The sequence below is a fragment of the Cebidichthys violaceus genome, unplaced genomic scaffold (assembly GCF_023349555.1).
Source record: "Cebidichthys violaceus isolate CVI_PGR_0920_01 unplaced genomic scaffold, fCebVio1.0.p SCAF_14, whole genome shotgun sequence".
In the NCBI taxonomy this organism is placed as follows: domain Eukaryota; kingdom Metazoa; phylum Chordata; class Actinopteri; order Perciformes; family Stichaeidae; genus Cebidichthys; species Cebidichthys violaceus.
Window position 1 is genome coordinate 13,937,107 of NW_027176307.1, and position 126,301 is coordinate 14,063,407.

Genomic DNA, 126,301 nt, shown 5'->3' on the forward strand with positions numbered 1-126,301 from the left:
CAGCTCGAATGTATATTCCTCCTGGAAATGAATTTCGCTTCTCTACCGTCCAGGTTTTTTTTTTTTTTTTTTTTTCTTTCCAGCAGCAGAGAGGAGAGTGATGACTCATTCTCATAGCTGGCAGGAAACGATTAAAACATAAATACACAGCTTGGGTGCTCTGCGTGACTCGGGGGGACTAAATCGCTTAAACTTGTGAGGTTTAAAAATAAAGAAATAAAGGGAGATAGAGGTTTTTAAGGCAGATCCTGCTCCCGCTGACATCTCCCCGTTCTTCTCCTGTCTCCTGGCTGACCAGGTGGAACTAAGAGTCGCTGGACGAGATAAAGAGGCATTTAAACCTCAATACAGTGACGAGCGGTTAGCGCAAACGAGGACATCAGCATTAGTGAGGTGTTCGCTTTAAGAATATGCCGTTGCATCTTCCTCTGAAATCAAATATATCACAACATAGGTCTTCATTTTGTCCGACATCATTAAAAAGTGTCCCTGCTATGGTGACATGTTATTGAAATAAATGAAAATACATTGTCCTTGTCTCTCAAAGCGCGCTAGCAGATATTCTATTGTTATTACCTATTTCATTTGTTTTTTTTATTTATCTTAACCAAGCAGAACGTTGTTGTATTTTACCATTTGATTTAATTACTTTTACAATGATGACTATGGGGGGCGGGGGGGGGGGGGGGGGGGGGGTCATTGGGTAGCAGGTGGACTTTGTACAGTAAACATGCTGCAACGTTAACCATCAAGACTACTGACAGCGAGGGTCTTTCTCCCCTGGGCGCCCGCGAAGACGCCAACGAGGCAGCGGCGCATGAAACGTCCGTACATGCAGCTGGATTCTCCCATGAGCCTCTTCTATAGTCTCCGCCATGGGGGGGGGGGGGGGGGGTTTGAACACGTCCAGGTCTTTTTTTAGCACAATGTTGCTCTCAGAATGCCCGCGAGGACGCATATTATTGTGTGTGTGTGTGTGTGTGTGTGTGTGTGTGTGTGTAGCGCTCCCTTGGATTTAGCTCCAGCTAATCAGATCAACTTGGCATGAAAGACAAATAGGCCTCAGGCATTAAGGTGCTCAACCTGTTTAACTGTTGCATTGTCACTCTTACAGGTCACCGCTTAGTGAAAAACCTTTGCACACTCTCTTGTTTTTTTTGTGTTTTTTTTTGGGAGCAGCCCCATCGCTCTGCATTCAGGGGTTTTTTGGTGGGGTGGAATGATACGGCTCCACGATGAGCCGTAAAGCTCTCTGCGGCTTCCGCACAGCGGCGATGGCCGCCTCTTTACCCGCGGTGCCGTTAAGTCGGCGGCCAAGTGCCGCAGGATTCACTGAAGTGCCTCTAATCAAACACACTCAGTGGTACAATAGCTCTGTACCGCAGTAAAGGGTTTATTCACCCGAGCTAGAAAGCTAAACACAGATACATATTTCCCCACTTCCCTCTACATGCTTGATAGTCTGTTTCTGGATGACATCTCGCCGGTTGGCCTTCTGGTCCAGTCTCGTTTAATGGGATATCTGAGGAGCGCCTAAAAGGCACACGTTTGGTGATTAGACATCGGAGGTCAAAGGTCCCCGTGACCTCACGTCCGTCTCCTTCTCATTAAAGCGACATCTCAGGAACGCCTGGAGCGAATTGCATCGACGTCGCGGTCGATCGCGTTCATTTCGTGCTGGGAAGCCAAAATCTCAAACCTGGCTGGTATCGGATCACGACCTAAAGCCGTCCCTGTCGTTGCAAAGATAACACGATATAGGCTCCCCGGGCTCACTTGGAGAGCAGGTCTTTACATACTGTGCCCATATCCTGCGCAGCAACACAGAGTTCTTCTTCGTGTCTCAGGAAGTTGCGGTGAAGTCGAGCGTAAAGACGCTTCCCCTGATGGTTGTGTGGCATCTGCCGGTGCCCATGAATCCTGCGCTGTCCTTTCAGCTCACTGCTTTGAAAGGCAACCGAGACATTATAGGGAAGATAAACAAGATGTCGATCACGGTGGACCCAGCAAAGGGTCACATCACCGGCTGCAGAGACGTACAATACATCCACGCTGACTTAATAAGTACACTCTCAAAAACACGGTAGCTTGTCTGGTAATTATACGGTGCATGAAACACTTCGTTTCCTTGGCCTTGGAAATGACTCTTGAATGAATGAGAAAGTTCATTATCTAAACATAACTAGAGCTCAACAGTAATATGAAGGACATGAAGTGGATCTCAACCAGATCGTAAGCAGTAATGACAGCAGTTATGATGACGTGTGAGTGATTTCTTTTACTTGTTATGCGCTTCATACACATTGTGTTGAAATGCTGCGCTGCAACCTCTCAAAGCTATAATGTTGGGGAAGGTAGGGGCGGTCACATGGATTACCTCCTGAATGTGACCCGAACTACATTTTACTCCACAAAGCGGCAGACTCGCAGCTCTGTCAGCAACAATTCGAGACACTAAATTGTAAGTTTGGCTGTATTAAATCCACTGCAGGTGTCGCTGGAGAGGACAGAATAGAGGTCTGACGGACTTAGACTCGGCAGAGTAACCGCACTCCTCTCCAGAAGAGTTCAGTTGTTGGCTGTAAAAGAAAAAAAAACCCAGCAAGAATAAGGGATTTAGTTTTCTTTTTTAAACCATTTAGTGTGAATGGACATTTCCAAAATAAACCATCTTAGTATCGGTTAAGCTCCCAATCGCATCGACGTCCAAGTCTTTCAAACTCCAAACCTCCAGTTTGCAACACGTATCCCTGAGGTCATCACCATCACATGATCCATGTCTCTCAGACCTGAAACGTCACACAACTGTAGTCCGGCAAGAGTATCCGCTCCACGTGAAGAGTAATTTGACCTTTTTACGCGTGAAATCATCTAAGATTTATCCTGTGAAACTGGACCCGGAGGCCGGTAAACCACAAGGGATCCCAAGGATTACGAGGGTTAGGGTTACATAAGACCTATTCTGTTCCTTAGGGTTATAATGGTTTATTGGAAGAGTTGGGCCAGTGAAGAAAACATGAAACCGGTTTGATATTATCCCCGTAGGGTGCGTGCGCACAGCTGCTGTCTTTAAGTGGCTGCTCATGCGACACATCTTTGGGAAGCTGCGATTCTTGCGATTTCGATTGATGCGAACCATTTCAAGATTGCCGTCCCTGCGGATACAATCGGAGCCTTTTGTCAGGCTACCAACAAACGATTCAAAAGCGGAGACAACTCTCTTATGAAGCCTCGTTAGGAATCCACCGATCGATGACAACTGTCTCGTTACATTGGACAATGTCCAGACAGTCCAATCCAGTAAAACGCTTTAAGTCTAAAACGTATTACTATATCAATTACTACTCACAGACTGCCCTCACATTATTTCAAACGTATTCTTTGGTATAACTCCAGTTAACGTTTGGCTCCAGTAGTTGATTGGCACTCAAGAATGGTCGGAGGTTAAAGCCACAAACTGGGATACCAAATTCCACCACATGGCATCGCACTGACTCAGCAGCCGCATTGCCAAAACCCGGAAGAGCATCTTATCACTAACATTGTCACCCGTCTGCTTCTGTACCCAGAGGCCCTCTGACTCTTTTTTTATTATCGACACTTAAAGACGATCTTGCGTTCCATTTCTCCATTTATTCTGTTTCCTGTCTTATTTTGAAGTTACTCTCCTCATGCGTTTGGTTTTCACCCCCTGACTTTGTCAGACCGCACCTGTGTTTCATCAGTTGATTAGTCTCTTGTGGTTCCCCTTTTTTTTCACACCAGGTTGTCTGCTTTAGTTGCTGATTTCAGGTTTGTTTTCCTCAGTGATTAGCATTATCAGCGTTAATGTCTCCTGGTACCTGCCTGTTTTTTGGACATCCAGCTGTAAGTTACTTCCTTCATCATATCCTTGTACTCTGCTGCCTCCTCAACTCTTCATCAGTGTTTGGGTCTAAACCTGCTTGCATGACATTGTCATCAAGTCTTCTTCAATACAGCTTGATGTTCATTTAGTAAGTTATGGTCCATTTAGAGTCAAACAGACCATAAAGCAGGGGATGCTTTAGGGGCGGGGCTACACAGTGATTGGCAGGTCTCTACCACTGCGTTGTCCGGTCGGGGACTTGTCCGGTCGTTTTTGTCTGAGAGCTTTATTCCATTCACAGTGTGTTTTTAGGGTTAGGGTTGCAAAAAAAAACAAAACAAGATGGCGAGGCGGCAAATGAAACCGTCATAAATAACCATTTGACACATTGTTCAGCCTGACCATAACGCTCATCATTTATACGATAGTAAAACTGTCATGGATTCCCTTCTCTACAGGGATTTTCTCTGCTTCTGCTTTGTCCCTGTGATCTAATTTCCCTGCAGCGATGACCAAAAACTATCACCTCATTTAATCTCTAAAGTTAAGAGCACAAACATTACACGCAATGACAATTAACAGCGTTGATGTTGGGGAGATCATTAGACTACGTGTGTGTGTGTGTGTGTGTGTGTGTGTGTGTGTGTGTGTGTGTGTGTGTGTGTGTGTGTGTGTGTGTGTGTGTGTGTGTGGTAGTACTGCTCCGTTCCCTCCTCTCCAATGTAATTACAGCCATTAGGTCTCCGTCAGGGTGTGCCATTGCCGATAGAAGTCGACAGCTTCTGCACACTTGCACAAGTTGTTAATCACTTCCCGTTTTTCTTTCGCAGACCAGTCGAAGACGGAGCCGGGCTGCCGGCGTAGGCGGTTCTTGTAAAGCCTTTTAAAGGGTCGAGTGTGCGGCTGAGATTAGTAGCTGATTCATGGTACGATTCACCGCTATGTGTAGAAAGTGTGTAATTCCATATATTTTTTTAAAAAACTCTGTTAAACACATGTAACTGTCACGCAGCAAGCAGGATTATAGGCTTCTTATCTGCAGTGCGTGGAAGCAGAGCTGCTGCTGCTCGGATACCTTTTTTTGAATAATTATTTTGAATCCGACAGACACAGTGAGTAACAGACCTGCTTCTCTCACTCGTGAGCCGCAGCAGGGAGTCATGTGAAGGCATGAAATACACCGCTCCGTCAAACGTAAAGGGAGAATTCGAAGACGTTAACCTGACCCGCTAGACGGGTTGTCTGTCATACCATAGATACACGCCGGACTTTAAATAGATTTTTAGATAATCATCATTTACATAGTTTGAGAAACGTATTCTGCCGATAGGGTGAGTAGATGTGTGGCTGATTTTTTCTGCTGCTTGTGTCATATCTGATCAGTTTATTTCTCCCCATAATAGTTTTCTCAAATGTGCAACACCATCGGCTCTTAATAGGTATTTGACAATAAATCAGCCGTCAGCTCTTTTTCCTGCTCCAAACTATTGTTCTTATATCTCACTTTAAAAAGAAATCCACCATCGGTCGTCCTCTGCTTCACGGCTGTCCTCTGTCTCATCCGCTCTCTCTCTCTCTCTCTCTCTTTGGCTCCACACACACACACACACACACACACACACACACACACACACTGATTGGACAACCACATAAAAGAGGCCAAATGTCCCCTTAAAGCCACATAAAGTCATTCATTTGCGCCAACAGAGCACCGGCCTCTTAAAGGACACTTGAAGACACAAATGTCCATTCTTCATCTGTACTGCTTACTTGTGAGCAGTGCAACAAGCTGTAGATACAACACTGACATGTTACCACTTATCAAAGTTAACCCTATTTACGCATCGGACACAGATACACAGAGCAGCACTGGTCATATTTCCGGACACTTGATGAATGCTTTTAGATGTACAACAAGTTTGTGCATAACTTCCAGTGTCTCCTGGAATGTAAACTCAACACGCTCTGCTCTTGGAAGCATATTGGGGATGTTATGTAATAGACGCAACATATCAATATTTTTGAACTAATCTGTAGTCTTTTCTAATGCAATTTTTAGAGCTTTGCCCCCCCCCCCCCCCGAGGCTAGGGCTGGCACTGGTAAAACAGCTCCAGTCATGATATCCCCTCCAATACTCTGATCTGAGAACATAAACCAGAGTGTAGAACTCCGTACATGCAGCCCTGAACAGCTGCGCTGCTCCTCCTCTCCTGTTTTTTTTTTTTTTGCCGGTCCGCGGCCGACGGCGGCAAAAGTTCATTTGGACCCGTCGGGGATGATGAGCAACGCATCACGCTCAGATTAAAAAAAACGTAACGTGCTCTCGCCGGCTGGCTGCTTGTCAACTGAACGGCCAAAGCGATAGACGGCGGTGCGGTGGAAGGCTAAGTGGAATCTGCTCCCTCCAATCGGAAGCCCAGAATAAGCTCGAAGCTCCACCCCCAAGTCAGCCAAAGATACGTGTTTGCCCTGCAGCCGGTAAATACATCATGAAGAGCAAACAACCTCAGCCCCTTCAACCAGTTCCTCACCCCGGCTTCTCCTTCATGCAAAATCCGCTCCAGTTAAAGTCGTGAATGGATCCAGTGATCGCAGGCCTTGATCACGTTCAGAGGGAGAATCGGTGACGGGCTCAGTGTCGTCGCTTCGTCGTCAGCTTTAATGGCATCTGCTGCTCGTTGTGCAAATCCTCCATCCGTCGTGTGAACACAGCCACGATACAGTTACAGTGCCATGAAGGAAGGGGTCCTCAGCCTACTTTCAAATTGTTTGTCAATCAAAGCTAAGACAGAAGATGAAATAAGCATATGGGCGTGTTTGCTGGACTGACCCCAGCATGTGCATGAAGAAGGAAGCAGAATTCACATTTTTCGCTTTTTGTTTTGCGCTTTAACTCTTCCGCACGGGTGAACGGAGCGACGCCGGTGCAGGTCGTGCATTCAAACGATCTGAGTCAGCGAGTTCGCTCCCTCGTCATGCAGGATGAGAATATGTCACGAGGCATCTTCATTTGTCACGGCGTAGGATATTAACTTAATGAGAGCATGACTGTTTCATTGCATGAGTTGCTTGTTCAAAACATACTTAATGATTAACAGGCTAGTTATTCAATACGGCGTCCAAACTCGCCATTATATTAAACTATTTTTTTTTTTCCTCTGCTTCTGATGCGCATCATAAAGGACGGATGTTAAATTTCATTGTCTCCATAAAAGCATGCCTGAGCCAGACTGGGGGCTTGTGTGAAGCGCCTTCACGGGTTGACAGGCAGAGTAGCAGCAGTGTCAACCCACCTGAGTGACTGAGGACGGGCCGTCAGCAGGCAGCCGCGTACATCACACTGATGCTTTTTCATTTCCCTGCTGAAGGCCTATATATATATATATATATATGTAGGCCTGATGGGGAAGGAAAGATGCAACACGGGCACAATGGCATTTATAGGTGGCAGGGAAACGTTCCCTGGATCAGCTGTCGCTTGCAGACCTTTTATACTTCAAATGTTGATGTTAGACAGAACTTCTATGCTATGCTATGCTATGCTATCTACTGAAGGTGTTCCTGTGTAGACATTACCGTATTTTTCGGACTATAAGGCGCACCGGATTATAAGGCGCACTGTGAATTAACGTGTCTATGTTCACACATAAACCGCACCGGATTATAAGGCGCATTAAGCAAAACAACACAGTCCGGTAAATCAAACTTTATTCAACTCAGTTGTAACAACAAATACCGGTACAGAAAAATACACTCACTTATCGATTCATTCCTCTTCCACAAATCCATCGAATTCTTCATCTTCAGTGTCTGAGTGAAACAGCTGTGCGATTTCGGCATCAAGAATGCCCGAATCCCTCTCGTCATTTTCCGAGTCAGTCTTGTTGCCGTTATCGGTACTCGGCTGTTCAGTGATGATTCCAGCTTTGGTGAAAGCTCGGACGACGGTTGCGACCGATGGTTACTTGTTGTGCTTATTGATCGATTTTGACTTTTAGTTTAGACATTACATTCCTGTTACGGGGCCGATCAGGTAGTGACACAGCGTACCGTAATGCTCCGAATATCCATTGAGCGGAGCGGCTTCGTTGCTTCCCAAAGTCGTACTTACACATTTTGGCAGATTTTTGAGCGCATTGTACCACATAAAATCGATCAATAAGCACAACAAGTGACCATACATAAGGCGCGCTGGATTATAAGGCGCACTGTCAATTTTTGAGAAAATTTAAGGATTTTAAGTGCGCCTTATAGTCCGAAAAATACGGTAAGTGTACTATGCTGCTTTTGCTTTTTAATTATTGTAACCGTGAATAAAGACCTACCCCCACCTCATTTCTATTAAATCTACGTTGTAGTCTCGATCAATGGATCAATGCACATCTCTCTCCCTCTTTTAAAGAGAATTTCCTACTACTCCTATTAAACGATTCAACTTTATTCCCCAGGGCTCAGGGGACACACCTTTAGCTGCAGCCAGAGAGTCACAACCTGAGCTTAAACAATTAGAAGATTAACTGATTAGTCAATTGGCATGAAATGAATTGGGTTTTGAAAATTGTTTAAAATGGCAAAATAAGTTATTATCATTATAAGGTACATTTTGATTGCACAATGTAAAGGCTATGGAATGATGACCCTATCGGCAACAGGCAATTCAGAGAGTGGTGACATATTAACACAATTTCTTTGCTTTTTTTTTTTTTGGTGAAAATTGATCTTCATGTTCGCTGTGTTCTTTTTTACAGAGATGGCCTTGGATTCTGTTGTAAAGCTGTGTCCCTGCAACCCCATCTCCCCAATTATCAGGTGAGGAAAATGTTGTTACGGCTGACTTTTAAGGTGGCCAAAGTTTTGTTTAAAAAAAACATATATATATATAATTTCAATAGTTACCTGTTTGATAACACAGACCAAATGTGTTTAAAGTTTGAACATTCTAAGTGGAGAGCAGGGCCGCCTTTCAATCAGAGGGTCGGCGGTTCGATCCCCGGTTCCTGCTCCGCTAGTCTCATGTCAATGTGTCCTTGAGCAAGACACTTAACCCCAAAAAATGTCTCCCGTAGACGCAGATACTGAATTGTAAGTCGCTTTGGATAAAAGCGTCTGCTAAACGACTGTAATTTGGGTTGCATGTTTCTGCAGAACTTCAAAGTAAACCTCGCTTTTAATTCTGTTAACGCTTCCAGACTTCCACGCTTGTTCATCTAGGAATTATAAACTACCCCAGAACTCGATAATTCTCCACAGAGTGTCTGGATTTCAGGGCTTACCTTTGATACGTTCTACCAAAACTCTGGACTTAAAGGGGTCTCAGGTGATGTTCTAGTCCGCGTACGGTGATGGGCAGTGTGTGTGTGTGTGTGTGTGTGTGTGTGTGAGGCTGAAAGGTCAGAAGAGCGTGAGCCGGCGGAGTGAGGTCACATCAGCCCAACAGAACTTAATGCAATCGACTGGGCTTGCTTTATTCACTCGTGGACATTTTTCGTGCTTGAGCAAGATGAGGACAATGTAATTTTGTAGATACTTCCAGCTTGAAACACGAGGAAACTGTTGCAGAGCAGAGGAACAGGACATTTAGATGTTTGTGGCAGCGATATTAAATCCGGCCCATCAGGAATCATTGAGCTGCATTGTGTTGTTGTTGCTTCTCCCTGCCAAAGAGTCGCTGTGCAGACTCCCTGACCATCTGACGGGCTTTCACAGAGACAGGTAGAGGATCCGCTGAGATCACAACTCAATGTGTCATTTTAGGATTTGGTGAAGATGTTGTACCTCTTTTTCTCCCGGCCCCTGAGATTCACTTGCACAATAGCTCTGGAGAGAGGTTTTACACCCATATACTGATACACTTTGAAATCTAGACTACATTGTATTTCTAAATGCATGATGTTTCCAAAGTAATTGTGATGTCGGTATTGACCAGAATAGTGCTTTTTATTGGGCCGCCCTATTCAGTGTGTACTTCACTGTGTGCCCGTGTTCCCTTAGACGACTTCCTCGGATTGTCACTGGCGTTGATGGCTTTGTGGCGGCTCTGCTGACGGGCCGCTTTTGGCGAGCTAGCAGCGGGTAAATAGCCTCTCTCTGATAGACGGCCTCATTTGAAACACGCTCCCCGTAGAACCGCCCCCCCCCCCACAGTGAGAGATCAGATACCTGGACGCTGTGTCTTTCGAGCCGAAATCGATAGCAGTCGCGGCCGGGACCCCCCCCCGCGATCCCACAGCGCGGCGTGCTGACCGCGTGCTCCCCGGTCGGGGTGCCGCACAGAGGCCAAACACTCCCACTGTTACATTGTGCTCTTCTGTTTGGTTTTTACTGCCTTGTATTACAAAATGGCCGTAATATATCAAGAAGGGGGAGAGAGAGAGAGAGAGAGAGAGAGAGAGAGAGAGAGAGAGAGAGAGAGAGAGAGAGAGAGAGAGAGAGAGAGAGAGAGAGAGAGAGAGAGAGAGAGAGGGCGGTAATAGGATTATTGATCAATACTAATGATTCAATTACTTTAGCAGGTTCTACACTTTCGGGCTTTCTAGTCCAGTAACGGGGCCAAAAGCACTCAAAAATGAGCGAGACAAATGACGGAATAAAAGCAATTTTACAGTATATTTCATGGTGATGCAGCTGCCCATTCAAACGGTCCAGTTTCTACTGCTTTGGCTCGCTTGGTGAAAAAATGTGACCCGCAGTTATATATGTTAACTGGGTCAATGTAATACAAGGTGAGCAGAGGAGGTGAGTTGCTGGGATCTGTGCCACAAGATGATCCTGCTGCTTGTTGTTCGAGGTCAATATAGGTTAATATACGCCACGAGGCAACAACGGGATACAGGTACTTTGAATGTGTGTGTGTGTGTGTGTGTGTGTGTGTGTGTGTGTGTGTGTGTGTGTGTGTAGTGCGACGACGAGCGGAGCAAGAGGTTCATTGACAGTTGACGGTGGGTGTAAATGGTCTCTTGTGCAGCTGTTTTGGCCAAGAGGGAGATATCGCAGCTTTGCCACTAAGCGGTTGACCTGAATTAGCAGAAGACATGTTGGGTATTTTTGCTCAATCCAATGATTGAATGATTGTAGCGTCAATTTCATCTTCAGTGTAAAGTTAGCGGTTGTGGTCGCTAGGAGCGGTTAGCTCAATGTCTAATCATTTCTTTTGATTTCGATCAAAGAAATGAGTCAAAGGGTTTCTTTCACACCTGTGACCACATGTTTTCTAGCTCTGGTAGAGGCAATTCATGTCAGGGTTCTTTAGCCCACCTACATGGTTCTGAACCAGAGGACCAGAGGACCAGAGGAACCAGGCCAGGTGAAAACTCTTAGAAATAGAGACACTTTGTTCATCTCTTCGCTTTCTGTTGTGTTGCTGGGCAGATATCGTTCTCCCTCTCTGGCTCTCCACCACTGATTAGGACTGGCAGTGCTACAGTGTTCACAGACTGTGAACACTGTAGCACCACAGTAAACCCACTCAAGGGCAGCTAATGCATTTGTTTGCCGTACATATTCCTAAGAGGGCAAGTAATGTGTTTAGCATAAGAACACAATAGGGAACACAGAGTCTTGTTATGGCGCGGAGCGAGCGATGCGAAGACTCTCTCCGATCCTCAGACCGCAGCGGGGTGCCGATGCGTAATCGCTTTTCCTGTGCTCGATACTGTACCCACCGGGCGCCGCCCGTCGCAGCTCTCATATAAAAGAGGATGTGGAAAGTATGAACAGTGTGCAGGTCAGCACCTTTTTAGTTCATTCTTTGATCAAAAGCACCCCTGTGGACCTAAAAACCCCAGCTCCTATTCCCATGATGTCCACAGAGGATTCTGATTACAAAGGCCTTCCTTTCCACACAAGAACTCATTAATAATTTACAGGGTATTTGCATGCACTCACCGTGTCTTGCATTGGTTGTCTAAAGGTCTGTCTTTGAGTGTTTCTCAAAGTCAAAGGCGGATCCTTCAACGGCTGAATTTCAATGACGCCGCGTCGTCAAATCCCGCCAAAGGGCCGTTCCAATGTCAAGGATCCTACAGAGGAGAGAGTCCTTGGCTCAGAGGATTCTCAAGGATTCGTGCGCGTATCCTCGGTGCTCCTCAAAATCCCAACAATCCTGTGCGCGGGACGCGTAACCTGTCCCCTAGTAAGCTATTATTATCCTTGTAATTATTTCCCCGTAGCAGTGTGCCAAAATCTGTCTCCAAACAAATTTGCGGCGGGAAATTGCCAATCTATATTAGATCTACAAGGCTTCGTCTAAAAGTTTGTCCCGTCCTTTTCATTGCACAGCGACAGACAGGCAGGGACAGCAGATTTTCACATCTAACTCTATGTTATGGCTTTATTTCGATTTTATTTTTGAGTGGGTTGGATTGTCTGAAGTTGAAGGGGGGGGGGGGGGGGCGTCTGAATAAAGAGCTTGGGGGAAGTGATGATGGTGTAGGAGCGCCGACTTAAGAGATTCTGTTCCCCCGTGTAGAGTCAAAGATGCAGGCTCTCTGGTGTCTCGCGTGACCCTGAGACGTTGTGGGCGTTTGTGTTGAACACATAATGAACACCCGGTTTAGATTCACCATGTGGCAACGAAGAGCCAGATTATTTCGAGTGAACGCTTTCACCGCATTGGCTCGACAAAATGACGACTGCACTGTTAAAAAAAAAAAAAAAAAGTAGTTTGAGGCCTTGATTGAGAGTGAAAAATTTGGCAATGTTTTTCAAGGGTGTGACTGTGGCTAAGTGGAGAGCAGGGCTGTCAGGTTCGATCCCCCGGCTCCTGCTCCGCTAGTCTCATGTCAATGTGTCCTTGAGCAAGAGACACTTAACCCCAACAAATGTCTCCCGTAGCTGCGTCTACGGTGTGTAGATAGATACTGAGTTGTAAGTCGCTTTGGATAAAAGCGTCTGCTAAATGACTGTAATGTACTGTAATGTCTATGTGAACCAGCTAGTACTTATTTTAAGTTATTTTTTTTTCCCCTCCAAAGCATTGGCTTGCTTTTGATTACGCGTGGATTTATACTAAAATGGCCATGGGATCAGAAACGTGTGTTTTAACTGGTCTTCATTTGTTTATCATAGAGTAAGTATAGAAGCCGAGGTTGAATTTCCAAAATTCCAAACAAAAGCTGTACGCCAAATAAAAATAAAAAAAAACCCCAAATGTCCCTAGTGGGACACGAGGGTTAACGTACAGGATGTTGAGTCCTTCGGTATTCAAAACACAGACATACACAAAAATGTACAATGTTTTCCTGCAAGGCCATCAGAATGTTTTAGCGCTTGGCCTGTATTTCAGTGACAGTGATTAAGATTCAGCAGCTGACAGAGGAAAAAGGTAAAAAAACAGAAAACAGAAGCCATTGCAGAGTCATTGCTGAGAAGAGCTTGTTGTGCTGCTTGAGCAGGTGTATCCCAAGGGATACTTACTCATACATCTTCATAAGCATCAGTGCCCCCCCCCCTCCCCCCCAATCTCTATGTGCTGTTGAGAATCTAACTGAATAAACAAACGCCGTCCAAATTATTCATTGCAGGCCAATCATGAATATATATATATATATATATATATTTATTTTTTTTCTATTGCAGCTGTGGATTTGACTCACAAATCTCCTTGCGTAACGGTTTTGTTTTGCTCGCACTCGCTGCAGCCAAACGGCAATCAGCAACAAGGGATTATTTAACCCAATGTTGCAACCAATGCAACATTCATCAGAAGAAGAAGAAGAAGAAGAAAAAAAAAAAAAAGGAACGCAACAAATGCATGCGCGATGGCCATACTGCAAATGTACAAATTAGCGGTAAATTGATTATATTGTCAGGGCATGGACAAGCTGAAGCGGGAGCTTACGTGAACGGGATGGCATACATGGACTTGATGCCGCGGTCTTTTGATTGGATCATTTAGCCGGCATCTGTGCAACAACCGTCATGAAGCATGTTCAAGTAAATGGGCAACCATGAGTACGGTGGATCGAACAGGAGAACGCAAACGAGGCCCTGATGATGATGACTAGCGCGTGTGTGTGTGTGTGTGTGTGTGTGTGTGTGTGTGTGTGCGCTTGGAGGCCGTATACTTCCACATGTAAGCGGTGTACGTTGAGGGGGTTTCTGGATAAGAAGTGCAAGTATGACATTGGTGTAATGGGAGCTTATCAGTGAAGGAGGAGGGCTGCGCGTGAAAGACCGCCAGCTCTCCTTGAGTTTCACAGATTGTGATATCGGCAGTGGGAGGCAGATACGGTGTGTGTCCAGGGTAATAGTGTTGGCTCTGCCCCAAGGGAAGGGAAAGGATCGCGTATCGCTTTAATGAATTGCAAGGGAGACAAGCCTGTGGGGTCCGCTGCCTCATGCGAGCACGCATAATGGATATATATTGTGTTTCCTTTAGGCCTGTGGGCTAGCTAATTGGCAGAAAGCTAATTCTAGCTCTTCGTCGGAGACGGAGACAACAAAAGCCGCACACTGTTCTCTACAAGTCCGTCCCCGTCTGGTTCCTCCTGGCCTCATTTTGTCTTTAACTATTTTTTCAGATGTCACATGAGTTTATGATATCTATTTGTTTTCCCCTACTGGGGACAGCATGACCCTAAACACAAAAAAATACAATACAATACCCTTATGTAAAAGAAAGAAAAGTTCCAAAGTTTTTAGCCAAGCTGCACGGGGGAAGATAACGAGGGATAGAGCTCATGTGTCACAAAATGCAGTTACATACGTCTTTTTCTCGAAAACAAAATAAGTTTCTGCGCTCTAATAAGTGCAAACAGCTGCCATGGGCTTCATGTAAGACGCACTGATATGAACGGATTGGTTCTGAAATGGAACATAAGAGTGATATACCAGTTCTCTCATGTTAAGAATGCTCTCTTTGGAGTTGTTTGTACCTATTCTTTGAGTTATATATATATATATATATATACAGTTTGTCTCCGCAGGGAATAAGACACTGTGCTGTCCGTCCTCTTTGCAGGTGTCTGTGGTGGAGAGATCATGTGCTTCAGGTTCTGTTTAGAGACCTGGAGGTCGCTGACATCCCCACACATCCGTTTGTCTTGTATGTTTGAATACTATCTTTCGTTTCTTTCAGCCTAGAATGCACACATCTATTGCACCACCGTCCGACCGGAGAGTTGCTCTTCCTTGAGGTCCTTTTATTATCCCTGTTACCGGCCAGAACTGCACCTTTTTTTTTTTTATCTTAGCCAGAAGCTCCCAGAATGACGCACACAAGCCGTATTTGATTTGACGGCCCCTAGTCGCATCATGTCAGTGTTGAATAGAAACATTTTTTTTGTAATCTAAGAATTGGCAAAAGTCTATTTTAGGCATTTGTTAATCTGAAGGAAGTAGTTGTTTTTAACCCCAAACTTTTCATTTTCCCTCAGCCTAAAAAAGTGCTTTCTGTGCCTAAGGCGACCCAAACCTTCACCATCTCGGTTTACTCCACTGACGGCTATAAGAGGTGAAGGAAGGCGGTGCTGTCCGCTGACCGTGCTGGTTGCTCCGTCGCTCCATCCCTCCCAACAATTTGCCCCAGATATGGTTCATGCATTTGGCAAATTGAGAGTGATTTCTTTTTTTGAGGATTTAGGCTCGTAGCCCAGACTGCTTATCACGTGTAGGCGGTGTTACCGATGAAACGCTACTAATGCCTATAGAGATGTGTCACTCGGCTCTGACATCACCTGCATCTGTGCATGAACATCGATGTACGGTACACCCACAACCTCCCCGACGGGATGAAACCATGCTATTTAGAAGTCCTCTGCGTCACCGTTCAGTCAGTTGGCACATACTGAGAATTAGTGGCCCTTTTAGAGGCGCTAAAGAGTGTTTTTATTAATTGGAAATGATTAAAAGTGCATGTTTTGGTTCATGCAATTTTGTCATTCAAGGAGGTCTTTTGTAGGGCTTCTTATGTTGGAGAGAACTGGGAGGAGCCTGATTCACTGATTCATCGTTGTAGGTCGACCGCTAGCAGTCTGTAGAGCAGAGTTTGGCCCTTCTCATCATCATCTCAGTCCCAGCTATCATGCAGACGGACACCACCACCCTCCTCCAACCGGCACCACTACCCTCCTCACGGTCCGCCTTTGCGATGCAACCACCGACCCTTGAGCTGACGGTATCATTACATTCCGACGGTTCCTCTCATAGAGCCTTCATTCTCGTGGCGTCTGCGAAATATGTATTGATTTCTTCAAACCAATATTTCCAGGTCACTCTTCTATTTCCTGCCTCTGTGATGTATCGTCCCAGCATCAGGCAGGCAGGCAGGCAGCGCATTCAGACTAACTGGAAGTGCAGCGCTGCTCATCGTGGTGCGTGTTCCTGAATAAAATGCCTCAAATTACAGAAAACCAGGAAGTATTCACTATAGGTGCACTGGTTGGTTTACGGGTAAATGTAATAACCATCCATAGTGTGCACTGTTTTATGGAAATGTCAATGTGCAAGCGGCTTATTGCCACATACAGTATATGTACGTGTCTTGTTAGCGGCTGACCTCTGATGCTCGTAGTGATTATGATGGTAGGAGGAAGTCAGGTGGTGTCGTATGAAGAGCGACGATGTGTGTGTGTGTGTGTGTGTGTGTGTGTGTGTGTGTGTGTGTGTGTGTGTGTGTGTGTGTGTGTGTGTGTGTGTGGTGTGTAGGGAGGAGGTCGAGGTCAAACAAGCGGGACTTTCACACAGGAGACGGCTGTTCGGGTGTCGTGTGTGACCAAACTTCAGCACCGACTTATTGTAACTTACATACTTAAAATACTTAATTTGCATACATAACCTAACTTATTTTTTTTACCCAAACCATGATCTTTTCCAAACCAAATACTTTTGTTTCAATTCAAACTGCGGCCATCTCACACCGTGCGCTGGTAATCTCCCATGGTCATATATGTTGTTTTGGGAGACACAGGCAGACAAGCTATTAATATATAAGTACACTATTTGTCATCTGTATACAAGCCAAAATCAGTTTTATGAAAACGAGACCAAGCAGCGTAACATTAGCAACAACAACAAAAAGATCCTTTTAGACTTTAACCTTGATTGTTACAGTCGAGTCCGGTCTGATTAATGGAGTAGGGAGGCCCCTCAAGGAAAATGTGAGCAGCTGGGCCCCTACTTCCCCATTCCATTTCATTGCCACATAAGCACAAAACTGAAATATTGTTGATATTATTTCCATACTGAACACTGTTTGACTCAGAGAGCCTCTTTTCGTGTCTCATAATGAAACATTAGATCTTTTAAAGCACGTTTTGATATATATTTGAATTCACTAATGTGTTTTCTTGAAATATTTTGGATTTGAAAAGGCCACTGTTTCTCATCAGGAGACCCTCTTATGCTCACAATCTTTTTCTTCATACGGTATGAACAGCAGGAAGACAAACAAACACGTGTTTTTCTGCTAATCTGTGTCAGTTTCTCCTCCCCTCAGTTTGAACCAATGGGAATCTTAAAACACAAGCGGCGTCTCGGGTTTTGGTTTCCCAAGTGTTTAGGCGTCACGGCGTTTCAAACAGTTTAAAGCCAATTACTGTAAAGCATTTCTTGAGGACACACACAGCTGTGAGTCAGCATGGACCCTCAAATCAAATTTGGAAAGTGCATGCTATGAAGAAACGCCACACTGCACTTTATAGCTACAGTGAGAACAATAAAGGAGGCAGGTAACCAAAGCAGTAACCGTCACGTCCCACACTACGCCTCGCATTCCCATTTCACTGAAGCGCCTCACAGAGAGAGCCTTTCTGTGTGTGTGAGGGAGGTGAGAGTGCGGTCAAAACCTTTGGAAAGGTCAAACACACTCCCTTTCTACACGTTTTAATGAGAAGCAAGGCGGGTCGCTACTCAAATAATATGTTTTTTGTTTGAGTGCATCGGTGACTTTTTAATGCCAGAGCGACGTGAAAACCGCAGTTTAATGGCGGATGATCTCACCGAGCTGGTTCACCTGGAGCTGGCCTGGATGAACATGGTAGCTCAGATGCATCGTCAGCGTTCACTGCCACATGTATATCAATAAGGCCGTTCTAAATATTAGATCGAGCACCCAGTGTAACACGAAAACAATTCAACAGCACCACAGTTTGAATACATTTATTATGTCCACAAACGTTGCAAGCCTTTTGGGAGACCATGTGTTTGGTTGTGTGTGTGTGTGTGTGTCTGTGTGTGTGTGTGTGTGTGTGTGTGTGTGTGTGTGTGTGTGTGTGTGTGTAATCTTGTCATACTACTGGACCCATCAGCCTAATAGGAAGAGAGAGGGAGACTAGTTTGATGACTGAAATACCTACTTATCTTACAAATAAAGATTTTACACAATCAACCTAAAATGATGTTAAAGATTTAATTTAATCAAATTTTTATTTATATTTTGTATTTTTATATTTGCTCTATCCTCTTTTTCTTTAATGGAGCCTCCCAACAAAACTGTTTCACACGATTGCACTTGCATAACTGGAATGTAGGGTATTCAACTCTGATCCAAGTGATATACCTGTTTATTTTACAGCTGTCCTCTTAACATTGTACTCAACGCTTTCCTGTTGTACTCCTCAAAATGTGTGTCGACCCCTCACAAAAGCCCCGACAGCTCAGGATCAAGTGAGAGCGGCAGGCGGTGTGCGTAGCCTCCACGTAACTTCGTGGAGGATCAAGGTGCGCAGCAGAGCTGGCCAAAGTGCTTCTTCCCCCTGCAGCGCTGTCGCTCATTACAGCTCCACACCTGTCCAGAGGCTCGGAGAACCCCCATTAGCACTAGTAGCGAGGACGGGGGGGGGGGGGGGGGGAGTCCGGCAAAGACTATAGTCTCGTCTTTGTTTTAATCATCGGACGGGATCCGTGATTGCTCTCCGAAATGAGGCTTCTCTGCTCCCCCCCCCCCCCCCCCACACTTTATTCCTGTTCCCAAGGTTGGTACGTTCCTGTGGTTTGATCCTCTGTGTCCACAGACAGGTAGATCTATTTAACGACGCAACTGTGGCGTTGCTGTTGCCATCTGGAACGGATAGCAATTGGTGGGTTGCAGATGTCAGTCACCCATGCGAGTATGTGGCAGTGCTGTGTACACACAAAGCCCGGGGGATGGTGTGAGCTCCTGTACCAACCACAGCTGTTTTATGGCTGTATTCGGGGAGGGAGGGAGGAGGGAGGAGGGGGGGGGGGGGGGGGTTACAAAGCAGAGATATCCTCACCACAAAGCTCCGATCCTCCTCCGCGCTGCAGCTCCACCTCAATCATCTCCTGCCTGTGGCTTCACCTTGAATTCGTACACGTGCGTCTAAGCTCACCTCCGTCTTCTCATCCACCTCGCTTTGAAGATGATGAAGAAGGCGGGGCCACGCCGGGGGTAAATTACAGATGTGGGTGTAATGTCGACAGGACATTTGAGCCTGGGGAAATTAAGACCTGCTGATAGTCTGTGCAATGCTTCTAAGAAATGAGCTGCATCGCTCTTTAAATCATCGCCCCTCCACTTGCTGCCGTTGCTGCTGCCGTTATCGATACAGAGCACCTCATGCAGCACGCAATATAGCCGGAGCTGTGCGATGACGTATTAAAAAGAAATGCCAGGCCGCCTTAAGTAGTGGCTAACTTCACGGTTAACCCCTGTTCACCGTAATCAGCAGGTGGCAAGCAAGCCAGGGGAGTTTGTAGCATTTTATTTACCGACAAAAACAGCCTCCACTGCACATACACACCGCTCCGTCCGTATCTTTATCGTCGCCGATAACTTCAACGCTCCAAGTACACCGCGCAGAGCGCGTGTCCCGACGGCGCCCGCGCGGAGATGGTTCATGTGGCAATTAACTGCTTTTTATAGTTTGAACACAACGTTGTCACCGTCATCTGCCTTTTAAATCATGGTGCCCCCCCCCCCCCCCCCCCCCCCCCGGCTCACTACGATACATCACGTCAAGACAGCGTCGTAAAGCAGAGCCTCTGTATTTATGACGGTATACCTGTCCACATCTCTAAATACCCTGGTAAACTGTAACACTGTTTGTACCGCCCAAGCCTAAAAAAAAAAAAAAAAAAAAATACATATTGAGGACAAAGTGTACTAATTTGTCCCCTCGATCCGATTTTTAATTCGCTGCCACATTCTGATTCATTTGCATGCGCAAGAGAGTAAATTGTCGCGTCAATTTAATTAAATTGAATTCATTGATTTGTTTTCTCTCTGCATGAAGTGCTATTAGACTCTCCATGGTCACGTCTGTGTGGGAATAAGAAACACCATGAAACACTATATATATATATATATATATATATATATATATATATATATATATATATATATATATATATATATATATATGGACCAGGAAAGACGTTTTGTCCATAATCAGTTCTCCAGATTTATGAACTTTATTGGTCTGGGGGGGCGTTCCTTAGAATAAGCGCTGCATAATGAGTAGGCGCCGCCTCTTCTCTGATTTTGCTGTGGGCACCGCTAGCGGTCTGATCGATTGAGCTCTCGCATTGGTTGTATGGCTCAAGCCTGTCAATCGTGAGTTCAGAGCAAACTCCACTTATAAATAACTAATAAGACCGTAAAAAAAAAAAAAAAAAAAAAAATCAATTCTGTGGCTTATGTGGCAACTAGTGCAGAGATTTAAAGACCTGGAGGAATGGCGGCTGTGCTTTTGGTGCGTCTGAATTTTTTTAAAGCTCCGGGTGCCTGATGGTCTCGACCTGTCAGAAGTCCAAATGAAGCAATTTGTCACTAGTCCTGTTTTGACATGATATCCCTCAATTAAAACGATTTTAGTTTTTAATGATAGTGTGGAAAAAATAAGATTGTCTTGCTTTGCAAATTGCATTGTTGAAGGAGTGGAGCACTGTGTAGATATTTCTACTTGATGTTTGGTTTTACACTATTTGCGTTTCATTGGTCTTCTATGTGGATCGTGTCCCCAGGGGGCTTTCTGTTACTTATGTTTCACCGGTAATAGAAACCACTATTATAGCAACCAGATGTTCGTCTCTTTTGAATCATTCATTTGCTTGGTTAACGACGCCTCGCACTGCAGGGATTTTGTACTGAACAGCAGATCCACTGTATAGCTTTTTTTTTTTTTTTTTTTGCTCCTGTTATAGCTCAGTGCAAGTCGCAGTCCAGCTCTGTAAAACGAATCCAGCACAGGCATCGAAACCCCCCCCCCCCCGATGATCCAGCGATGACAGAACTGATTCACTCCATCATTGGGTTTTGCCAATGGACTAACACCCGCCCACTAGCAGCAGCTAGCTGGCCCAGGACCGATATCGGTCTGCTGCTGAAAGGGTGTAACCATCTGCCGCCGCATATGGAGCTCTGCAGCTTCTTCTTGATTATGCAGGGCTTCAGAGCAATGTGAAAGGAGCACTGCACTCTGTAATAGATAGCGATTGAGTTAATGCCGTTGAAAATGGTTTCAATCCCTAGTTTCAGATCTTCTTCAATACAGCGTGACGTCCCATTTCGAGTCAAACGGGCCATACAGCGGGGCATGCTTCAGGGGCGGGGCTACCTTGTGATTGACAGGTCGCTACCACAGCGTTGTCGGTGGTTTTAGTCTTAGATATTAAAGATGGCGATGGCCAATGATCAAGATGGCGATGGCAAAAGTCCTGTCACAGGCCTGCAATGCATTTCTCTTTTTGACTAACCTTAACCAAGATCTCTCACGAGCCTCATCCGAGTGCTTTTTTTTTTTTACAGTGTTCATGGCGCTTTGAGAGCAGAAATCTGCCTAATTTATTCATTCAAGATAACGAAGCGGCATCTCGTATTCATCTATTTTTAAACCTTGTCGTCAGTATTCTGCGGTTACAGATCACGGCCTGTAATTTGCCTATTTTTTTTGGTATCGGGAGGAAATATTTCACACTAATTTCAAACCAAAATATCCCAAATACTCAACAACAATACTGTAATGTCTGACAGTTTCTTTGTTGTTAGGTATGAACTTGAGAAAGTAACACTGTGACTGCAAGAGTTGGCAGAGACACACAGACACACACAAAAAGAAAAAAAGGATATACATGAATAAATTACGACTCTTTTCAGGTCAGTGAATAATATTAAGGCATTAAGTGAAGCGCTGAAGTGTCCCACCTACTGTGACACATTTTGCATCAGAGAAGTCTTAATTGCTCCTCGATGGGGGAGTGGAAGTCGCCTCGGCGGCGCACGTTCCCACATGCGTGAGAAACGAAATGGATTCAGGCTTTGTTTCCTGCGCTCTGTTTGTTTGTCTCCGCCGTGTCACTCATTACTCCGTAAAGCCCCTTATGACGGATTTGTTTTGTTAAAACTGCTTCATAAATAAATTTGACTTGACGTGCATTTTTGTTCCAAAGAAGATTGCTTGCGCCGTACTTGTCAAAGGATTGCTGGAATACATTGCAGCTTTATCTTCATTCCCACTTGGCGGAGTAAGACGTGGTGTCACGTTGTTTCGTAGCAAAGGCGATGCGTCGTTAGCGTTGTTCAGGAGCTTATGTAACAGATTAGAAGGCAGGAGAATGTACATTTCATTCTCACTCGAGCGCAAATCTGCCTCCTATGGGAGCCCAGTAATGGCAGAAAAGGAAAAAAAGAAAGGATGAAAGTTAGCGCTGATGATGAAAAATACAAAATACTCATGACTTATAGACTTATAGATACTTAGATTCAAAGTCACATTTTTAAGATAGTCAAAATGACGACACGTGAGGTCAATCAAAAGCATAACGTTTACACAATTTTGACTTAAAAAGTCATTACTACTTAAAAATCATAAGGCACTTAATTATTTCTTTCACCGTAAAAATTCCATATAAAGTAAGAATTATTTACTTTCAGTTAAAATGATTAAATTCTAAAAAAGAGATATATTTTAATGGATCAGTTTTGGCTTTCTTTGCTGCACTGAACTGCTCTCCTTAATAACAATTTGTATACGTTTTTAAAATTCCACCAGTAAATTTCGAAACAATCGGTCATCACGCCGAACATTTGTCCGCCTTAAGCTCAGTGGTGGTGGTGGTGGTGATGTGAAGCAGTGGTGGAACAGACAGTAGTTCAGTGCACTAGCTCTAAGCAGCCTATAGTACATCATCAAAACAACATTTACAATTGCTGATGTTTCACACGGATTTTGGGGGGCGGTTGAAATGATTTTTCGGGGAATGAAATAGAATATCCTTGAGCCAAAACAGAACAACAAGAACGATCAGTGGCAACCGATATCATTGATCCCAATTGGTGTCGGCAGCAAAAAAAAAAAACGTGGATTTTCTGCTGATCTGATCCGTGACTCCAAAGTCCTGATACGTTCCGAACCGTCGAGTTTTGTGATCTGTTGCACCCGTAGTGCTAATGTGAGAGACTGTCTCGTGATGAGGATGTTTGCCATCATGTTAGTGTGGCTTTACTGTGGCTGAACTGGAAGGGCCCCTACAGGGTCGATGTGTCCCTTCAGGGTTGCCGTAGAGGAAGAGCAGCTCCCGCGTCTGAAACAAAAATAAAAGAGAGAAGCCGTGGGCCGAACGAGATGTCTGGTCTCCCGACTCCGCTTATTACTGTCTTATAAGTGTCCCTCACACACCAACCCAGGACGCTCGGTTACGCTGACTCAGCGGCTAAATCAGACGACTAACCGCTAGTCCGTTAGCTTAGCTTAGCGGTGACGTGGAGTCATGTGACGGTGGTGTAGTTCATCTATAACGTGCTCCAAAGATGATAAACGTGATGTTCATTAAGAAAATGTGTAATTACATGAGTTTGTTTGCCACAAAGCTTATTTTCTGTAACAATCCAAAATCCCAGAGGAATAATACCGTTGGCTTTTTGTAGAGGGAACCGGTGCGACGCTAGCTTCTGGGTTTGGCCCACATGTCATTCCTGCAGCACTCTGTACAAGAACAGCATATTAGAGATCTTGTCTGTGCTATTATTATACCGGGACTGCTCAGCTCATGGAACATGGACACTCCGCTTGGTTCAGTTGCAGTGCTTAGAGTGTCTTTCCACTCCACTGGTATTTAGAGCAGTTCGGACTATTAATGTTTTCCATTTTTATCTGGGGGAAATGAGACCCATTCCAACAAAAAAAAATGCGCTTTGTTGCTCTACATCTGTGAATTGGAATGGAAACAAAGCCCCCACGATGCCTCTAAAAATAACTTCTCTGTGTTGTGGTTCCTCGGCCTGCTTTACAGCAATGTAGCTAAATATTACATGTGAACTAGAGGGAAATAGTAGCAGTGAGTAATTTGGACAGACAGTTGGTTACGCCGAGTATATACTAGCAGTATACTGACATTCGGTGGCAGACAATTCCCTCCAGTGAAGGACAACAGAGACCCAGTGCTCGGTTGAGTTACACATTGCAGTCGTCACGCCGACGCTGTACAACAGTGTGGGTTTAAGGACTTAGGCCGTGTGCTCAGAGGTTCTCTGTGAGCTAAGCCCCCCTGACTCAGGAGCCACACTCCCCCCTACCGGTTTAGGATTACATCCCAGGTTGCCGTGGCTTCTTGGTGGACCGTAAAATGTATTAATACGCGCATTGTTAATCAGGGAATGACACTAATCAGTGAGACCAGCTGCTTTGCTGTTTGGCTGGATTGAAAAACGCCGGTTCATGCTGTCGACTCAGCGGGACACGTGTCTGCTTTCACCGCCTCATTCTCCTGCTGCAACCCTTAAATACTAATACTACTAGTACTACTAGTCCTACTACATGTTTCCTTTGTTACTGCTATAACAACATACTGCTATTAATGCTAATATTGCTGCTACTAGTACTACACCTACGCTGCAGTTTCTACCACTTCAGCTACTACTACCATTACTTTTTCAGCTACTAAGCTAACAAATATATAATGTGTATAATGTAGTACTCCTCATACTGTTAACATTATAATAAGTACATGTGCAGTACCATCACTAGCACAAGTGCTTCTTTACCATATATACCAATGTTCCTACAGCTACCAATACTGATACTTACTGATACTTTTACTACTATTATGAAATACCAGTACTAGCCTGCTACTACCACTACCTTTACACTGATACTACTATTCTTACTGCTAATTTGACTACACAACTATAGCTACTGTAATTTAATTATAGATTCAGAAAGTCATTTTTCACTAATGAGAATAAAGATTACACATATATAAAATTTTAAATAGGATTGTGACGAGTGGAAATTTCAGGTTTCAACAATTTGCATTTTTTTGGGGATATGCCCGACATATCAACAAACCATTCCGGATATGTTCATCCATCATCTTCGTCATTTTGACTGGAGAAATCTCCTTTTTCTTTTTGATATTTTGAATTCTGACTGGTTATAAAATGAATTATAGATACCTCAACTATAATTGTTATTTGTTATAAACATAATTTCCATTAGTTACAACCGCATTTCAGATATGCATCTGTCCATTTACATCCTTACTAGTTAGAACTACTCCTACAATACTATTAGTACAAGTATTAGTGCCACTAGTGCTACTACTAAAAGTACTAGTGCCGTTCCATTTACTTCTGCCACTACTACCACAGGTGTTTCTTCACCACATCCACACCAAAAAACTACTACTGCTACTGCTAAATTCACCACCAGTAATACTGCTGTACTGTTCTACTACTACACCATCAACGGCTGCTGCTGCTACAGGAGGTTCTAGCTGTTACAGGGTTGGTATTGAACGACTGTTGAAGGTTTCATTCCTGCATGTATGGTACCGGTGGCTTCCTGTGCGTTCCTGCTGTTCTACAGGAGCGCCGCGCTTCAGTTTGACACAGACAGTCGCGGTGACATCTGCCCGGTTCTACCACAACCTCCCCGGAGCAGCTGGAGGTTAAGTGCAGTGTTGGAGGTGTTGATGGTTGTTCGATGGGAAAGGGAAGAGCGTTACTCGTTCTCACTGTCTCTCTCTCACACACACACACACACACACACACACACACACACACACACACACACAAACACTGGCAACCTTCCAGTTATTAGCCCAGCGCTCTGACCTTTAGGCTGCTGCCACAGCATGTGTCTGTGCAGGAGTGAAGGTTAAAAATAAAACGAAATAAATAAAAAATAAAAAATCCCTTCGATGTCAAAGACGTTTCTCCTCGACCGGCATGCGCGTGCACACGCACTAGGGGAAGTCATTTCCTGTTGTTGTTTTCACTTTGCATTTTCCCCGCCGAATGTTTTATTCATTTCCCGGCATGTTGATTAAGTTAATGAAAGGAGAGACAGGAATTGAACTCATCATGTTTTATGGATCAAAGGCACAATGAGGTCTGCGCCTCTTTTTTTGCTTGTGTGTGTGTTTTATTTTTTCTCCCTCCCAATTAGCCGAGCGGCTGACGCTAGCCCAGCCGGGGGAGGGGGGTGGGGGGGGTGGGGTGGGCGGAGGATGGAGATCGATGGGAGTCACGAGAGAGACGGGGGAGTTTAGTTCTTCGGCGTGTCGGAGCCGTCTCTCTGCGCTGCCATTGTAACGTATTAATTATCTACGCGTTATCTCGTTGTTGTTGTTTGTTTTTTTGTTTTTTTTTGCCGCGGTTCAATCAAAAACATTCTTTCGCTTCTACCCTTTCCCACAGAGGCCTTGGATTACATCAAAGTTGCCGTGTTGTTAGCGCAAGCTTCAAACAAACTAATGAGCGGATTTTGTCGGCTAATTAATGTCAGCTGACACGTTGCAGGCGGGGAAAAAAAAATAAAAAATCGCCCCCATATCCCATTTTTCTTCCAGTCTTAAAATAGCCAGGAGTTAATTATAGAAGGGCAGGATCCCAAATAGGGCTCTGTGTGACTGCAGTTGTAAAGGTTTTATTGCATTTGGCACAATCCCCCCCCCCCCCATCATAGAGAAGGTCAAACGCCGATGGAGGTGTGAACTGTGTTGACTAAAGTACCGCAGGTTCTCCTCTCAACTCAACGGGCGAACTGTCCGCCTGCTTGTGCCTCTGCTCGCTGGGGGAGACATGTCATCATTTTAGCATGAATCCCAGTGCGAACGAGCAAGCTGCAGTGAGTCCGCAGGGTGTAATGGGAGGTCTTACCTTTCCCCTCATGCTGGGATGCACCGCTAAGCTCCTGCAGCTTTCATCGTGTCGTTGAGATGGCTGCGTCAAGAGGTCTTTGATGTCGGACGTGACTATATGTGTTTTTTGTTGTTGTTGTTGTTTGAGGTCACTGTGTCAGATTAGGAAATCACAAACTCATAAATCATTGACTTGGCCAAAAGACACATCGCAGCCCAATTACATCTATTATGTCTGAATCTCGCAATTTATGAGTGTGAGTTACGCATCTGACTTCCACGCAGGAGACCAGAGTTTGCGTCCCGTCACAGACAATTTAGGATTCATAATAACCGTAACAGATATCTATGTATTTACTGCCACACTCAATATCACAGTAGAAGACTGGAACATGATTATCTGGGCTGGATAACAATATTACATTTCAAAAAACGAAAAAATTGCATGGCAACCACAGTACGGTGAAGGCTAGTGAAAGACTTTAATCGTGGTTATTTAAGAGTGCACCATTACCTCGCACGTTGCTACTACCGATCTTTGTACTGAACTAAATCAGCAATGTGATCGGTAGTTTTCCGCCTCGACCGTCAACAAATATTCCAAAACATAAACCTGCTTGTTGTGAAGAAAAAGCTCCCACAACAGCTTTTTTTTTTTTTTTCTCTGTATATTTTCAGTTTCTGCTTGCTCTGCACCTCACTGTAACAAATACTTGAACTCGCACTATCATTCCGTCTCACGGTTATGTTTGCATGTAATTACAGAATACATCACACCGCACCGCCGGGCGCCTTCCTATTTTGAAGCGGTAAGCATTACCAATAGTTGCCGGGGTGTGAGTGCACCGTCAGCTGGAAGCAGCCGGCTGAGACTCTCTGACTGCAGCTCTCAACTGGGTCATGGAGAGGGGGGGGGGCTGGAGGTGAAATGCCATGTTTTAATAAAGAAATAACTATAAAAGCAAAGCATGCAAGTTATTCATGGAACCAAGATATTTTTACTGCGCTGTACTTGTTTGTACACAAGTGCCTGCGCCAGCAAGTTTTTCTCATTCAGCACAGCGGATCATTACATAACACGACCCCCCCCCCCCCCCCCGCCCCAAATGCTGTCACACGGGGTCCCAAAAGCATGATTCCAGGCAGACCTGTGTCACACGTTGGGTAACATTTTGAAGTTGCTTGTGCTAAACCCAGAAAAAGGAGACATTTATGAACACAACTGCCTGATGGAGGTTGGTTGTAATTTCCTTTTCTTCACAAGAAGTTTAGTTTTTGGCAACGACAGAACTTAATTAGGTTGAGGAAAAAAAAGAGCAAAAGCCGAACAAAAGTTACCGTATTTGGAACGCGAAGGAGTGACGTAGAGACGCCGTATATGGCTCTGGTAGAGACCTGTCAATCACAGTAAGCCCCGCCCCCTAAATCATCCTCTGCTTTATGGTCTGTTTGACTCTAAATGGACACTAACTGCTCACGTGACTACGCATTCGGACTGAGAACTAGTTGGAATTTCATCAGCAGCAAACTGCTTCTCTGTCGTTTTTTTTTTTTTTTTTTTGTGGACGTGACAATAAAGATCTCACACATGGCTGGGTGGGTGTGAGAAGGAAAGCAGGAAACAAGAGGAGAGGGAGGAATATATGTAAAATGAATGGGTAGAGAGTGCATTGGGAGTGCATTATGGAGCTGAAACACAGACAGACAGAAAACCAGAGCAGAGAATCCGTGTTGGCGGTCCCACGACAGCGGATGCGGCTGAAGTCGCTTTAGCAGCTCTGCATAATAATAATAATTCAGATCGTCAGCATTAAATAGGTTTCAAATGAAAAGCTGACTAAACGTCTCGGCGACCGATTAATAGTATTGAGTCAGTTTCAATCCGTGGTTCGGATGAACACGGCCTCTGTGCTCAGAACAGTAATTAGAGAGTTGACTGCTCTCTGGAACTGAGAGAATAATGTGATCAGAAATCATAATCCATATTGAGCAGCGGCGGCAGTAGGCATTAAACTAGTGGGAACTAAGCAGCTTGCGGGACCTAATGAGCGGGGCTCACTTCGCTGTGACTGATAGCTTCCTGGCCGCTAATCTCTTGCTGCTTCTGCTCAGAGTTTGGGGTTTTTTTTTTTTTTTTGGCCGGTGGAGCCGCTTTAAGTGGACAGTTTTTGCATCTCAGCTTGTCCCGTCCTCCGATGGAGAGCACCGCCCCTCCTGTCCTCCTGTAAAGACCCTCTTGTCCGCTAACCAGAGCCAATGCGGGAGTGCGGCGCGGCAAGTGTGGAGGAAGAGTCTCCGTCCCGTTAGTAACATAGCTCCAGTCAACGACCAGCTGGACGTCTGCAAACGCTGCGGTGTTTTGATTGACGGGGTTTCGGTATAGATTGCGGTTGCAAGGATGTTGCCTCATGCCAGATTTTGCACTATGTTGTGAGAGTTTCTTTTTTTCACCAGGGTTGGGCTAAAAACCCTCTGTTGGCACAGCGCTTCCATGTTCAAGTACAGGGAGGAACTCTCTCATGGTGCTCCCTGGAAACGTGATTTAGTTTGCTAGGTTGAAATGAGGTTGAGATAAAAGAATAAAAGCAATGGATCTTTATTCTCCACAAGTGATGCGCTGTGAGCATTCTGAACTTGTTAGCCCAGTTTCAGCTACAAAGATCGTTCTTGGCCTCGGAATCAACAGTCGGACCTCCAGGTCCACGGTACTAGCAGATTGGGGTGTCCGCTTGAACATCAACAACAACGTCAGCAGCACTTTTGTCAACAGTGTGAACTCTCGACTCTGGGCTTCGGTCTGGAATCTTAAGCGATGGATGTGAAAATGAATTTTGAATGACTTTTGTTTTATTCTAAAAGTTCTGGCCATCGGTTCTGTTTGCATTACTTTGTTTGTCTGTGAACAACTGTTGCTTAGGAACAATAACCCCATCTGAATAAAAAAAAAAAGTCGATGCCAAAAGCCAAACGATCGATGTTCAGTTTCATCAGACAGACGGACGGAAGTTTGTGGAGCCTCAGTAGATCTCGGTGTCATCCAGACGAGCGATCGCTAAAGTGCTCTCTGTACGTCTTCCCACAGGAGGCCGTGACGATGAGGATGCGTTCGGAGCCCCAGGCGCTGCAGGGGTGTGAAGATGGAGTCCTGACCTCAGGTGGCTCTTCCACCTCATAATCCCCCCCTCCCTCCCCCCCCTCCTGTTCACTGTGAGTATTTCATTTGCCTCTCTGTGACTGTGAAGAGCGCATGAAGTCATAAAAGGAATTCACAAAATGTCAGAGCTGAAGATGAAGAAAGGGCACGCTGTTAGGATTTTTAAACAAGGGGTGGCAGTTATGGATTCATCTTCTGGAACCAAAAGGTTGCGTTATTGAAAAGTATGATTCTCAAGAAACCTTCAGGCGTTACTGCGTCCGTGAAACCGGAGCAAAATATTGATGTGCAAGTTTCTCCATGTAGGGGAAGTTTCTCAGCCGGGAAGGATCCACATTGTCTCCAATGAGTTCGGAGTTCATTTTTGGAGATCCACGCAAGATTAAGGTTTCAGGAGCGGTTATGGTAAAGAAAGAGCCAACGTGAACTGACTCCAACAGTGCTGCTGGTCTTAACTTACCTTAATTCAACCTCTTCTCACTCATAACTCATCATAGAGCAACACGTGGTCGGTGCCTCCTTTATTAGTGCCTGTATGTAACGCAGTGGACTTTCAACTTACTCCAACGTAAACCTCACTTTAGGACGCTCAATGACGACGTAGTACACGGAGTGCGATAGTCGGTTGGAGTGCTTCGGGTGGGAGGGAGCAGCGACTTTCACCCAGTAGACCTCTGTTCGTGTCCCGCGAGACACTAAAAGTAAACGTCGACTTGTCTTGTTGCTCGTTAGTCAAGTTAACGTCTATTTCTTAACTCCTTGACGTCCCGTGAAGACAGAAGTTTATTTTGAAAGGGCCTGTAACGAGCATATAATGCACAAGGCGGAGCGCTGCCTGCATTTCACTTGTTAGGAGTACGAATGTGTTGTCTGTGTCTGCTATTTACGATGAAAGAGTGTGTGTAATGCGGCTGCTTGGGAGCGGATCGTCGGGGATGGGCTTTTATTTCAGATTAATATTTTAACAGGGAGCAGCAAGACCACAGCAAAGCACATTTTGTTCATTGAAAACAGACTTTCCGGGGCTCTTCTCTCGGGAAGTTCGCACGCTGACCCCAAAATGTCAGCGCCGAGTTGTCTCCTCGGGCTGACATGTCGGGTACGAGCGGCACAAAACAAAACAGCAATGTCCCCGCACAGTGACAGCGTGTCGAGGAAAAAGCACCCCGACTTACAAGTCATTGTTGGAAATGTCTAGAAGTGCATCGAAAAAAAACATGTTGCGGTAAATGAAAATTCATTGTAATGCGAGAGTGTTTCTGGCTTCCAGATTGTTTCTATTGTTTGTTTGTTTTTTCCTATATTAAATCTCCATTTGATAGCCACAATGGGAAATTGTAGTAGTCAACATTGTACCGTACTTGAGAACCACGTTAATAATGCCGCGTCTCTCTCAGATGACAAAGCTTCTTTCGAGGATCGCGTCGACTTAAAGTTACTACAAGAAACTTTTATTTTGTGTTGTACCGCTACCCCACCGTTGGGCCTTAGCTCTATTTATGTCGGACCCTGCAGTCAGGCGGCCATATTGGCCTGTTAATAGGAAGCACGTCTTGTTTTAAGAGGTGGCTTCAAGAAGAATGCTTCCATTAGTTTCCCATTAGTTTAAATATTACGCAATGGGAACGAGAGTAAATATCCAGACGGAGTATAAATGTGAGGCTTTGAATGCGGAATGTGTATTAGAGCAGGCGATAATTCAAGTGGGCTGAAAAACAAAAGCTTCTTACCTACTGCTGCATTTTTCATTGTTATGTGGTGCATTCAAGGACCAAGGGTGGGGAGGGAACATGAGACGTGAGGACGGTTTTATTTTTTGAAACGATAAAGAGGGTGATTAATGTTTAAAACAAAATCTGAGAATAAAATCAAGGCGTTATACTTAGTAACTACACCGTCACTTGGATTTATTCTTCATGAGCAGGAAGCCAAAGCTGCATCATTATGGAGAAATGCTGCAATATATAATATACAAACACAATATACGTATAAAAGCAGGTTGGTGAAGGTGTGGCCAGCAGCACAGGTGTAGATTCATATGCAGTTAGTCATAACGGCGTAATGTCTTGAGACAAGCGTTCAAAATGATTCATATAAAAAAATCATGTTCATTTGGACAGCTGTAGAAGACATCGCAGCATGACTGGACAATTATGGCAAAAGATATGATGGCGATTATTTTGATCAATATTGAGATCACGATTCATTCTCAAAATGACTAATTGGTTTTAAGGACTGAATATCTATTATGTATTAAAAGTACAAATTAGGGCGTCATGATATTGGGAAAAAAAACTGACATTGCAACCTTTTTGTTGCGATAAATATTTCATATTTCAATACAACAAAACAGGAATACGTTTCAAAGTTAAACGCATCAATCTGGTGTTGAGAGCAACATTCTAGAGCCTCGATAAACAATCTCGTTTTGTGTGTTACAGTAAACAGTTTAATGACAAACTCATTGATTACATAGATATGAATTGTGATGACAGAGCAAAAAAAGTCTCATTAGCGAGAGGTTTTTTTTTTTTTTGATATGCAGCAGTATAAACGTTGATGCTGCAGTCGTCCATATTCAATTAACAGACATAACCGTGATTGTGATTAATATTTGATTGATCTTGCCCCCGATCTATTGTTTTGTGAGTCCTTGCGTCCGCGAGTCTCCACATCGGAGGTGGCGAGTGCAAAGGTAGCACCCGGCACCATCCCGCTGCAAGTCATCTTTCAATGGAAGCCGGTGATGTGAAGCCCAAAAAAAACCCCTCCACGCGACCCTTCAGCCAACGTCAAGCAACCACATGTTGTTGTTTCACCTGTTCGGCTCCGTCTGAAGAAACGTTAGCTTCATCAACAAGGGTCAGAGCGACAGTGTATCCGACCACACTGTTGTTGCTTTAGGACAGCTATAGAGTCACAACAGCCACAGTTATAGAAGCTGATTGCTGTGAGCTCAGTGAAATTGAGGACGAGGCGCGCTTTTTGTTTTACTGCCCTATCTACGAGGACATACGGGGTGCATTATTTAGTGAAACGACTTCCATTTATGGTGATTTCTTTCTGCTGGATGACTACGAAAGACCTGAGATGTGCTTTCAGAATAAAAGGAAACCTTTTTTTTTTTTTTTTGTAGCAGATTTTATTTGCCAGGCAAATAAGGAGAGAAGGCAGAATATGTAGTTTATTACGTAACGTGTAATATAAAGTTATCAATCAATCGCATGGGAATCACCAGGGAGAAATATTCTGGATTTTTGTTTAAGGAGCACTACAGCTCTTTGATGCCTGGGAATTTAAAATCTGGATGATCATCCGGTTAAAACCCAACAAAATCGTTTAACTAAAAAAAAAAAAAACAATAAGCCCTAATTGAAAAAAAAAAAGATGCACCTTTATCCCCCCCCTTGTATTAGGAGCTGAGCCCTTTGAAAATATGTTCCCTTATTCAACAAGACGTATTACTGAAAAGCCCATTAACGCTTTCCATCAAACTCATTATCTTCCATCGCTTTTAATTGACTTATAAAAAGCCCGTGAATCTTTGATCTTGATAACCTGAAGCTAATGAGCTTTGCAGGTGTACAGCGGTGTAATCATGGAAAGTAGGTTATTAAACATTTTGGTGCAGCGGTGATTTTGTGTCAGGACGGATTAGCTTCATTTGTGGGGTGGGGTGGGGGGGGAGGCCTCCCACGGCACGGAATGTATTAACACGCGTTGGCGGAGCGTCGCCGGCTCCCCGCGTCTGATCACACACTTCATTACCGCGGGGATGTGAGACGCCGTCCCTGCTCTCTGACTCCACGCACTGATTTGTGAGGATTACAGGCCTTCGATGCCCACGAGTGACAAGCTAAACACCGGAGCGGAATGACAATGAAAAGGTGTTTGTGGTGCAATCTTTTTCTAAAAATTTTTTTTTTAAAAAGTCAAATGGTACAGTAAGTCATTGTGGTTTTTTTTTTCTAGTGCCAGTGGCATCAATCCCACATGAGACTGGGTGTCATTTCTGAACTTGAAAAATTGAAGTGACAGCTTTGTTATGCCACAGCCAGCGCCGCACATTCACTCAAGTACTGCACTTCCGTTCAGCTTTCACATACTTGTACTTACACTTGAGTATTTTCTAATATATTGCTCTTTATGCCTCTACTCCGCCACACTTCAGACGGACGTTTTGTCCTTTGCGGCATTTTTCTTTGCAGATTTTACAATTTTTAAAAAAAAAGAAACATTGAACGCTCGCATCATTTATCACCCAGATTCATCTTGTGACCCCCATGTTGGGAGCCACTGGACTGTACTATCTTCTAGTGTATAAAACTATAGCTCCATCTCAACCAGCTACATCGATGCACCATCAGCATTAATAATCAAATGAGATATAGTCGGTGGAGAGGATAATATATGGATAGTTTTTGGCCGTATGAGAATCACCAAGGTTGCAGCCGTGAGGTTGCCGCACACTGTAGCTTTAAGTGCGTCATTATCGTGCTTCGGTATAGTCAACACCGGCCTCAGATCATATCCCACACAGGAACTGATCTCATTTCATGCTCAGTCGCTCTCATGCATGTTGAACACAGGTGTGGCTGGATGACGGCAGGCCTCTGTGCGCGCTGCTTTACGGCACGCCACTGATTATTTATTGAAGACTGCGGCAGGTTTTTTACTTTTTCACTTAAAAGGTTTATCTTTTAAGCAGAGTGCGATTGCGTCACTCTCCCGAACCTATAAAAAAAAAAAAGACTCATATTGCACCTAGAATCTGTTCCCCACACGTTTTAATTTTAACCCTCGCGTGAGATGCGAGGTTTTCGATCTTCGTCTTATGGAACTGACAGAATCTGACGCCGCACAGAGTAAGGACGGGTGTTACATGTCGGATGAATATGCAGATGCGGGGCGCGATGAGGCTGGTCTCTTACAGGTCGACTGGATGATCGCGTCCTATTTGAATGATCGTGGGGATCGGGGCTGCCGTGTCAATGCATCTCATCGGCTTATTCTGCCAGACGGGATTTGCACATATTGATACGAGGACAGAAAAAAAAAAAAACCCCACCCATGTTATTAGCGGCGCTCTCTTCCCGAGCCAGAGGAAATATTTTCAGCAGCAAAATCCCCTCCGAGGGCAACCGTTGGTCAAAAAGCATATAGTCTGTGAACTCACACGGCACAAAGGGTCGGGTTGGAAAAGAAATCAGACGTCACAACTAGAAAAAGGAAATGCACACCTCCGTGTGGGACCGGAAGCTAAAGCTAACATTGTGATTCACTCTGAATAGGAACACAGGCTAAATAGCTCAAAATGTAAAATGTGTAAATTAGCTGTAAAAGGTTGTTACCATCCATCTCCTCCTCAGCAGAGCGTCCAGTGAGACTTGTTACAGTGACACTGGGGTTACAGGAACTGATCTCGAGGGGGGGGGGGGGGTTCTTGCACTGCAGCCCCAGCTGTTACTCTATTAATCATCGCTGGACAGGCTGGAAGCTATTCGAGCTCCACATCTAATTCAACTTTCAATTTATTTCCTCAAGTGTGTGGTGGGGCAGAGTGATGTGTGTGTGTGTGTGTGTGTGTGTGTGTGTGTGTGTGTGTGTGTGTGTGTGTGTGTGTGTGTGTGTGTGTGTGTGTGTGTGTGTGTCCGTTGACGGTTGTCGGTCAGTCACCGCTGTACGTCTCACTAAAGTCTCTCTGGACGTGGTTCTCTTACTGTCCACCAAAGTGCAGATCAGAGAAGAGAGGAGTTGGCGACAGTCGTCACCATAGACTGTAAATATATGTTTGGTTTTTTTTAGTATTGTCCACAACATATGTTAAGACTTGATAGGAGTGCGCACTGGCCCCATTGTGAGCCACTGTAACCTATAGTTGCCAAGGTAACGCACGTCTTTACATTGGACCTACATTGTGATATCATACAATAATGATCGGTATCAGAATTCCAGCCGTAGTCGTTATGAAGTGCGGACGTTTCAAATGAATCTGCTCAATGCATTGCCACGAGTAACAACAATAAAATCGGCGATGTGGTTTTTACTTATTATAGATTATCTAAGTTGAGATTCAAAGGGATAGATTTTGGAGACATTTTTGAAAATATGCTCATCTGCTTTCTTTACAGGGTTGAGATGAGAGGACCGATCTCATGTCTGTGTGTTATGTAACGTCCAGGAGTCCCGGATTAGTTATGAACTATTCCTTTTAAAGGGTTCAGCAGCTTTATAAAACGATACGCACTTGAGCGTGTGAAAACTCTGGCATGGTTGCGTTTAAGTGCGTGTTCCTGCAGGGAGCCCGTTGTGTGTGTGTGTGTGACTCTCGTTGTCGTGTGACGGAGCATGTCTGAGCCAAAGGTGCGCTGTCGTCTTGTGTGTTCTCCAGGTCGTCTGTTTCTGTCGGTGTGGGAGCGAGAGGCGCGGAGGCTGTGATTACCGGGCTGAGCCCGTGAGTGAACCTATGGCAGAGAGACAGCACAGCGCAGGTAAGAACCGCCGGAGACACAAAGAGAAGAACCGACAACCTGTGACCGGCCGTAATGCAACCCGACAACACAAGCCGTGCAAAGGAAGTACCTGAGGAGAGAGAGCCTTCTGTCGTAGATCATAGTCCAACATGACTAGCTATCTCAAGGCTGCCTCGCAGCCCTCAGAGGCTGCGATCCACTACACCCAACCAAGTAAGAATGGTAGATACAGTGAACACAGGTGTTCATATTGAGGATGGAACTTTGTAGAGACCAAGCTGTTATCTGTATTTCAGAGGTTAAATCAGGCCCTTATTTAAACAATATAAGGTGCTCGGTCTAAAGTGCATGGAGCATTTAGGGAGCATCCGACTCAGAGTGTCATCTCGCCGGCAGATTTGGAGAAGCCAGTGGTGTTGTGCGATGAAAATGTTGCTTTTGAAAGACTAAACGCCAACCTATATGGATTGAAGCAGTGTATTTCGTTAGATGAAATTATGACTATCGATTTACCTCCATCTCATTCTGCCGTTTGGACTTGACAACGCCCTGGAGCTATTGGAAATGTTGGAATCAGATGAGTACAGGATGTACAGTCCCATGCAGCCACCGCTGGAATCTAATTCTACAAATACTGATCATATCAGCGTAGCCTAATCAAAGACTAATCAAAGTCTTGCTCTTGTCTCGGTCTCGGTGCACTCTGGTCTTGGTCATGACTTGGTCTGGGTTCTGGTGGTCTTGACTACAACACTGCTTGACGGTGACCCCAGAGGATAGATCGGGAGAGCACCAAAGGGACTGTAGTCGTGGGACGATTGAGTACACACTAATCCCAATCTAATGCCAGCAAAAGCTGAAATTATTGAGATGATTTCTCAAATTTGCCTGAACTTTTTGATCCTATTTAGGATTTCTTGTTTTGTTATCTGATTTTGCGAATCAGACAGCTGCTTGAGCTGGGATTGACCCTCAGTGCACTCCTTTTGATTGGCAGCGCTGAGCACAGGATGCACGTTGGGAATGCATTACCTCTGATTGGCGAGGCCGACTTCACTCTTTTTGGGATTCACATATCCAAAAAGCTGCAGTGAAAAAAGACCGGGAGGAAAAGGGAAAGCAGAAGCTAAAATCGTCCACAGGCTTGCAGAGCGGTAGGAACAAACACCGCAGGCGGCTGCTTTTTGTACTTCATATAAATCAATGTTTGCCACAAGCCTCCTGCCCATGTCAGAGGCTGGAAACGTTCTCAATAGAGCTGCAGGGATGATGTGTCATTGTAGGCCAAACAGCGGACGTTAGATCGCACCGGTTATCTCGACTAAAGGCCAACGGGATTTTTCCACTGGCCTTTGGAAACACAAAGTGTCATTTTGTGAAGATTTTGTTCGGCACAATAATCCTCACAAAATGACCACTTTTTTCATTTGAAGCGTTAAATGAAATCGGCACAAGCTAAGCTAAGGTTAGCCTATAAACAAACTACACCACGGTCACATGACGGTGCAGACCAGTCGGCCTGATGACGTCATTTAGCCACTTGTTAGCAACCGCCTTTGTTAAGTCTGATCAAATGTACAAGACGGGTATACTGACATATTTTATACCGTAGAAGAATCCATGAAAATTACTGAAGCTTGTTTTAACCACAGACCTTAACCACAGATTTCAGGCATTTAACCAAAAACCCATTTTTTTTTAAATTCAAGGGGTAAAAATGCTGACTCATTGCCTTGGTTTCAGGACTCATTCCAGCAGCACTCTGTCATTCAGCAGCTCTCCTCATCAAGCAGATGAGCTTGGCCACTTGCTTAATTTCCTCCCAAATACACCACAAGTGTTTTCTTGTCCTCCTTCCCTACCGACTGCATTTGCTTATCTTAAATCTGAACTAACTGCTGCTGTAATTAAATGGAAGTAAAATAGCTCATAGAAATGAAGACAAATCATAGAGAAACACATTTGCGCAGTGAAGCCGGAGAAGGTTTAGAAGAAGCGGAGGTGATTCTCGTGGGAGCCGGGATCTATCAGTGCTGTGGGAGCTCAGTGGGGTTCATCGCTCTTCAAGCTAATCCAAAGCTGTCCTTAGGAATGACAGATGCTTGACTCTAAAGGCATTGACGGCAGATGCCTCTTTCATCCGGAGAGGGCAGCCATGCATCACCACCCAGCCCTCAAACGGCAAATCAATCTGAAGCAACCAGGTAGGACAGGAGGCTTTCCAGAGCAACGCAGTCGGAGAGAGAGGAATGCTGAACGCACCACACATTCACCAGAGGTGTCTATTTTTTTACAAACCACTGAGCATTAATGGCTCTAAATGTGTGGCGATGTAGTGATACCGAACAAAATGAGGAAAATCTCTTTTTGAGATATTTCAGACCAATATTTAATTTCCAATTTAAATTGTGATTAGTTTTAAAAATCTATCGAGTTCATGTCTATGTTGTGTGTTTGCAAATTATCCGAGGAGACTTATTTCTACATGGAGGGGGAGTAAAGAAATCTGCTTGTGGCGACTAAACCGTGATTGACGTTATGGTTCTGTGACGGAAATGGTTCAGGTTGGAGAAAGATAGATCAAAAGGCACTAGATTGAACAAGTTCATTTCCTTTAACTTTTTACTAATTCATTCAATGCCAACACCCGTTAGCTCGAGAGATTGCTAGCAACTGGCTAACGATTCTGTCAATCAAAGTCACGCTGTGTTGTCTCAATAGCAAGGGCTCTGATGCGTCTAGGGAAGGTTCATTGGGTCAAATCGACCAATCATAGGCCCTGGAAGGCCCCTGGAAGAGAAATGACAAAGTCCCATATAAACAAGCTCAGATAGGATTTAGGCTCTCAACATGATGCCAAACTTTGAATGACCTCGCCTGACCTCTCTGTACTAAAACCTCTCTAACTTTTGAATGCTTCACTTTATCAAAGTAAAATTTTGCAGAGAGACTCTTAACATATTGTGCTATGATCTGGGAGAGGTTTAAAGCTTGCAGCTACATCATTCCTAAAAGAAAATATCCTGAAATTGCTTCTTTTTTCTTTTTTTTAGGCGAAAATTAAAATTTTCAATTTGTGCTGTGTGCCATCCTAATTTACTCTTAACAAGTAAAATATATACTGATAATTACATATCTGAACAAATCTCACAAGTGTTCCCTTTATTATAACACCAACACTATAAAAATACAGCTCTTAGTTGCAAAACTATGCTCATTTTAGTATGGCTATGCAACTTTCGAGCAGAGGCCTAAAAATAGGCCCAGGGCACTCAAGTCACCAAAACGTTGAGAACCCCTGCTCTATATCGACATCACACTACTCCTGCCATTGCTCCTGACAACTTGTCGGTAATATTTAGGCTTTTTTAAATGCTTTCCATGGTGTTTTTGCATGTTGTCTTAACTGAACTTAACCTCAAACCATACAGGATGATGCAACTTCATATCTACTTCAACAGAATTGAAACGAGAACCACTTAATGTGTCTTTACAGGAACTCATATATGGTGCACAGGATAACTCGACAAGCATTATTTTAGAGGTTTAACCTCTTTTTGTCTTACCCCACTGCTCTTTCAGACCTATAAAACTGCTTTCCCTTTGAAGTTTTAAAAAGCCACAGGGGAGGCTTTTTTCTACAGACAGGATTTCATGTCTTTCTTCAGTCGCATTCTTTCTGTCGAGTCCTCTTATCCCTAAAGAGCCGCAGCAGCAATTGCAGCTGAGTGGATCAATCTGAGAATTGCCCATGAAATTCAGAGCGTTCCCGGGCTGAAATCCTTCTGATTATGTTTCACGGATAATGTGAGGATTTTTAACGCACCAACGCCGAGTTTACACAATCTCTGGCACACCTTCCATGTGTTGAGTTGGATCCTCTTATGGACAAACTCCATCAGCTGGAGGCTTCAAAAGCTGTCGTTTTTTTTTTCCTTTTTCAAATTGCCTTTTAGTTCATCTCCAGCTCAAGACTGATGCAAATGAGATGCTGAAAGTCAAGGATCAAGGAGTTTTCCCTTTCACTCACACGGTTGATCTCATTTACATTCAAATGTTCCTATTTTTGTCTCTTTTTTTTTTAAGTTACACTAATCAGTTTGCCAATTTATTGGGCAAATATTAAAATTGCACTAAATATGATGCCACTTATTTGACAGCTGGAACTGGTCAAAACCTTGTAGCTACTCACGAAAGGATTCAGGTGAATAGGGTGCAACATTTTAATGACATATATCGCCATGAAACTTTCCTTACATTAAGGAATTATTTTTTGTATTACAGTTTTCTGAAATGTCACATTTAAAGACGCAAATCTAAGGATTTTTTGGTGAATTTAGGAGAAATCTACAGACAAAAATAGACAAAGTAGTCAAATGAAACATGTAAATGTGCATTTTGGATGTTTTCTTTCCACTCGTCTGATAGAAGAACGTTATGAATGCAAAATAGCCCAAAATCTCAAAATTGATCAGTGCATTAAAAAACATTAAAGCACTGGTTTCACGCGCAGATCTCAGATCGTGGCCGTCGTGTTTCACCAGTCGTTGCCTCTCGCAAATTGCAGATACAGTTGCAATCCTACAGGGCAGTTGCATTCTCATATGTGGGATGCAACTTTTTGTTGATTAATGAAACTTGTCATTAAGGAGGAAATTATCTGCAAATGTTGTGAAACGTTTGTTATCTTGCCTGCTCCTAATAATCAAAGTATTTAATAACAAACACCAAGGGTTTTTTCTTTGACTGCATTTTTTTTTTTTACAAAGGCCTCTCTGATGTCAATAAATATTCAGTGGGCACACTAAATACATGACAGCTTCAGTAGAAAGATATTGACTTTGCTCTCCGCCTTCAAAAACCCATGTTGTGTTCAACACTCTATGACCTGCTCTACATTAAACTGGCTTGTCACCCTTCATACCTGCTCAAGAGCAAGACGAGTGACAAGCAAATCTCGGCAACACGGACTCCCACTGCTTACTCTGATGCAGTGTTTGGTTCACCGATAAGCTGATTCAGTTTGTCAGCTGGCATTACGGCTGTCGGCCTTCATGCTGCCGACTATCAGCCCTCGGAATCAAGAGAGACTGTAGCTGAAGCGATCTCGGCTCTGGCAGATCAAAGTCACCCCTCCCACCACCGAGGGTGGAGGGAAACCCTCGCTCGGGCCCCGGAAAAAAGGCAGAGCGCCACAGGCGGTTGCAGGGGTCAGAGGTCAGGGAGACGGGTCTCTCTCGCTCAACAGGCAACTCGTGTCGTCCTCCGGACAGAGAAGGACGCGCAGGGAAGACAGCAGAGACGTGTGAAGATTACGTTCACGTTTCCGTTATGCACATTTTCAAATATCGCATTCGAAGAAAAACGGCGGAAAGTTCCTCAACTGCGCAAAAAAGCTTTTTCACGCTCACTTGAATTTAGGTTAATTTCCCCAAGACCTGTGTAATATGAGAGTCAGCGGTGAGAACCAAAAAAATGAATAATCAATAATGCATTCATTTGATCGATGCACTGACAGACCTTACTGCTTAACCCTTCACTGAAATCAAACACAGCGCAATGTTTTGCTCCTTTACTGTCAGACGTTCCCCCCTGTATACTCTAGGTGAGTCAGATGAGAACCCTAATGTTTGAATCCATACATGACTTGATCAGCAGGGCCTTAGCTGCAATCAAACACACTCTTTTGTTTCAGCTGAATTCTACCGTCAGGTGTTCCTATTAATTTGTCCACCACTCTGGATCACACAGAGAAAGGATGTGAAGACTCTTGTTACAAAAAAGGAAATCAAAGCTTTTTTTTTTTTTTTTTTTTGTAAATTAATTTGTTTAATAGACAGGAACGCTTGACTGGAATTGAACACAGTACATCATCTGATTTTTTTTTTTTTGCTCCATTCCGCTGTGTTCCGGTTAATTAGCGTGGCCCCTGTAATTCAGGATATTCTCACACCAGACGTGTAGTCTAATTCTCTGCAGATATCAAGCGTTAAAACTCCAATAAATTGGTCAAAATAGCGCAGTATGAGTTGATTCAAAGCCCTTAATGTCTCTCTAATGTGTTTGAAAGAGGGCTTCCCTCACCTCCCCTTCCAAAAATATCGGCTGAACATCCAGCGATAAGACCGCCGACTACGTCTAATAGCCTCGGCTTCCACTGAATCATCCCGTGCTCTCCCACATCCTCCTCCTCCACTCGCTCTAATTTACTCTCGTCAGAAAAAAAAGAAAGACTCCGCTCCGCCCTGATCCTTAGCCTTTAGAGTTGATTTTTATATTTTTACCTCGTCCCCGCTACGTGTATTTTCTTGGTTGGCTGCATCTATTCTCAGACTTGTTCTCAGACCTTATTTTGCTTTTAATGTTGCCGATGTGTGCTTTGAAACTTGTTTCGCCGCCTTATAAATAGCACACATACAGAAATGTGCCGTCTAATGATTGCCAGGTTTTGCAAAAATAATATAATTTCCCTTGGCTTTTTTCATAATTTGTATTCTTCTCTCTCTAACAGCCTCTTACTTTCAGGCGTAAGTGCTTAGAATAATTAAGATGTTTTGTAACCATGTATTACCACTGGCTTATGGAGGAGGGCTGAATCATGTATTTAATTTGATAAGAAAAGGTATATTTAATTTGAACAAAAGGGAATCTCATACTTGTGTTGAACCATCCCCTAAAAAATGCAAAAACCCTCCCACAAGATCTCCAAACAACAACACAGTTACACAACAAAGAGGTGAAATACGGCGCGTTACGTAACTTTAAATAAAGAGCTGCTAGATAAACGGTTATTTACAGCAATCTGCAGAACCTGAGCGGCCTCCAGCTCTGTGGCTGCTGGAGGGCTTCGGCGCCGCAACGTTTTCACCCGAGATGAGATGTCTTACTGTCCGCCACAGTCAAAGTAACAACATGGTGCCAAGTCACGTGGTCTAACATGACCATACAGACGTTCAAGTTCAGTGTTAGAGAGAGAGAGAGAGAGAGAGAGAGAGAGAGAGAGAGAGAGAGAGCGGTATTGACCACTTAGCTCTTTAACCCAGAGCCCAGTTGGTATGTAAATAGCTACTGTCGCTGTAGGTGAATGAGTGACATAAGGCACCTTTTTTTTATTGCCCCTCTCTGGGTGTAATTAAGATTAAAAAATAAACACACATGTGATTATATTGTAGCCTGTACGGCATCAGATATCTTAATGTCATGAACCAATTACACGATGCCGGAATGCATAACCGGGAGCGTTGGACGCACTTTAATGAAATCAGGGACAAACGTTGTTATCAACGTGTCCAATTGACAGTCAAATCACAATGAACTGGCGGCGCACGTTCACCCTTTAGCGGCTGCATGAGACGCACCGGGCTTTCCAGTCACTGCAGTGTAAACCAACCCACGTCGGTGTCGGACGCTGTAGATAGTCCTGGTCTAGTGCTGGCGGATGGAGGTTCGTGTCCCGCGTGAAGTATGTTACGTTCTAACGTCACACAACGCATCGAGGTCCACTGCATTCCTGCTGACGACGCACATCTGTGTGCGAGATGCCTCCGTCTGCTCCTCGGCGAGAGACAACAGAGCTTCCAGTCGGTGTGTGTGTGTGTGTGTGTGTGTGTGTGTGTGTGTGTGTGTGTGTGTAGGAGACAAGAGAAGAGGATGAACCTGTTAGCATCAGATGGAAGCGCTCCGTCAAGGTTAATTGCTGAACACAAACGGCGTTCTTCCTCCACACCGACGTCACCTGTTGCAAACACTTCAATCACCAGGGAGAAAAGAGAGACGGCGTCTATGGCGTTACTTCAAATGCCTCTTCACCAACAGCGCGTTACATCAGACCGTCGATTGTCGGCTCGTTGACTGAGAATACCCACTTGAATTCCTGTTGAATGGGAACGTGAAAACAGTTCACTGGGTGGCGTCTCACACTCGTCTCTATGTCAAACGCTTTCAATCTTTGCCTCAATTTGCACCACACAGGCTGAATCTGCATCAGTTGAATTAATACCTCCTTAAAATCTGCTTTGTGTTTGACCTGAGCCCGTTTTATGTATATTCATTCACACGCTCTACAGCGCAGTGCGAGCACAGTGAGCCTAATGACTCCATTAGTCAGGTGACTGCTGTAGTGTGTCTGTTTATATACGTCCGGACAAGATGCGTCCAGATCTGCAGGCACAACTGAAATGATACGTGATATGGATATTCAGGGGCGTCAGAGGATGATTGTGATTCTGGTGTCTGAGCTTTTTTTTTTGTCTCAGCACATCCTCCAGCTCAAATGTTCCAGATAGCCAACACGGTCCATAGCGAGGTAACTGGGAAACTAATCAAAACTAAATTATTTCCACGAAATCTACCGTGGACTTTCATTGAACCACAATCAGTCAAAGTTTCCACATAATATCAAAAATCTAATAAGCAGCTTATTGCAACCATCTTGCGCAACAGTGGCAATGTGTTGTTGTTGTTGTTTTTTAAGCTGGTTATGAAACATGATGATTATGGGTATATAAAATAATTTTACAGTTTGGTTGAAGTTCGGCCAAATTGAAGTTACCAAAAGTTGCTCCTCATTTTTCGTGCGTTTTCCTACGAAAGTCAATTTCAAAATAAACTTCACAGGAAACAACTTAGTTAGGCAACACACCTACATAGCTAGGTTTAAAAAGCTACCTGCAAAATATAGATATCGCTATTTATATTGTATGGCTAGGTTTAGCTTTATCTTCTACACAAGGGGAACACCACTGTTACTCAAAGTTGGCGTTACACATAAGACGTATGTTGTAGAGTCATTCAAAATTAAAGTAATGTCTTTGGATGCCAATATACTAATTATTGAAACTTCAGAAGAATCCTTTTCGGCCGCTCGTTGAACGTTCCTCTAGCACCACCTAAGGACAAAATATAGCAACATGTTCTGCTAGTGGGGATCGCGTGGTAGTCTTATTTTACGCTGTAGTTTAACTGTACTAATAATTTAGTACAGTCTCGCAAACGCCATGAGGTCGTTGTGTGCTGCCTACCCGTCCGGCGGAGGCAGAAGACGCTACAAGAACAACCGAAGAACAGCGGCACACTCTCGAGTTAAATGCCAGCTGTGCTTTGGTTTCCTCCTGCGCTGACTCTGACCAGATCATCAGTGCTCCTTGTTCTCATTGAGATGTTTTACGCCGCGCGATGTCTTCACCCGTCATCAGGGTCAATTTAAAAGGCTGATCAACGATGTTCACCGAGTCCCTCAGACTTGATTTGAACCACCCACACTAACATATAATGTCTAAACCCAATCAACTTCCAGTCTCCAGTTCAGCTCATCCTGTAAGATGTTAAATGAAAGCTTGTGTTCTAAACAAAAGCTGGACTCCTGCACGAGTGAGGAGATGGTTGATAAGAGATGAGATAGAACTGTATTCACCGTGAGGGACAAGTGGACACATTACTCATCACTTCATCACGTCTGCTCTGATTTCTCTTGTTTTCTTCAATTGATTCCAATCATGCCGACTTTTCCGTTTTCTTTTATTTTATTGTTAAGCTACTGTCAATGAATGGTCATGATCCCTCCCTTTCCTGCTAGGCTTTTATTGTGAAACATTAATGTGAAACACTTGGTAGAAATTTAAAAAAAAACAACTAAAAAAAAAAAACACAAATCTGAAATGATTTCATGTTATGCGTTTATGAAAAAATTGCCATGCATTATATCGCTATAAAATGTTCATGCCTCCGACAGCCATGTACCAAATTGCTCCAGATGGTTGTGCCATCTGTGTGTGAATGTGTGTAAATGTTTAGTGCTCCCGGTGAGCAGGTGGCACTCAGGCGGCAAACTCCGGTTCTGACAAGTGAAGCCGATGCGGAAGTGTGTTAAAGCTGCATTCTCTCTAGTGTCCAGCAGGGGGCGACTCCTCTGGTTGTATAGAAGTCTAGTCTAAAATGACTCTACTTCTCTCTTGATTTATTCCCTCAGTAAACATTGTAAACATGAGTTTAGGGTCTCAATCTCTAGTTTACAGTCTTCTTCAATACAGCATGATGTTCATTTAGTACATTATGCTCCATTTAGAGTCAAACACACCATAAAGCAGGGGATGCTTTAGGGGCGGGCTTACTGTGATTGACAGGTTGCAAAAAGCCATCACGGCTACGTCCGTAATCCAAGATGGCGACGGTCAAATCGATGAACTCAAGGCTTCAAATCGGACCGAACCAACGGATGACGTGACAATGAAGCTGCAACTTTTGGCGCTGAGAAATAGAACCATCGCGGTGCCAAAAACAGCAGCTGGCTCCATAGGCCGCCATGTTAAAATGAAACGTTGCTCCAACATTTGCTGTTCTAACTGAACAGCTTAGGTGAACGTGAATGCACGAAAACATGGTACAATGTGCTGATGTGTAAAGCAGCCCAGTACCCAGTGGACCGGATCACAGAGGCAGTCTGGCATAGCAGCAGATATGTTCTCCCTCTTAGGGGAACCACCATATGGAAACACTGTGTGTGTGTCTGCCTGGCGTGATACCAGCTTTCCGTCTCCACGCTGCCATGAGAACACACAGCGGGCCATGTGGGCATTGTCATGGTGCGGCTAAATCACTAACACTACTCTTGTCATGCCTGTTAGCTTTGAAAAGTTAATAAGTCAGGGCATTTTACAGTCTGCTGACTACAGAGGCACTGAGATGTAAAGTGTATCATCACAGAATGGATGATACATAGTGCCTTGAACTATATTTCACAATTTGCATGCGATTCAGTGGGATGAGAGTGTTAACATGAAAGCTGATACACGTGTGTGTGTGTGTGTGTGTGTGTGTGTGTGTGTGTGTGTGTGTGTGGCATTCCCAGACACAACAGCTATGCTTCTTGTGTGTGTGTGTGTGTGTGTGTGTGTGTGTGTGTGTGTGTGTGTGTGTGTGTGTGTGTGTGTGTGTGTGTGTGTGGTATATTTGAGTTAAATGTTTTTACAGAAGGAATTTGGGATATCTTTTTAGATCGCGCCGTAAATCAGAAAATACTGTCAAAAGTCATAAAATAAATCAATTTCCTCCATGTTTATAGGAGTACAATGTTGCATAGATCAGGCTATGAATGATATATGAACATACCCCTCCTTAAAAACCTTCAGAATATAGAGAGGAGTGTAAAGAGATAAGTGGAGATTTCTGGATCTGAGTCTGAGAAAAAAAACTAATTTGGAGAAAACGGCTTTAAAGAGACGTTTTGTTAGGTTAGCGCTGATTGGGTAATATATCACCATGAAACTGCCCTATTTGATTACATTAAGTACATTAAATATGCAAATGAGGCATTATCTAATGGTAACTGTTGGTTATTCTACGCCATTCTACGATGGAGATATCTCTAGTTGGATTCACTACACAGCTCAATGGTTCATTCTTGCCGGTGAGATTAGTTAGAAATATCTCAATTTGATCTTTGAAAATGTCTAAATGAAACTTGTGACTGGTAACAAATCCACTGCAGAAGAACTATACATGTCCAAATACATCTAGAGCGCAGAACAAGGAGCTTTAAAAAGTAGATAGCATTTTCTTTCATTTTGAGAATTGAAATATTTCATGTTCTTGTCAGATGAAAACCTTACATTTCAGGAACCCGAAATAACGGCTTGTCCACCATACATCTTCAGGTTTATCTGCTGGGTTTTATACACACACACAACCACACACACACACACACACACACACACACACACACACACACACACACACACACACTCCCCTCCTCTAATCATCCGAGTGGATCAGTGAATGTTGTGGTTGCAGTTGTTTTCACCCTTGGCGATAATCCCATATCACATTTCGCTTCCATTTTCTGATGGGAGCGATACATAAATCAGTGTGGCTTTAATCAGCTTCATCATTACTGTCCAAAACAGACACATCATTACTGCAGGTATCCTTGGGATATTCTCCTCTTAGTTCCCCCCCCCCCCCCCCCCAACAACAACAGAGAGCGTTATCAGGAATAACAAACCTGCAGTCTCCCTCCTCAAAGTCTCTTGGGCCCGATCAAACTTTTAGTTCAAGATGTTTGTTTACTTGGCCGGGATTTCAATTTTGGCATTCACTACTTTTCACCACTTGTTTTACCGTCAAACCTAATTAACTACAGTGGAGTATCAGATCCTTGTATGGCTTTTAAGAAATTATAAAAGGCTCTTTACGAATTCATAGAATGAATACGGAAATGTTAAGTTCTCACCATCGCGTTGACCCACTCAATAATACAAAACACAGGCCTTGAAAGTGCTTTGTCTCCCTGTGTACGTGTAAATAACTTATTCGAAGCGTGATGCTGGTGCCTTTATCCGCGCACTTGTGTCTCTGGAAACAGCTGTTATACCTCTGTGAGATGCCTCTTCTGTCACTTAGGTTTAGTTTTTGATGCCGGCAGCGGCGTGGAGCTGCAGGAGTTCTTAGCACTTCACTTTGATCATGCTGACGCTTCCATAAAACCTGTGTTTTAAGCGTGAAAAGTCTTGGTTTCAAGCAAAAATAGTAATTGTAAGCGTGCACAGTGGCAGTGATTATCTAGCAAACATCTTCCATTCACATGATGGGCTTCGAATGTAGTTCTCTATTGGTTGCTTCACTTTTTTTTCCCAGACAGGTAAGGTCCTCCAGGTGAGCTTGAGCTGCACTGAAAACAAAGGGAGATTATCTCACCTGACTGATTACGGTTTTATATCAAACCAGAGCTGAAGCTGCCCATAAAGAAATTAAACCCCTCGAAACGACTCGAGTCGAAGGTTTGTCTGTCATCTGCGGGGAGGCAGAAATGTAATCCCTCCATCTTAATGCAGGCGGCATGTCCATGCAGAGACAGAGGACGAGTGGGAGAGCAGCAGGATAGACGTTTGCCGCGCTGGAGGAGGCATTCAGGCAGAACAAAGGACAGAACCACCCACCCTCCCACGCCATCTTTATCTCTGCCTTGCTCCTCTGTCGCTCTCTCGCACACATACACAGACGCGGCTCATGCATGTTTCATACTGTCATATGCTGCCTCTGTGTAGGCATTAAAGTAAAATGTAGCTGCAATGGTGAAAAAAGGGACATTCCCTTTGGAAATGTCCATTTGGAATTCAGATACAGAAGGTGGGGGGGTGACTAAAGAGGAGGAGGAGGAGGAAAACAAGGACTCATGTAGATACTTTGTGTCAGCAACATTCTCAAGTTCCACTTAAGAAGTAATCGTGTTTGCACATGTTCTTGCAAGTGCAAACACACTCTAGCAAAGTCACGTTGTTCTGTTAAAATGTGACACTTTCTGAAAATGTGCCTTTTGCTAACGGTAACTGTTGTACTGGAGGCCACCGTACTGGATGCCTGCTGTGCTGGATGGAGGGCACGGTGCCGTTGTGGTAGTGCTCTACTCTGGATGTTCTGGCTGCTGAGCTATCTCAATGGTTTCACTTGGATCAAACACGTCCAGCTTCTTTATCAGCTGTGTACATACCAGTTCTTCTAAACCCATTTCGGGAAGTCTCCACAATAGCAACGCTCATGTACCACGCTCAAAGGCAACTGTGGCCTTTGGTCTTGTTTGGGCAATTTTTTTTTTTCCACACATCACCACCAGTCCAGAAAGCCAGGGAATTAGGGAAGTTATCAAACATTAGGAAGTTGTGGGAAACCGAAATTGTTATTTTTCGTCAAAGTAGACAAATACAAAACTTGTCTGTAGATGATAAATATGCAAATTAGCATCCCGGGATGCATGACTGGGGACTGTAAAAGCCCTTTCATTTGTTTCTGTCTCAGCTTTTTATGTTACGTCTGTCATTTCATCACATGAAACAATTCCAGATTCTTGATAGTATTGCTGCAATCTGCCCACCACTGGTTGCCATAACGCTGTAGAACTAAAAAAAAAAATGTAAGCTTCTTCTACGTGTTTGCAAGTCAGAGAGTCACGCTGGGTGAAGGCATCAGCAAAACGCCCGACATGTAAATTAAAGTGTGACTGATGAACAGGAATTTGTCTTGTATGAAAAGCTGCGCAATCACAAACGGAACAGGAGACGTTAATGCCGGCTGCACTCTGTCGAGATGAGGCTGTCTGCATCCGAGGAGATGATGCTGGGAGGGTGAGAATATGGGAGGGAAAGAGGGGGGGGGGGGGGGGGGTAGAGGGTGAGGGAGAACAGAAACAGGAGATAGAAAAAGCATCCGGTTGGCAGTAATACGGTGTTAGACACAAATACTTAAAGAACACAACATTGAACTGTGAGCCAGAGAGTTTCAGTCTATTAATATCAAACCCATTTTAAATTTGGACGGGTGTAAACTACTTAACGTGGGTTTAATCGTAATAGTCTTTCCCTACAGAACGAAGTCGAACCAATAATGATGAATCTGCACATTTCCCACTCCACACTGGGCCTCCTCTTTGCCATCGAACCCTTTGCAATTAAGCTCAGTTGTGAGACTCATTTCAAGAGACTGCTGGGACCTGGAGTAGAACACAAACTGTCCACATATGCAGACAATCTCATGCTTTATATTGCTGACCCGGCTATGAATTAAATCCCTGTTAAACTGAGCTTCTTCCTATAAATTCAGTAGCAAAGACCCTAGGGGGTCCGCGGAGGTACTGCAGGGGGTCCGCAAAATTTTTGGTTGATTAGACAATTTTTTTTTTCAAAACATGAATCTGTCCATTATTTTAATAGTTCAGTATTGTATGCAAGATAGCAGGTATGTTTATGCGTGGCAGTGGTACTAATAGGCCATCACTAATTTTCGTTTCCACATTTATGTTTAAAATAAAAACGTCAATTTGAATATCTTGTATGCATGATTATCATACAAGGTATGTTTATAAATGGCAGATGCAAAGCCAAGCTACTCACTCCTTGCACATGTTTAAAATAAAAACATGAATATATGAACCTGTGTATTATTTGAATAGCTTAGTATTGAATGCACAATAAGAAGGTATGTTTATACATGGCACTAGGCCCAGTTTAACATAAAACACAATTTTATACAATATATAATAATAATAGTAGGGGGTCCCTGCTCCATCTCTCTATCAGTTTGGGGGTCCTTGGCCTGAAAAACGTTGAAGACCCCTGGTGGACGGTATTCATGTCTCCCTTATCATCAGGTCAAATTTTTTTTAATATTTACCTGCAAAACTAATAACATTATCAGAGTCAGCTGTCCTTTGTGATTGGAGCTAATTAGCAAACGTCAGCATGTTAGCGTTGTCATTGGGAGCAAATTGACATTGGCATCGAACTCAAAGCGCTGCTGCCCAAGTACTCATAGAGTTTTCACAGCATGGCTGTATTACTCGTGTTGACACAAACAGTCATTAGTTTCAGTTGCTTCTACAGTGCCATTTTAGGTTTTTTTTCATTTCTGTTGAGTACCATCAGTGAAACCCAAACACGGTCAATTCATTTGAGATCAGAGCTGCCACATGTTTGGGAACACAGTCTCTGATTGGTCCAGAAGTCAGGAACACAGATTCCGATTGGTCGACAGCCTCAACCCAAAACATCTTGACTTGAAGCCTACAATAAAGTAGACTGTGAGTTAGACTGTAGTGCAGTTAATCAGTTTAAAGCCAATTGGTTTGTTCTGACGGGAGACATGCAGCACTAGTAAATACCGTGAATATTAAATATCGGGACGTCGACAATGTTGCCGACCCTCCGCTGTCCTACGGTACCTTTTGTTCTGCTTACCTAAATGTGTGAGGTCCTGTTGTGTTAGTACCACGCAACTGTGTCGTAGTCTGACAGCTTCAATTAACCAGGTCACGTTGTCCTACAGTCCTTACTGAATTAAATCCTTGCTTCCATCCCGCATCTATGCGAGCACACCACAGGCTGAGCAGCAGAGACCCGACTGATCCCAGTGGCAGCTGTCTCCACCAGCACGCTCACAAGCTGAGGATAATTGCTGATAATTGCAGAGGGAGCCATTATTTTTCAGCATTTGGCCCTGTAGCATAGCACCATGAGTCACTGTGTGCCGGGGAGAGAGAGAGGGAGGGGGGGGGGGGAGGGTGTCACTGAGACACCTGGAGAAAACAAACAGGGATTTGGGGCCTGCATGCAGGCCGCCACAGCTTGACGGCATCCGAAATCTGTCGGCGAAACAAATGGATGGATCTGCGCAGGTGGGACGCAGTTAAGCCCAGGAGGCGCCGCAGAAAACGGAGCGCGCTTATTTAGCCGTCGTCTTCACTCCCCATCTGTGCTACTCTGAAATCAGCGTTTTGCGGTGACTAAGTCTGTGTTTGCCGAGTGTTATTCTCTCAGGCCACATAGATGTGTCCCTGAATGTTTGATCCGTCAAATACGGTGCTCGGTCAGCGGCCCCCCCCTTACATCTGACACTGACGCAACAATGCACCTTTTAGGGCTTTCAATTCACGCCAATGTAAGCGCTTCTACGTCAGTATTAGAGAGTCAGAGCTACGTGGTGTAAAGAGAGGTGGGAGAGGAGGTTGGATAGGTCAAACTAACAAAAGACCTTCACACAGGAGACCCCTATTCATGTCCGGTGTAAAACCACAAGACACCTTTTGACTTATTTTACACCAGTTTGATGGAATTTTATTTTGAAAAGAGACTGTATGCATGGCCAGGCAAGGTGTGTGGATCCTGCTGCAGTAGCTGCACCCGTGACAAACAACTCACAGAAAAATCTTTTCACCACCATGTTGGATGAACTGAAATGTGAGGGAAAATACATCATTGACTGAGTGTTGAGTCGCTACAATAGGTCATGGGTTACTATTTAACACAATAATATGACATTAAAACTAGATGAAGTTGTACAAAGTCACAAAATACAACAGAGACACCAGAGAAATAGAAGTAGCTTAACTCTAGTAGGTCAACCTACTGGATTTATTAACAATCTTGAGCAACAAATCCTCATACAACTTATACAACTATCCTATGAAGACGTTACGAATCATCTACTAAATACAGCGCATTCATTTTTGAAGATATATATATCTGTGAACGCTGTATGAGGACAGCCTGTATTAAGATATGAAATGTGGGTCTTGGAGCAAACCTGTCTCCTACAAAATGTAGTTCCCACACAACTGAACTGGATTCTCAATTACGTTTTGAGGGGATGTGCATTTCCTCCCGGCTCATGCCGGCAGTTTTAAACAGTTTTAAAGTTTTAATTGTAGGGAAACGTTATCTTTTAGGGCTGCTAAGGAAGCAAAGCTCCCAGAAAAAGCTAGAAACTGGTCTTTGTGTTAACATATTTAGTTTAATGTTGAATTTTTTTTTAGAATGAACCTGTGCTATTTAACTACATACAAGAATATAGTTATGTTAAGCATACCCACAGTGAGACTGGAGACCCGTATGTTTTAGCTGCATTAAGCCAGAAAGGTTGGCAGAGCTTAGCATCGTTCTGCACTGTGGTTTACACACTGCAGAGCTGAGTCGTTTAAAATGTCATTTAAACCTCCATCAGTTCATTCACATTGCTGTGTTTAATGAAAGGGTCAAAAAGCCACGCTCAGATGGGGAATCAGTCTCAGCGTGTTAGAGACAGGCAGCTTAATAAAAACTGTCACTGATAATAACCTCATCCCCACGTTGTCCACATATCACTGCGTCTTTGGCTTTCACTTTCCTTCTGTTTGTGTGTGTGTGTGTGTGTGTGTGTGTGTGTGTGTGTGTGTGTGTGTGTGTGTGTGTGTGTGTGTGTGTGTGTATACGCCATGTTCATGAGGTGCTTTCATGATTCAGCAAACACTACTGAATTCCGAACAGATTGAATAGCTTCATTTAATGTTCTGCAAGCTGAAATTCCATTTGAACGGGGGGGGGGGGGGGGGGGGAAGAAAACACACATTATAGAGCGAGCGTCCGACACTGATGTTGTTGCCATTTTCTCAGCTGTTTGGACATTATTCTGTAGTCCAGAGTTCAAACACTGTGAACCGGATCCCGGTCCCTACCTCAACTGCCTGACACAACCGGTGACAGATGCCGTTCAGCACAGCCGGCGGCTCGTCGCCTGTACAGGCTGCCCGAGCTAACGGGGGTTTGTCTTTTTTGCTCTCGACCTTCATTTGTGAAAACAGTCATATTTCACGTAGCCGAGCAGTGAAGTCAGCAAAAACACCGGCATGCTAACATCCACATTACAATGTTAACGTGCTGATATTACAAAATATAACGCTCAGTATTTATGTTACCGTATGGGTTGCCAACCATCCAGTGAAAAAAGCAATCATCCCATATTTGGAAACTAAAAGACATTTCGTTCCGTAATTTGGACAATCAATTCGGTGCCAATCCATGAAAGAGAACGATTACAGGTTAGACTATTAAGGAAGGGTGATTTGTACGAGGTAGACGGAAAACCCTCGTCATCCCTCAACCTGTCTGCCTCGTAGTAACTCACGAACAATCCACTGTATCTTAGCAGTGGCAGCGTTGCGATCTACGGGCGTAGTCCACCAGCAAGAAAGAGAAGAGGTTACAGAAATACAGGAGGGAAACAATATATGTTAAACTGTTCATTTAAAGTAAACTGTCGAGAGAAGATTTGTTACACTCGCTCAAAATGCTCGTCTTAATACGTGGGTCTGTAGATGGAGAGCTGCTCCAGTGTAGAGCCGGCAGCAGAGGCAGCAGAGGTAGTCACTATAGACGCCGAGGCTGTTAATCGTACTCTGCTGTGTTACATTTCATGTCTCTTGTGTTGTCTCAATGCCAGCATGCTATAAATGACACACTGGGGCAGCATTACGCCGCCGCTGTTTGGTTCCAGGCGGCAACCTCCGGTTCTGCCGAGTGAAGTGTCTTAAAACCTGCATTCTCTCTAGTGTCCATCAGGGGGCGACTCCTCTGGTTGTATAGAAGTCTAGTCTAAAATGACTCTACTTCTCTCTTGATTTATTCCCTCAGTAAACATTGTAAACATGAGTTTATGGTCTCAATCTCTAGTTTACAGTCTTCTTCAATACAGCATGATGTTCATTTAGTACATTATGCTCCATTTCGAGTCAAACAGACCATAAAGCAGGGGATGCTCTAGGGGCGGGGCTACACAGTGATTGACAGGTCGCTTGCGCTACTAGCGTCACTACGTCACTCCTCTACATTCAAAATATGATAACTTCTGTTCATCAGATGCAAAAAAAAGCCAACATGGCGGCGGCCATTTTCCAAGATGGCGACGCCGAACTAGAGGCTTCATAACGGCAGTCCACAAACCAATGGATGACGTCACAATGATTCGTCCACTTCTTCTATACACAGTGTGTGTTTTGCTCAGTGTTAAGCTGCGTTCACACTACGAGCTACAATGTCGCCGAGTCGCTGTAGAAGTGACCCTCTAGTTAGATAAAAAGTTGAGACCAGCTTTGATTAGTAGCGCGTCTCGCAGCGAAAAATGACAATATTTTCTAAATGATGTTCCAGCCATGAAAAGACTGCTCTAGCGTGACTCTTTTGAATACAAACCAATAAAAATCCACATTCCTGTAGTCTGACAGACTAAATGTCGAGAGTTGTCTTCTGTTGAGGCCAACGAAGGTTCAGATGAAGTCTTGCTTTCAGCGCCGATTTAGCACAAAGGCATTGGAGGAGAATGTGAGTGCGTGGAGACAGTGAACACCGCCAGTGTGTGTTTTTCCTGCCTCACTGTGAGCATCTGCAGCTCGTCACTTTCCGGGGTTCTTGCCTGGGCCCGGAAACATGTCTTCATCATTATGTGCGGAGGTTTGAAATGAACAATATAATGGCATTTTATCCCCATGCGGTCGACGCTTCCACGGCTAACTATACCCACCGGTCACACACACACACACACAGCTTTTCATTACACCAATGACTTATTTGACAGTGGAGAGCAGCACAGAAATTATCTGCAGAGTGTTTATGGAGGAACAAGACAATTTATGCCTCTTTGAATTTTTCTCTTTCGCCTTTGCCAAGGAATGCAAACTGCATTCAGAGAGGCCATAGTTCCCCCTCGGGACAAAGAGCAATTTGTGGGACTTGGTGCACAGAGCAGATAAATCCGCCCTTATTAATATTTCATTGTGCTTTAATTGCTCTCATTACTTCCCGATTACCCTGTGTTCTGTCGATACATTTTTATAAGGTAATTAATTCCTTTCTTTTACAGTTTTACAGTAAGCAGCCGCAATCCGGCCCCCGTGAGTGCCCCCATTGAAGCATCTTAACAAAAAAGCAAAGTCAACAAACGGTAAACGGCGTAAAGTGGGTCAGCTGCTCAGGCACGGTTCGTGGTCCACAAAAGCCAAAAGATCCCTGTGGAGGATCACGTTCATCCCAGAATCATCTCGACAAAAATCCCCTCCCCGTTGGTTTAACTGACAGCGCTGAGAGAGCTGCAGGAAACCAGTTAACAACAGTTCCTGTCACGTCTCGTTGTAGTTCAGCGCTGCAGCATGTGGGGTTGTGGGGAGAGCTGCGGCTGTATTAAGCTCAGGCTGTAATATATATATATATATGAAGTTATATAAACCTTCAACTAGAATGCTGAAAATAACTATGCTCTCTGTTTTCGTGAGTTTGAAAAGGCGTATGCAGATGCAGCAGAACATACTTAAACTGTTGAGCGTTGTCATTTCCGATCTAATGAGGGGTTTAGCCTTAATGTTTCAAAGCCGCACGTCGACGCTTCGATCAAACCCGTTTCTCTGCAGTGTTTCCGCATTCGGCGCTCGGGAATAACGCGGCAGCGGGTGAGGATGAATGGATTTATCTGCAGCAGTAAGACTGCAATCATCATCACCATCATCACCATCATCACCTTCGCAATCGTAACTTGCGTACCCAATCTGCCCACCGGCTGTGATCGCTTGTTTTAAAAAGGTGGTGAATCGTCTGTTTGGTCTCCTGTGGGTCTCCTTATCAGAGGTGGAGAGTTGCCGGTTCAAATCCCCACCTGGGTAAAACTGTACAGAGAAGTGAACCCGTTAATACCCTCATTAATTACATTCTTGTTAAAGGAACAGTTTGTAACATTTAAGGGGATTAATTGGCAACAATGGAATTTAATATTCATAGCTATGTTTTAATCAGTGTATAATCCCCTGAAACTTTTTGTTTTTAGTTGGACACAATTATATTTGGTCGGGAGTATTTTTACTACATGATATTTGCAAGGTAGAGTGGAAAAAAAAATCACCCTATAGGCGCTTTCTATGGTCCTTACTTCAGAGGTTTTTACTCTCGACTTCTGAAGCAGTGTCATCATCTCACCATAGCATTCATTCATTATCAAAAATGTGCCGTTTTTGCCCTTTTGACCCCTCGTTTCAACATCCTGGCCGTTCTGTATGTAAACTGCAAAAATTAACAGTTGGTGATCAAATTGCCAAAACACAATTTACTTGACAGTCTCGGTCCCCTTTCTTGTGACCCCTTTAATACAAGGCAACATTTAGTTCATTTGATTTAATCTCTGGTTTAATAAGGGTTTTTTTGAGAGGTGGTCTTGGAGCGTTTCCAAGCGAACCCTAGTGGGTTCGATTGCAGCGAGAACACAAGCCAACCCGAGGAAGAGGAACGACACCCAAGCTGCCGGTGCAGGCATTTGTTGTGATGGATGCAGGTTCATCTACGGGTTAACATGAGTGTCATAGGACACTTGACATCTGAGCCAAAGAGAACTTAGAGAATATGCTGAATCGAGTTCAGAAAAATAGTGATGTTTGATAGTAATTAGAGGGGGGAAAAAAGTGTATTTGTGTGCACAGTAGAAGTGGAAAAACCTCCTTGGTTCACGCCCCTCAGCAAATTACTTTTTTAAATCGGTCCACTTTAATTTGCGCCCTGTGAAACTGAGCCAGACTACATATAAAACAAACCAAAATCCAATTCCACTCTTATTCGGAGGAGCCAAACAGACTACGGCTTGTGAACTTAGACTATAACCAATATTGTTTCTGTTGTTTGACGACTGGAGAAGGATTAAATAGGGAATGGGCTCAAAAAGATTTCCAATGGTCATGCTAGCTGCTGCATTCTCACCTTCCATCAAATGCCTATTTAACAAATACAGTTTGGCAAGTGGTATATCCTTCACTCCACATGTTTTTCTTGCTTTCAGGGAACATTTTATATGTTGGAGAACATGACCAATGCTGTCATTTTGTTCCGGTTAAGTCTCCCTTGGCGTGATGTGTTGATGATGATGTATTGCAGTCTTGAAATGTGGACCTCAGGGATACATCCCCATGAAACTGGACACAGTGATGATTACTTGATTGTTTTTCCTCTCCCTCCTACCTCGGCCATGCACTGGGAAAGCTGCTAAAGACTACAGTCCCATTTTCAACACGAGGGTCGCTGCAAAGTTTGAACCCTCGCCAACAGTGGCTTCCATATGGGCATCCTAGTCATCAGCCTGCCAAGCGTGCCAGCGCGCGCCCTCCACATTCTGCTTCCTGGCTTGAATGTCTGCAGTCTAAAATGCGTGCGAAGCAGGGTGTTGTCATTTGCGCTCGGCGAATCATCCTGCATTGAAAATAGGAACGTGATCCTCTCCAACTGTGCTCGAGTGTAAGTGAGAACACTGTTCACGCATGCTCGCCTGCCAGGAATTTTCTGGTGTGGGAGGACGTGGGACGTGTCTGACACACACAGATAAGAGTGAAAGTTTGAAATCCAGAAAGGCTCTCTTGAGAAGATGGGGAGAACACGACCGGGCGGTTATATATGTGAAGCGCTCCCGTGTCCTGTGAAAGTGCAGAAGGCATGAGCAGCTGAGTGAGTGAAGGAGAAACAATGGCGCTGACCTAAAACACAGAAATAGTGTGTGTGTGTGTGTGTGGGGGGGGGGGGGGGGGGGGGGGGGGTGTGATCCACGCATGACGTTTGTAAGTATTCGTATTTCTTTATTTAGTGGCAGAGTGGGAGCGATGGTGGAGTAGTAGTAGTAGTAGTAGTAGTGGTGATTTAAAGTGAGACAAACAAAAGGATGAAGGGGATTTGCAGATCCTCCTGTGATTACATCACAGCAGCATACAGTAAACAGTACCGTCCAACAGAGGGTTTAATCTGCTGAATCTCTCCTAGACAGAAAGGCTGGTGCAGTTCACAATAAAACATTGATTGTTTTAAGGCATGGCTATGCCCTTTAAAATTGTGAATTATGTTTTTTTAAATAACATTTAGACCTGTAGTACAATCATTTTGTTCCATTTACTGACATTGTTGCTGTACCACAATACCAGTACCCTTAAATTCATACCAATACTAATATAATGCTTCTGCAAAAAAAATAAAGCCCCTCATTATGATTTCACCTACATGAATGTGTAACACGTGAAGAAGCACAAAGAAGCCTCTTGGAGTCATACTGAAAACCCCAACAGGAAGTCAGCCATTTTGAATTTCAGATCCTTTTTTTTTTTTTTTAGCCTTTCTCTGCTGTCTTTCTTTAGCCACTCAACTTTAACAAACTCCTCCTGGAGAATTCTTCAGCTTGACCACGAATTTGATCGGTACAATCGCAAAAGACTTTTGTCGATCAAAAGTTGTCAAAGTCTGGGTGTTCATGCAGCCTTGTTGCCGCGTCGTGGCGGTGAAAGCGAGCACCTTTTACCATAACAGGACGTTGTCGTGACTTCAGCGAACATTGTCCAAGCTGCCCCCAAAATCTCGAAGGAGGTGTCGTTGCACTCGGCAGAAAATTCCTGTAGGGCCACTGATCAAGCGTCAGTATTTCACAAGTTGGTGTTGAGTCATCATGCAGTCCTGATGAGTAATATAACACGACTCCAAATACATCCGGTAATGCACACATAACTGGAATTGGTTAAATAAATCACTTAAATGAGCAGAGTGGAACGGAGCCAGGGTTTCTCCTCAGATTTGATACGATGAACTTTCGTTAAACTGTGACGACGACGTCTGAAGATGTTTTTGCCTCTTTTTTTTTTCCTATCCTTTTGATTAAAAGCAGGTTTTTGTGACTGCGTGTTCACAGCGGGGGGGAAAGCTCAGTGAGCGGCGGAGAAGGGTATCGAGAGAGCGATGCTGGCAGGCAAGTGGGTTTGACTATAGCCTACTGCTTCGCGTTTGCAAGATAATTTCACAAACACAGCTCCCCGCGCTCTCGCCGGCTGGCTCCTCGTGATTGGCCCCGGAGTCCGGGAGCTGAGATGTATATGCGCTGAGCCGCATGCATAATGTATGTGTGTTATGACTCGCTTATAGCTTGAAAAGCAAGCAAGTCCCTTCGTGGCAGCGGAGCAGTGCAGGGAACATCATAAATAATCAGGAGCAGGTGAGAGGAGAGACTATCAAAGTGAGATGATGTGCAGTGTGGAGGTAAAGTTGTGTGTGTGTGTGTGTGTGTGTTTGTGGCTTCAACGCCGCACAAACTCAGAAAGTCAGGCTTCGACGTGTTCAGTGATACGTATTCGGGCCGTGTCGCCGAGACAAAAGCTTGTTGTGTCCTTGAATGTCCTGAAGCCTTTATTGAAATTTACATTTTACAGTTTTGACATCTAGCTGATGTTCGGATCCAGAGTTACACACATTGAATGAGCAATAGCAAAGTCTAGTGCTTTGCTCAAGGACAGCTTTTCAAAGAACAACCTGGAGTTTTTGGCTGCTCCAGTGATCAAACCAAACTTCTTCTTTTTACCGACACTGCATTCTACTATATATAGCTGGGCGATGCTAGCAGTCGCATTTTATTGTGAAATGTTAATGCGTGCTAAATACTCGACGTTTTTTGGCTGTTTACATGTTTTTGTGACTTTTTGATATTTCCCATCATCCTCCATTGTTAAGCCACTGAAAATGAGGGTAAGCTAGCAGAACTTTATTTAGCACACGTCATTTGTAGGAATGATGCAATGTGCTTCACAGAAGACATAACAATTGTAATGGTTTGAATGCACTGCAGAGGTAGGAGGATAGTCCTTCACCAACACTTAGAACAGCCAAAAGACCAGAGGACCTTAGAGGTCTTTCACAAAACACCTTAAGTTAAGAAAGTCCTTCAAATTCGAGCTAAGATTTCCTTAAAATGTTTACATTGTTTACATGGAAGGTGTTCTCCTTATGTTGGTCTTATACTTAAGGAATCCCTTAAAGTTAGTGAAACCGTGGCAACCTGCCCCTGATGTTTCCTCTCAAGTCAGAGATCTTACTTGTTGCTTCTCCAGAACCACCGTACTTTGCACTCGTTCCTACTTCCACCAGCTGACCTCGGCTCACACGCGACACAATCGGAGATGGAGCAGCCATGCCAGGAAGCAGTCGGCGATGTGTGTCGCCCTTCACTTCGGCTGCCCTGACATTTGAGGAGACTTCTCTCATCAGAGCCTGTTATCTCTTAGTATTGTCCCTGGAGAGCCTTGACCATGGAAGTCAGTGATCTGTGGGAATGTGATCTACAGTGCAGAGAGGGAGGTTAAAAGGCTGCTGCTGCATTACAGGAGCCGGAGAGGCCCTTTCATATTTTCAGATCTGAGCAGACTGCTGCTTTCTGAAATAAAAAAAACATTATTTTATTTTTTTTTTTACTTTTGTCCTGTTTTATCAGTATTTGATACCACAATTGCACAGGTGATACCTTTATCAATACTGCATGACGGTTTGGCGCCGCAGACTGTAACGCTCGGGGAAAGCCACGAAATTCTGTCTGGAATAAAAAGCCAATACATTTGTATGCCTCCGCACAGCTCGGGGCTGGAGGCATTATGTTTTCGGGTTGTCTTTACGTACACACAACCTCAGTATCTCTAAAATCCTGGCTATGGCCCTGCTCAGGCTAATGGGTATTACAGTATTTAGAGCTATCCACCTTTACAAACTGCTGTAGAAACCTGATTTCTCAGACGTTCGATGGAAATATTGAAAACCAGTGGCCAAAACTTATAGTATGGTTATGTTATGCATAATCCTTTAATCTAGGCTGAAGCTAAATCAGGAAGTGGTTCTATGAACTGTGAATGATGTTTGCAACACACAACACTTTACTGTTTTCACTTGAAATAAGTCAGAATAACCAGGAGGTTTGTTTACAACCTGTGTGATAGGCGACGTCTGTTTTTATCTCCACCAGGAGATTATTTATCCTCGCATGCACGCGTGTGTGAGTGTGTGCGTCGCTGTGTCTGTCTTACTTGTCTACGGCTAACGTTTTGTTCTCATTTATGCTGACGGAACCTTTTGTGGCGTCAGTGATTCACACTTTTTGAAAACATGTTTCATTGTCTTTTATGTATGTATGTGTGACTATTGGGGCGTCAAATACCAACGACCTTTTCACGGTTTGTTGAACATGTTTATTGCGACTTTTAGTTTTTGGAGCTTTAGAAAGTAACGCCAAGGGTCCCGACCAAGAAACGCGTCTGATGCACTCGCAGTCTAGACGTGGGGCAATTGTGTCTTAATTCATTCAATCAATACATCACAGCAGCGGTCGTTACAGACACACACGTGGCGGAGATTTGCCAGATACAAAAGTAAAATCAAATAATTAGTTTAACTCAAACCTGAACCCAAGCTTGGAATAATCTACGGTTGCTATGTCAATGTTTCTCTACAGTCTTTGTTCGAAACAATCATTTTGAACTATTCTCCATCGATGCTAACGAGCCCGTGCTTTAAAGTTTCTCTCATACTTGTTGAAGTATCTCTGTGTGATTGTCGGCAGAATATCTAAAAATGTTAAAATCCCATCGCTAAGCATCCCTTTCCCCAATTTTGTATCCGGTAGAAGACTTTCCACCCATACGGGCTACGCAGCCCTGACATTCGACGGCAAAAGCGTCTTTGTTCAAATGCTGGTGTCTGTTCTTTTGGAAGCGGTCCCGCAGTGCCGCTGTCACACCAAAGAGGAATCCGAGAGACCATTCAGAGCGCTAAGCGAGAAGGTTAATTAGCCAGACAATAGAAAAGCAATTTTGCGATGTCACTTCTGCTTCCTGCTGAAATTATTAATCGTTTGAACGGAGCCTCCTTGGAAGCAAGGGGTTGAGACCTGCCTAAGAGAGAGAGGGAGACGGGGGGAGAGGCAGATGGCGAGCCACAACTGAAGTACTAACCGGAGAGCGACGGCGCTGTGGAATGACTGCCAGGGTGTTTTCTTTCTGTTACTTAGCTGAATAAGCTGATCTTCACCCCGAGTGGCTCTTACGAAAAAAAACGCCTCCCTGTCGCTTTTGATAAATACGATCGGCGTAACTACAAAAACACTCGCAGCCATTCGGGAGAACTCAAACTCGGCACTGCAGCTGACAGAGACACATTCCCAAGCATACCGCTCGTGTCTCAGAAAACAGCTGATGTGCATGCATGTGGCGCGCAAGTGTGTCAAGTTGTGATCGACGCACAAGTGTGCGCAAACGCAGACGTCAGCGCCCTTGCGTGACATGTGAAAAAGCTGTTATGAAATCCAATCATTTTGTCTCATTAATCATCTTAATGCAGGGTCGAGTCAATGGCGATACATGTGTCGCAATATGGTGGAGCCTAATATCACCAAGGAATTAGATGCAGTAACCACAACAGGGAGTCACTAAGTGCTTGCGTAGGTGTTTCTCCCGCACAGGAACCTGCTTGATGACTGAACCATGCTGACCGGTAGCTTCATGCTATGTCTGTTTTGCTATGGTTTGAAGAAAACACAAGACAGTAGTTGCTGTAATTCGTCCAACATAGAAAGGCTCAAAACTCATGTGGGTCGCCCCAATTATTATTCTTTACAGCCGAAGCAAGGACGATCAGAATATGCACAACTCCTTGTCGTTTTTCTTAAATGATATTGTATTTTGAATGCTCACTGGATTACTTTTCATATTTCTTGTCGCGAAAATAATCAATATTTTGTATGGTATCCTGACCATTACTTCACATTATTATTATTATACAAGATATAAAATACATAGCAGTGCATAACCTTGTTTTTATATAATAAGAAGGACTATGTGTGTGCGAGAGTGTGTGTGTGTGTGTGTGTGTGTGTGTGTGTGTGTGTGTGTGTGTGTGTGTGTGTGTGTGTGCGTGTGTGTGTGCGTGTGCGTGTTTGTGCATCTCTGTGTCTGGCTAATCTTGCATACTGCTGCACCAAACGGTTTTAATATTTCGGGTTGTCATTCATGGCTGCATGTTTCAGGGACCTTGCGGTCGCAGTGACTTGCACTTTTCTCAGAACACGCCATCGATTGACTGCTGACTGCTGAGCACTCACTTGCCACTAAACTGCCCCCCCCCCAAGCCACACTAGGCAACCCTCACCAAAACATTCTAGATTGATAAATAACACTGCAGGTAAGAGGACAAATATGCATTATTGATTTCAGGGTGAGCTGTCCCTTTAAATCGTATTTTGCCCAGCACTTCTTCTCTAAACCTCGGCCTGCAGCCACCTAATCCGCAGCTCCTCTCCGCGGGTCACAACTGTAACCGTCTCTATTAAGCTCCGCACTCCACATTCATCCGCTAAAGTGCAAACTCAATGCAACATCTTGCAGACTCGGCAGCCCCTCTGAAGACGATAGGCAGATTTTGCTACTTAGAGCTGTTCACAAAAACCCCAACAGTGGCGGAATGCTAATAAGAGCTAGTCTGCCATGTCTCAGAGATTAGATTAAATATCAGGGCCCTGATCCTGCTTCTCCAGCTGCACCGCCGCAGACAAAACGTTTCAACGCGCAGATTTACACCCAAATCCCGTGGATGCGATAAGTCTGATTGTCACATCTGAGCTCAACCCTTCGCAGTGCAAATCCTCATTTGCAGCAGGATATGACAAAAAAAATGTGTGAAAGTAAAGTAAATAAAAGTGTTTTTGTAACCTCTGTAACTTTTTGGCGGGTTAGGACAGAACAAACAGCCGTGCCGGTCTGTGGGAATCTGGCTCTGTTCGCAGAGCAGCATGTTGTTCCTGTCCACGCGATGAGACGGGAGCAACCGACCGTCACGAACGCTCGCTACTTCCGTGCACGATCTCGTGTCACGTCCACACGCCATATGCAGCAACAAGCAATGCATTTTTGGCATTATATATAATCCTCGGCGTTAATTCAAGACTATAAGAAACCTTCTAGACACCAATTACTAACCTGAGAAGGAGTTAGAGGAAAAGAGGAACAGGGAAACATCCCACCGCCAGCTGTGTACTAATGAGGAGCATTCTTGTTCTAGCGATGTAAGGACACAGAGGCTCGTTTTCAAACAACGTCATGAATCATCATTTCTCATTAGCGGATTGCACATGATGTAGAAGAGCAACATGTACTACCTGAGCACACGTTGGCCTTGTCAGCGATGTGAGGGGAGCCATGGAAGCCTGCGGGGGGATTTTTTTTGTTGTTGTCTTCGTTGGGTTTAGGATGAACGTTTGCTATAAATGAACAAACAACTCCGCGGCGCCTTTTCATGTCGGAGCTCGGTACTCGTCGGATTTATCGAGGTGCATAAATACATACCTCCCACCACCCACCCTGTGCCTACTCACGGCTGCTGTATGAGCTGGCTGCGGCTGCTAACGAACATGGACGTGAACACGGCAGGATGTGTGAAATAGGACACTTTTACAGAGTAGCTGAAAATCTATTCTTCGCTGACTTCCTGCGGTTTGGCTTCTCACCTTGCCGCGTTAATGTACAGGCGCACTTATTACAATACAGACTTTGATACCAATAGAAAGTTTCAAAAATGCTCTTCTGTTATGGACCCAGTGAGAGACAGAACCTCTCCTTGCGCAGGGTTTTGATATGTAGTTTTAGTGCTCATATTGATCTGCTGGTAACAGATCAACCAGACAGTGTAGGAGCACTGGGCTCCCAGGCTCCCATTTTGACTTCTTTTTTTTTTTTAAGATGAATTTTGCATTGACTTGCTGCAGCGTGCTTTCAAGGAGACACACTGCGGTTCTGTATATTTCACATTTTCTCCATCTCTTTTGCCATTCAAACTCCGTACCCTGTGGAGCTCGCGCTGGAATAAAATTTCAGCACGCACGACGCAGCCGGTGAAAGCTGCGAATGTTGAGGAAAATTCAATATTGACTTAAAGCTTTCAACAACGGTATGGAAGTAGTATTGAAATTGTCCGAGACCCATATTTCCCAAGTCTATCGTATGTGACCGGATGGGTTCTGCCTGTGTTGAGATAAGTGTTCGCTCCACGTCCACCTCCGGGCCAGACGGGGCATGAACGGCCCGGTGGTTGCCCCCCCCCCCCCCCCCGAGGTCCAGCAGGCGTCTGTCAGGAGCCGTGATGAGTGTTCACACCAAGGTCTCTGCTGATCACCGCTGCTCTGGCTGCGTTCAACATGCGAGGGAGTCACCTGCGCGGCCGCCACGCTCCACTCGTCGGGGGGAGATCTCGTTTTGCTAACTCCCTGACCTCCGCACCGATCCATCCTCCGCAGAGCGCCCTTGACTTTGACCGGATGATTTACTAAACACTCCTCCTCGGTGCGCTGCTCTGCTCTCCGTGATGGAACGCTTCTATTTGTGCTCCCCAGGCCCCCCCGGGAGCACATTCTGAAGGACTTCGCAGGTCATTTGCAATGTGTCGTATTCTAGGCTGAAGTTTTGGGGCAAAATAGCCAATCAATAGCACATGAAGTATGTTAACAGTTGCAGGCGCTTTGGGGTCCTTGGGTATGGCAGTAATCTGTGCCGTTTCTTTCTGCTACTTCACTCCGTTCGTCTCGTATTGATTTAAAGTAATAGCATCGGTTGATGAAATGTTTTGCATTTGTTGTTCCATACGGAGAGTTTGGTGGATTCGTTATTAGGAATAGATTTTGGTGCACAGGAAGCCGTGCATTTCCATTGTAGAACAGAGGATTTAACGTTTCGTCATTGTGCGATATTTTACAGAAAGTTACTCAACGAAAAGTCGTTTCCAACGAAAGTCTAGCAACGCTTGTCAATTTGTTGTAACATGCATTCTTTTCAAAATAAAGCTTGGAAACAAGTTAGTTAGGTTTAGGCAACGGAAGTACTTGGTTAGGTTTAGGTGAAGATTGTGCCATTACTGAAGAACGCAAGTTAAGTAATAAAGAAATCAACGTTGGTTTGACCGGTAATAACTTTAACTCAGGAGCAAGTGACATACTGTTACATTTGGCCAGATAAATAAAAGGTGCAGATTCTGCCAAAGATTAGATGATCATGGATTATGGGGTGATATTAAATTTGAGATTGAGATTATTTTTGACGAACTAACCCTAAGCCTATAGGTCCTTATTACTAGCTTGTTCTGGAGCTTTCAGCAGCATCTCTTGGTTTTCTACAGATGCAGTTTGCTCAGCTGCTAACATGGTAAACAAGACCTTTACTCAGTTCAACACGATTTATTTTGCATCAGTGTGTTGGCCCTATGCTTTTAAAAAACAACAACACTGTACACAGAACGCATCCATCCCTCCCTCCAGCTGTAACACTGAACTTTTTTCAGCTTCACCATCACGACCATTAGCTCCTTTTTTTTCATATCAAACAGGTGACGCTTTGCAGAAAACCTAGTTCTCTGTCGATAGGCATAGAGATAGTTCATGTTGGCGTGTGCTTGGGTGTTTGGACTTTTGAGTGTGGGTGTGTGCAGCCATCTGTGAGAGTATGTGTGCACTGTGCAGATGCAGATGTGTGCATTCATGTGTGGGTGTGAGCCGGCAAGGAGAAAAGGGATAATCTCAGTTTATGTGGGAAAGCATGCTGTTTTCGTATATATATATTTCATGCTGTATATCTGCATCTTTGTCCTGGATAATAATATTGAATAATGGCACTGCATGAAATGATGTGTAAATCTGAGTTATTACACTGTGTGTCAGAGAGATTATTGCATGTTCAAAAAAAAAAAATGCATAAATAAAACTGCAGGTGTGTTGTTGTCTCTAGACGTGGGGATAACGAGGGAAGGATGCTGCATCGAGTGTAGTAGGCTGGAATGGCCCGATCTAATTTGACTACTGAGATATGTTAATTTATGACTGTCCCATAAAAATACCGCTTATCACCAACAGTCTCCCCCGGCAGACTGCTCACACCACGTCTCTGAGCGCCTGCACTCTAATGCGCCGCTCTCGAGTGCAGGCGCCGTATTCCCTGATCACAGGTCTACGTTGTGATTGCAGAATTATCAACACCTGGAGTGATCTATCCACCCAGAGAAAAGGGATCTGGGTTCACATGACGTCCCAGATAGAGGCTGCTCTCGGGGATAACTGAAAGGCTACAATATGGAACAAACTGTACGAGACAAACACAAAATAGATATTGTTTTGAATGAATTTTTGCTATCTAGATGCTTTATATATCCTGTGGTAACACGGTTATTGTCACTTTAGTTCTGCCCATGAATATGTGAGTTCTTAAAGGGAAATTGCTATTTATACTTGGGATTCTCATATTTAAAATCTCATATTTTGGCCACCCATCCAATTAGCATTAGCAAGATTGTACTCAATAGGGAGTGACTTCAGGCAGAGCACTCGCATTAAGCCAAGTTCACAAAACACAACCTTTCAAAGTCGTTAGATCGCTGCTCTATTCACACTATACACAACTTGCTGCCTTGTTATCGTTGTGAAGTCGGTGTGGTTTACACACTGCATGACTGACCGGCGACAGGAGGCAACACACGCCAAGATCTTTCACCAGGAGGAAGCCCAGATGTCTGGTCTCCAAATTATGTTTGGTCATGGAAACAAATGCAGGAAGTGACATGGGAAAATATCACATGTGTGTCCAAAAGCATGCTTGCTGATGTGTTTGCCAAATAGTTTTTGTTGACCACAAGTAGTAGGGGTAAGGATAGCCCATTGGCCAGGGCATAGGACCTGAACAAAACGGGTTACCTTTACCTCGGCATGCGTGGACGCTTGGGCTAATCTTAGGGTTTGAATGCTATGCAGGGGTCAGTCTTGCTAAAAAATGTAGTGGGATTCGGAACTATGCAGTTAAAAACCTGTGAACACAGTTGCCAACTACAACTCCAACAGGCATGATTATGGCTATGCGCTAGTAGTGGGATTCATAATAACGAGTCTTTATTATTTATTAATTTCCCTCTAGGTGCAAAAGCAACTCGGTCCGTGTTGCGAATGCAACACACGTACAGTAAAGGCCTTTTTGTCGTGGAGAGCTCCTCAGTGGTGGAAAAGACCTCCGCATTGATATCAGGACAGCAGACACTCAGACATCTTGGAATACGGAGACATAAGTAAAACTTGCATGAGTAAAATGTTTAGTGTCATGTCTAACGCTCAGGTTCTACTCGGCTGAACTCGTAAGAGAAGATCAAAGTTGAATGATTCCTGTTGGCATCGGATAACGATTTCAAACGAGGCAGACAGACTTTTGAGGTGATCCCATTCAACTCGTGAAAATTATTTAAAATGATGTAATATTTCTGGTAGGGTGTAGTTGTGCCTGTGGCTCCATCTCAGATCTTTCAACCATTTTGATGCCTGTTTCTATGATCTTTCAGAGGGGCCCTGTTGAATTGATAAGAAGATAATAACATTTATGAATGTAACTTTGAACTCATCTGTCTTTATTTTTCTGTTTCTCGCCCAGGTTCCCATGTATGACTCTACCATGGACCACATCATCTACTACCTGCTGGTCCTGGGAGCCACAGTGATGACCACCTATGCATGCCCTAAGTACTGCGTATGCCAGAATCTGTCCGAATCCCTCGGGACATTGTGTCCCTCCAAAGGCCTTCTTTTCGTGCCTCCGGACATTGACCGCAGCACGGTGGAGCTCCGGCTAGGAGGCAACTACATCCTCCGCATTACGCAGCAGGACTTTGTCAATATGACGGACCTGGTGGACCTGACCCTCTCCAGGAACACCATTAGCTACATTCAGCCCTTCTCTTTCGGCGACTTGGAAACACTGCGCTCACTTCATCTGGACAACAACCGCTTGATCGAGCTAGGCCCTGATGACCTGCGAGGCTTGGTCAACCTGCAGCACCTCATCATTAACAACAACCAACTCGGACGCATCCATGACAAGACCTTTGAGGACATGGCACCTTCCTTGGAGGATGTGGATCTCTCCTACAACAACCTGATGTCGCTGCCCTGGAACTCTGTCCGCCAGATGATTAATCTGCACCAGCTTAGTCTGGACCACAACCTGTTGGACTTTATTCCAGAGGGCACCTTCACTGACCTGGAAAGGCTGGCGAGATTGGACCTGACCTCGAATCGCTTGCAGAAGCTACCCCCAGACCCCATCTTTGCCCGCGCCCAGGACTCAATGATGCTGACTACACCCTATGCACCCCAACTGTCCCTAAGTCTAGGCGGAAACCCGTTGCACTGCAATTGTGAGATGCTGTGGCTGAGGAGGCTTGAGCGAGACGACGATCTGGAAACTTGTGCCTCCCCTCCTGCCCTGAAGGGTCGTTACTTTTGGAACGTGAAGGAGGAGGAGTTTTTGTGTCAGCCACCTCTCATTACTCAGCACACCCACAGAATGCTGGTCCTGGAGGGCCAGACGGCCAGCCTCAGGTGCGAAGCAACTGGAGACCCTTCCCCTACCATCCACTGGATCTCCCCTGAGGATCGGCTGCTTGGCAACTCCTCCCGGACCGCAGTGTTCAGCAATGGAACCCTAAGCATCACCATCACCACCTCCAAGGACTATGGCACCTTCACCTGCATTGCCGCTAACGTGGCTGGGGAGTCCACCGCCTCCGTGGAGGTGTCCATCGTTCAGCTCCCCCACCTCAGCAATGGCACCGGGCAGCCAGCACCACCGAAGTCACGTCTCTCTGATATCACAGGGACCACCAGGATCAGCAAAGGCGTTCCCAAGAGTCAACCGGAGAGGACCGTGTCCGTCTCCGAAGTGACAGCTGTTTCGGCACTGGTCAAGTGGACAGTGAGCAAATCATCCCCCAAGGTGAAGATGTACCAGCTCCAGTACAACTGCTCTGATGATGAGGTTCTAATTTACAGGTAAACACTTGCATATTCTTTTAAAGCATCTTGAAGTGGAGCACAGCTTTTGCCAAGTGCCCCAGTAAGCCATGACAGTGTTCCAGTGAGCCAGCATGCACAAGACCAGGACCCTGAAACTGAATCAGCTCAATGGAATTATTCAATAATTCATTTTAGTATGTATACCAGTGACACTGTCCACATGACACTGCCTGCCCAGCACCAAACCACAGGCAAAGTTAGGAACTAGCTGGTGGATATAGTGGAACATCAAGTCTCTTTTTTTTTAGGAGTTGTTGTAGAACAAATGAGTTTTAAACAGAGAGTGATTATTGGACAATGCATAATGTGGCCAGAAACCCAGCTCCTAGTGAAAGTGATAGATTTTGTGTCTGCTGGATGCATGAATATGTAATAGTTTTCTAATAATTCATACATTTTTCACAGCAGAAATCATTTGCTTTGGAAACAGCGATCTGTCTGTTTTTAAAATCCCAATTTCAAAAATGACAGTTGGCATTACTTTAGCACTTATGCTGAGTTCCAGACAACTTGCAAACTCGAAAAGAAAAGAACAATGGAAAGCCACTCAAAGTCGGAGTTACTCCTCGAAAAACTTCGGGGCAAATCCACTCACCCAGACTTCACATAGAGGCAGCACACAACAATGGAAGTGCACATTGTGAACGGTATCTAAAGGGCAATGTAAGCATATTTGCTGGATTTAATTAAAGCGATTCACACCATCAAATAGTAAAATCTGTTCTGCATATAAATGCATGTCATCCTGTGTTGCCATGTTATTAGGTTGCTGGTTACAGTAAACAATCTCTAAAAGTGATCTGCTATGCAAAAAAGAAAATGCGGAGGCTGCACTGCTGAAAGTTAAATTGTCTCTACACTTGCCAAAGAAACATCCGATTCTCGCGGTCAGCCGTGGTTTTTGCTTATGTTTAATATTGTGCACCTGGAAAGCTCGGAGGTCAGAAGTTGGAGATTTCAACTAAAATGCTGACCTCCGAGTTCTTTGGAACGCAGCATCCGTACATCATCATTACTGGAAAATGCACACATATTGTTTATATATATAGTATATATGTGGATGTAGGTATTGTCCATTGTCCATAGAATTGTTTAACAGCAGTAAAAACAACTCTTTTCTCTACTACCTCACCTTTTCATCATGTGACGTCTCCTTCTCTAAGCACAGTGCTGCACTATACTGGGCTCGATTATGCTCAGCAGTCCAGAACCAGAAGGGCAATTTCTAAGCTCAGGAGGCAAGGGTTTCTGTCAATCCAGGAGCAGTTGATGGGGATGAAACTGTATTAGATGAGGCTTGTATTCCACCACCACAGCCTCTAAAACGAATGTGAAACCAGCCAGGAAAAAAATCCAATTACTTAATGCTATATAAATCTCTTTTCAAAACTGTGGAAAGCAAAGATATTTAGAGCTGTAGCCTCGAGGTTGTAGCCACCCTCTTTGTTGCAATATTCTCCTTCATTATGAAGCATATTTTCTTTCTTGTTTCAGCCAGATGATAATGCAGGAGGAGTGTTTTTCAGACCTTTATGTAATCATATAATACAACTCTGTACAACAACATAATTAATTCTATTCAGCCTTCATATTTTTTTCAGTTCTTGCTTTAAAACATTTTCATTTGAAAAATCAACATTTTGAATTTAAATATGTCATAATTTAGAACGAATATGTAATATAAAAGACACATGTTGTGTAAATATTGAAATAGCATACACTGTACATATGTACTAAGCTACACAGGACTTATAAAAATGACAGCTGTTGTAAGTCAAATCCTAAGGACTTCATTTCATTTATTTATTTATTTATAAGGGCAACGCATATTAATCAGCATTTCAGTAAATGTGCCAGCGAGGGCCAGCTGGTCCATTTTCAACAGCAGTCCTTTGGCTGGATGTATTGAAACCCAAGGAGATGATGGACGACAAGACGCCGTAAAAACAGCAACCAAATAAGTGTTCTCAAGACCGTGCAGCGGCCATGCAGAGCAACAGGAAAACGGCAATCCATCAGTGTAGTAACACAGCAACAACAACATGCAGACAGGCAGAACGGCAATAATCGACAATCGTAATGTTGATCTTGATGCGAAATTTACAGTCACAAGTTAGTAAAATGGTAAAATCATGTAAGTAGAGAGCTGTAAGACACTAGAGGATCATAGCACACTGTCAAATAAAGCACTAGTAGATACAGTGTGCATGCCCATGCAAATCTGACCATCTGGCAACAATTAAAGGACAAGTTAGCAGAAAGTTAATATCTATGAACAGACTCTGCATTCATGCTTTAGGCAACGGGACAAGGTTTCGGTATCGTCGCTCAACTCCAACTCCGGTCTCGCATGTTGCTCGAGTTGCTAAATCAGACCGTAAAAGTAAGTCTTGGTCCGGATATCCACTTCCTGCAGAGGCTTATCCCCTGTCAGACCTGGAGCCGATGGGTTCATCATTTTTATGTCCAGTAACAGATAAGCATGAAAAAAAAAAAAAAATGCATTAAATTGATATGAGGTTTTCGCCTCTTGCCTGCGCCACAGATGTTGCTGTTGAAGCATTTCAATAATTTTTGTCATTCCAAAGAAGAGATAAAGAAGAGATCTTCTTTAATACTTCACCTCTCAGACATAGAGGAGAAGCAACCTGCTCTGCCTCTATCGACCGGCCTCCTCTGATATATATATATATATATATATATATATATATATATATATATATATATATATATATATATATATATAACTCCAACGACATTTAAACAGTAAGACAATAGTGCAATGGCACAGAGTGCAAAGGGTGCAGGAATAAATATGGAATGATAAATGTTGCTTCGTATATATGTGTGTTCAGTGGATATAGTGTATGCAGTGGTGTGCATATTTCATATTTTTATATGCAGTGGCTCTGTGGTGGTTTGTATTCTAAGTTCAGTTGTAGATGAATGAGATCAGTAGAAAAGGGAAATAAGTTTTGTGTGTGGGTGATGCGGCTCATTGGGAGCCTCCATCTGAACCTTGCGTAGCCCCGCTGATGGTGTCTGCTCAGGATATCTTGAGTTTGGATATGAGACATATAAGAGCTAAAACAACAAGTCCTTAATGCCAACCCAGGCTGATCAATTAAGATGTTAGCAAAAGCTCTACCAAATCTAGAGGGATTAGAGCTTTCATGCTGCCATGAGAATGTGATTTTCTACCGTAATAAGGGCAGCCTCTGTCACAGACTGTATTCATAAAAAGCTGAATTGAATTCAGAAAACTTGAGTCAACTCTTAGTAAAAGTTTAAATAAGAATGGAAGTTTGCAAAAAGGTCTGTCGCTGCTGGGATTCAAGGGATCTACTAAATCATTTCAGCTGGATGCCACTGTGTGCAAGAGGCAAAGAGTTGTTTCCTCTTCAAACACTGGCGCTGGGGGAGAATGTCGTCACCGCTCCAGATTCCGTGATTGGCACATTGTTCCTTGAACTAAAGGTTTTTACCGTGATCTTTTATGAATGATGGGTGAACGTGAAGGCCTGAGGGCACAGACGTTGCGCATTAAAAAAAAATGTGCAATTGCATTTTTGTGTGATTCCTTTGTAAAGTGTACTATTGTGAGATAGCTCCAAGGTTTTTGACTGTGGCATAATCAGAGGAGGGTAGAGTTGTCAAAAATGCACAATAAAAGTACTGTGACATTTATAATATTCAAGTAAAGCCCAGGACTTTGACCCAGGAGACCGCTGTTCTTTTCCTCTGTAAAACCACACATTGACTTATTGTAAAGGGACGTAATGTTACATAAGTGGAAATTGACACATAAAACTGACATTAGAGATGTACATAGAACTTTACAGTCTGAAATGTCGGGCCATTGACCAAGCTGGAGTTATTAGTAATTGTATGTAATTGCAATCCAGTCAGGCGCCAACCTCCGGGTCTGAAAAGTGAAGCCAATGCAGAAGTGCCTTAAACTTGCATTCTCTCTAATGGCCTTCAGGGGGCGACTCCTCCGGTTCTAAAAATAAGTTTAACTGTGTAGAAGTCTAGTCTAAAATGACTCTACTTCTGACTTGATGTATTACCTCAGTAAACATTGTAAACATGACGTTACGGTCACTGATTTCAAGTCTTCTTTCTTCTTTAATTATGGTCTCATTTAGAATCAAATAGACCATAATGTCGAGCATGCTTTAGGGCGGGGCTTCCTTGTGATTGACAGGCCGCTACCACGGCATTGTCCGGTCTGGGAGCTGTCCGTATTTTTGTCTTCGAACTTTTAACGCGTTCCCAGTGTTTGTGACTGTTAATTGTAACATTAAATTGCCTATAAACGTCTTATTTAGCGTTCAGTTGTACTTTTGCACCCGCCCACTTGTCTCACTGCTGGTTGCAAAAAAGCCAAGTTGACGACGGGCAAAAAGCAAAATGGCGACGGCCAAAATGCCAAACTTGAGGCATCAGCACGGCAGTCCACAAACCAATGGGTCACGTGACGGTGACTACGTCCACTTATTACACACAGTCTTCATCAAGCTACATGAACGGCCTGCCCAATACTCTCCTAAATACCTCTCATTTGGATCATGTTATGGCTTCATCCATTATTATTATTGTTCTGAAGGGGTGTGTCTACCTCAGCAGAAAGCCACATTAGCTCACCCGCCATCTGTTACACCATTTCAAAAGTGTTAAAGTATACATTTTCCTCCCGAAATGGAGACCATTAGAGAGTGTGTTGAATTTCAAACTACTTTTAGAACTACAATTTACTCAAAAAAGGTTACTTAATTAAATGCAAAGTGTCCCATTACTTTCCACCTCTGATGTAAAAAAAAAATGCACCGCATAATTCCTGCTCATGAATAGGTGATTACAATACCGAACCACATAATGGTTTCAGTGTCACATGTCATGGGATTTAGTGTTAGTCTGTTACAGGGAGGTATGTCAGGACTGAAAGCACTCACCTTAGGTCACCATTACTGGCTATTAGCTGAGCTGAAGAGGCTGTTGAATTCATGGCTTCTACACTGAAAAGCATACTGTAGAGTATTGATCACAGCTCTGGCAACAACAGGACCACACCGGCTTATTTTTAAATGCCAAGCTTCCTCCAGGAGCCGTTCAAGAGAAAGATCACGTTGGCGTGTGTTCTCCAGCAAGCAGCGATAAATATACAGGAATGTCCGCTATCTTCAATGTAAAGTGACCACATGGTCATTACAATTACATTCCAAGAATCCTCTATAGATGAACTCTTGTGTCTTTTACTATAGACTATAGGACTTAAAGTAAACGCCTAACCTTTGAAAGTCCATGACAACTGAGCAACTCCATCTGCTGATGAAGACTGTGACACGGTTGAAAGCTCCAGAACAAGGAATGAAATTGTTTTGTTTCTCATGAGTATAGTTTATTTACTGCATTACAACCAACCTTTGTAATCTTTGCACATTACAACTTGATCAGAGTACAAGTGCATTGCTGGGATCATTTAAAGAAGACCAGCAATTCAGGAATAAAACAAAGATAGAAAGATTATCAAAGAGTCACAAAGTAAATGTTTCACCAGGGTTGGACGGCGTGATCTGGCCCGTGTTGCGCTTAGAGGGTCGTTCGAAGCAAGCATATGTATGGCATAAAATGTGCCATTTAATATTTATGTATAAAGTGAGTATGTTACTTGCAGAGAACGTGCATGAGTGCCTGGGATAGCTTTTCTAAAGTCACGATAGCCGGTCTCTACTTGGTCTTTTTTCAAGCAATCTTAATCGAATGAGACCGCAGCAGCACGAGGTGAAACATGAAGGGTCAGAGAAGCATAAGAGGATCAAGAATAAACTCTCAGTACATAAACAAATCACAACATTCTCAGCCGCGTCTTAGCATAATTTGCTGCGCAGTAAAATAAAGGACTCCTTGGTTATTTTAGACCGTAAAATAAACCATCTGAGAACAGAGGAGGAAGTAACTGAGTACATTGCACTTTGAGATACCTCTACTTTACTTGGGTATGTCCATGCTACAGGTACTTTAAAGTGAAACGTTGTACTCTTTAGTCCACAGATAAGTTCAAAATATCATTATGAAGGGGGCAATTCTGCATAATGAGTATTACATTTAATACTTAAGTGTATTTTTCTTAGTACAATTTGACTGGTAATCATCTATACTCTGTGCTAAGATATTTATACTTTTCCATGAGTAAAAGATACTTCTTCTACCACTGGATTTAACAGTTCAGAGTTAATCATTGAGAAATCTTTTTTTTTTTTTTTTAAAGGGACAGTGTGTAGGATTTGTGGCTGCAGCTAGCAGTTGAATCTAAACCCGTGTGCCTTGCTCAAAGGCCGTCCTCACCATAATTACATTACTGTAGGAGCTACGGAAGACCCCACTCTTCGCAAGACTTTCTCGCTTGAGTTGAAAAATGTTAACTTGTGCAGAAAATGACAAATGACGCGAATTCCATGTATTCACGCCACTCATTTACCAACCGGGGAGGTTGGTAAATGCAGCTTCTGCTATTCAATTCATCGAGATGTTTCGAATTTCAAGCTGCTTCATTTTTCATTCATGAAGTTGCGCTACAGGCGGCGAATGTTGGCTGTTGGGTACTCATGTCTGTGCCATGATCGTCTTCATTGCCAGATGAACTCACTGCGGCGCCGGCTTCGTGTTTACACGAGCTATGCCTTGTTATCGGAGCGGAGACTTTAACACAAACCACAGGCCTAAGGTGGCGGCGTTTTCAGCAACAACTTCCTCTTCCTAATGCATTCATCCATTACAGTTAGATGGAGGGGATGTTTTATTGCAACCAGGAGATATTCAAGGGTATAGACACAGACGCCGAACAATGCCACGGCCCATTTAATCCTCCACAATACGGCTGCAGAGTCTGAGAGTGAGGAGCGGCCAGCGAGAGGCCATTAGGGATTTTGCTTATATAAGCATAATCAAATTTCCCAGCAGCACCCCGGATGTTTAGGCTGAATCGATGGGGCAGGAGACCGTTTGGCTTGACCGTGTGCGTATTTGTCCAGAGGAAAAGAAAAGCCTTAAGAAATCACTACAGATGATGAATAATCATTCAGCCGTTCTTTGCAGCTGTAAAAAAAAAAAAAACAAAAGAAAGAATGCAGATCACGAATTAGTGGTTGAGGACAGCAAAGATGCAGCCCGGAGTAACGATTTATTTGTTTTGTCAGCTCTTTCTTTGAGCTGAGAAAATATGTAGAATATTAAAACTGTAACTGACAAATCTCTCGCTAAGCTCAAAGAAGCGTAAGCCCGTCTCCTCCCGTGTCTCCTCTCTCTCCCCTGCTTTCACTCTGATTAATGCTACGGCCTCACGCCATCATCGGGAACTAAGCAGGCCACTCGACAAATTGCCTTTCGCAGCCCGAAGGGGCGAGAAATGTTTTTTTATCTCCCCCGTGATAAGCATTGGCATAGGTTTCTGTGGACTCTGGCTATATTCCTATGAATTAAAATGAATTAGCCCAGTCTATGCAGACAACCTGAAATCAATTAGACCCAGACAGAGGAGCGAGCGGCGCACAGCGAAAGCATCGCTAGGCTAAAGAATTTCACTCCCAAACCGCAGCAGCCAATTATAATAGTGTAATGAACTGTAGCACAAGTTGGACAAGTGGAACTTTTTTTTATTGGAAAGCAGCTCCTTTTTTGTTTGAGCTGTGGTGACTAATTGGGATAAGGCAAAAAACACTGAGGATGAACTCATCTGTGATCCTTGTCGCATGTCAGATAAATGTCCTTTAAGTGAAAAATGTGAGATAGCCGTTCGTTGTTGCTTTTCTCTGCGGATTGAGCCCACGGTATCAATAAAGCACAAAGATCTGCGGCGACCACGCCAAACGTATTTTGCCGCTTAGTTTTCGTTAAGTGATACAACTCTGAACGGCAGGTGTAATGTTCAGAAATTAGTTCTCCTGAGAAATCACGTCGGGGTCACCAAATTGTAATTTGTAGAAATTTCTCAAACAGAGGGGAAGAAGGCCACTGAGGAGAAGAAGCAGCAGCCCCCCCCCCTCCAGGAGTCAGCAGGTCCAGGTCAAAATCAAAAGTATTTAATATTGTTAACAGAAGCCAAAATAATCACAAACCAAATTACACTATCGATAGTAAAATATTTCAATATTTGCATTGGTTTTTACTCATTGTGTAAAAACCAATGCAGGGACCAAACCTGCTGCTCACATGACGGATGAGAAGTAAACAACAAAATACGATCAACGTAGTTGCCGCAGGTCTTTGAGCTTTATAGATACATTAAAGCGTATGCATATGTTCTAGTAGAGTATGAATGTGAAAATCGGCACCTTTTAAAATGACCCATATCAGTGTTTTTACTAACCTGATCAATAGAAGTCTCCAGCTTTGTTTTGCCCCAGGGCTGAAAAAAGTGGATTAATATGACCCTGCCTAGTTTTAATAAACCATTATCCCTATTAGAAGCAGATATGAAACAGACACCATGACATAAACAGTTTATAATCAAGGTAGATTTTCAGATGTTAAAGCTGGACAGAGCCGGCAGAATTCTGAGAACGATCCGGCCGAAAGTTGAGACGGTCAGGTTCATCATGACTGATGTGAATCCCTGCAAGGGAAACTGAGCATGGGCACGAACCAGTGCTATCATTTAACAGCAGGCGTGAGGTGTAGCTGCAGCGGTACAACCACCGGTCATCTGGCCCCTGAGCAGCTCGCCTCGGGCAGTTGGGAGGCTCGCTGGATTTCGCGCACACAAAATGTGCTTCACTCTCTGTCTGCTTATTTATTTATCACTGCTCCGAAGCTCCAATATCAAATGGACCCTCTGTTCACTGCTGCAAGACAGATGGCTATGAGAGATAAAGCCAATTACTGTTGGCTGTCTGTTAAAGCAGCCACCGCCGAGACTAAGCAGTGGAGAGAAACTCCAGGGAATGCAAATGGAAATCCTGACTCTCCTTTAATGAAAAATTGGACAGTGAATAGAGCTTGCATTCCCTCCTGTAGCAGTTAGTTAAGTCTCCATGTGCTGAAATTACATGTGTACCCTGTTCAGATGCTGATGGTTCAATCATTTATAGCATTTACTTTATGCCTCCTCGTTGTTTTCAGAGCCTGCTTCTGTGTCTTTAAGAGCGATATTAGAGGAAGAAGACCTCTTTATCTTAATAGAGTAATTAACCTGCAGGTTTTGTTTTTCCTTGTCTTTGTGAAGGATGATCCCGGCCTCCAGCAAAGCTTTCTTGGTGACGAATCTGGTGTCGGGGACCCGCTACGATCTGTGCGTGCTGGCCGCCTGGGACGACACCGCCACCACGCTCACGGCCACCAACGTCGTGGGCTGCACCAATTTCTTCACCCTTGAGGACTACCCTCAGTGCCAGTCGCTGCCCAGCCAGCTGCTGGGAGGCACCATGATCCTGGTGGTGGGGGGCATCATCGTAGCCACCCTGCTGGTCTTCATCGTCATCCTCATGCTGCGCTACAAAGCTGCCGATACGGAACCCCCGGCGGGCAAACTGACCAGTGTCAGTGACACTCACTCTCAGACCAACGGGGGGCGAGTCGGGCCGAACGGACTTCTTATGCCCCCGTCTCAGCCTGAGCCGAAGGTCAAGGTGAAAGTGGCCATGCAGGACGAGGTGGTGGAGTTCAAGTGTGGCTCCCTCCAAAGCAGCCTCACCTCTTCTTCCTCATCCTCGGGCTCCATGGTGGGGGGCCCGTACAGCCCCAACAGCACACTTGCCAACATTTGGAGGTCGGCTCCCTCCAAGCCTCGGTGCAACCTGGACCACCTGCTCGGGGCCTTGACCTCGCTGGAGCTGCGTGGGGTACAGGGCCGCGACCCGGGGGCCGCCAGTAGCGCGGCGGCAGCAGCGAAACCCCGCACGGACAGGGACCCGCTGCTGGGCCGGACGCTGGACTCCAGCCTCAGCCGGCTCCTCATGCTACCTCTGGACTCCAAGCCAAAAAGGAGCCAGTCCTTCGACATGGGAGACATAACAGGCACCGGGGCCGCTCAGCTGTGCAACAAATCCCGCAGGTTCAGCAGCATCTGGACTAAGAGGAGCCTGTCTGTAAATGGCATGCTGCTGCAGTGCGATGAGGAGGGGGACACGGGAGGGAGCAAGGGGACAATAGACAGCGCCGACTGGGTGATGGAGAGTACTGTCTAGGGAAGATGGAGGACCCTCCACATTGTCAAACACTGCCCAAATGGACCGCCAACGGCCATGCCAAGACAGACCTGCTGGTCTAAGAGCCTTTGTCCTGCATGAAGCACACTCATTTTCATCCCCTCCACTCCACTGCTCAGACTCAAGTGGGACAGGACGAGGGGTCTTCACAGTCATAGCCAAAAACAAACTTTTGGAATAAGACCTTTGGATTGTTTTGGCTCACACTTTGTACAGAGATGGACTGAAATGGATGGTCAGCCTCAAAGAGCTGAAGGGAAATGACAGAGCTGTGCTGTCTGTTATGTGGCCATGCACATGGACTGCTATTATACTGTATACATTTAAAGTATGTAATGAAATTAAAGTTTTATATTTTTGATTTTGCTGGTCAAACACAAATGATCCCTTACTGGTGTCTGCCTTGACACAGGAGCAAGGCGTGACCAGTGGTTACACTACAACATCTGTAAATTCATCCTCACATCAGTTACCTACTGATGCAGTTTATCCTCCTCTGACATGAATGGTGAAGTATATATATATACGTAGATGTGATGCTTTGATTCATGAAGATTTAAGAAAAAAGATTTATCGACAAAGCTGTATGTGGATATATTTACTTTCTATACAGAGTATATATTTGAGGGGTCACTCAATAATGCTAATCATATCAAATTTTATGTGACTGCATAGATTATAAAACCCCATTATCTCCTAAACTATGGCTGTACTGTATGTGAAGACTCAGTTAATTGTTGAAAAAAAAATGCCAAAATATTGAAGCGGAGAGTGGTGCAATGGGCAGGATGTACCAAGACTATTTAGTTTGTGTATATTTGTTAGGTCCAATAGTGAAATGAATGGGTTTTTATGGGTTTTATTGTTATTAATTTAAAAGATGCACTCACTGTTTTGTCACAGAATATCACCCAAACACCAGAAAAACCCCCAGTTCACTGAAAGTAACAACGCATTCAGGGCAATGTTGAACAAAATCAGGATGTGTATTTTTGGAAGCTAATTCTGCTTCATAACAACTTGTTTGTAGTTTTAAACATCGATTCTATCCGTAATAACAACACTGTAGTCACTAAAGTCATTGTTGAGATCTGGAAACACACGGCCACATAAGCACAACGAAGCCCAGCGAGCCCAATAAATAAGAGCAGACAGACCATCAAACCAATAGTTTATCCAAAAGTTCCCAACCCCTATAGGACTAGTAGTGGACCACAGAATCAGGAAGCAAGGAAACAATAATGATAAAGCTAAAAGAAATACCTGAATAATAATCATATAACTTTACAGCCTATCATGGGTTATTTAAATGATCTTGACCGTGGGTCAGTTGTTACTGTAGTTTTCCTCATCACTTCCCGCCACGCCACCGCCAACAATACACCGATCTGTTCCAGAATAAGTAATCTACATGTAAGGTACATTATCACAGTACATACTTACTGAAAGGTACAATGAAGGACTCCATTGAAACTCCAAATCAGGGCGTCCTCGTGGAATATTGTAAAGAAGCAAACCATAGACTGTATATAAAGATGGACGACACAACAGCTTCCAAAACATATTAATCCCCCCCCCCGGTGGCTGGTTGTAGTATAGCTCATAAATCCCGCCCCCTCCATGTTAGTGGATGGGAGATGGGCCAACCTAAATGATGTATGTTCAAGTGTTTCTGATAAGTTTGTTTTAATTAGTTATTTGATGCTGTAAAAAAGGGGGTGTGACATCATGATTGATTAAAAGCTGCTGAGTGCGGAGCCGGACGCCTGGGAATTTTACGTAGAATGGGAACGTGGAGAGGAGACGTGCTTCAAACACGTAGATCTGTATAGACAAACTAACTGTATATATCTTTATATACAATCTACGGTTCATACGGTTCATACAGTCACTGACCGTGTCGCTAGCTAGCTTAGCAACATCTTCACAGGCAGTAAGGTTAGCCGGCGACGTCCTGGATTGTCAGCAGACACTTGATGACGTTTCTGAAACATGAATCACGAGGCTGTGTTATAGAACCTGCGTCCTTTTGATCACACGTGAATTTATAAAGATATTAGGATTAGTAGTTGTGTCTTTCCAGCCAAACAGCTACTGTGGTGCTAACATTGCAGCTAAGGGGGGCTAACGCTAGCAAGCTGCGGCCGCGCTCGGCTCTCGATTGGCGCGTGTGGGCGGGACCTCCATACTGTAGCTCCAAGCTCCAAGATGGCAGCTTCCGTATCCGGGAAACTTTGGCTTCACTTTTGTACAGCGGGAGGAAGTGGAGACGCGTTGTCCATCTATATCTACAGTCTATGGTGCAAATCACAGAACCACGGTGTGAACAAGCACAGCCTACCCCTTTCTATCGCAATGTCTCCAAGTTGTTATAGGTCATTGTTCAGCGTCTTTAAAATATACAGGTCCAATCACTACGTCTCTCATTTTGTCTACCAAGGTTGTGAGTTATAGACATAAAAAAATACAAAAATTGTACATACAAATGTTTGACATCTCATTGTGGACCTCATGCACTGGTCAAAAGTTCATAGAATTTGTTCCATCTGGAGGAGATATGGGTTTTTATAAGGGTTTAAATATGTATTAATGAACCTATTTAATGAAAGTTCATTGTCCAGAAAGTTTCTATTAAACAACATGAAGTTGTTTGCTTTATTTGTCTGGTGTTGCATGTTTCTGCCGAACTGACCCAAGAGACAGTTGAGTCCAGTGTAAACATCCATATTGTCATTTCTCACGTGTTGTCTGAATGACTTTTTTTGTGATATTTCTGATATGACTGCGTGTGTACAGTGTCTCTATATATTGGATTTTTTTTTTGTACCATACTCCAGTTGGAATATGTGTTGCAGTTGAAGAGGGGAGCAGCAGCAGCTCCACTGTGCTGTTACAGTGTTGTTGCACATGTCTTACCTGGAGCTGTAAAAGATGTTTGTGTGGTCAAATTTGTTGTTTTTGCTACTAAGATAAAAACAAAAAAAAATCTCCTGAGACGGCCTTGTGATGTCAGAGCTTTTCCTCTATGACTGCTGCAGTTAGCTTATGTGGGGACTGAAAAACTACAATAAAAAATAAATAAAGCTTATAAATGAAAACAAAAGTCATCATTAACGTGAGACCGACAGGGTGGAAGTGCAAAAAAATTTAAAAAAAATAAGGTGATGAAAGTGCAAATTGCAAATTAAATTAATAACCATGGTAAATTGTATCCATTCATTTTGTTAATTCATTGATGATTGGATAAAAATATGTTCCGTTATCATCTACCGACATGAGAAGAGTGCTCAGTCTGTCATTTGCTAAGCGTCAATGTTTGCTTGAACTAAACTTAAGTGAAACAATGTGATTAAATCTTGACAAGACCAACAAACAAAATATGGTCAAATTCATTTGTACTTTGCTTAAAGCACCTATTGGCCACTTATGAACTTTGCCCCAAGCAACGGAGTTCAAGTATCTCAGGGAGGGTCAAATGGAGCACGAGCTGCACAGGCGGTTGGTTCGGTGCGGCGTGAGAAGTGATGCGGGCCCGTCGTACCGGACCGCTGTGTGTGAAGAGGGAGCTGAGCCGGGAGGTAAAGCTTTCCATTTCCCTCTTCTAACTGGTACGAGGCCCCCGGAGTAGGACCTGAGATTACATATATCTCGGGGTTCCCCAGGAAGAGCTGGAAGAGCTGGAAGCTCCTAAACCTGCTGCCCCCGGAACCTTTGCCCAGGATGAGCAAACGATGATGGATGGATGGATATACAGTGCTGTAAGGAGGTTTTAATGCACTTTGAGTATGTTTAGAATGCCTCGTAGACATTGGTGTCATAAAGAGTGTTACCAAACAGTCAATAAAACATGTTTTCAAAAAACTATGAATCACAAATATCAGGTTGACGGCATAATAAGCCGTGGACAGACGGACAAAGAGGTATTAGTAAGTGCTACTGGTGCTTTTATAGCGCTTGTCGAGTCTCCCGGCCCCTCAAAGCACGTTTACGCTACATGTCAATCACCCATTCATACACTGATGACAGGGGTCTACCCTGCAAGGGGCCACCTGCCCATCAGGACTAACTAATCATTCACACCCATGTCACACGCGTGATTTTCGGGTTAAGTGTCTTGCCCAAGGACGCGTCGACATGGACTGGAAGAGCCGGGGATTGAACTGCCGATCCTCTGATCGAGGGACGACACGCTCTATCTTCTGAGAGCCACAGTCGCCCCGGGGTGCACTCTCACACACGCACGCGCCAGAATATATAATCTCCTGGAGGAGATCATAATAAAAAAAACTAAACTGGAATGTCTTTGAAATGAAAGCTTTACGTATGCCAAGCCACAGCCTCTGTTACCCAGCATGCATAGATGTATTCATGTCCTATAGTGGACCCCTAAATTGGCACCCAGCAGGGAAGCAGATTCCTTAGTCTATCAGCTGATAGCAAGCGTTGCCCATCCAGACCAGGATCAAGAGGCAGGCAAGATGACGGAACACTGATGCAGATAATGATATTTTAGATTTGGAGATTTGGTCTTCATCCATCTAACCGCTTTTGAATTGATTGAGTCGCTGTTAACCTTCCAATCGCTTGATTAGATGGCAAGCTTTAAATTCCCCAACACCTCAGAGCTGCTCAGCACAACCAGAGCTGTGTGTTATAAAAAAAAAACAAAAAAAAACACAAACTGCATGCTCTGGCCCCCTGAGGCTATTAGTGTATTTTCATCCCGCCTTCCTTCCACTCCGTCGGTCAAGTTTCCACCCCGGCACCTGTCAGTCATCTCGACGAGCCGTCACCTTGCCTGAGCGAGCGGCTGAAGCACTCAGCATTCGTGAAGCCACCAGTGGCACAGAGGAGGGAAAAACACAATCTGCAATTTAAAAAAAAATTAAAATAAAAAATTCCTGCTGAGGATTGTGATTATTTTAGTTTGTCCCCATCAGCACTGCAAAAAGCCAAATAATATCCAATTTCACTCTCATTGTTTTAGTCCTTTCAGGATGCACTGTCTCTTCAAATGTGTGTTAACTCCCCCCTCGGGACAGCTACAGGTGTAAACCTCCAATAAAAAAAAACACTAAAGAAGGCGGATTTCTTGGGAGAGAAGTCATTTATGTCAACATTACGAGTGTGAAAGAAATCTTTAGTGCTAGTTAACTGGTAATTGAAAGAGGCGTTTATTTGAAGCTCGATCGAAGAGAATAGAGATGTGCGGTGCAAGTGAACCATTGTGTATATATATATATATATATATATATATATATATATATATATATATATATATATATATATATATACACATATGTGGGAAGATTCTACTGGCCCTTAAACAAGAAACTGTGCTTTTCCTCAGTTAACCTAAGTGAACTGAGCTGAATGGAGACATGCAGTTCATCCTAAGTGGAGACAGTCCGTCTGAGATAAACTGCAGCGTATCTCCTGCGACTTCGGTCCCCTGGGAGACGGAGACAGTCCGGCCTTATCAGCCGCAGCGACCAGTCATCCCAGCTCCCGGAGAACTGAGTTATTGCTCCGAACGAGACAGACCCGCCGCTTCTCGATTATGCAAATGACCTGATCGTGACCCCCAGAGGAATACCGTGTCATACATATCTTTAGCCTAAAGGACAGTGACACACTGCGATGTTGCTCTCTTCCTCCTCGCTCAATTTCATCTCTTTTATATTTCCACAATTATTGTTTTGTCCATCATATCTATCAGTTGTGATTTCTTTGTACGCTGGGAACACAGTGCAACATTTTCACAGTTAAAGGTTCGTATGATATCCTAATTTTTTTCGTGCCTTTTCCTACAAAAAGTCGGCAACACCTGTCCATTTCCCGCTTGTTGCATACGGTCTTTTCAAAATAAACTTACGGTTAGTTTGAGGCAACAAAACTACTTAGTTAGGTTTAGAAAAAGATCGTTGGTTGGGTTAAAACTACAGACTGAAATACACAAGTTACCACAACTTTTACAATTTCTGTTTTTGTGTGAAATTAAACAAGATACAACATAATAAAGTGTGAGCTAGAGAGAGAGCCAGGCTAGCACCCAGCGGGAAGCAAACGAATCGATCAGTCAGCTGATCGCAAATGTTGCCCACCCAGACCAGGAGTCAGAGGCAGGCAAGATGGCGGAACGTTAGATTTGAAGAGGCGAGCGCAGGAACTGCACGCCAGCAAGAGTCAGCAACACCTGTCAATATCCCGCTCATTGCATACATACCGTATTTTCAAAATAAACGTCCGTCTTCACAGGACTCTCGGTTAGTTTGAGGCAACAAAACTACTTTAGCTAGGTTTAGAAAGTGATCGTCACTTCCTACTGCTCCTTGTATTTGTGCTAAGCTAGGCTAACCGGGCAATGACTGCAGCTCTGTACTTAACACAACGACATGAGAGTGGCAGCTACGTTCTTATCTCATCTCAACTATTCATTTTACTAAATGTACTCACATTTTACCCACTAAAGGAAGGAATATCTGTAGAAACAGTGAAGCCCCGTTATCCTAAATAGCGATTAAAGCCACCGTGTTTTTCTGATGTCGTTCTGAAGTGAAGATTATTAATCTGCTCATGCTCACATGCAGCATGCGCAACAATAAACTGGATTAAAGGTCATCGGAAGGTCTCGACCAGGTCGCCCCAACTTAATCCCGAGTGTGATACGAGGCTGAGAGGTTCAGAGCGGGCCGACGCAGGATTTAGCTTTTGCTTTGGAGGAGCTGCACGTCATCATGTGAGTGTTTCTGTGAATTGATGTGACGCGTGGAGCATCCGTGCCAGTGAACTCAGAGGACCCTAAAGCTGCTTCTCACAGCTTCTTCAGCTTCATTAGACCTCCGCATGTTCCGGCTTTTTAATCAAAGATAAGTATGATGTGTGCATCAAAGCCTGATGTATCTTCTTCCTCTTCGCCATAGAGCTCCATTATTTGTCCAGAAATGATTAAAAGACATCAAGGTCGTACGGGTGACATGTTCCTTCACCCCCATGAACGCACACACGGTAGTTTATTTCGGCTCACTCCCAATATACCGCGCTGCTGTCACGAATACATACTAGAGCGCCACATGATTAATCCACCACTGAAAATAGTCCCCCCCCCCAAAAAAAAAAAAAATGCATTTTTCCGTTGTTTGAGTGGCGCTTGATTAAAATTGCGAATCTAGTTGTTCAAGGAAAATACTGAGCATTGTATGCACAAGATAATTATTTGTGCAAGTTATTATCTTCACCAAACAACTAGATAAGTCTGGGGCTCAGTACACAACGAGAGCTGAGCCAGCTCCATTCACTGAAGACAATGAGATGTGGCTGTGCGGCATTTTTAGCCAATTTACTTAAAATGATTTGTATTGATTGCATTATTAAAAGTTTTTTTTTAAAGCATGCCCTAGGGTTTCACAATGAGTGTGTTTTTCGAACAGTTCAGTCAGCTTTTTGTAATCCATGTCATCCAGGCCATGATTCATCTAGAAGAGTACTTCCAAACATGATGTCATATTATGTGTTTTACTGGTTTTGGTCCCCATGATAATAGAGATTATTTTAGTAGATTCTGCTTTTTTTTTACCCCAAAAATGTCCATGTTTTCCAGATACCTAGTGGCAGGGGATCATTAGGGCCAACTGGGAACACCTGGGCCAAGTGTTCCCAGTCTATAAAGCTCTGCTGCTGCAGTAGTTCTCTGCTTCTCATTTGGACGCCTTCTTTTTGGTTTGGTTGATGTTGAATTAGTCGAACTTCATGTTTTGCACTCATGCGCCACACTGAAAATATTCAGTTCACCATCTGGGTTAATGTGTTAAAATAATGATATATGTCTCTGCGTATGGTGTTGGAGAAAAAATAACTTTTAGAATGATCCTTTCTTATTGTTTAACACACAAGGCTCCGTGAAGTCTGTGGCTCCTGTGTGAACTCTCTTCACACTTGCTATCTCAGATGTTCCTCGTTTAGCAGTCGCTGTGACCTTCTGTAAGGGGTGATTGTATATCTTACTAAACGTCAAGATGACGTTTGCTTGTGCAGAAGGGGAGAAGAACGAGTTCGAGACAGGTCACTAGCTTTATGCAAATGATTCTGTGTCAGCGCACTTGTGTGTTATCCGCAGTATAAATATCAGAGACTCAGAGACAGACCTCTGAGCAGCCTTGATGCATGACTTGTATGTGTTTCAACTCTGTCTCCTTCTTGCAAGAATAAATGTCCTGTGATGATGATTTCTACATCGGCCTCGAGTGAATTTCTCTAACAATGGCTAATGCTGGGGGGGGGGGTTTTCTTCTCGTTCTCTTTTGACTCCACTCTTAAAACGCCAGCGCAAAGTATGTTGTCATGGCAACACATCACCTGTCGACTTAAAGTGACGTTAGATTGAGACGGATACCGCCACAGTGTAGGACAGATGCAAAGACGAGACAAGTGACGCCCCCCCCCTCCTGTCTTCCTTTGGTCCACAAATCCACCGTTTATGATGTACTTTATGTCCGCTTTTTTTTGTTTTTTGTTTGGTGTTATTTCCCCCCTAAATCAATGGCCAAGTGATGCGACAGTGTGCCAAGATAATTTGTTTCCAGCGGCTTCAGCTGAGTTGTTCTTCTTTTCTTTTACCCTTGAAGAAAGTTTAAAAAAAAAAAATGGAAACAACTCCCCGCAGACTTTTCTTTAACTGGAAAACCCATCAAACGAAGTAAGCGTGGACTTTGGGCAGTAAATGTCCTCCGGTACTTTCTCCTCGTGTGAAGACCCGTAACAGTCTCTTAAAGTGCTTTGTTTATTCAAAAAACATTTGTAGGGGGGGAGCTCGAGGCAGTGCTAACTGATGATGACTTGGCATTAAAAAAAAACAAACGTAAAACCATTCTAGTAGTAAAACAGTTGATTCTGCTGCTACAGCCAAATGAAGGGATAGAAAATCCCCCTTTTTTTTCTCTGCTTCTCTCTCTCTCTCTCTCAGGTGTTTCTGATCTGCTGATGAGGGGCGGACATGTTTAAGGGATGCTGGAGGAGATGGAGCTCTCTTTAACCGACAAAGCAGCCTTCTAAATGTAGCGTAGCGTTGTACATTTTGCTGATCACTAGGTTGTGACGGGTAGTTTGAGCGCCAGCACAATGTCAAACCAAGATTGAAGTAGTTCAAATCTTGACTGTACTTTGATTGTATTATGCTGTACATATTGAGACTATATAAATACAATTCTCTTCACTTGGCTTTCCTCTAAAGGAGCCGGACATCATATTTGTTGCATTGTACTATCCAGGTTTATAAAACCTCAGCAAAATAGCAAGAGAGCTAGCTTGGAGGGGAGGGGGGGGGTATTTTGTCAGTCGTGTGCCAGGATGCTACAGGCCAACTGGCCTCACAAGTAGACTCTATGTCGGCACACTTCCAGCACCAGTTTGCATGGTGGCGGGAATTTAATTTGCTGTTTCAATGTCATCACACTCATTTGCTCAAGGCGCAAATATTTTGACTTGGATCAAAGTCTTTGCTCGTCTTAAATGTACAGAAACAAAAGGAAAGAGCACACGGTCTGCTATCTAGCTACGCTACATCGTCTGTGTGGTTGGTTCATTGGTTTTCTACTACGAATAAACACAGGACTTCAGAAAAACGCCCTGCAAGACTCTGCTTCACATTCAATCGGAGCATATGTTGGGAGTACTTGTAAAGACAGCCAGCATACACTGTTTGTGATATCAACTGAATCTTGAATACTCCTGGAAGTATGTGGTGCATTGTGGCCACTGATCCAGGATTTCACTGTTGAGTAAAACTCAACAAACATCTTCCCAATCATATTGAATATTCCTTTATTTCTACAGAGCTTCTGAAGCGTAATGGGGCAATAAAAGCTCTCCACTTTTACTTTACTGTAGTTCGTCCTGCAGGCTATGGCCGGATTCATCGCAGGAAAGTGTTGAGTCTAATCACATCCTCCACACGGCTACATATTTTGATATTAATTGATTAATAACTATTAAATCTGCTACAAGCGTTACCATTACAGGACCTTTTTTAAAAGACAAATATCCTGCTGTAATATTCCCAGACTGACGTGAAGATCTAACCCTGGATAAATGGACTCACACGGCGCTCGTGAGTCTTCAACACCGCTCTCAGATCAGCGCCCTCAAACAGACGTTCACACGCTAATGATCTCCGGTATCTGTGTGCAGCAGAGGTCATCAGACTCTACATTAATTAGCGGGAGAATTAAACAAACGATTTGCATAGAAATCAGGACCCCCCCCCAAAAAAAAACCAGATCTGCAGCGCTCGCGTTCCGTTTCAAAAGCGTGCCTGAGTGCTTGTTGAGGCAGCTCAACCCGACGTCTAATTCAATCGGTGGGAATAGAAGAGCGTAATTACTGAGGATAAAAGGGACGTGGTCACAGCTGAAACACAGCTGACCACCCTGCAAATGCAAATTCAATCAAAGGCTTATCGAGGGGCGATGAGAGCGCGGCTCTAATCAAAGGAATCTTAGATTAGAGCTGACCACTAGTAAGTGGATCTGAAGTTAAAAAGATGTTCCGTCAAGATGAAAGTCTTGTTGTTTCCTCGGCTTTCTACCACATCTCATGGCCTTCCTCTGGCAGATTTTCTCAAGCGGTTGCACACGTAAGGCCAAGAGATGGGGTTGAACGTTTTTTCAAACAGGAAGTCAGAAGGACCTTGCATTGAGAATTGTTTTTTTTGTCAAACCACTATTTTCAAGGATGAAGCTTCAAGCTCGATTTTAAAGTTGTATTGTTTGTCATTTTTTCCCCCCGTCTGTCCTCGATGAAATGTCTTGCCTTTTGCTCTTTAATTCGTGTTGTGGGTGGCGCAGCGGGTTTACCACCTATATCGTGGACGGTAAAGAACTACGAAAACATTAGAAAGAGAGTTTTTCCATCACCTCGTCCATCTTTTCCAAGTCTGAGCTTTAAATCATTCCCTTGTATCTTGTTTTGTTTAATCTGGTCACAAACAGCTTTCCACAGGAACCACATCCTGACTCTGTACTGTACATGTACACACACACACACACACACACACACACACACACACACACACACACACACACACACACACACACACACACACACACACACACACACACGATTGATTTCAATCTTCTTATCTCACACTTGCAAGCAACCAGATAAGTGTATTTCCCAGAATGTTTAACTATTTCATAAGAATGTGGTCAAACTGTACAGATGTCTTTTACACCTGCGTGAGATCTGAATGCAGTGTAAGCCAGATCCAGAATATAAATGCATTATTACCTTCGTAAACATGTTTTTCCCTAAAATATGCAGTTCACATGTGGAAATGGGATCATTAGATCAACATTTGACTCATTAGCTCATAATTGGACTGTCGTATTTCTTGTTATTTCATCTCCTTTAAATTGTTGTCGTATTTCTCAGCAATCCATCCGTTGCATTATTCATATCTTCACCCTCCTGTGTCCCAGGTAACCTAGAAGACGCGCAGACCGCGTTGTGATGTACACATTGTTAGAATCTGTTCCATCTCTGCACATCCGTCGTTGTGTTCAGACGTCGACTATACATTTAAAGTCCACGTTCAGTAAGTCACCACTGCCCCGGTGTGGTCAAAGATGATTACTACACCACTCTGATGCTTCATGCGCACTGTGCTGCGGGACGCGTACGCGAAGCACACATGATGATAAAAGACACCGTCACAGAGAAATTGTCTCTTGAAGAGAATGTTGTTTAAAGGGGCAAATCTGTAACGGATAGAAATGTGTTCAAATGTGCAGCTAATTATCTAATGTGTTTCTCATTTCTGTAAACAATTAATCCATTTCTGTTCATCTGTAAATCTATGGATGATACAGTAGGGAAGCATGTGCATGTGGACATGCTTGCATGCATGACTGTATGACGTATACCTTGTTTAAAAAGAAGGGGAACTCATCCTTGATGTATTCCAGACTGTTGAAAACTCTTCTCACGCATGAACCTGGAAGCTGCCATGAAGAACGACCCGGTATGTTTCTGAACCGAACTTTTGTTGCCTGAACTTTCTTTGAAAGTGGAAGTTTACTTTGAAAGGATACTTAGCATTTAATAAGCGGAAACTGAAACACCGACCCTGCGGCGTCCAAATCTGACGACAGGGGAACCTCGAGCGTCTGACTACCTGCTCACTCTGCATAGCCTTGCTGTTTCTGCAGAAACACAACGTGTATGTTTTTGTGCTTTGAGGTCATGTTGCGTGACATTCGGATATCTTATCTCAGTGCAGAGTGCAGGCAGCATGCCGTTCTGCCACTAGAGGGCGCCGTATCCTCAGCAGAAGGTTTGTGCTCGTGATTATCGTTCAGACACAGTTTATGTCCTCATTTATGAAAAGAAAGTACAAAATAAAACAGGCTGAAGTCTACTGGCTATGGAATAATTTAGATTAAAAGCAGTTGGTGAATGAGTAAAAATCTGCACACGAGTTTAACACAATATCATAATAAGCAGATTGAGTTGAGGGTTTAGAATAAAGTGAATAAATTGAACAAAATTAAAATGACTGGAATGTGTAACAATAATTACAGATGTAATGTGAGACATTAGTGGAATATAGAGGAAGCTCTCTGTGAAAATGCTCTTGATAAATAACATACAGTTACAAGTTTTGTTTTTACAGCAGTTTATGGCGACATTATATTAATTAAAGCATTTTTTGGAGAATATTCTGCGCTTCTTGGGATCACCTCAGAGCTTACTTAAGGTTAAGATTAAGTATCTCAGTTTTACAAAATGAAAACACAGGTCTTATATTCATAACTGAGATCAAAAAATAATTAAGGAACTGTAAAAGTAATTTAGAAACAGGTGAATGAGGGTCCACTTTATCCACTTCATATCCACATGATTCTCTAAATCATGTAATGTTCTGAAAACATGAAGAGTGCAGTCCTCCGGTTCTAGTTATGACTGCGGTATTAACCCTTCTGGAGCTATTTTGAACACATTTGTCAATAAAGTTTCCGAGACTCTTTTTGACGTGATTGCAATATGCGCATGCGTACAAGCTGAATACTGCAGAGAGCGAAAGAAGGAATTCCGCAGCTGTCATCGAGCGTGCAGGAATGTGACGGTTGAAGACGGGGAGGCAGTCCGCCCTTTAGCCTGTTGTCCTCAGTAAACACAATGTGTGTCTTTGTCTCTGTCACTCCTTAGCGCTTCAAAGTCATGCTTCCGGAGCGATGAAGGGACGCCGCGTAGCCCGTTGAGGACGTAACTTTACCCGGGTCGCCATGGCCTCTCTAGCCGTCAGTTCGGCGGCTCAGAGTTTCGAGGAGCATCGCAAGTCCTTCTCGCTGTTCTTCTACCGGGCTGTGCGGGACCTGAAGCCGGTCTGGATGCTGGAGGACATGCGCACGATGGAGACGTTTTACCGGGAGGAGGACTGCAGCCACAGGACTTACAGCCCGTCGGAGGCGCTGCTCTACGCCATAGTCCACGACCACCAGGCGTACGCGCGCTATCTGCTCAACCGGTACGTCCACGAAGCGCTGGCGAAGCCCGGGGAGCGCTTCTGCCGCTGCCCGTCCCCGGCATCCCCACACCTGGCCATGGCCGTCCGCTACGACCGGCGCTACATTCTCGGCCTCATCTTGCGGGAGACCCACCGGATAACCGGCTCGCCCTCCTCCTCCCCCTCTTCCTCCTCCTTCTTCTGCGCGGACCGAGCCGGTTGTTTCCACATGGAGGACGGCGGAACCCCTTTGCATCTGGCCTGCGAGCTCCTGCGACCCGAGGCGGTCGTCATGCTGCTGGGGAGCGGGGCGTCCCCGCACGCGCTGGACCGCGACGGCTCGACGCCGCTGGACGTGCTTCTGGAGAAACTCGCGGACTGCGGCAAGGAGGCGACCGGCGCGGGGATCAGGAGGCAGTGTCTGGACAACCTGCTCATGTTCATGCCGAAGGTTCACTTTAAGATGAAGGGGGCTCTGAGCAGGGAGCCGGAGCGCTGGAGCGAGGTGCTGGGCGAGGAGACCTACAAGTACCTGGCGGACAGGAGGCCCGCGCCGCTGATCCTCGCCGCCATGCAGACTGTCCTGAAGCAGCTGAGCCCTGCGACCTTCCCGGACAGCCTGCACGAGCTGCCCATCCCGTCCTCCCTTAAACCACCGGGGCTGCTGCCTGTGACCCAGCGGGACAGGCAGAGGGTGGTGGTGTAGCAGCAGCCTTCAGCGTGACATTGGTGCATGCTCCACTATTTTAGCATGGTGTGTGTGTGTGTGTGTGTGTGTGTGTGTGTGTGTGTGTGTGTGTGTGTGTGTGTGTGTGTGTGGCCTGTATGGCTACAAAGAGGTAACACTTCATTATAGGGCTGCACCGATACTCAATCAGGGAACAAAATGAATGAATCGTATCTACAGTGTGGCTTCATACACACTGATTGGCCACTGATTGATTTACTGATTGATTTAGTTCAGCAGGGAAACAAACAGCCATATTCTGTTTACGCTAATCCAGGCATTAATTAATAAGCAGTGTGTTTGTCTAACCTCCTGCTACAGTGTTACCTGCTTAACCTGTTTAAGCCTCTGTGTCACACCAGAGGAGTAGAGCCACTCTGATGACGGTCTACTGTGTTACTGTTGATTTTTTTTTATTTATTTGGGGTTTTATTTGAATGTAATGTTGAAGAAACTATAAGTGGTCTTATAGATCATTTGAGAACAGTCAGGCGACTTGAGAACTCTCTGGATTGATTTTTTTAAAATAAATCTGAATTTGAGTGTTGATCTGACGTTGTCTTTCTTGACTCCATGAAGGCCGTCGGAAAACACATTTGTTGACGTCCCGTCGACTCAAACAAAGGAAGAAGTCGACATGCCGTCCAGTGTGGAAGGTCGTTCTTCACAAAAACACACACAGCTTGACTCAAGGTCCAGCTTTTTTGTTTCCGGAGCTTTCTACCACGGCCCGCAAACTTCTCACTGAGAAAACTCCACCGTCGGCTCTTTCTACGAAGCCCCCTTGTCTATAATGCATTATAAGCATACGTATTATCTGCTTATAGCACTTATAATGCACCAATCATAGCACATCATAAAGCATGTTATGCTTTATAATTGCTGGTCGCTCGCTGACATTTTCTTCGCAAGGATCATAATGTATGACAATTCCTATAGTTGTAATACATTAAAATGCACGATAATCACGGTTATAATACACAAATATGTAAAAAATATTAAAGAACACACAAAGCATCATTCATTTTCACTTTACTCAAAGCAAAGAATGAGCAACGTGTGAAATCGTGATACTTGGCCTTATGAATCCCTGTGAATGCTTTATAAAGTGCGTATAACAATAATAATACAGTGCTGTAAGCGGATTATAACGTGTATAATATGTATATATGAAGCAGATATGTATTTTGTCTATTGCACCATATAAAATCAAAATATGATGCTTTGTAACTTCAGGTGAACTGACCCTTATTTACTCAAAACTTTATTATAGTCGTCGTTATACATTAGGTACATATATATGAAAATGTAACCGCTGCATTTAATCCATCCCTAGCATATTGGGAGCAGTGGGCTGCTGAGAAGCCCCCGGGGAGCGGTTAGGGGTTCGGCGCCTTGCTCGGGGACACTTCGGCACAGGACGCGCAGCAGCCGAGGGTCGAACCGGCGACCTCGCAGTTGGGACTGAAGTGGAAAAGGACCGGTTGTGGGTTTTTACAACATAACCCCTGTGAGTCACTAGCAACGTAAGATGAGTTTTCTAAAGGGACTCTGTGCTCAGACACACACTTTCTTTTCATATGCAGCTATATTCTTTCATATTCAACAGTTCTTAGTTATACAGTAATGTGTCATACACAGACCTAACACAGGTAAATGATCTATTTCTTGAATGAATACAAAGGTGCCTTTTATGCCTCTCCCTTCTGCATGATCCTCTTAGTCTTTGGGTTTCGTGCTGTTAGGTTGGGGTTGTCAGAAACGCATATGACAAGACTTTAATTGTATGCGGTGACCCAGGATATGTAGCGCAAAGTACAGCAGCATGCGGCACAAGTTCCTCCTTTAGATCTTTTTAGTTCCTCCTTAATGATTTGCTGGGAGTCGGAGAGAGGCTGCCTGTCTTGTTTGAGTTGTCCTGCCCGTCTTAAAGGCTGTTTCTTTTTCTCGCGTAAAACATCTGCATTGAAAGAACATGAACAAAAATGTGTAATATGTGTAATTAAAGACCTTTTGTGTTGCTCAGAGGCCATCCACCAACCGGCCTGCTAGCTGGATGTGTTTCACTGCTCCAGGGTCGGGATGGCGTGTCACCCTCATTTCCTGTCCGAACATCTGCGCTGGCCAACGTGGCCCCATAGCTCCAGTGATCCATGTGAAGGCCGCTGCGTGTGCAACATGTTTGGCTGTAAAATCACCAGCAGAGGGAAGCACTGTCAAAGGTTTTAACACAACGGTCCCTCGTGCTCATCGTGATCCTGCAGAAATACAAAAGGTCGTTCATTGTAATTACAGTTTCAGAAACTAAACATTAAGCCACCACTGACTTCATCAGACTTTTTATTCATTAATACATTGAGATTCAGGCAATTATTATGTGTAATCTGATAAATGAAGTCAAATAAACTACTATACAAATTGAAGTGAACTTTCACAGGTTTCATTTTCCCACAAAGGGTTGGACAATGAAATAGAAGTTTAAACATAATCCTAATATGTCAATTAGAATAGAATACATTAAAATAGAATGAAATAACAATAGATTCTTCTCATGTGGGCTCTGCGCAGGCACCTCACCTCACTGATATCACTGTTGCTGGGCAGACGGGTACTAATGATGTTCTGGGCCGTGAGCATCCCGTACCAGTTTGTAATGTTTCCAGACAGGATGCTTTCTATTCATTTAACAAGAGGCCTGGAACAGGATCTAGCTTTACTAAGTGTATCAAGTGGAGTTGTGTGATCACCACGTCAGGTCCGGTCTGAACACCTACAGGCAATTATATTGTAAGTGGCAAATAAATAACCAGCATTTTTTGGAATTGGTTGATCAAACCGCTCATTTCATTGTGACTCTCTACTAAGAAGGGCCTCTGCAGAACCCTGGACCTCACTTCGGGAACCACAGAAACAGTCTGCCTTGTTATTCAATGCAACACTTGCAGATCTCATTTGCAGATCTTTGGTACTTTACTTCCTGAAAGGAAGGAAGGAAGGAGGAGGATGAAACGTGATGCATAGGACATTCTTTTTGGTTCCTCTTGAAAACAGGTTTCTTTGCATGTCACTGCGTCTTTGCACCACCCAAAGTCCACATGAGAGGAAAGTGTTCTTGCACACAGAAGTGGTTTTCCACCGAAGGCCATTCAGGATGCAGATGTGTGGTCCGCCGTGCAGCTTCTTCTGGGCCCTGATGATACTGATCCCGGCTTGTGTGGACGGGTGCGACTTCGATCAGTCAGTTTGCGGCGCTCACGCTTCTGGGGACATCGTGATCGGTATAATGTTGCCGTGTCATCGTAAAGTGGCGGCTCTCCAGGAGCGGATCAGACCTGACAGCTTCCACTGCTTAGAGTGAGTACAAGAAAATAGACATTTGCTACGTTAGATGGTCATCATATATGTGTGAGGAAGTATATCCTTCATTCTAAGTGTGTGGGTTGTAGTAAAAAAGTCCCTTTTAATATTAATATTTCTCCCTAACTGTTTTCTCTTTTGCCATATTCATTCATAAAAATAAAAAAATGACACGATAGGAATAATAAAATAGCTACAAATTGAGTCGTATCCATTTATAGTATGTTTACAGAATTATAAAAAAAGAAACCGTGGGAAATATATGTGTGTGTATAGGCATAACCTACTAATGTTAATATTAATAATTTGTGTGATGGGTGTAATAAATCAAACAGTGTAATAAAAAAAATCTTTTCTCTTGCTATGCTCTTAATATTTTTTATTTGAGCGTAATGACTCGTTTTTACAGTATGCATTTGAAGGATATAGCAACGATGTCAAACTGATTCAGCTGTGAAAATAGGTTAAAAGTAAAATGCATACCTCCTTCCAACCTCTCGAGAATCATTATTACACAATGTTTTACCATGAGATTGTTCGAAATCCACAAAAACATCCTGAAAATGAAGAAAATCAAACATTGTGAGAGGTTTTATGGAGCAGAGCCGGAGAGTTGTCAAGCTGTCTGATGCTACGCTTTGATTGGCTCGTCCGCGTTTGAGGGGCGGGACTCAGTGGAGGGTTTAATTAAAGTGTGGGGGTGCAGTCTTTTCCATCGTTCTTCAGTTCTGTGGTCCTAGAAGATTCTCAATAAACACTTCTCATCTTCAGCATGGAGGTGTGGTCTTCTGCAGACTTCCACTATGAACTCAAACACCTCTAACCAAAAATGTCTAAAAGATAATTTGATGTTTTTCCCCAGTTTTGATCTGGAGTCATTTCTGAGATCCTTGGCTGTAATCCATGAAATCGAGGCGATAAATGCAGCCGGCTTCCTCCCAGGAGTGCGTCTCGGATATTTGATGTGCGACACGTGCTCCTCTGCCAGCAAGGCGTTGCAGAGCGTCGGGTACATGCTGGAAGTCAACGGCTCTCTCAATGTGATGTGCGACTACACCAACTACAGGCCCAGAGTCAAGATCGTTTTAGGAGCCCTGTACTCCGAGGTGTCCATCGTCGTGGCCAGACTGCTGACTGTGTACATGGTCCCTCTAGTAAGTCACAAACACTGTCTGATCAGCTACGGGTGCTTCAGGCTAGAATGACCTGTGTTTTGTGGAGGCTTTAATGTTTCAGCCGCATTTGTTGAAGAATTACTACAACACATTGGGAAATACGTTTGGCTTCTTATAGGGAGTTGGATGAAATCTATCATTTTCAAACACAGGTCATTTTCGATGTATCGATGCCTGATGCTGGCTATAATAAGACCAATTTGGAACAGTTGGAAGGCAAATGTTCAGTATTTTGGCCAAATGTTTGCCCCTACTTCCAGTCTTTGTGCTAAAATAGCTCAACCACATCCTAGTACAATCTTTTCACTGAACCCACAAAGGCTAAATTGTTGTTTTTCTTCTCATCTAACAGTAAGACATAAAACAAGCATATTTCACAGAAGGATTATAAGTTTGTAGTATTTGCAATATTTGTAGTATTCTAGTACTAAATCAAATTTCGTAGTGTTTCTAATCCCACTAAGGGCCGTTTCACACCTGAGTCTGTACCAGGGTTCACATTTACGGTTCATTTTGGTTTCACGTTGCAATTTATGTGAGCGCACATTAACGACTAGACGTTACATTATTGTTATGACGTGACATACCAACGTCCGGACGTCATCGTGGCTCTTTTTGTTTTGATGTTCTTTTTTCTGGTTCTGACGATATTCTACCAGAGCTTCCTGTAATTGTTCAAAAAGTCCGACCCATCTAAAAAAAAATGTACTGTACCACGGCTCAATTTGGCTGTTTGGTCCGGACCGTGGAACGATGGAGGTGTGAAAGGGCCCTGAAATTAAAAAAATGTACACTTACTGTTGTTCAAATCAAAAACAGAACTTGTGAAAAATAAATGTAATTCTAATTTTTATAATCTTTTTATTTCATAATCTTCTTATCAGATGAGCAGCACATCCTCTGCACCAGACCTGAGCAATAAGCTGCGCTACCCAGTGTTCATGCGCACTATTCCCAGCGATAAGCATCAGACCAAAGCAGTGGCCACGATCATGCATCACTTTGGCTGGAACTGGGTCGGGGTTGTGTATGGCGACGACGAGTACGGCAGCGCAGCTTTCCAGAGCTTCCTCAGGGATGCTGAGGCAAATAGCGTGTGCTTGGCTTACCAGGAGGCGTTGCCTAGTTACCTCGATCATCCGCTCAGCCTGCAACGCATCAAGCGAGTCGCCGAGCTGATCCGCTCCTCCGACGCCCAGGTGGTGCTGCTGATCCTTAAGGCGGAACTGGTGGAGGTCCTCTTTAAGGAAATGATCAGGACCAACACATCAAGGACCTGGATCGCCAGTGATGCCTGGTCCAAGAACAGGGCCCTCGCCCAAATGGAAGGAATCAATAAGGTCGGGGACATCTTGGGCTTGACGTTTGTTTCGGAAAAGAGCGAATCGTTTGATGACTATCTCAAGAATCTCACAGCAACCCCAGGAGGTTACAACCACTTTATCGAAGAATACAAGAACCTGAGATTCAACTGCAGCGCAGAATGTTTCTCAAACAAGCCTCCGTCTTATTGCCCCACGCCTGATCTCCTGAGAATGAAATCGACCGATGCATGCACTTTCAAGGATCCCCAAGAGCAAAATGATGACTTTCTCGTAAAGACTCTGGATACAAGTGAAACCTTCCTTCACAAAGTAGCAGTGAGGGCCACAGCCAATGCTCTCAAAGAGCTACTAAAGTGCAACAGTTCATCGTGCTCGGGAGAGATTAATTTCCCACCATGGAAGGTGAGAATGGATATCATAATCAGATAAGAACAGATTTAAATCTGTAGCTTCCTTATAATTTAGGAATTACAATGTAGTGTGCGTTTCTAACCCTTGGAATTCTCATGAATAACAGTTTAATTAATGCAAAAGGACCCATTTTAATTGACATTCCACCCTTTTGCTTTGCAGCTTCTTAAGGAACTGAAGAAAGTTAAGTTTGAGTTTAACAACCATAATTTCTACTTTGACAAAAATGGCGATTTTCTAAGTTTCTATGATCTTATCATGTGGGAACAAGATGGACACCGCAGACGATTTCAAAAGATTGGGAAATACCATGTCCTTGATGAAGAAATAGAGATCGATTTTAAAAACATCATCTGGTTTTCAACAGCCAATACCACGGTGAGTCAAGAGAAAAGGTCATGTGGTCAGGAAATACCTCACGCTTTAAACTGCTTTTCAGACCATAAAACACTCTGAAAAAACCTCTAATCCAGGGATTAGGAACCTTTTGAGGGATTCATTGCGCTGTGAGAAACTACAATAGGCTGGTTTGAACTTCCCTCTCAAGTTGATCAACCTGTTCTTGTTCCTTATGTTTCCTTAAATCCGCAGCTTGGTCAGCGCGCCTCAGTGTCTGACACTGACTAGTTTGCTACGCACCGGGCTTGCAACTAATTCCAACGTAAACACACTCGTGTTTGCCCAGGAGACTGTTGTTTGTGCCCCGTGCCAAACTAGAAGTTGTAATTTTGTCCAGTGAGAAGCACTTTATTCCTAAACCCAACTAATTGGTACTGTTGCCTTACAACCTAAACTTCCAGTGAAGACGGAAGAAGTTTTATTTTGAAAGGACACAATGCAAATAACGAGCGTATATTGACGCTAAAAAGGGGCAAATAGAGCTGCAGGATTTGACCCACTGGGTTGAGAACGTGTTGTCACTTTATATGAACAACTGATTGTAACACCATGGATGCATTCAAGAAGAGTTATGCAGATTTAGATGTGATAGGACGACACATTGCATGGCCCCCTCATCTGGGGACCACGAGTATCCCGACCGGTAGGAATATGGGAATGAAGTTTGTCATTTGATAAAAACAACAGTTAATTGATGTTCATTTCAACAACCAGGGCTCATGTGAGATTTTGAGTATGACTATAAACCCCAGTACGTTTCAGCTTTTCAGAACCGAGACCAAGTTTGGTGGAACAAAGGCTAGCTTAAACATGTACAGGCTATCTCCCTGCAGACCGCTCCGTTACAGTTACTCTTGTTCTCTGGTTTCGCTCTCTCAGATCCCTCAGTACAGATGCTCGGAGCGCTGCGCCCCTGGCTCAGTGAAGAAGATCCTGAACATATACTGCTGTTACAACTGCACGCCTTGTCTGGAGGGGACCTTCACAGATGCCTGGGGTGTGACTCACTGACATTCTGATGTTGTGTTTAATTTAACTTGTGGCTGTCCCCATAGTGTATTTAAATAATGCTTGATTTCTAGCTAACTAAACCATGATTTTGCCTAACATGTACATCACCATCTTCTCTTAACAGATCTCCATACCTGCAAAGCGTGTCCCAATGGAACCTGGTCCCTCAAGGGCTGGACTCAGTGCATGCCGAGATCTGAGTCCTACCTGCGATGGGAAGATACTCATCCCATCATCATGATCACAGCCACGGTCTTTGGTATCTTGCTCTTGTTTGTTATCTTCGTTGTCTTTTTGGTGAACAGAGATTCCACACCTATGAAAAGAGCCGAGGTGAGGTTGTCTTGCGTTATGATGGCCGGTCTGTCGGTGAGCTTCGCAAGTGTGATATGCTTCATAGGCAAGCCCAATGTACACCTCTGCCGGGCCCGCCAGGTAATGTATGCCATGGGCTTCACCCTGTGTGTGTCCTGCATCCTTGTCAAGGCCTACCGCACCTTCCTGGCTTTCCTTCCCTTTGGTCAGCTGACTTGCAGGCGACTGAACAAACTCTATAAGCCGACTGTAATTGTCCTCGTCATAACTGCTCTCCAGGGTATCATCTGTCTTCTCTGGCTTGTCTTTGACTCCCCTGACATTGATCCCACACCTCCGTCCCCACAAAGCATGATCAAACTAATCCAGTGTAGTGAAGGTCCCACGTACATAGGTTTTGGCTTCATGTTGGTCTACATAGCTCTGCTAGCATTGGTCGGCTTCCTCTTGGCCGTCAAAGGCAGGAAGGTTCCGCAGGAGTTCAGCGAAACGGGCTACATAATCTTCAGCATGCTGATGTACTTGTTTGTTTGGGTGTGTTTTATCCCAGTCTATATCACCAACAATGAAAATGCCTCTCCTGTGCAGGCTTCAGCCATTCTGGTGTCCACTTATGGCATCATCTTCTGCCATTTCTTACCCAAGTGCTACGAAGCCCTCAGGGGGTCAAAGACGGATACACTGGAGAGCATTCTGAGGCGATGGCGAGTCAAACTTGATTTGGTGACAGACGTAGACGTACATGTCCCTGAAATTAATACATCCTCGGTAACGAGTAACAAGTTTTCCATATCAAGCACAACAACTATGTTGAGAAGCTCAGGGACGCTGAGCGAGGTCAGCCCGACAGATTCAGAGTTGATCATAGCCCCTATGTCCAATAAAAAGACGCAGGCCTATACGAGGCTAGGAACAAAACTGAGGAGACGTAGGAGCATATCCATCTAAGACTGGTTCCAAGGAAATTTGATATGTACTGTACTGCTGTGATCATTTATTATACGATTTTCCCTTTTTGTGCAATCTTTGTGCTGTAAATCCAAGTTAAAATGAGTTCTTTTCTCTAAGCTGTTGTATTCTTCAATGTACAGACAACCAAAGAGGACTCATGTGTATTGTGTACAGTTAAAAGTAATATTAAAGCAAAAAATGCTTTTTAAAGCCTTGTTGTAAATTGTTTCCATCATATGTGCACCGTTTTCCGTTTATCATAACCCAAAGTCTGCATCTTAACAGATCAACAAGGTGGGTACTGTAGCTAAGCAGGATAACTTGCTACTTAACGTAGCCTTCTTTGTGTCAAGGTGATGTGAATCTACGCAGAATATAAAAACTGGTGTTCAGAACGTTAAAACGACGTGCCTTGGTGGGGCATTATTGTTTCAGGTACTGGTGAGACAATGAAATACAGTTCAGGAAGTTCCACATGTATGTCTATGCACATATGTACATGTATTGTCAAGATTGCCATCCGGTATAATTCATCAGGTTTTCTTCAGGTGTTTGATACTTTTCAGCAACTGACGAAGCCCAACTTTCAAATGTCGGGGAAGTAGCTATGTGAAGCAAACAATATTAATTCTGTAAGTGTAATAAGGAAGGAATCAGGAGAGGTTTATTGATGGGAGGGGTAAAGGTTTTTGCAACTCGGTATCAGAACCTAGACCCCCGGGCTACAGGTTAATTAGCTCGCTTTCTGAACAGATTTCAAGATCGGCAGATGGATTTATTAGTAATTTAGCTAAAATCACATATTTGCTATCGTGAAATCCTTTCTCCGGTTCCTTTGCTTTTACACCACAAACAAACTGCACCAACAGACGGGCAAACGGACCTGAGTTTGTTTTGACAAACCAAACGGGTCACACTTCACATTTTCCTGTAATAGTGGATTATGCCGTAGGTAGAGGTAAATCGTAGGTAGAGTCCACCAGCAAAATAGATATAATACTGAATTGCTTCACACATTTTCCTTTGTGCTTCCCAAACTATCAGCTGCTGATTGGTCATCATGTTAGAGTTTTATATTTTATGTGTCATGTTTGGTTTTATTTGCCCTTTATGTGTTCCCGCCTTTTTGATAATCAGTTTCACCTGTCTGTCATTAGTCCTGCGCTCACCGCACCTCCTGGTCACCTGTTCTCACTTCCCGGATTACTCAGTCACTATCTATACCGGCTCTGTTCCTCTTGTTGGGTCATCTTTCGTTGCACAAGTTATGTTTGCAAACATTTTTAGGAACATCGAGGATGCATCCTTGAAAAATCCTCTGAAGGAAGGACTCATCCCTTGGTAGAATTGGAAGGATCCTCGTCATTGGAAAAGTCCTTTGGCGAGATTTGATAATGAAGCGTCCTTGAATCTCGTTCGTTTGAAGGATCCTTCCGTGACTTTGATAAACACCCACTGTTTACGAGTCAAGAACTTCCGGGTCTGTCAAGGCCAGGGCCGTGCCTCTGGCTTCTAACTCCCCCTCTGTATCCATGTATGTCTCTCTGTGTTTGTTGCTGTATCTGAAACCACCTACTACATACTACTGACTAATGCAGTATAAAATATGCAGTACGTACTGCGCCAGACATACAAAATTGGGAGTGAGAACAGGTTGGAAATTTACAAAACTAAGCATTAAACACATCAACAAGTTAAAGTCAGAGCACTCCGGTGCAGAAATGTAACACGCGCCATCAGAAACATGGATAATGTTAGAAAGGTTGCTTCTGTTTAATATAATTTTCTGCTCATGAATATATAGGTTGAGAAACATAAAGCACGTGTTGTGGATTTAATGACACAGGTAACATAATTTAACCAAAACAATCATACAATTCGGACATATTCGGAAAATCGATGCCAGCCCGGGCGTCAGCGGGCAGCCCTCGACCCAACCATAAATAGCGCCTGATGACCCTGACATGATCTCTGTCCTCGGGGTTTTACGGCGAGCTCTTGTTGTGCAAGCCTGAGAGAAAACGCTGGAAGGAAAAAAACAGCTGAGAATAACACAGCATGTCCACCTGAGACCGTTACACAACCGCCAGTCGATCACTAATCTACCGCAAAAGTATTAAAGCCTCCTGCAGGAAACACAGACACACTGGCTCACCCGCACCTGATCACTGATCAGAATACAGTAGAAAGCACATCATTCTCTCTCTCTGATGCTTTCATCTGCTGTCAGTCCATATTTTTTCCACCATCCAAGTCTATTAAAAGAACAGTGAAGCGTGATTGTCAGGCTGCAGGGAAATGGTTCATGTACTTCCTTGTAATCGCAATGTTTTGGATGTCGCCATCTCTCTGTGACAGTGCAGCTATTGTTGTGTCATTTTGTTTATGTTGGTGGACGGATGAACCATTTCAGAATAGTGATGGTATCGAGTGTTGCAATGCAGAAACGCAGGTATTTAGCGGATAGCACATCTGATCCTGATCAGATCACTTTTCACGTTCGTGTATTTAAGAATGTAAGTGACAATTGCCTGGACTAAGTGTTTAGTTGTATTGAAATAGATGGATAAACTAATATTAATCTTCTTCTCTACAGGTGCACGAGGACAGCGGATTGCTGTCAAGATTTTTAAGCACATGTGAAATGACGATTACAAATTTGTAAAAACGATGATATCCCGTAAATTAAAGGTACTTCAAACATGAGTTGCTACAGTAACTAGGAAACTGGATTCACATATAGATTCACATTTTGCCTCATGTCAGGGAGGAAATTAAATATCACCAGTAAAAGATCAACGTTAGGTTCTGAAAGGGAGTATAATTAATCTAGTGAACATAACATCCAAAAGAGTAAAAGTAAAGATTCAAATACACAAAAGTTCTCCCAACAGTAGTGTTAAACAGCTACTTATATGGTCAGCAAAACATTAGCAGACAGCTAGTATAATATAAACGTATCATAGGAAAACTAAATTCTGCTTAATCAGCAATCCTAAAACAGCTGTAATGAAAGAGTTCATACAGATGAGACTCCAACAAGGCAATTGGGGAGAACATAAAAGATGTTCGTTGCTATTTGACCTGACACAAAGGTGGATGTGACACTGTCACAGTTGTGTTGCATTCACCAGTCACCAGAATGGGACAGTGACATCATTGGAAGATGCTTTTAGTGATAGCTAACCTTGTAGCCACACCAGATAACAAGCCTAAATTGGTTTAAATTGGTTAACAATCAATCTTTCATAAGATATCGTAGGTAAAGAAGAAAAAAAACAAGTAATAATAGCTGCTAAATAAATGTAGTGATTTAGTCAAGTCAATTTTATTAATATAGCCCAACTATCATAAATCACACTCCCACTACAAGACCCCTGGAACATTTAACAAACGGAAGACACCTCAGGAAGAGCAACCGAGGAGGGATGCCTCAGCCAGGACAGACAGACACACAAAGAGAGAGACGTGAAATTGCACTGTTCTCATTCAGAATAAGCCAATTATGTGTCACCAAAACAGATAGAACACAAGGCCATGGAGACCTGGAAGTGGACAGACTACACAAACACACCTCCAGCAGTGTAAGCTCCTTCTGCTCTGTTGGCCCACAGCTTGCCCTGTTCCTGTTACTGTAATACACCTGGTGGGCGTGGGTGGCAAGGATTACAGAGGTACTTTGAGACAGATAGCTGGACTCTATTGGAGAGTGCCTATTTTTTTTTTATATACTCTGTTAATCCAGGAAAGAGTCAATGAGCCTGCTTTGTTTTCAGCAACGGCCTGTCTAACATTCACGCAATTGTATTCATCTATTTATCTTCTGTGTAAATAAAGTCACTGCCAAGAATTAGTACCTCAGTCTTACAATATACTGTATGTTTAGTAGTGTGCCATGTCAGGACCGTGGCTAACAGTGAGGTCATGTCCTTGGTGTCTCTTTTACGGGAATTTGACATTTTATGGCACAACAGGGGAGAATACTGTTGTTTCCCCCCAAACACCCAAATTTTCCAGTCCAGAAAAGTGATATCATTGGATCACAACGATGCAACTGGGCTTCAAATATTGAGTTTGCCTGTTTTTTTTCTTTGGGCCCTCTGCAGTCTACTCAGTGGTGAGATTGAATGGGTTTGAACTGTGATTTGTCAGTCCATAGTATGTTCAGCTGACCCTAGACTAACCTTATATTTCTGTTGTGAAGTTTGAAGAAGAGCATTGCTAAAGCAACACATTGCTTTAAAGACCATTCGGAGTAGTCCTCTCAGCCAGCTGACAGGACAAAATCAAGCTTTTGTGGCAGGAGATTACATATTTTTAAATGGCAGTGTATGTTTATTAAGCCTATTCTTACACGATGCAATCAAATAGAAAAGACATCCTGTTCATCTTCGTTAAGCCTGTCAAGATTTTATCACACACACCAGTATGCAGGCACAGTTTATTTTACATGCTGGGTAAATGCCAGTTGAGACAAATGTCTTTCTGAAGCTGAAGTTCAGGCTAGTCCACTCTTGGATGGGAATTTTAACTGAGTCAAGGGTGGTGAGTGTATTTGGTCAAAGAGATTAGGTCAAGGGAGCCAAACTGGCACTACGAGGTGTGACAGCGAAACCTGAGAAATGTCTAGTGTGATTGGATAACTATCTTACTGTAGGTCCTATTAACATTTTCTCGGAAAATCTGTCAACTCTTGGCCGAGAACTAGTTCCTTTACCCAGCATTTACAATAAGGGCTACAAGTGAACTTCCGTGTGTGTGTGTGTGTGTGTGTGTGTGTGTGTGTGTGTGTGTGTGTGTGTGTGTGTGTGTGTGTGTGTGTGTGTGTGTTTGTGTGTGTGTGAGTGAGAGTGTTAGGATGGCCATGACATAAGAAATAGAACTATATGTCTAGGTAAAATATGAAATACATCAAAGTAAGCTGAACATTTCTGTCAATCAGTCTGCAAAAAAACGAGTCGTTTATCTCTGACGTGAACTCAAGAGGTGCATGTAAACTACGAACAGCAGTGGATGAGGCTAAAAACACCACCTGACAAACTTGGCTCTGATTAACCTGATGAGCTTAAAGTCTTACGTGTAAATGCATGTGTGTGTGTGAGCGTGTGCGTGTTGATGCACTTAACGCAACCATCTGTGCATGCTGAAGCAGAGAGAGGGAAGAACCCCCCCCCCGATCCGTCTTATCCTCTCAGCTCCTCATGATCGCAAGCCTTGGTGGAAAGTCAGTTCATTCAACAGGTTGCAGGTGGCTCCTGCACTGTTTGACCGAACAATCCTGAGGGGAAAGCATCAAATAACTGAAGAAATATATATTCAAACTAGCATGTGGAGACTCCACTGTCAACAAAAGGACATGGTTGGAGGATTCTAGAAGACCTTGTCTATCCAACTACACGCATCCTTACCTATGGATTTACACTTAGGCTTTTACTTTTGCTCCTGACAAATGTTTCTTCAGAGAAAGTGATTTTTCAAGGTTTTGTTGATTCACTTTTGAGAGCAAAAATGGGCTGCTCTCCATCCAAAGGAAAGTTATTTTCAAAGCCAGAAGTCCCTGGACCTCAACAGGCTCCGCTGGATGAAGAACCACAAGACGGATCTCAACAGGCTCTGCTGGTTGAAGAACCACAAGACGGATCTCAACAGGCTCTGCTGGCTGAAGCGCAACAAGACGGACCCCTAAAAGATCTACTGGCTGAAGTACCCCAAGATGATGTTGATTCTAGACCCGAAGAGCAGACGGGCAAATGTTTTGAGACGGATGAGAGAGAAAATGAACTACCCCTTCTCACTGAAGAACATCCTACAAAAGAGGCCGCATGGTGTCAGTTGGCCTCCGACACAACGGGAGACCAAAACGCTGAGGACATTGAAGAAACAGAGGTCAATGTGATGCCCCAAGAAACAATCAATGAGGATGTAAAAACAGATAAGATTAATAAGATTGAGAAAAAAAAGAAAAATAAAGGCAAGAGAAGGTCTGCCGAAAAGCAGAAAAAGTCCTCTAGTGTACAGACAAAGTTGGACTTCCCACCACACATGGTGAGGGCTCACCAGGCAGCCTATGCCTTTCTGAACCCTAACATTTCAAAGTACGAAGCCCTGTTGGGCCTGCTGGACCAGGCCGCCCAGACGCAGCTGTCCCTCCAGCCCACAATGTCTGCTTTGGTGTTGCGCTTCGAGGAGATCAACCAAGCTCTAGAGGAGATGGCTGAGGAGGGGGAGTTCATGTTGAAGGAGCATGGGGACTACATGGCCTTGCCTTCTGGGATGATGGGCCCAGCTGTTCTACCAGCCAAACCTAGGACTGACTCTGCCAACCCCCCTAATCCACCTCCTGATCTCTTACAACAACTGCTCCAGCATTCAACAGAGAAAATGAGGCTCGTGGGGGGCTCTGTACAGGCAATGGGTGACACCACGCTTGAGGAGGCAGTTGAGTATTTTTCTTCTCTTTCTAAACTGCTGGGTGAGAAGCTGCAGGCCAAGCAGGCATCAGAGCAGAGGCTGACGCTAGTACTGGCGCGGGTGGAGAAGGCTGCAATGAGGAAGTTGAACCCAGAGGATTCGTCACTGCACAGTGAGGACAGTGGTATTGGCGGAGAAAATGAGAGCCTGACTGGGTCAGAGAGGCACCGCCGCCACCGTGGGAGTGCTGGATCGGGAAGTTGCGGATCTGGAAGCAACATTCGCGGTGCATTTGATACGCTGCCCAGTAATTTACTGAACCTAGGCTATAATGAATATGATGAACAGAACGAGGAGGAGGAGGAGGAGGAGATGGAGGATGATGACGATGATGAAGAGTATGAGGATGATGACGGTGATAGGCCTGAAAGGAAGAGGTCAAACTCTTCCCCACCGGATCCCAGTCAATCTTTTATTTTCATTTGTGCAAAGTACATGCAGGATCGGCAGCCTACAGTCAAACGACCCCTGACTGCTGTCACCACAACCAAACACTCTTCATCCACCAGGTGTGTAAACATTATGATGGAGCTACAAAAGAGCCAGAAGAACTTGGATCGACGAATGAAAAATATGGCTGAAATCCGTGGAAAGAAAGAGTTAACAGGGCCTCATTACAACCTGTACAGAGCTGGTCTACGACGGCATTCAGTAAGTGGATCAGTAAGTGCACAAAAAGGCCCCTTCAGAACAAACCAATCACCAGTGTTGGCACCCCAACCACCCAAGCACCAGTCCGTCAGAAGGCTGATTAATACCTTTAGCCAAGGGGTTGATGGTAGACCAGGGCAGAGCCTTGCTAATATTCCACCTAATATCAGGAGGCTCAGAAAAAGTGGGACTATTCATTTATCTGACACAGTAAATAGCAATGAGGGGGAGTTGGTCATCAATGGCAATAATAACAACAACAGCTGGCCTGAAAGCAAGGATGACCTCGATGTAGACAACCTACCACCTCCGCCCCCAGAGGTTCTGATGGACAATTCCTTCCAGAGAACCGAGGGCATATCAGGAAACAAGGAAAGGTCACAGGAAGATTCGGTTCTGAGTCTCCCAAAAATAAACCAAAAGACGGGAGTTTCTCAGCGTCTCAAAGCATCTGTGCAGAATGTGGAACTGCTGCCAAACCGAGCCAGCATTAAGCCAAGGTCGATCACTATCTTACCTGCCAGGCATGCTGCTGTTATGGGGGCGCAAGAAGCTGAGCAGCAACGAGAAACTGATCTGGATCCAGAAATAGAGAAGGCTAACTGTCTCTACCAGCAGGCACGTAAGATGATTCAACTGAGCAATGCAGGACAATCTTCTGACAAGAGAGATATTACGGAATTGCGAGGCAGAGGACCTTCACCCCTTCAAGCCAGAGTGGGTCAGAGATGTGGAAGCAATGAATTCTATGAGGGTGAGATGTCCTCTTACAGCCTGCCTGTGACGGCACCGCCTGTCTCCAGAGTCCGCCTACCACCATCTTGTCCTTCTGTGTGCCACAGATTTCCAAGCCCTCCTGCATTCAGACCTCAATCCACCTCTAGGCCCTCATCTCGCCCAGGTTCTCCAAAAACGGTGACACGTGAAACAGACAACAACACTGAAGAGATCATTCCGTCTGTGTCCTTTCGCGACGCCCGCTCAGTTTTCTGTCGAAAGGACTCAGAAAACTCTCAGCCCTGCATTCTCCCTGGAAGTTCTGTACTTCCCAAACCATGGGGTGAAGCCTTCCGAGGCAGACTTCCCACAAAAGGGATAGACAACTCTACCCGTCGCACCCAATCAGAACAGAGGCCTAGTTCTTCCCATTCAGAGTTTTCCAAAGATGGCTGTCCAGGCTCTACCCGGGTCAAGAGGAGTGAGCCTTTTACCACAAAATAAAGGTAAGTAATATTACAAAAGTTGTGGGTCTAGGTAAACCTTGCTGGTCTTTCTAACTGCTTTATTGCTTTTAAATAAAAAACTTGACTGGGTACTTACCAATACAAGTCATACTTAGCAAAAGGGTCCATAGTTAAAATTGACTCGTCAAGTCCTTACTTGAGTTTTGAGGAAGCTATAAGTTACTATGACAAATCTGATGAACATATTTCTGCATATTCTTCTAAAATATGACTATTTCATAGGCATTCATGTAGCTTATGGTCTATTACTTTATAAAACATGGACATAATTTCAAGTTACTGCAACAAATAAGGGTGGGGTTTGGACTTGAGCTTTAGTGGTTGTTTACTTGAGTCGCGAGCCATCTGTGTGGTAGATCCAATCAGTTGCCTTTCCTACTGTTTAAAGGAATGACATCAGCACTTCTGATTATCTGCATTCCCAACAGACACAAAACAGACATAACTGTTGTATCTACTTGAACCTGATGCCCCAGATGACCCTCACGTTTTCTGATAACTTACATTGTAGCTTCTACATCTTCCTAATCACGTTTCATGGGAGTCATAGTAATTAATGAAGTTTAAACATTGGGGTGCAGAAGAGGGATAACTACAACAGCATTTCAAAATGGGACGGAGGCATGGCTGGGTTACCCACTGATCAAATCCCCGGGACTCAAAGTCCCATATGTCAATTAGCTGTATTCAAAGTTATGAATCACACACTTACTCTCCCTGGCCCCGCCCTGCATAGATATTCTACATTATCTTGTCCTTTTATTGTTGTTTTGTTTGTTTGTAACAGTTTTAAAATATCTGTTTATCTATAAATAGATTGACTGTAGAGATCTAGTCTTTGCTTTTAGCACAAAGTGTTTGGAGACCCACAGTAAAAGCCTTTTCAGACAGTTTACCTCTAATTCATATACCTTACTGTAACAGTGCTCCTGTTGTATGTTACCAGCTCACCCCCTCCCTCTATAAACCACCTGGCCTAATCCAGATTGGATTAGCCCTCCTTCCCTTCTCTCCACCCATGCGGTTAGCTGAGCTCCTATAGGCCTGCTATCCCTCGTAATCCACTCATGTACTAAAACTCCTTTCCCCTCCTTTGTTGCTCTCCTACAGGCTGGACAGCCCCTGATGACAGGACACAACTGCCAGTTGGATCAAAGTGCCACTGTGACAACAGTCTAGAGCCCAGCTGTGATTGGTCAGGGTTGCTTAAGTGAAATAGGTGGGAAGGGAATGGAAAAGGGGATCATGGATTAGCTGGATTCTGAGGTTTAGACCCTTTCTTTTTTATTTCCTGATAAGAGGATAAGAGAGTACGTGTTAGATACATTTATAATATGTATTGTTAAGTTCTTCAACATTTCTCTCTGACTGACTTCTGAAGAATTTGTCTGTCAGTTTCTAAAAGGGCCTATAATCTGTATCTATACGTTAAATCTATAATCTACCTTGAACTTGTTTGAAGTTAAAGATATAAGTTTGTTATACCAGCTGTTGGCACTCCAGTTGTCCTCTGAGCTATACCTGTTGAACCGCTGGGAGAACAAATGTGGTATTTGGGGTTGTTTTTTAGCTGCTATACCAAAATAAAAGAGTATGCCATGAATTTACATAATAAATCAGATGTACTCAGGTGTTTTTGTATGTATTCTATTTTGTGTTTGGACGGTTTGTAGCTTCCCATTCGTGTTAACCATGTTTTCTACCTCAACTGTGTCCCAATAAAAGAGAAACGTCTTCCTTGTCTTTTCTCGAAAATGCTGTTTATGGAAATGTTCAGGGGGGTTCAGAAACATGGTACTGTAAACAAAAAAAGGTATGTCATGATACTCTGTATATACTGTAGGTATCATGAGTATCTATAGAAGTAGAGCACAAAACAGGAAACCACACAAAATGAAGCATAGTGTCTTTAAGTATCAGACATTTTGCAAGACACTACAGGTGAATAGAGTAAAAACTAAATAAAAATAGATATCACCGTGAAACCTCCCCAGATGAGTACTTACAATAAGACAACTTTTTTTTGTATTACAATTTTCCTGTGCTGTTCTTGAACCTCCATTAACTCACAGCCCTTTGCATCGGCCTCGAGCTCTCACGCTTCACAATGACTTCATCTCTTGTAGAAATTGGCCTCTTCTCTAGGATTTTGAAGTGACTCACTCGTATGGTTCTGTTAATGGAAGATTCAGTGGGTTGTCTCAGTCAAATTAAACCACATCACCACAGCATAAACATCAATAAGCAAGAGCTGGTATTCACCAGATCGAATTGAGTTGAACCTTCAACACTGATATGGATTTTGGTGTAGAAATGCTGCCATCTATTGTCTTGCATTTCAAACAGCATCTATTTAAATTCCCTCGCTTCCCTCCAAGCTTTCAGGTGATTTGACTTTGTTTTCAATCATGTTGTTTCATTTTTTTAATGGATGAATGATTTTCTTTTCCCCTTGCATGATTCATTTCTCATTTCATAAGGATGTGAACTACTCTGACTTCCTCACAAAACTTGTATTTCTTTTATACCCATGTCTAATAAGAGTTTTGCACTTTTCAACATGACCATGTCCATTAAAGGGACTGCCCTTTTATATTGCTGTTTAGCCTGCCGTTCAAGGCAGGAGCTATTTTGGGGGTCAGTGTTCTTGCTCAAGGACCCTTTGGACAAGAGGATTGCACGAAACCACCAACCCTAAAATAATGGAAGACCCCCCCTATCGCACCATTTAAATCATCCTGACGTATTTATGGCAGTTTTATTCATCGTGAAGCATTATTGAAAACAATGCAGCATATAGTTATTCGTTGGCAAAGATGAATTTGAAAGTGGTAGCTTCTATTTCTACCATTATAAACTCAAATCAGACCTCTTGTGTCGGAGTAGCCGTATCATTAGATCTCTACAGTAGATCACTGCAGGATGTTGCTTTCTAAACCAATGGGAAGACAGTATATTCCTTAGCAAAGACACAACATCACCTTGAAGCGATGGCCTCACACGGGAACGAACGGGTGAAAAGATCAATGTTTGTTGAAGCCACGCACCGCCCCACCCCCCACCCCCCACCCCCCACGCCCTGGGTGGGCTCTTGCAGTCTTTATACGTCACGATTACGTGGATAACATACAAAATAAATTCTCTCGTAGGTATAGCTATAAACGCTGCATGAGAACAGCTTCACAACAGCATCAAGTAGCCTGCAGATAAGAGGCTAGAGGCCTTACAAATGACATGAATGTAACATACAGAATAGAAATAGAATATACAAATGTTAACATTGCATTGCAGTGCATACAATGAACCTTTGAATCATCTCCCAGAACTACAAGACCAACAGTTTATTCAGCTTTTCTTGAGTGAGAATGAGTTCCTTTAAATATTGTCAGAAGCTGGTAATTACAGTAACTTCCCGTAAGATGTGGAGACAACATTTTGCTGTTTTTTAGCTGCTCTGCTCCGCTGATGATTCTCTGATGATATAATACTGCATTACCATTTGATACATTGTTGACATAAAGATATATATATTAGTGCAACTTTACACTACTTCATAGGATTTTCACACGTTCTATCGTCTCTGTGATGCGCTACGCTCTGTTCAGTGAGTCTGTGGTAAATATCGCTGAATAAAATATAATGTCAGCATGAAAGCGGTGTGTTGCTACTTGGCCCACACTCGACATCTGCTACTTAAATAGACTCCCGTTCCTGTGACACTCCCCATCCTCCTTCTAAATGATTGATGAGCTCCTTTGTTGTCGGTAGCGCCGTCAGTCTCGCTGCCTGATGAGGCTGCGAGATGAAAAGGACGCGGACGTGCAGCTGTTAGTGCTGATGTAACTCTAATCAAAGCTGCTAACTGTGAACTGAGATGCTGAAGACGGAGCCAGAGGACAGTGTGTGGTCAGAGGGGGGCCACGGTTTCACGATCTAGACTGTGACACACTGTCTCCATGTGCTTCTCTCGTACAGCAGGAAGCCACTAGGGAATAGCTGGTGATGTAAACTCAGTAGGTAACGAGGTAATAAGGATTCAGGGATTTACTGCAAATTCAAATCTGGTACAACAATCTATTTTTTTAAATGGCTTCTGTAAGAAACAACCATCATAGCAACATGTTAACCCATTATTTCTCAAAACATTGTTAGTTCTACAATTGATGTTACCTGTAGAGATGATTATAATACCAGACTATTATTATTTCAGGAAAGGCACAGTTAATTTGTACATTAAAAAATGGACAGAGAAATCTGTGTCTGCTGCGTCTTTGTCTGGTTTGTGGACCGTCGCCATCTTGACCTTTATGCAATCAGAAGTGACACGAGAGGGCGGAGTTTAAGTACAACTGAACGCTGAATAAGACATATTTTGACGACCTATTTGACTCTAAATGGACCATAATGTACTAAATGAACGTCATGCTGTATTGAAGAAGACTGTAAACTAGAGATTGAGACCATAAACTCATGTTTACAATGTTTACTGAGGGAATAAATCAAGAGAGAAGTAGAGTCATTTTAGACTAGACTTCTATACAACCAGAGGAGTCGCCCCCTGGTGGACACTAGAGAGAATGCAGGTTTTAAGGCACTTGCTCCAACTCACACATTCTCTCGTCTGCTCTGTTTTTCACAAACTATCCCTCCCTTCAAACCTGCAAAAAAAAAACTTTCCACGCCATTACAATAGCTCTATGCAGCAATGTGTTTAGGTTTTGTTGCCGTCGTGCTTCTGTTGTAATTCCGAAAAGACGTAAAGTAAAATGAGATACTCCTGCAATGCAAGGAAAACCGCCTTTTAAATGTAACCCACTTCAGACATCGTAATGATCACTGTTTTGACACCTTTGAACATCATCGTGTTTTATGTTCTCTGACATAACAGGGAACTTTATACAGAGCTCTTGCTGTTTTGCACGGTGCTTTATAATCAGGCAGCGAAAGGAGCAGCAGGGCAGTTGCGATTTATTCGGTTGACGAGAAGGTAGCCGCTCAAGGACGAGATGATGACGGATCACTTGGAAGGCATTCAAAATATGTAGGAAGGATATTTAATCACCGCAGCCCCCCCCCCCCCCCCCCCCCCCCTCTACTGACACGCTGTAATGAGAAAAGTCAGATGGATAAACAAACGCAGAGAGATTTACACTCGACCGAGCATCGTAATCTAACATATTCATCACATCAATGGTGATTTGATTCCACTGCGGGGCAGGTGAAAGCCTCTTAACTGCAGTTTGGTGCTGTTTGCTTGACCCTTTCGAAAGCTGGTAGAATCACAAATGTGCTTATAAGGATTCTTTTCAAAAAACTTAGACAGAATAAATGGGTTCTCAGCCTGTAGGATTACTCATGTCGAACAGAGAGTTCCTGGCTATTCTGAGAACGCGATGCACCGTGTGTCCGTCTGCAACAGGATGTGCTTATTATTTCGACGGTGAGACAGAGAGTGACATTCATATCAGTCGGGTCAACTCTGTTATCAGTCTGAGCACAGTTTGCGCTGGCGGTAGTTTTCATTTCATTCCAGGCTGACGGGGGACTAAATCACCATCGGCCTGCTGGCTGCTGTCTGCCGGCACAGAAGTGAAACGCCGACATTATTTTTGTTGTCCACGCAAACTTTTATGTACGTATGATTTAGAGAGAAATTGATAGTATTTGCTTAAGAGAAGACTCGACTGCCTCACCGATCTCACATTTCACTCCTATCGAAAAATATGTTCTTTTTTTAATTCCATGTGTTTTTACTTTCTCGTCACTCCACCACTGGTGTGTTATGCTGGTGGGGTCTAACGTAGCCTCGAGCCTCGAGCAGAGTGGTAATAATACTGTTGTAGTATAATATAATATCAGAGTGAAGGCTGGGAATACTAGTATCGATAGTCAACGCTCTCACTCTTTACCAACCCAGGCATAAGCAATCCATCCAAGAGGAACATGAACGGTCAAACAGCAGATGTTGTTGAGATGATACTCATATTTTCTGTGAAATGAAAAAAAAAGGTATCCTATGTAATATTCATAGTTCTTGTTCTGGGGGCAGAGATGGGAAATAACAACGAGCACATTAAATGGAGCTTGATGGCTCAGAGGGCTGCGCCTACAAAACATATTCAAACATATTCAACATCAAATAAACTTTCATTTGGGCTCGGGTCATTGTCATCGTGCATTTCTAATAGGATGGCTCTTCAAAATGTGAGCGTGCTAATTACGGGCGGAATATGATTATGTTAATTAGCGTCCACTTTCAGGCCCTACGTTGAAGAAGACTGTTGGCGGTGATTCAACTGAAATAGTGTTAATAATGCAGCGTGACTTTTACCTGCACTGATCAGGTTGTGACATGTTATAAATAATGATCTTCACATTTTATACACAGCTGTGGGTGTTTGTCACACGAGGCGTCGAATGGTCGAATACAAAGGTTGTATTTGGGCTCCGGACACTTTGGGTTGATCCAAGATTTTTTTGTATTTACATCGGGGATGGACTCTGACTGAAGGCGTACGGCAAATGTTGCTCATACAGTTGACTCTGCTCTCAAAAATCTCTTATCGCAATTGTCTTTAGAATCACACCAGATCTCTTCCCTGAAGCCCTGCCTTTGCTGATGAGTTGCTGCAAAGGTTTCCACCATATATTCTGTACTTTATTTGTAAAACAGACGTGATCAGTGAACGTAACACAAAGAAATCCACTGTAGACTCCCAATCCACACTGGTGTCCAATTTAAGTTGCCGTGCTTTATACTTCCCGGCATTTGTCGTCTGTAAAACGACGACTTGTGAAGCTAAGAATACAGCGAACAGAATCATTTCGAATTAATAGATAAGATAAAGTCGTCTCCTCTCGTTGCAACAGCGGCATATCATCGCTGCGCTGAGCCGCTGTCTGAACTAGTTATTTTTAGCACATTAGTTCACAGGACGGTCTGCGGTGCGAGGCTCGTCCAAAGCATGTTCACCAGCATTTACAACAGTGAGCGACGATTGGTGAAGTCAAAGGGTAAAATAAATAAGTGAAAGAGTGCACTGAGGAACGGTCATTCGGTCTCTGCTTCGACATGCAGGCACTGAATGAGCCTTCATCGGCATAATGCTAAAAATAGACCTCTCACGCAGAGAGCGAAGAGGTCGCTGACCTATCCAAGGACTGGTTACTCAGCACAAAAGGAGAATAATGAGCTTTTTTTTTTCTGTATACAGTATATGCAGCCCACAGAATTGGTAAATGTATAGAAAACTGGCAGTGTGATTGGGGTTAGGGGTTGATCTAAGCAATACCAGAACAAACTAATAATCAAAATAATCTCTGTAGGGTCAGTCTAAAGATGATCTCACATGTTGTTATTCCACTCTCAAACCTTTCTTCTGTTCTGTTGTCGACGGCAAAACCAAAGAAATACTCAACGAAGAGAGCTAATTGAAATTGACGTGACTGTCGCTTGTTATAGGAGTCACGTCAAAGTTACCGCATCGTCTGAGAAAGGACAAGAAGGGAAGACGAAGAAGAAGAAGAAGAAGAAGAAGAAAGGAGACAGAAATACGGGCTAGTAAACAATGAAGCAACTAACGTCGCCCAAAACAGGCAAGATACCGAAGACGAGTTACTTTAATGCTTCTTAAAATGTCAACGCATAGCACGTGTGGTGCTAAATGTGCTGCAGAACGTAAATAGAGAAGCTGGGCAACAATAGCGCCTCACATCAAGTGTAAAAAAAAAGAGCGAAGGAAATTCAGAGATATAAAGCTGCAAAATAAAATGACAGCGAGCGACGCAAGAAATGACAGCTGATCAGCATTTATTAACCTCAAACATGGATTCTATAAGACACTTCCTTTAATCAGCACAGGTGCAGAAGTGGAGCTTCAAACTGTTCAGATAAGTGTGCAGTAAACGAGGAAAAGTGGCTGATTGTGGATAATGTGTCCTTCATTGGGAAGGTTGGACATGCTACTGTGTGCAACAGAGAGTAGTTGTGGTGTATTTGAAATATACCCTTTATTTTGATAATTCAAAGCCAACGACATAAACTGAGACGACGGAAAAAAATCTGGGTTGTATGCATGAGTAAACAAGCCATCATTACTGCGCACATAGCAAACATAATACTAATGCATGTACATCCACAAGCCGCTGATCTCCATCCTTTAATTCACAGTGAAGAAAACATGAATTGAATACTTCATAATTTAATAGAAATGGAAAAATAACATGTTGGCGGCAAAGACATGCCATGTGGATTTCTGATTTCCCCTGATTCAAGTCTTTATGCTAAGCTAGGCTAACCAGGCGGCAACCTCCGGTTCTGCCGAGTGAAGCCGATGCGGAAGTGTCGTTCTCTCTACTGACCACCAGGGGGCGACTCCTCTGGTTGTATAGAAGTCTAGTCTAAAATGACTCTACTTCTCTCTTGATTTATTCCCTCAGTAAACATTGTAAACATGAGTTTATGGTCTCAATCTCTAGTTTACAGTCTTCTTCAATACAGCATGATGTTCATTTAGTACATTATGCTCCATTTAGAGTCAGACAGACCATAAAGCATTTTTTGTGTGTGTTGGAATTCCTGTTTACAGCTTTGTTTCAGTTAATCTTTTATAGGAATATGTATTTTTCCACTTGATTGTCTGAGTAGTGGAAAAAGAAAAGTCATAATCCTCTTAAAACCCGCAAAAGGTTAGCTCAGTTGTGATTTTAAATGACTCTCTTTCACAGCGCTCCACAGGCAGCCGTCTTGGAGTCAGGCTCATTTAAAAACGTCTGCGGACTCGTTGCCGCCATGATTGTTCCATGACCCAGCAGAGCTCATTAGCCACAGACCGACGTGAGAAGCGGGAGGCAAAGAGCTCAGCGTTCCACCCGCACACCGCTGCAGGCCGATAGCTGCCCTTTCATCTAATGAGGAGCTGCTCTGTCGCGTTGTTACAGTAAACAGTGTCCTCCTGAAGCTGTTAGCTGCTCTTAGCTTTAAGACAAGTTCACACAACAAAACCTTCAAAGTCGTCGGATCTTTCGCCAGGAGGAAAACACACATGACCATGTGTCACATGAGAGTGACACATTAAACACCATGCACATAGACGGGCTCGGTCATGTTGGCCCAGTCCCAATCTCCACACTCACGGACCTTCTGCAAAGGTCATCAGGGTTTAGTTCTGTCCCACTGTCAAGTCATTGAGTGTTTGACGGCTCTCTGGCAGACATCTTGAGCCCTTTATGAAACCTTTTTTCCGTAAGTCTGCATTTCTGCAGACTTTGGCCAAGGGAATTACCCACAATTCCTAGCAATGTGACAGTAAACACGGGGTTGCCAGTTGAAGCGTGGAAGCCGGAGACATAAAAAAAGGTAAACAAAGAGGACGGCACATGTACATATACATGTACATATATATATATATATATATATATATATATATATATATATATATATATATATATATATATATATATATATATATATATATATATATATATATATATATATATATATATATATATATATATATATATGTTTATGTACATGTATGTATTTCCATTAAAGCCCTACATTAGGCGGCTTCACAGAGGTCTGAAAAAAGAACAGCATTGTTTCCTCGATTGGGAGAATTTGTGTAGTTGCTGGAGATGATGTAATTACAAGGGCTGGAGATTATACTTTTTTTTTTTGGGGCGATTGCTTCATCTAACGACCAAGCTGTTCACCCACACAGTGAGGCTCAGCCAGCGCTCTCAACTGAATCAATGATGTGAGCGAGGTCTGACAATGCACACACGATTGCTACTTGTCCATTCAAAAAGTGACTCTAAATATGCTTATTAATGAATTTATGCTCAATTACAGTCAACATATGATTAATGAAAGGTGTTCCCTGCCTTATGCCATGTGTCTCTCATATAGGCTCTACTGGACTCTATGGGTAAAGTGGGCGGAGCCCTGACGAATGCACTTCCTGCTCAACAAAGCATTATTTCCTGAATGAAGATCAAAAGAAATCATCCACACACACGTTTAATTGATTGCACATATTATTGGGGACACTAGTTATCTGCAGAACTTGCTCCTGCTCATAATAACATGGGTATCATATATATATATATATATATATATATATATATATATATATACTGCCTTGACATTTCGCCCACAGAGTATTGTTTCACTTGAATCTCGGTGCGTTGGATGAAGTCCAAGATACGCCTCAGTTCCAGTAATTGGGAAAGGCAATTGTGATTGTCTGGGCCGCTATCTGGACCATTCTATCTGCTTGAAGGTAAACAGCATCATTTTCACCATCGCTGACAGACTGTTGGGCTGAAAACATCATTAGCATTTAAAGTAGCACGGGCTAATTCCCAGCGATAACACACTAAATGGAAACGATGACGGATCTCGAGGACAATGCGCTGCTCTTGTGTGCTGTGTTTCCTATGTTGGACACACACACACAGACTATTTCATCTGTGCGGCTACAGCGTTTGTGATGCTGCGAGCAATTAAAGAGCTTACAGTCTCTGCTGCATTATTGTATCATTGTGTGCTGCGTATTACATCATCTTTCACCATAATAATGTGGTAGGGGATGATGGGGGATCTACAAGACTCGCCCCAGATGTTCGGCATGATGATTTGGTGAACTTTAGGGTTTCTTCATCTCGGGGAATCGGGGGGAAAGTATATGTCCTAAAAAAAAGTCCTAAGAAAAGCTAAGCTAGGAAACACAATTGAGATAAGTGGCATCAAAAGATGAACTCACTGAGGAGCACTGCCTTTTATTACACTGAACTTTATTCATAATGTTATGAGGATCCCATTCTATTCATGTGTACTTTATTACACTCTATGTGCTTTAATTAATGCGGGTTGCAGCAAAATGCTTTCTTCACATTTACACAAAATGCATGGACAGTACATCCTGTAATTGCAAATTATTTATTAAAAACCCATTATTATTAAAAAATGAATAATATTGGGTTGATTCAATGGATCCTAAAGTTACTAGTTTGCCCTAAATTAACAAAGAAATATGAAACTAATAACCATCACAGCAAAGGTTTGAGACATGTTTCACTCGATCAAGTTATCCTTTTTTTACTCAGCAGTATCAGAATGTTCATTAGTTTACTTAAACCTCTTTTGCAACAATAAGCAGCCCTTACAATAAGAACGGTAGTACGGGATCATGAGAACTGTCGATATCACCTGTCGCACATGCAGCAGATGAATGTCAAATCTCAAAGTTTACGGTCATTAAAACAAATGCCAAAATCGCAATATGGAGAGGATTAAAGTGGCAGTGCCCTCTGCTGCCTTGTCTATCTGTTGCTTTATTATTTCTCCATTTCCATTATGATGATTATGTGCAAACGTACAGATGAATACTAGCACGGACGTGTTTTTGTGAGCTTGGACATCATGCAGGTAGAACGGAATGAGCTATAGCAAAGCCCCCAAAGGAGGACACACAGCGGGACTCTGTGACTGAACCCAACACCCGTCTCTGAATGTCTCCGTCACCCTGACCCTGACATCTCTTTCATCCTCTCGCAGCCAATTTGACCACCTGTCTGGAGCCACAGTGGTGCAATCAATAGAGAGCATTACTGACGGAGGATGGCGAGATGGAGCGTTTCGCAGTGATGACATTCTTCACTCTGGAGTTTTGTGACAAGAACCTTGACGATTTCACGCTGACTTCGGTTTCTGCATTTCACTTCCAGCGGCACCAGAAAGCACGACTGAGTAACTGTACAGGCATGTGTGTTACGACCGGAATAACGCACTAATGTTGCGCTGCATAACTTGGAAAGGTATCTGGTGAAAACAGGCTTTTTTAATTGCAAGCTATGTCATATGTTAAATACTTAACCATCAACTTGTGGTACAACTATAATCAGAATTGTTTAATCATAATGAATCTCTTGCTTCCTGACCCAGAAGAAGATAATAAAGACACAAAAAGACGATTAAAAAAACCTTCCTGGAGCTCAATTAAAAATGCAGAGACCTTTGGGGGGATTTAATCCAACGGTACCGATGTTGTTTGTCGACAGCATTGCGCTGTCCTTTGGCGGCGGGGACAGATGGGAAGACGGCGGGCAGCTGACACATCTTTATTTCTCCAATTACCTTGCTGCTACGCTCGCCATGTGGTGAACTGGTTTCACACTCCAGCAGCAGTCCAGATAGCTTCATTAACGTGGAGGCAGGCTGCCAGGAATGGCACTGCAGAGGCCCCTCTGCTGTCAGGAGTGCGGAGCCTTTTGTGGATTGTTTAATACTGGCGCTGTTTTGTGGTCCCTCGTATCTGAACCAGACGCACAGCATGTAAAGTGTCGTTTGGAGACATCATGCATGAAAATGTTAATTTACGTACAAATAATAGTTTTTTTTGGATTGTGATAACCCCTATTTCAGGTAATATTAGAGGGACTCCTTTTGCGTGGAAAGGAGCCAGTTGAGGTGGTTTCGGGCATCTCCCTAGGGAGGTGTTCCAGACACGACCGGCTGGGAGGAGACCCCCGAGGGAGGCCCAGGACCAGGTGGAGGGACTATATATCTCCAAACTGACCTGGGATTCGCCTCAGGATCCCCCCCAGTCAGAGCTGAGCTGATGTGGCACCGGGAAAGGGAAGTTTTGGGGGTCCACCTGCTGGAGCTGTTGTCCCCGCGACCCGATCCCGGATAAGAGGTTGAAGATGAGATGAGATGAGATTACATTTCTGAACATGCATGAGCGTTAGGGTTGTCCAGATGTAAAGGGCAGTAAAGAGTAGATTCCAGTTTGTTTATGAATGAATGCTGTCGCTCTCATCCCCCGTTGCCCATCTCCCATCTTATCACAGGAATTCAAACAGCAATGCAAGATACTTGGCTTCAGCATGCATCTGTTATAACAGTGTTATTTACATTTGAACAGCCCTAATTCTAGTCTTTAAAAAAAACGTTATCGTCGCAAACATATACATAAAATGTGAGCGCTTCATCAAACCTGTCAGGAGCAGTGGGCGACACAACTAAGCAATTCGAGCACATTTGTTTCAGCTTGAACGTCGT

At 43.8% G+C, this 126,301-nt stretch overlaps 3 protein-coding genes across 6 annotated transcripts; all 3 read left to right on the forward strand.

The window, feature by feature from the left end:
* The first annotated feature begins 8,568 nt into the window (after positions 1-8,568).
* lrfn2b (leucine rich repeat and fibronectin type III domain containing 2b) lies at positions 8,569-85,014 on the forward strand. 4 transcript variants are annotated; one of them, XM_068709011.1, is made up of 5 exons: positions 8,569-8,657; positions 29,971-30,095; positions 36,434-36,533; positions 70,072-71,468; positions 80,716-85,014. In XM_068709011.1, exons 4-5 carry the CDS (start codon positions 70,078-70,080, stop codon positions 81,674-81,676), a joined length of 2,352 nt encoding a protein of 783 aa, XP_068565112.1. In that variant the 5' UTR covers positions 8,569-8,657; positions 29,971-30,095; positions 36,434-36,533; positions 70,072-70,077; the 3' UTR covers positions 81,677-85,014. The 4 variants fall into 4 exon arrangements, with proteins under 4 accessions (XP_068565112.1, XP_068565113.1, XP_068565114.1 ...); XM_068709012.1 differs by lacking the exon at positions 29,971-30,095 and having other exon boundaries at positions 8,640-8,657; XM_068709013.1 differs by lacking the exons at positions 8,569-8,657; positions 29,971-30,095; positions 36,434-36,533 and adding an exon at positions 36,545-36,728.
* A 9,743-nt stretch (positions 85,015-94,757) lies between these two features.
* zgc:112001 (uncharacterized protein LOC550384 homolog) lies at positions 94,758-96,472 on the forward strand. The gene has a single exon (XM_068708296.1). The coding sequence runs from the start codon at positions 94,978-94,980 to the stop codon at positions 95,902-95,904; it is 927 nt and encodes a 308-aa protein (XP_068564397.1). The 5' UTR covers positions 94,758-94,977; the 3' UTR covers positions 95,905-96,472.
* Positions 96,473-99,076: 2,604 nt separating this feature from the next.
* olfcb1 (olfactory receptor C family, b1) lies at positions 99,077-104,966 on the forward strand. The gene is made up of 6 exons (XM_068708297.1): positions 99,077-99,279; positions 100,145-100,436; positions 101,342-102,184; positions 102,356-102,571; positions 103,472-103,589; positions 103,728-104,966. Exons 1-6 carry the CDS (start codon positions 99,077-99,079, stop codon positions 104,864-104,866), a joined length of 2,811 nt encoding a protein of 936 aa, XP_068564398.1. The 3' UTR covers positions 104,867-104,966.
* The last annotated feature ends 21,335 nt before the right edge of the window (positions 104,967-126,301 follow it).

Bases quoted from the DNA above. Each gene is read 5' to 3' on its own strand.
- lrfn2b (XM_068709010.1), top strand. From the start codon at position 70,021: ATGAATGTAACTTTGAACTCATCTGTCTTTATTTTTCTGTTTCTCGCC. The intron at 71,469-80,715 runs GTAAACACTTGC...GTCTTTGTGAAG, and splicing joins GATGAGGTTCTAATTTACAG to GATGATCCCGGCCTCCAGCA.
- zgc:112001 (XM_068708296.1), top strand. From the start codon at position 94,978: ATGGCCTCTCTAGCCGTCAGTTCGGCGGCTCAGAGTTTCGAGGAGCAT.
- olfcb1 (XM_068708297.1), top strand. From the start codon at position 99,077: ATGCAGATGTGTGGTCCGCCGTGCAGCTTCTTCTGGGCCCTGATGATA. The intron at 99,280-100,144 runs GTGAGTACAAGA...GTTTTTCCCCAG, and splicing joins GACAGCTTCCACTGCTTAGA to TTTTGATCTGGAGTCATTTC. The intron at 102,572-103,471 runs GTGAGTCAAGAG...TCGCTCTCTCAG, and splicing joins TTTCAACAGCCAATACCACG to ATCCCTCAGTACAGATGCTC.